Source organism: Sceloporus occidentalis, unplaced genomic scaffold (assembly GCF_023333645.1).
Source record: "Sceloporus occidentalis isolate IW3139 unplaced genomic scaffold, rSceOcc1.0.p SCAF_4, whole genome shotgun sequence".
Classification (NCBI taxonomy): Eukaryota; Metazoa; Chordata; class Lepidosauria; order Squamata; family Phrynosomatidae; genus Sceloporus; species Sceloporus occidentalis.
This window is the reverse complement of record NW_028316984.1, coordinates 30,902,313-31,024,593: the sequence shown is the minus strand read 5'-3', so window position 1 is coordinate 31,024,593 and position 122,281 is coordinate 30,902,313. Positions and strand designations below refer to the sequence as shown.

At 40.8% G+C, this 122,281-nt stretch overlaps 1 protein-coding gene across 4 annotated transcripts; it reads right to left on the bottom strand.

Moving 5' to 3' along the window:
• Window positions 1-18,732: 18,732 nt before the first annotated feature.
• On the bottom strand, window positions 18,733-105,470 carry NCKAP1 (NCK associated protein 1). Of its 4 annotated transcripts, none has more exons than XM_089519618.1 (32): window positions 104,822-105,470; window positions 92,654-92,671; window positions 91,150-91,260; window positions 72,989-73,081; window positions 72,679-72,735; window positions 71,485-71,627; window positions 70,422-70,512; window positions 69,114-69,251; window positions 67,182-67,230; window positions 66,043-66,199; window positions 65,034-65,090; window positions 64,084-64,180; window positions 63,834-63,940; window positions 61,634-61,766; window positions 60,157-60,238; window positions 58,168-58,226; window positions 49,728-49,873; window positions 48,106-48,238; window positions 44,463-44,582; window positions 42,426-42,565; window positions 41,660-41,791; window positions 39,087-39,305; window positions 38,453-38,583; window positions 36,966-37,063; window positions 30,908-31,001; window positions 27,053-27,135; window positions 25,623-25,703; window positions 23,904-23,997; window positions 22,100-22,216; window positions 21,208-21,317; window positions 20,665-20,754; window positions 18,733-19,671 (listed from the first exon to the last, which is right to left on the bottom strand). In XM_089519618.1, exons 1-32 carry the CDS (start codon window positions 104,927-104,929, stop codon window positions 19,555-19,557), a joined length of 3,405 nt encoding a protein of 1,134 aa, XP_089375744.1. In that variant the 5' UTR covers window positions 104,930-105,470; the 3' UTR covers window positions 18,733-19,554. The 4 variants fall into 4 exon arrangements, with proteins under 4 accessions (XP_089375744.1, XP_089375745.1, XP_089375746.1 ...); XM_089519619.1 differs by having other exon boundaries at window positions 72,989-73,075; XM_089519620.1 differs by lacking the exon at window positions 92,654-92,671.
• Between the last annotated feature and the right edge of the window lie 16,811 nt (window positions 105,471-122,281).

The following is a 122,281-nucleotide window of genomic DNA, read 5'->3' as shown; positions in this document are numbered from 1 at the left end:
CTTCCCTCCTCCTCCTCCTCGGAGAACCGCCCTCCTCCTCCGCTCCTCCCTCGGCCCCCCTTCTTCTTCTTCTTCTTCCTCCTCCTCCTCCTTCAGGTCCTCTTCCTCTTTCAGCCCTTCTTCATCCTCTTCCTCCTCCTTCAGATCTTCTTCTCTTCCAGACCTTCTTCTCCCCCTCCTCTTCCTCCTCCAGACCTTCTTCCTCCTTCACTCTTTCTTCCTCCTCCTCCTCCTACCCCCCCCCGCTCCCTTTCTCTTTGCCTGGGATGGGACTGAGCAAAAGGGGGAAGCAGGCGAGGGGCTGACCCACCTACCCAGCCCCAGGGGGCACCGCCTGCCTCCTCCTCCTCCTCCTCCTCCTCCTCCTCCGCCTCTCTCCCCGCCACTCCTCCTCCCGCCGTCCAGGACCCATGATCCCCACCTGGGAAGGAGGGAAAGAGGAAAGCCCTCCTCCCAAGGGACCTCCGAAGGAGCCCCTCTTTCTTTCAAGCTGACCAGAAAATGGAGGACCTTCAAGGGAAAAAGGAGGACCTGGCCAAAGGAAAGCTCCAAACACTCCGAGAAGTGTAAACTCCTGCTCCTTTTTTAGTGAGGCTCAAAACAAGGGACCTTTGGGGAATTCCTCCTGGACGGAAAAGGTTGGAATGGAGGACACGTCCTGGAAAAGGAGGACCTGCCTGCTCACCCTGCACCCCCTCCTCTTTTTAAAGGCCGGGAAGATGAAGAACCCGCTTTTGGAGGGGGGGAGTGGGTTAGGTTAATATTATTATTAATACTGTATTAACATTATTATTAAGTGCATACAGAGATCTTGCAGCACCTTTGAGACTGACTGACTAAAAGAAATGGGCACCACGAGCTTTCTTATGCTTCAGTCTACTTCCTCAGATGCATTTGGTATTGTTACTGTTATTATGTAGAGAGATCTTGTAGCCCCTTTGAGACTGACTGAGAGAAAGAAAGGGGCAGCCTGAGCTTTCCTAATCCATCTGAGGAAGTAGACTGAAGCCTAGGGAAGCTCCTGCTGCCCATTTCTTTCTCTCAGAGAGTCTCAAAGGGGCTACAAGATCTATGTACTTAATAATAATGTTAATATTAATATTAACAATAATGCCGAAGCACAGGAGGAGGATTGTGGCGACTCAAATCAAGGCTCTCTCTCCACGTACTGATTCTAGAGACTAACACGGCTATATCTCAGATTCTATTATTGTTCCAAGTTCTCTTTGGAGCAGCCAAAGTTCTCCCTTTTCCTGTCTCAAAACCTGCAGCTCTGGGCAAGAAAACAAAGCCTTTCGTTGCCCCTTCCCCCGCCATGGGATTATATGTTGGAGTTGGGGGAAGACATGGAGAGGAAACTTGCACCACCATGGTCAAAGGGGGCTCTTCCCACATGCAGCCAGATGTATTTAATCTACGGGAGAAAATAGAAAGCAGATCTACTCTCTCTCTCTCTCACCATTACCCCATAACACTCCTCCCAATGTTCAGTCTCTCACAAACACACACTCACACACCTTTACACTTCCTCCTCGCCCATTACTAATGTCCTCTCCAAAACCTCCCTCTGAAGAAACTTGCCAAGAAAACCCCAGAATAGGGTCGCCATATAAGTCGGAAAGGACTGGAAGGCCAACAACAAAAACAACAGGCTAATGTTAATAGTTATTCATGTCACACACCAGAGTTGTAGTCCATGGAGGCCAAACAACAACAAAAAAAACAAGCCAATATGAATAGTTGTTTATGTCACATGCCAAAGTTGGAGTCCATGGAAGACACAACAACCATAACAAGAAGATGAAATGGCCTGAGGAGTTATCCCTTGCATGGCACCAGAACTTGGAAATGTGTATGTCTGCATTTGTTTAAAACACACACACACACAAAACTCCCAGAAGCCCATGGTCAGCGAAGGACTGGGGTTGTAGGAGTTGTAGCCCCCCCCCCAAAAAAAAGTAACTTTCCCAAACTGTGGGGGACAAATACAAAGACTGAGGAGAGGTTGCAGGAATCTGGCCTTTGTTTCCTCCCTCTTTTTTCTCTCAGCTTATCTGGCCCAAGGGTTAAGAAAGGAGACCTTCTTCTCTGCCTTCCACACAACTGACACAAGCAGGGTGTCCCCTGCCTCCTTTTTGGAGGGAAAATACACGCAGAGGGAATTTGCGTTCGTCAAATTTGAAAGACAATCTCCTAACCTCACAAAGTACCATAATCTGCAGTGCAAGCCTATACAGCTCTCCTCAGAATTAAGTCCCGTAATCACCAGAGAGAGTAGTAGTAGTAGTTGTTGTTGTGTGCCTTCCAGTAGTTTCTGACTTACTTAGCACTCAAGAGGTTAAGGGCCTAAATCCCATGCAAAAATGGGATTTAAATCCAGAAAAATGACATCGTGGGCATTGAGCATTAATGCAAAAATAAACCACACACAAAGTGGACAAAATTGGCCATTTTATTACTTTCAGGAGAATCCTGACAGTAAAAAGCAGCCGATTTTGTGCAGTTTCTGCATGCTTTGTTTTCATATTAATGTTCAATGCCCACGACGTCTTGTGAAAATGGTCCCACTTTTGCAGGATTTCCCTGTTTTAAATCCCATTTCTGCACAGGAAAAACCTTGTGTGATAAACTCCGTGATCCGAAGGGGGACTTACCACAAGCTTTTCTGGGGCTGAGTGTGTGTGGTATTTGCATTGGGTTTCCATGGCTGAGCGGAGGAATCGAACCCTGGTCTCTAGAGTCATAGTCCAAGACTCAGCCTGCTGTGCCATGTTGGCTCTCTCAGTGAGGCTTATTCCTAGGGAAATGTGTATAGTGTGTAGGGTGGGTAGCTGTTTGTTTTTGCATGCCTTCAAGACTTTTCTAGCTTATGGAAAACCTATCATGGGGTTTTCTTGGGAAGATTTGTTCAAAAGAGGTTTTCCGTTGCTTCCCCTGAAGTGGAGAGAATAAAACTTGGAAGCTGTAGTCCAGCATTCACACCGCTAGGCCACACTGTTTTATGGGTGGACCGGGGGTGGACTTTCCTGCCAGCAAATGGAAGGAGATTCTCAGCTTCAGAAATGTCCACAGTTCAATTTCCAATGGCCCCTGAAGAAGACCACTGAAATACGTCTAGGCTGAAATTTATTAGGGTTTTTCCAAAATGAAAGATCCATCCATTGAGCGCTTGGAGACATGTCAGATCCCCCCCAACTCTGCCATGAATTCTATTGGGTGCCCTCCAATTTTTGTCACTTTTGACTCTAAAGCAAAGCTTAAGAGAGTGAGTACAAATGGGCCGGATGGGTGCCATTTGGGACTGAGAGCTGCCATTTACATCTGTGTGGTGCCTCTGTAGGGCATTGTGGGGGATTTACTAGAGGAATGAAGAGGACAAGGAAGCATCAATGCTGAGGCTCTGGGCAGTTGCCAGAGCATGCTGTGGGCTGCTGGCCGTGGCCCTCTATCAAGGATTTTACTGTGTTGCATTCATTCCATTCTCAAGCTTTCTGTATTGCTGTCTGTATTCCATGGCTTTCCAGGTGATGGCCATACGGTGTATGCTATAACTGAAGCGGCAAACCAGAGTCCCCCTCAGCGACTGAATAACTCATTTGCAGTGAAATTATGGCAAGTGAGAGGAGGCGCAGGCTGCAAGAGGCCTGTCAGCAAAGGTATTATAAATCTGTTCATATGGCCAGTTGTAAAAATTCACCTTAAGGTAACACTTGGGAGGAAAATTCCAGCTGAAGCACAGAAAAAGAACATGTGACAGGGCCTTCATTTCCACAGACACCTACTGATGCATTTACTGTCAGAAACAAAATAGCAATCCTTTCTTGGGTCAATAGCAAACTAGATTGGTGTTTTTCAGTTTTATCCTGTTTCTGTCCCTGGTCTTTTTCTTTCTTTTTTTAAAGAGAATTTAACTTGATTGAGATGAACTCTATGCTCTGCTTTCTACAGTGGCTTCTCAGAAAGGTGGAGTCCCAGTTTTCCTGTCTTTTCCTGTGTTTTGATTAAGGTTTGTTAACTACAAGAGCAAGACTGGGGAATTTCTGGTCTTCTCGGGTTGTTTGTTTGTTTGTTTGTTTACTTCAACCCTCAGAAGCCGTGGCCAGAAAAAGTTCTGGTTCTAAACACCTGGAGGGCCAAAGATCACATTAGCCCCAATGCAGAAAGTTTCTTCATGTTTGCAACATAAAATATTTATTATTGAGGTCTTTTAAATTATTTCCATTGTAGGGGAGGCAAAGCTGAAGATCAACTGCTGAAGAAACAGGGAAAGAGTTAGTAGAGTCAATTGGGATTTAAATAAGGAATCTTAAAACTTTATGTCAAACTTCTGGTTAATACATTATTTTTGGATACACATATACCTTTGGGAATGCTACATAAGGATTATGTTTGAGCAAAGACACATAGTGTATGTGGTAGCAGCAGTTATTTAAGGGTGTCAGTGGGATAAGACAAGTAAATCTCACACAGGAACTACGGGGGTATCTAGAAGCTCCCCACATTTGGTACCATAGTGGTGGGATAAGTAGAAGTCCCCACAACTTCCATGTCTTTTAAAAGAGATGGATGGGCATGACATGGACAAAGAGAAAGAAGAACCACAAGAGAAAGGGAAAGGTCCCCAAGAGGCAACACCATGAGCCATAGGTGGTTTCTCATCAGTGAGAAAGATCAAAGAGATATGGGTTTGTTGTTGATGTTTGTCATCAAGTCAATTTTGACTTATGGCAACCTTATGAATGAGAAACTTCCAACATACCATGTCATCCACAGTCCTGCTCAGGTCTTGCAAACTTGGGGCTGTGGCTTTCTTGATTGACTCAATCCGCCTATTTATTTATTTCATTTCTATGCTGCCTTTCTCCCTGGAAGGGACCCAAGATGGCTTTCAAAATAAAAACATTTCAAAACATCACAGTAAATTATTTAAAAATAATTAAAATAATCCATATAAAACAGTATAAGTTAACACAAAAACCATATGAAAGTTAAAACACAGCACACATGCACACACACGCCATATAAGCCAAAGCTTGCCTAAATAAAAACATTTTCATTTGCCGCTGAAAGGCAAGGAGAGAGGGGGCCAGTGTCCCAGAGGGTAGGAGCAGCCAACCAGAAGGGTCTCTCTCTGGGAAAATAATAATATTAATTAGTATTATTAATTAATTAATATTATTAATCAAGTAATATTTAATTAAACCTGTCTGTGGCCTGAATAAGTTTAGCCTATTTTAATTTTGGTCCCAAGCAGGCCTGAGTTAGGGGAATGAAAGTACCTGTATACTCAGACAAGGAAGTTAAGCAAGTTAAGTTAAATGTGTTATTTAACATTTACATGAAGCCGCTGGGAGAGATCATCCGGAGACACAGGGCACAGTGTTATCAGTATGCTGATGACACCCAAATATGTTTCTCTGTGTCTCCGACTGATGCAGTGACTAAGGATGCCTGTCTGGAGTCGGTAATGGGCTGGATGAGGGAAAACAGACTCAGCCTGAATCCAGAGAAAACAGAAGTACTGGTGATAGGCTCTCCTGGCCCAGGTAAGGAAATTTTTCCACCTGTCCTGAATGGGGTCACACTCCCTGTGAAGGACTCTGTTCGCAGTCTGGGGGTGCTTCTGGACTCGTTGCTTCACCTTAGTTCCCAGGTGGATGTGACGGTCAGAAGCACTTGTTATCAGCTTCGGCTGATACACCAGCTGCGTCCCTTCCTGAGCCGGGGGGACCTTGAAACCGTGGTACATGCTCTGGTAACCTCTCAATTGGATTTCTGTAACACGCTTTACATGGGGCAACCCTTGTACCAAACCCAGAAGCTTCAATTAGTGCAGAATATGGCTGCTAGGCTGGTTACTGGATGTTCCAGGGCAAGCCATATAACACCAGTCCTAAAAGATCTTCATTGGCTGCCTATTTGCTTCTGGGCCGAATACAAGGTGTTGGTTATTACCTATAAAGCCCTAAATGGCTTGGGCCCAGGGTTCTTGGAGGACCGCCTCTCCCCATACAATCCGCCCCGCACTCTCAGGTCGGGTGGGAAACATCTTTTAAGAGTTCCAGATGCTCGGCTTAATTCATCTCGGAGGGCATTTTCAGTTTCGGCCCCTCAGCTCTCGAACTCTCTCCCCCATGAGCTCCGTACAGTTACCACCCTTGATGGTTTCAAGAGGAACCTGAAGACCTTTTTATTCCGCCAGGCTTTTCCCCCATGAGCCTGTTGGTATTCTTCTTTTTCCCCTGGCAATGTAATTGGTGGACTCCATCTTCAGCCATTTGTATGGGTTGTTTTGCATGGTTTTAATTGTTTTAACTGTTAACTGCTTTATTGTTTTATTGTAATATGATATTGTGTATGTTGGGGTATTGGGTTTGTTGTTCATATTGTTCTATTTACTTGTTGTACACCGCTGTGATCTTTGGAATAGCGGTATAGAAATAAATTATATTATTATTATTAACCCTGTGCCTGCTGCCTGTTAGTAAAGCTAAACGTATTCCCTGTTGACAAGGTTGTCAAGTTGTGTCCAACCATAGGGGGCAGTGCTCATCTCCATTACTAAGCGGAAGAGCCAACGTTGTCAGAAACTACTCTGTAATCATGTGGCCACCATGATTGGACAGAACTGTTAGAGTATGGGTAATGTTTTAATGCTTGAGTCTGTTGAAAGTGCAAACTATAACAAAATGTGTTCTGTTGCTCCACACCATTTCATGATGACAATCCCTGCTTTGGAAACACAGTGTTGGATCCAACATCTCTTTGTGTTATTCATTAGATTATTGATGTTTCTGACTTATGGAGACCCCAAGGCAAGCATATCACAGGTTTTCTTGGCAAGATTTGTTCAGCCCTTGCTTTCCTCTGAGACTGAGAGAGTGTGATATGCTCAAGGTCACCCAATGGGTTTCCATGGCTAAGTGGGATTGAAACCCTGGGTCTCCAGAGTCTTAGCCCAATACTCAAACCACCACACCATGCTGACTTTCTGTGGCAAAGATACAAATCTTTAAAGACAAGAATCAGGGGGCCTCTCCATGGGTTTTATATGGGAGATTAGTGATATGGAAATGGCTGCAGGCATGATAGTTTTTGGACAGAATTTAGACAAATTCTTTTTATTATTATTATAAATCCCAGAATCCTCTAGCCAGCAGAGGGTTCTTGGACCTCTCTCTCTCTCTCTCTCTCTCTCTCACACACACACACACACACACACTTTTCAGAGGCTCTGCTCCTATAGTGTTAACTTGTGCAAAGTTCAGATTCTGTGAGGGAGGGATATCCGTATACTTGTTTTAAATATCTCATTTTCATTTCACAGGTAGGATGTGCTTCTCAGATGTTACCCCACCATGTAGAATCCCGCCTTTCCTCATCTGTCCTTCTATCCAAGTACAGTTCACCATGTGACATATTAATACAACATGCACTGACTCATTTTGTAAACTCAAAGTCCTTTCCCAGACCACAGAGACAAATCACTTAAGAATAGCAGATTGCTTTAAATCTTTCCTCTCACAGGAACTCCTGATCTAAAAGGCTTTCATTCTCATGTTCCAGGACAGGATATTTTAGTGGGCCATAGTCATTTATTGTGGCTGAATGCACACAGATCTAGAGTGACTTGCAATATAGGCATTCTGTGATATTGTTGTAAACAATACTCCCAAATTTCAGCTACATGCCTTGTACAATTAACTTCTTCTGGGACAAAGATTGCCCTAAGAAATCTTTTTCTTTTTGCCATTGGAGTCTTTTTTTTGTCCTAACCCATTCATACCAGGACCAAAAAAAGAAAAGGTCCCACATTGTTTTTCAGTGAATCTGAAAAGCACAAGTAGCACAATATGGTTTTCAGTAGATTGGCCTCATTTGGGGGAAGGGTATTTTCATTGGGGTCAGAAAATTAAAAAGTGAATATTCCTTAATCTTAATACTACTGTGACCATAAAGCTATCTTGAATCTAAAAACATTGGTGTTTTAATTAGAGTCAGAATACCATTCAATGCAAGTTTGCTTCTTTTTAAACTCTTGATACATATGGGTTAATTTTTAATTACAACAGTCCTACATATTAGCTGATTAACACAGTGCTTCCCATTATGATGGGTAAGATAAAGATTAAAGGGCATATAAAGTGTGTAACGGAGGAGAAGGATTTAAATCTGTGGCATGGCATTCAGTAATTCCTGGGTTCTTTACAGCTAGGTTTAATCCCTGGTGTGTTCAGATGGAAAAAAAATTAGGTTCACTGGACCAGAAAAGAGCCTCAGTTGAAGACCTTGGAAAGTCCCTCACACGCAGAGTAGATAGTATTGGGCTTGACAGATCAATGTTCGTGATCCAGGACTATTTATATCTTACACTATTTTTATACCATCTTTTCCACAAAACGGTTTATGTTTTTTAAAAAGTACAAATTATAAACATAAACTATAAAAATTATGCAATAAATCACATGTAAAATATTAGAACCATAGGATATTTAAATCTTGCTTAAAGGTTTGGGGGAAGATTTTCTTTTCATACATTGCAAAGTTGCTGGTATCAGCTTTAAAGAGGTGGGCTTTGTTCTCATAAGCTGATCTCCAACCGCAAGACTTAATTTTCTGCCATACAAGCTCATAGCTGGCATTCCTCCTAGTAAAAGACAGAAAAGAAACACACTTAGGGACACATTTGCCTGGATGCAAAACATGAACCCGGATATCAAAAGGAAAAAATTCATTTCCATTCTGGATTCTTAGTTTCACTGTCATAGAGTTTAACAGAGTAGTGGACATGCAACTTAAATCCAAAAATTGTCCAAAAAATGCAATTTTTCATTCCAACTAGGATAGACCTATTTAATCAATTGTTCAGAGGAAAGTCAACACCAACATAAATTACATTGATTCTTTGGGTCTCCTCTAGTTGGGAGCAGTTGGGGTGGGTACAACACCCCTATGTTGTTGAGCCCAGCTCTCATCTGCCTCAGAAAGGATGCTAAAGATAGGAGTTGTGCAACACAAGCTGGAGAGTCATGTTGCTATGTGCCTTCAAGTCATTTCCAACTTATGGCAACCCTAAAATGATACTATCATGGGGTTTCAAATAGATAGATAGATAGATAGATAGATAGATAGATAGATAGATAGATGGACAGACAGACAGACGATCTTACTATATGGATACATCTTACTCTGGGAGTCATCTCCATTAGCTGAATTTACTCAGCCTTTTTAAAAATAAGCATGCTGGCCTCTACATTGTGGTTAAATGGCTCTTTTCACCATGTATATCAACTTCTAGTGTATACTTAACTCATCTGTTTACATTAGTTCCACAGTAAGTGCTTTCTACTAGCAATGTAGAGTCAACACAGCTAAGAGACAGTGTCAATTTGTACTCTGGCTAACACCTCAGCATTTTCTAAACAAACTTTAGCTCACCTTAATTATCTCTAGCTTAGTATAGAAGAATAATGAATTCAGCTTCAGCCTCATTATGGTCTGTCCTGCCTCTCCAGCACAATCCTTTTTCTAAATAGCTGGTCAGTGCATTAAACACAGAGCTCAAATGGAAGCTAAACAACAAATTGATTTTTGCAATATGAAACAATATGAAACGTATTTTGGAGAATGCTTACTTGCCCTCCATTTTCATCAGTATGAAGAATGAATCCCCTCTGAAGGTCCAAAATGTTGTCTTTCACAGATATTGTCTTTCACAGATTTCTGCTGGCATCTTTTTGGGCAGCCTTCTCCAATCCAATGTGCTCCAGATACTTTGTACTCCAATCACCATCTGCCCCAACCAACATGGTCAGTGGTCAGGAATGCTGATCTTTGTACTCTAAAACATCATTCTAGACATCTAGAATTGATTCACTGTTCCACTAACAGGAAAACAACCAACAACAAAAGGGCCCAAAATGAACAAACACAAAACCATCACATAAACGATGCTAATATATAGCTAATAAATAGCAAATACCGACAAACCAAAAATATATTTATAGCAAATGTGAAAAATAGAGAAATTAAAATATATAAAGAATTAAATAGAATATCACACTAAACATACAGTGTGAAAAATGGCACACAGCCTAGCCACGTAACAAAACCAAAAGCTATTGTTGTTGTTGTGTACTTTCAAGTAATCTCCAATTTATGGCAACTCTAATGTGACCCTGTCATGGGGTTTTCTTGGCAAGATTTGTTCAGAGGAGGTTTGCCATTGGCTGTCGCCAAGGCTGAGACCATATGACTTGCATAGCTGGTGGGTTTCATGGCTGAGTGAGAAACTGAACCCTGGTCTCCAGAGTCATAGTCCAACTCTCAAATCGCTATGCCATGCTGGCTCTCCAAGATATATGGCAAAAGATAAATGAAATATATAACATGCTTGTTTGTTTACTTGCACAGATTGTGATATTTATTATGTATATTCTCATAGATTTCATTTATTTTTTCACTAACAATAAAGCCATCGACTGTTATTTTTGTCCACAAAATGACTTTTCCAAACTCTGGATCTGAGGACATTAAAAAAAATTGTTTCCAAAGCTTCTCTAATCTCCATGAGTCCTATAGGCATAGTTAATTTGTACTCAAAGTTGCATATGCATGCTGGGATCATCCTATCAAGGAATAACCTCACCCACAGAGAGACTATTCCCACCTGAATAAGAGTATGTTAAGTGGAATAGGGCAATGTGGTGCAATGGAATGCTGCTGGTTCATTAAATCCCCCCCAGTTCACTGAGGCCTCTGGAATGCAGGCTTTAGACATGTGGATTAGGTACAGGAGTGAATCCTGTACAGCATAATCCTGTGCCTGCTTATGCAAAAATGGGTCCCATTGTGTTCAGTGGGAATTACACCCAAGTAGGTGTGCACAGGAAAGACACCTGTCTGAAACTACTAAGAACTGTTGTCAGTCAGTGTAAACATTCCCTGGGCTAAGTGGGCCAGGACCTGGTATATTAGAATTTATATAGGCTCACAACCTTACACTCACATTCATTTCATCACTGTTTATAAGGATACTTTAACATGAACTTTGTTGGCAAGACCCATCTGGAATAGACTTGTTTAATAAGCTGCTGAATTGTAAGTCATTATACAGGCAAATGCAATTGATTAAATGTCTCTACTCTAGTTGGAATCAGCAATAGAATTTAGGTTCACGGGCAATCCAGATCATTGGGGTCTCTGGGGCTAAGAGTGTGCAACTTGCCCAAAGTCACCCAGTGGTTTTCATGGCTGAGCAGGGAATTAAACCTTGGTTGGTCTTCAGAGTCATAGTCCAACACTCAAACCACTACACCATGTTGGCTGTCAAGCTAAAACATACTTGTTTATTTTGTCCCATTCTTTGGCTCCACTCAACAATGGGATGCTGTCTCCAGAGAACTTATTTGAAATTGTGTGTGTGTGTGTGTACATGCCTTTAAGATATCTGCCTATTTATAGTGGCCCCATGAATTTAATGGGGTTTTCTTAAGCAAGGAATACTCAGAGGTGGTTTTTCTAGTTGCTTTCTCTGAAATATAGCCTACAGCACCTGATATTTGTTGGGGGGGGTCTCCCATTCAAGTATTGACCAGGGCCAACCTTGTTTAGCTTCCAAGATCTGATGGGATCTGTTTTCTTCAGGTACTTTACGCTAAAAGAGGTTTCTCATCTTTGCCCTAAAACAGTCTTCCTACCCTTATAAAACAAGGAGAGAATCCGTGCCCCCAGTTGTTGTGGCATTTACCAACCAGTGTGACCAACTGGAGGGCCAAATGTTCTCTACCCTGCCCTATCGTTACAGTCTACACCAGTTGATACCTTCCTGATATGTTAGATAGGATTTAAAATCTGAAGGATTCCAGATTGGGAAAGGTCAACCCACATTACCATCACTTTAGATCAGTGGTTCTCAACTTTCCTAATGCCGTGTCCCTTTAATACATGTTGTGGTGACTCCCAACCATCAAATTGTGATGTCTCAGTTTCTAAGACCATCAGAAATATGTGTTTTCCGATGGTCTTAGGTGAATCCTGAGAAATTGATCCCCAAAGGAGTCGCAGCCCACAGGCTGAGAACCACTGGTTTAGATGGTTGATAATCTGAGTAAATCTAAACACCCCTTTGCGAGTTCTCAATCTTTTTGCGTTCTCTCCAATCCTGCCCTAACATGTATTTCTTGAGTTACATCTGGGTCTTTTCAGTTTTTCCAGTGTTTCTGAAGTCACTTCCAACTTGCATCATATGAAAAGTCTGAGTGCTTTATGTTATCACTCCTCTTTCCAGTAACCAAGGAAAATATGCGCCAACACCACATAGTGAGTCTAGACAGAACCCACTTCAGAAGCTACTTTTCTGTTAATGGTTATTTTATTTATCCTTATAACACTCCAGTCTGCATCTCATAGTTTCAACTTATACAAGAAAGGGTTCTGGGGAATAGACCCAGATGTTCTTAAAAATATTTTTGAAATATTTATGGGTTGTTTTTTTTAAAGAAAAGAGGTACTAAACAACTTGAGATGGATTTATAAGACCACTGTAGAAGCCTTATACCAGGCTGTGTCAGATGAATCACTTTCCGTTATTACACCTAAAATCAGGAGAGAGGGAGGCAATAGTAGCTTCTATAGCCTATAAATGTTTCAGCAGATTTGAAACTTGATAGTCCAGGAAGATCAGTTTATGGATAGTCTGGAATGATTTTGAGGGAAGAAAGGTTTAAAGTTTAATGCATGACCTCCAGAGGTTTAACAGGTATTGAAACTGACATAAGGTTTGCTGTGACCACACTTGCCAGGCAATTTCTCCATTCACATAGTGTCTTCCAGGAAGGTGTTTGTTATGAACGGTCATGGATAAGGTATAGTATGCTCTGTGCCTTAGTAGTAGTATCAGATGGATTTAGTTTTGATGAAAAATGTATGTGTGTCCCCCAACTCCAAACCCATTTGAGTCTATGGAGCTCATAGGTTCAGTAACACATGGTTAGAATGTGTTGCCCTTCTAGTAAATCAAACAGAGGGAGGCAAGTGAGAGTACAGAATGGGAGTGAGTGTTGCTGGTTACATGAAAAATGGTGGAAATGCAGGAAAGAAGGGTTAGAAATAAAAAGCAGAACTTTTTTTGGGAGGGGGGGATCTGAAACTGTTTTACACCCTAGGAAAGAACAAATGTTGTTTGTGGCCTTGAATGGTTTACATATTTGTGCTATTGCTATCTGTTATACTGCAATGTGTTGCATACATACTTCTTATTATTAAATAATGCAGTTAAGTGCTGCAACCCCATCCTATAGAATCCTGGAATTGAAGTTTTACAAGGTCTTTGGCTTTCTTTGCCAAAGAGTGCTGGTGCCTCACCAAACTTCAAATCCCAGGATTCTGTAGGATGGCAGTTAAAGTGGTGTCAAACAACTGCATATTCTTACAGTATATAGATGCGCTCTTTGTGACACATTTTCCTGGGACTGCCAGTTCTCCATGCTTGTATCTTTCCCCATGGGGTAAGGATCAAGCCTTTTAAGACATCATTAACACATTACCAGATGACTGGGAGAGATGTGTTTTCTGCCTTTGGCAACCAGAAGTGCAGAACCCATTGTTACCAACTGCAGCTGGAAGACAATTTGCTGAGCAATGGAAATAATCTTTCCAAAATTGGGTAGAAGCCTTTAACAAATCCCAGATGTCTTTCCCTTGTTAATTATTGTAATTATGGAAAAAGTTACACATCAAATGTAACTTTTAGCTTAAGATCAAACCAGAATGTTTTAAAGATAGATTGTTTCCCTTTTATTTATTTTGCATTTTATTTGTTCATTGTTTCTTAACACTAACAATCTAATATACAATCAAAACCAAAATGATATCCATTCAGAAAATACCTACATACAATAAAGAAACAGAGAAAATAAAGAGAAGGGGAAAACGTATAATTTATACATGGTAGGGCTCTTACAGATCCAACTAAATAACTCTGCTACAATTATTATTATCCATAGCTACAGATTATTACATCATTATATTTCTTATTGTTCAAAAAGTCTACAAATGGTTTCCAGTCTTTTAAAAAAGCTTTAAATTGGCTTATCTTTTAGAACCACAAAAATGTGGTCATTTGGACTGACTCAGCAAACTTAACAATCCACTCTTGCATTATCAGACTGTTTGCATTGTCAGTCTTGCACTATCAGGTGCTTCAGTCTGTTTCCAGGTTTGTGCAAACAATAACTTTGCTGCTGTTATCATTTATCAAAGAGGTAGTCTATAGTGATTGTCCAGGTCTTTATTCATAATGTCCAACAGAAACATTCCAAAGTCTCTTTTTTAATTAACATATACATCTTAGACCAGTATTTTTTTTGTCTTCTTACATTCCACTGCAAATGGAAGCTGTCCTTATCTAGACATCCCCGACATTGTTTTGAAACATTGTTAAACATTTTCGACAACATATTTCAAGGGCCTCCATGGCTAAGCCAGGATTCAACTCCTGGTCTCCCACTGTCCTAATCCAACGCTCAAACCACTACGTCATGCTGGCTCTCAATTTGATTTTTACATTATGTTAATTGTTCATTAACTGTTCTACACTTCCCTTTTTCTGATAATTTTTCACTTAGTGTGATTCTTCTGAAGTAAATGTCCATGTTAGTAGTATTTTGTGTCCATGGATTCAAGGAAAAATTTCATTTAAACTATTCATAAATGTAATTCTATGTGCAAATCAGCTGGAGAAAAATGTCAATTCTTGTTGACCTGGGGGGGGGGGGGAGTATATAGCAGTCTATTCTACAAATGCATTTAAAACTGGGACATTTATTTTAATCCCAATCAATTATGCTCAAGTATTTCCCCAGAGATCCTCTTACAAGGCCTTTTCATTCAGTTTTCTGACAAGTGTTTTTCACTCTGCTTTGACAGTACTCATCTGTGTATATAACTTTAAAAACAAAATAAAATAAAACCACAATTTACTTAGCTAAATTGGGGAAAAACTACGTTGTTTTTTTAGCAGCAGAGCCAAATACACACACAGGCATACACACATGACACACCAAATAAACCTAGAACCAATACATTTATTGATGCCCACTACTTACAATGGTAGCATATATAAATATCAACATATCGCAAAAGCAGAAAAAACATCTTAATTCCTCTCTCTCAATTAATTATTTTTCACATATAGACCTCAGATCTTTCCCCCTCAGAGCTATAAAGCTTATCTCACCAGGCTTTCTCTTTGATATAAAAATCATTTCTCTGATTACTCCCTGTGGTTTTGGCTGAATCTTTTTGGCTTCTGCCTGCCTAGAGGAATATCAAAGTATCAGCATCCCCTGCACCCCACTCTTGTAGAAGTAGGTTTTGTCATCAAACACATCTGTTTCAAAACCTGTACACAAGTCACAAATGGATTGCCATTTGGAATACAAGAAGGGGGGTTGCAACTTGTTTTTGTCTGAAAAGCCTAAATTTAAGAATTGTTGAAGTCATGGACCCCAGAAAGCATGTGTGACATGAGGTTATGTAGTTCTGTATTAAGGCAAATGAAAATGATTGGAGCAGAGAGCATTGGACAAGCATTGCAAGCCATATGTTTAAACAAGTACCTCAACAGAAAATATTGGTTTTACATGCTATTCAGTATCCAATTATGCAAGTCAACGTAACAAAGCTGATCTTAAAAGTGTTGTCTTCTGGTGATTTTGGCAGGGCAAGGATACATTTTGCTTGAAGGTGAAATAACGAAGACAGAAGGTGAGAATTTAAACTCAACATATTCTTTAGCGTGTGGACTGTCTGGAGAGTTCATTGTGAGGGAGAAAGAAGGCAAGGCAGAATGAAAAAATGGCCCCAAGCACCACTAAAGACTGTCTTTTAAATACAAAGGAATGTGCCAACTTGCTGGATGTGATGATTATCAGAAGCAGGAATTCTTAAACCCTGTATGCCAGGGCAAGATGGTTGGAACATGCACATAATGGCTGTATGGATTACTCAAGCACCAGAAATGATTGTAAGCATGGTGCAATAGGTTTGTAAGCAGAATGGATGTACCAAATGAGGATTTTTCCAGCAATAAAAAATAGGCTGATGCATTGCTTGTGTGTTTTGAAAAGATAATCCCTACAGTGAGGAGGAAGTATCTGATCATGCTGTCTAAAAAGAAATATTACTCCCTCCGTCTATACCTGAGATAGTTTATAAAACACATTAAAACCACCTGATAAAATTCAGTTACCAAAACTCATTGCTGATCCAAACGCAGTGACAACAGCAGCAGTGGATGAAATAAGCAGCTTATATGTCCCCTGAAAAATCACTGCGCCGGGTAAGCATGAGCAGTACACTTTACTTGGGAGTACAGTACAAAATATAATTTTGCAAAAGTTGTCCACAAGGTCCAGAAGGACTTTGTTGATTCGACTGCTCACGTCGAACCGATTTAATGACAGCAGTGGTGAAGGAATTCAAATCGCTCAGCTTGCACTGAGGCAAAATGAAAATATAAATTATTACTATAACTAGATCCTGTTCTTCAGGAGCAGATTCACATTTTCTTTTCATGTCATGCCATTTCAGTATTAATTTTCAAATCGTAAGTATCTCCACCTGACATTGAAGAAAGCAAGTGGGTCATTTTGACTGGCAGAGTTCTGGAACAAAACATGAAATTAGATATGGAATATGCAGAAATTACAATTCCTTTCTTTCTCCCCTGGGTTGGCCCAAGAAGGCAATTGTCTATTGTAGGAAAGATAAATCTAATATAACTTACTTTATCTCTTTCAGCACTGGTCACAGCATAGATTTGTGGAAAAGAACTCTGAGATGTCTTTAAATTGTCACTGATGAATTTATCATATTATTGCTCATTTTATTATTGTTTTTTTAAAATGTTTGCTGTGTTTTATACTCATACCATTTCTAGTAAATTTATCTGTAAATATAATTTTGCATCATACATTTTTGAATCTCTGCAAAGGCCTCTGCCCATAACCAGTATGTTTCAGTAGACCGGATACAGTGAAATCTTACCTCAAGTCAAATTGTACTAGAGTATCAAGGTACATTAAAAAAAAGAACAGCAATAATCACCATAATAAATTATATGGACAAGCCTCAATTACAGATGCTCATATAGAGGAACCAGGCTTCCATATTTTTGTATCCAGCTGCATAAACCTTCAAGACACAATGCTGTGTTGTTAATACTGTGGTGGGTTATTGGGCAGAAGTGGCTTAAATGACTAATGTCCTACTGCAGAAAATCCACTGAAAAGTATGTGACCAAATAAATAAGTTTTGCCTTAGTTAGAATGAAGGAAACAAAGGCCACAAGCCAGCAGCAAGGTGTGTTTGAGTTCACTGAAAATCAAATAATCTTAAGTACACCTAACACTGTGGGATGGTGACCACAGTCATTATGCAAAACAAATATTTAGGTGGTAAAACAAATACCATAGGAATTCTAACAATCTTGGGTCAAACACACACATTTCGTAATCTAGTCATGAATCAGACTTATCTTTTGCTTCTTAACAAATTAAAGATGTTTAAAAGGTGGCCCCAAACAGGACATATCTTGCCAAAAATTAAGGATCCATCTAAGAACTTACTGAACTAGTGATCTATTTGTGATTTAGAGGGAAGAGATTGAAAGTGTTTACAAAACCAAAGAGACTGAATATGAAGGAAAATATATTTATAGTTTATATTTTATTCCATTTGTTGATTTTCGTATGAGCAGAAGAAGCTGTTATAAAACCAAGGTTGGATGGCCATCTTTCAGGAATGCTTTGTGTGTTCTTGCATGGCAGGGGGTTAGACTGGATGACCCTTGTGGTTTTTTCCAACTATGATTGTATGATTCTAAGCTTTAGGCATAAAAAACTGCAACACACAACACTAATAATTAAAAAGTTACCAGTATAATGCTTTTAACCAAGATCAAGGACTCTAACCATTTTGAGAGTTGGAGTGGCTGAGAACCAGTCTTACTAATGCTGATGAATAACCAAAGCTGTCAGCTTTTGGAACAACTCTATCTCACAATTCTATTGGTGTGTCTCACAAAAATTGATATGTTAATACTACTTATATTACTACAAGAGAATTAACTAATAACTTTCCCCATCTTGATGTTTCCTGGAGTTACTTTCTAGTGGATCATCACAGTAGGCACACTATAATAACTACAGCTGAATAATAATGAGAAAATACCTTGAAGTAAAAAAAAAAAAGGCAGTAAGAATTTTATTTCCCTAAAAATATCCTGAATGCAAAAGAAAGTAGTGCCACCCAAAGTAGTTGTCCCTGGATTGTTGCTGATCCGAGCCACTGGTTGTCAGACCCTGGCAAGTTTCTAGGAAAAAAAGAAACAATTGTAGTGACTGGGAATAAATATGGTAATAGTCCCTGGTACTTTGGAAAAAAAACAATTCCTCACATCAGATACCCTGGGAAGCACTGGATTAAAGGACCAAGTACTAGTGAAACAAGTTCTAAATAGGGTAACTGTCAGGGATTCCGGCACCATACAGATACATGGGGGAACCTTCAACCATGCACCCTCTTTTAAAAGAATGACTTGGGGGAATGGAGGTATAAATAATTTAAGAGAGGCCTTTTGCTTACTTTTCCCATCCCAGATCTAAACAGGGAAGTTCCATGATGCTGTAATATTAAAGTGCAATAATTAACTTAGCACAAAATATAAACTTCATCAGCAAGTAATACAGTGTAGTGTTTATTGTATGTAATGGAAGGTACACTTGAATTTCAAAAATTTAAAACATATAAAAAGTGGTTAAAGGGCTAACATTTTATCAACATTTGATAAATGGATAAGAATGTTTATTATACAGCAGGGTAGAATGTAGTGTTAATGTCAATGGGGCACCATGGAAATTAGTCTTTAAAAAAATTCACTATGTAGGTTTTATACAAACAAAACCACTTGCTGCTATTTAAGACTGTATGGAGAAGATTGTTTAAAGATAAGCAGCCCTATACCATTTTAAATAATAGTTAGCATCAGTCATGAATATTGGCAAGTATTCGAAAAAGAAAGTAAAAATGCTGAGGTTCACAGAAATGCACATCCAAGTTTTGTTTCCGATAAGAACAATAGGTACAGATTGTAACTCTCCCTATATGAAATAATTTACACACAGATGAGAACTAGGAACACTAAAATAATCACTAAATAGAGTTCTCCATGGAGATAAACAAGCTATTATGATTCCTGCATGATTGGATATGAAAAAATAGTTGTAGTGTTTCTCTTTTTTTAAAAACATAATCAAGATTCTAAAATAAAAAGGAAAAATTTCAGCAAATGTGCAACCTAAAATCAGCCAAGCTTATAGTAGTAGTACAACTATATTAAGAAACCACTGGTCAGAAATACAACTGCATTGGAAAAAGTTTATAATCCACAAAACTCTTTGCCAGGCCATAAAGTAAAACAGCTCCACAGTTTACAAATAAAACTGAGGCAACATAGATGCGTGCGTAATTTGCTTCCAGCTAAGTAGATATTCAGGCAGAGGAAGTGACACTTTGTTTGTACACAGCATGGTATGCATTTCGTAGCAAGACATAAGGAAAGCAGGACTCCAGAAGATCCATGGTCAGGAATGGAGACTCCTGTACAATCTAAGATAGCAGAAGAAATCAAATCAGAAACCAGCCATAGAACAGAACTCACAACTGTTGATTTAATTAATTTGTTTCTCGTGTGCATTTATTTCTCAAGAGAGAGCAGCCCAAAAATATAAAATGGTATCACTGTTTTTTTCCTGAAAGCATTTTTTATTATTCTAAAGTTAAAAAGGACAAATACTTTAAATGTGGTTCCAACAATAATGGTCTATTGGGGTAATCCTTAGAAGAGACAGCAGAACAGTGATAACCACCTGACAAAGATGAGAACAAGTATTAGACTTACTCATGCATTACCATTTCTATTCCAGTAATTTAATGCATACAATTTAATACTATATATGTCACCAAATATATTTATTTTCTTGCTTCTTCTCAATGCTCATGATCTCACATGTATGTCTATCTATTCCATTTTTGTTTATTATTCCTTCAAAAGTGGATACCTGTAGCAATACTGTCTGTTCACTTTCTCGCAATGCCATTTCTCATAATCCATCCTACTATTATTCGAGTAATATGCCAATCCATAAACCCATATAGAAAGGAATGCAATGCAAACACAGTCATGAGGCTGCCAAAGCTCTGAGGTGCAGCCATCATCCCTATGCTGCCAGGAAAATACCACAGATACATACTTTCTTTGACCTATCTGGCCATATTAGTTTATTCTTGACAGAATGCCTAAAGTGCGCACCTACGAAAAAGCTTTTAGCTTACAACCTCACGGCAAAAAGTAATCTGGTTTGACACCACTTTAACTGCCATGGTTCAAGGCTATGGATTCTGGGAACTGTCATTTGTTGCGGCACCAGAGTGGAGTTCACAGAGAACGCCCTGAGATGAAAGCAGAGCTCTGGTGTTGCAACAAACTACAACTCCCAGAATTCCATAGCTTTGAACCATGGCAGTTAATGTAGTGTCAAACTGGACTGTTTCTGCAGTGAGAATGCAGCCTTTGACACAATAACTGGGACAAGAGCTTACCATGTCTAGAAGTAGATAAACAGATTCTCTGTTCCTTGTAGTGGTTTTGTCTGTCTCCTGACCAATTTTCAGTAGACTGGAGGATGCAAGCTAGAAAACACACAAATATATACAACCAGTAAGTTTGCTACTATTTTAAAGCTGCAGCTTTAAACTTTATTTACATTTCATGAGACATGCAATTTCTGATATAAAATACAAACCATGTAAGATGAATTATTATGTGCAGCATTCTGTGATTATGAAGTGAATGGGATAGATAAACTGCAAAGTACTTCATCTGAATACTGGAATCCCTGAATTGAGTTATATATTTTGCAAAACAGCAGCATACTGAAACTAAAATTCAGGTGTGCTTACAATACTACCCAAATCCTTTAAAATCATTATTAAAGTTAAAGTCATCATTAGAGAAAGAGAACCACAGTGATGTTATCTGGCCTCAAAACAAAAATGAAAGTTGTAAATGTTAGGCACAGCGCAGCTGAAAGCATCAGTAACTGATTTCTGGAGAATGGTAATCAACGTAAAAATTGTACATACAGCCAAAAATTCTTTGAGACGGTCTTCAATGCTTCCCTTGTGAATGGTAAATAAAGCTGCAGCAATCTGGTTGATTGCTTTGGCCAAGCAGTGGATATTGTTGCAGTGACCTAAACAAAAACACATTTGTGTTATTACTTTAGCTTCACTCATACTTCAAGCATTTTAGCTGAGTTATCATTTGTACAGCAGCAAGGTAAGGTTGAGCTAGGGCTTAATTTTCAAATATGCTATAGGAGGGGGGGTCTTAATAGTCTTTGTTTAACAAGCAGCATGGAAAGACTTAAACATGTAATATACTGAAACACTTTTCAAAAAAAAAAAAAAAAGATCCACACTAACATTTTTTCATATACGAAATTCTCTTTTTCATTTTCATTTATCAGCTCCGAAGTTTTTGCTTTGAGCAACTGATTATTTTGAATGTAGGGAAAATACTGTTCACACATAAAAAGTTTTGAAAAAGGGATGGTGGTGATATGCCAACTTAAAATCAACATGCATAAGAATTCTGAATACATGTAATACAGATATCTAGAATAAGAACCGGTTTCAATACTACTTCCAGATAGTACTCTGTATTGTTTCCCTAACCTCTTATAAATGACTCCACTCAAGTTTAACATTTCCTAATCAATAGGACATTTATGTAGAAGGGCAGAATACATTCTTGGTAAGGATCCCTAGAACCCAAATATGGCAGAGGTGAGAGATTTTCATTTCCTCTTTCAAAGCAATCATTGTGAGATATAAAATTGACTTACTATTCAACACCAAAACGGACCAAACACCAATACCATAAAATGAAAGCAAATAAATATTCTAGATGAACATTTAATAGTATTTTTCCCAGAACAAATCTTCACACCAGTTTAATTTATCTGAGTATTACCTTCAATGGCAGGACTGTACTGAGACATCACATTACTGGCCAAAGTTGGTAAGGAGACAGCCACAAAGACCATCAGAAGGCAGGCAATTTTATATTCCTCCTCTGGACTAATGTTTTCTAAAAATAAATATAGACATAAGAAGATCATTTGTAATCGAGTGGGACACAGAATGGAAAATTCTCATCATGTCAAAACACTAAAGTTAACACTTAATTGCAGGGTTCCATGAAAATTAAAATTAAACTTAAACCGATTGGCAGAAAAACAAATCTATACAAGGGTTCAACTGAGCTCACTGTGCAATTTGGGAAAAACAATAAGATAAAAGCATCAATTCATTTTATTATTACTTATTGATAGAATGAACTTTGAGCCAAAATCTACTGCTAGTAGATCTGAGCTACAGAGAAGATACTGTATATACTCTTCTATAAGTGGACCTCATGTATAAGTCGAGGGCAGGTTTTGGGGGCAAATGCATGGCTTTTGATATGACCCATGGCTAAGTCAAGGGTCAAACTCAGGGGCATGTAACAAAGGATCTAAATAGAGGAGGGGAAAAAACCCACTATTTCACTCCCTCCTTCTCTCTCTCTCTGGACCTGTCCCAAGGGTCACAGTCTGAGCATGCAAAATGTGGACACAAACCTTCAATTTCCCTCCCTTCCCCACAACTTTTCCCAAGGCTGATGGCTTGCAAAAGGGGGGACACAGACCTCCATTTCCTTCCCTTCCCCACAACTTTCCCCAAGGCTTCTGGCTTGCAAAAATGGGCACACAGACCTCCATTTTCCCTTCCTTCCCCACAACTTCCCCCAAGGCTTCTGGCTTGCAAAAAGGGGGACAGAGACCTCCATTTTCCCTCCCTTCCCCACAACTTTCCCCAAGGCTCCTGGCTTGCAAAAAGGGAGACACAGACCTCCAATTTCTCTCATCCCTCCCTTCTCCACAGCTTTCCCAAGGCTCATGGAGAAGTATTACTATATTGATCCATATATACGTCTACCTAGGATTTTGAAGCCCATTTTTGGGCTTGAATTTTTCAACTTATAGATGTGTATACATACAGTACTTGATTCTGATTTCCCTGAGCAAACTGTGTCATCAGCAATAGTTTTCCATAACAACTGACAAAATATATCTTGATCGATTACCCCCAAACATAATAAGGAAAGGAAAATGTAACTCAGCAAAAGAAACACATATGCAAATTATTTAAAACACCATGGAAGCACACTATGGCCCAAAACACATGAGCCAAAAGAAGTGGCTTCTGGCTGCTTTGAGGACGTGTGTTTAGGTGATGCATGCCCCCAATGCAGCCCGAAACTGACGCTGCCAAAAAGAGTCATGGCAGCACGGCTTGAGAATTTTTAAATTCTGGTTAAATGATGCACTGTTACTTCCTGTGAAAGGTTTTTGTTATAGGCAGTTGACAAGATAAATAAACGTAATCATGATGTAAACAACTACATATAAGCCAAAGCTGGCTCACACCTCCACCACACACACACACACACACACACACACACACACACTGAATTCCAGCATATCTCCAGCACTACTTCTGTACTATATTTTTATTTTCTATACATTAGTCTGCTAAAAGTGTGGTAAGAAATCACATGTCCATATGCAAATAACATTATAAGTGTAAATGTATGCTCCAAGATAGTCGTTTTTATTTCTAATTCCATTTTGCAAACAAAACCAAAAAATCTGACTGCTTCTCTAATCCATAACATAAGCAACAGAATATAAAACTATCAGAGTATACACAGTATTTATAATATAGGGGCTTACCTGATTTTTGAGAAGACAGAGCTACAACGAGGGCAGGATCTATCTCACATGGCAGTCCTGCAGCTGATGAGAGCTCATATACATTCATTGCAACCTGATAAAGAGACAGCAGATTGAACAATATCAATGGCACTGCATGCAATTTTTCAGAGAAGACAATTTACAAAATCTTTTAAAAATGTACATTCAAGAAACATGAGAACAGGGATACAAAACAATGAAGATTTATGCTGGAAAGTTTAGCTTATACTGAAAAGTACAACTGGCACTACTTCTGCTGGTTGACTATAATCTCTCACACCCTCTTCTGACCTAAACCTTTATACAGTGGCCCTCAATATCCAATGGAGTTTGGTTCCAGGACCCCCCATGGATACCAAAATCCATGAGTAATAACGTCCCATTATATACAATGGTGTAGTACAGTGGTTCTCAAACTGTCAGGCAGGACTCCCAGTTGGGGGGGGGCACAAGATCTGGAGACCCTGATCTTCCCTCCTCCTGCCGCTCCACTTCTCAAACTTTTTTATGTCCTGGAGGATGGTTGCAGCAGCCACCTCTGCCTGAGGGAGGAAGAGAAGGAGAAGGGAAGCTCATTGGATCATGGTTTCTCTCAGATTCCATACTCAAACACTGCTGCTTCTTTTCTCACTCATCCCATCAATGCACTAGTTTTCAGGATAAGATGCTGCTGCAGCTTCAACCAGTGCGCCTGCTCAATCCAGTGCGCCCTGGAAGCATGGCAGTCGAAGGAAAGCCAGTGTTTGAGATTGCCCCCAGTGAAGGAGGAGGCCAGCAGCACCTGGCTCTGGGTGAGCAGAGACAGGGAGAAGCATATGAGTGCGGCTGTGTGTGAAACAGTATGTGTAACATTTATGCATGTGTTAAATATTGAATTTATTTCAATACCACCATTCTAGTTTGAATGATGTTATTTTGTTATAAATGGTTAAAATATAAATATACATAAATGAGCAAATGAAAATATGCTCACTAAACTAACAAAAGATTTTTAATCAAGGGGGAGGGGGAGACATCACATATAGATGTAAAGGAGGTCATAAAGATTTTTAAAAGAGAGAGAGAGAGCATTAGATTGCGTCTTCAGCCTCACAGAGAATGGTAAAATCAAGGTTTGATTTTTGCAATTTATTATATATGTATTTTTGGAGTATTTTCAAGCAGTGGATGTTTGAATCTCAGCATGCAGAATCCATGGATATGAAGGGCCGGCTGTACCCTCTAAAAGTATATTCAACAACAATATTTGGAGCTTTCAACAAATAAAAAATCCAGTTAAGCCAAGGGATGAAATATATTAATATTGTCAAAGTTCATTAACATAGACTAGTTCTAAGTAACCCCTACAGAAGGATTTCATATTAGAAAGTCATAATGTTAGACAGTGGATAATGAAAATTAAATAGAATTATAGTAAGTCTTCTGAATTTCTCCATCTGAAATGATGCGTCTTATATAGTACCTATGTTACTTTTAATACAGTGTTTTCAGCATCTTTAGCTCAACATGGATACTGATCTTGTATCTCACAGAAGTATAATACTGTAATGATTTTATTGTTATTTTAATTAGATTTACGGAAAATTAACCAGTGCCATTATCAAGTTTAACCTCTTACAGTCTTGCACATCATTTTGGTCCAATATACATTTATAGTTAGCACTAAAGAAACCATCACTCTTAGAAGCAAATTATTACCTTCATATCTGTCTCTCTTGGAATGTGATCCTTAAAGTCTTCAATTGAACTTACAAGGAAAGGAATGTGATAGGATAAGACCTAAGACAAAGAAATATGTTACAATAAAATTCTCTTCCATTGTGCTTCCCTAGTCAACATGTTATGACCCTGTTTGATTTATGCACCCACCCTCAAAGGGTCCATCTCAAGTAAGAGCCCTGACAACATAGGGGTTACCTGCACTGGAAAATAAAGTGGCTTCAAACTGATTTGAAGCCAAGCTGGGCAGACAACGTATGAGGCGAAACTGGGTGGAAATCAACAGGAAGCACTTTGGGGCTAAAAAATGGAGCAGAAAGAAGCTCTGATACTCCACCTTAACACAGAACATGTGTATCATTGCACAAGCGTATAAACAGCATGGCACCAGTACAGGACTGTGGGAAAGCAAAAACGTAAAAGTAGACTAACAGGGTAGGTGGCCAATAATGCAATGGATTACAACATACAGAAACCAGATAGTCCAACAGGAAGCATGGGGTGAAGAGGTCATGTATGGGGGGGCGCCTCCATGATTGTGCTTCGCCAGTATGTCACTGGGCACTACAATGCACTGAAGCACTATATAGGCAGTGTATTGCACATGCAACTGTGTGGCAGGTCACACAGGTGTCCAATGGGATGGCAGCTGGGCAGGAGAACAGAGGTGGTCACAGGTGGTGTGTTCATGTGATGGCGTGTATGAATAGTGGAGAGGCAAAAAATATAATAATGAGCAACATGGTTTGATGCTGCGTAGTCCAGACAGCCCACTGGAGCTGGCTGTGCGGACAGTGGAACTTCTACCCGCTTTTGTAAAAACGGGCATCAGCCTGACTCTTCTTGTCCATCTGCTCAGGCCCATAATGTCTGAGTTTTGCAAAAAAATAAAAAAAATGGGGGGAGGAGGAAGGGGTGCTTCTATTTAGCCCAAATCTGACACGTAATTTACAGAGCAGACAACTGGGATAAACCCTCCACATATTTTAAAATGCACCACACTATGAACTGAAGGTTTGATCCTCTCAAGTAAAGGTATTCAAAATCTTTACTTGGGTTTCAGTTATAGCTGATTATTAGTGTTTAACGAACGCATTACTAGTGCTGCTCCTACTATAGTGGGCCCTTGGTATCCACTGGATACCAAAATCAGTGGATGCTCAATTCTCATTATTTACAATGGTGTAGTAAAATTGTGTCCCTGATATAAAATAACAAAATAAAGGTTTGATTTTTGGATTTTAAAAAAATATTTTCAAGCTGAGGATGGCTCAATCCCTGGATGCAGAACCATGGATATGGAGAGCTGACTGTACTGAACTTAGTCATTTTATTAGATTTATACTCTGTTTTCCTCCTGTGTAAAGACTTCTTTAACACAAAGCTATAATGATAACCCCACTACTTACATCTCTAAGGGCTTCTTGTGCCAGTGACCGGAATGACAAGATAACGCCAATAATTGTCATTCTCTTCAAAACACTATCAACAGCTGAAAGAAAAATAATTGAAGATGTTGGAAGATGAGTATTTCCTTTAAAGGCATAAACATCTGATGCCACTATTTTAAAAATATTTTAATTGACAAGACAAATGTAATATAATGAACAGCAAAGAGCTAAACATATAATAATAATTTTATTTAATTTCCCGCCTCTCCCTGCGGATCGAGGCGGGATTAAATCAATAAAAATGATATGATACATATATAAAAGTAGTAAAAAGAAATATAAACAATAGAATATTAATATTACTATTAATTCCATAAAATAGCTAGGTCAGTGCCTGGATGTCTAAAAACATACAGTTGTACTCGAAAGTGGGGTCTTTTATCTCGCAGAAGAAATTCATCTTAAGTGCCTTCTTAAAGACATCTAAGGTGATAAGACGGATCTCCTCCAGTAAGCTGTTTCGCAGCGGTAAACGATCTATGGGAAGTTGTTAACCTGTTTTTGTGATGTTCCAATAAATTGTTCCCTGATGTTCTGAGAGTGCGGGGCGGATTGTGTAGGGAGAGGCATTCCTTCAAGTAACTCGGGCCCAAGCCATGTAGGGCTTTAAAGGTAATTACCAACACTTTGTACTGCGCCCGAAAGCTAATTTGCAGCCAGTGAAGAGATTTTAACACTGGTGTTATATGGGCCGACCTATGTGTTCCAGTGACTAATCTGGCTGCTGCATTTTAAACCAATTGAAGCTTCCGAACTTGATACAGAGAAAGCCCCATGTAGAACGCATACAGAAATCTAAACGAGAGATTACTAGTGCAAGTACAACAGCTTCAAGGTCCTTTTGATCCAAGTAGGGATGCAGTTGGCATATCAACCGAAGTTGGTACCAAGCAGTCCTGGCCATCACATCTACTTGAGATGATAGCTGTAGAGATTAATCTAGTAGTACTCCCAAACTGCGAACTTCATCTGATGCCACTTTAGGAGAAGTGTAACCCCACCCAGGACTGGCTGACAAATTTCCATCCCTGGACTTGGGGTACCTATCGCAAGTATCTCTGTTTTTTCTGGATTCAGCTTGAGTTTGTTTTCCCTCATCCAGCTCATTACCGACCCAAGGCAGAGGAGAGATGTCATCCTAGTCACTGCAACAGTCGGAGACATAGAGAAATAGATTTGGGTGTCATCAGTGTACTGATAACACCACGCCCCATGTCTCCGGATGACTCTCCCAGCGGCTTCATGTAAATGTTAAACAGCATGAGGGACAGGGATGCCAGATGTCAGCTCTCTTTTAGATGAGCAGCTGTCCGCCAGCATCACCATTTGGAATCTGCCCGAGAGGTAGGAATGGAGCCACTGGAATGCAGTGCTCCCAATATCTAACTCCCTCAGGCGTTCCAGAAGGATACCATGGTCTATGGTATCGAATGTCGCTGAGATGTCCAAGAGCACCAACAGGGTCACACTTCCCCCGTTGATGCCCAGATGGAAATCATCAACTAAGGCGACCATGGCAGTCTCAACTTTGTATCCCACCCTGAAACTGGTTTGAAATGGGTCTAGATAACTGGCTTCATCCAAGACAGCCTGGAGTTGGAAGGCAACTGCCCTCTCGATCACTTTGCCCAAGAATGGTAAAAGGGAGACTGGTCTATAATTACTTCTCACCAGGGGATCAAGGGAGAGGTTTTTTTTTAAGCAATGGTTTAACTATTGCTTGTTTTAATTTAGATGGAAATACCCCCTCCCTAAGGGATGTATTAATTATAAGTTGTAGTAATATTTTCATTGCATCCCCTCCCTGGGCGGTCAACCATGATGGGCATGGATCGAGAGGACAAGTTGTCCTCCTAACACTTCCAAGAAGCTTGTCCACTTCCTCGGTATTTACAAACTCAAAGTGATCCAGTCTATCATAGTCCACGAGTCACTGGACACCTCTCTTACAGTTTCTGTCGTAATGCCCACATCCAGATCGACCCTTATCTGAGAGATTCTGTCTGCAAAACATGTCTGGCACAAGCTTAAATTTACAACAAACTAAAGTGACAAAATTGACAGCACACAATTAATTAGATTTGCATCTATCTAAGCTTTCGGGTGAAAGCCCCCCCAAACATCACCAGGTGTATTTCCAGATGTCCACCACACTAATTATGATTTTGAAGTGTGTTTCAAACACATAATAATAGTTGAGGAACCAAGGATCTTTGCTAAGTAGTGGGCTCTAAATCTCAAGGAACATATTCAATCCTTTGGAAAAATGCTTCAACAGCACATCAACATACTTCATTCACAGAGCCGCTCCAACTTTTTTGCTGGCAGAGTATTACAAAAACCAAGATAAATACAATACATAATAAAAGTTATTAAAGAGACCTCAGCAGGGCAGATACTATGGACTATAAACCATTTCTGTTCCTGTATGGACTCAAGTTGTTCTGACTATATACAAAATTCCCCTTTTGAACAAAAACGCTGGTTGTTATTGAGCACCAGGTGTGTTAACAATGTGTTATAATAGTTTTTTTTCTCCAGTGTCTATCAATCTGATTCTAAGTCCAATTCATGGAGCTAGATTTGACATAAAAACCAAATCTGAGGTGGACCAGACAGGCAAAATAAAGCAGTTTCTAACTGCTTTGAAATTGAGGTGCTTAGATGATGCGTGCCTCCAAAGCAGGTGGAAACCAGACAGAAACTGTACTCTGGGGCTAAAAACCAGAGCAAACAGAATCTGGGATAGTTCAACTTAGCACAGAAGATGTACATCTTTGCCGCTGCATATAAACACTGCGACTTGAGTGCAAGGCTGCAGCAAAGCAAAGAAATGAAAGTGCAACAACTCCAATGGATTTAATTACAACATACACAAACCACATAGTCCAATGGGGGGCATGGGGTGAAGGGGGCATGTGGGAGGGTGTTCCATGATTGTGCTTTGCCAATGTATTATACAGGCAGAGCATCACATGTGCAACTGTATGGTCGATCAAAGGGGTGGCCATACAATGGAATGGCATCTGGATGGACATGGGAAGTACTTGGGGAGGTCGCTGGCAGTGTGTTTATGAGATGGTGCACCTACATGTTGGAGAGGCAACAAAATAAAATTACCCAGCAGTGTAGCTTGATGCCACACTATGCAGTCGGGCTGTGCACATTCAGCCCACTTTGGGAGTGGGCTATGCAGGCAGCTGGGTTTTTCATCCTGCTTTAGGAAAAAGCAGGTGCTTTTTCCTGTCCACCTGTTCTAGCCCTCCATTTATCAGCGCAGACTTTATTCATATGGACAAATGATGTTTTGTGGCTGTGGGGGCTGCAAAAAAAAAAAAAAAAAAGGCTGGGGATACAAGCCTATCCACCCACCCCGAGCTCATCCTTTGCTTGAAGTATCACATCCTCTTGTATGATGAAAGCAAGGCAAACAGTAAGACCATCAAGCAAATCAAGCTCCCAACAATCAGAAACTGGGTGAGTATAAGGGCCCTTTCTACAATCCTTGCTGTTATTGAGTGCTTTCTCTAAGAAGCCAGGGAAGATTTCTTATTTTGACAAGCTATAAGGTTTTATCATTTGAACATTTGTAATATTTTAATTCTGTTAATGGGTCTGCAGAAATTTTTTTAAAAAAAATTACAAATGCTGACATGCTTGTTTTACTGGTTAGTACAAATTTCATTCTTTATTTAAATTACTTTACTTGCCAATTCTAAAGTATTATGTCTTTTTAAATTTGTGCTTTGTTTTATTTACTGTTTCTTACTTTCTGAACCTTTTGTTATAGAGTGACTCATGATAAATACTTACATGATAATCTTTTGAAGAGAGCTGCCATCTGATCTGGTTTATCAAAACTGGTCCTCATTTGTGTTAGCACTTCAACATTCTCTACCACAAGTTTCTAAGACGAAGCAAGATCTCAGGTCAGGCATAGATCTGAGTATAGTAATAAGTGCATGCTTTAGGACATTTTAGTGGGGCAAGCAGGAAACAGAGCTCATGAAATCCAGATGTTCCTACTATCAGACCAGAACTACTTGATTATATTAAATAAGGTCCTAAAGAGAAAACCTGCAATGCAGTAATAAAGGCTCTCTGTTTCACAAAGGCCCTTTCCCTAGTTTTTGCCCTTAGATTTGCATTGGGCTATTTTAACAGAAAGTGAATTGCAACCTCAATATCCTTCATCCAATACACAATGAAAACAACAATTTTCATGAACCATTATGATTTTTCACTCTTTAGTCTACTTTAGAGCTAGTGTAGTACAGTCAGCCCTTAGTGGAAGGTCCATTCCAGAACAAACACACCCCGGATATAAAAAAATTGTGGGACCTCAGGTCCTGTGGTTTTCCATGGCCATGCATGTATAGCCATTAGGAGTAATGGGGCTTGCTATACACAGATGCTTAAATCCATAGATGGCAAGGCTGCGGGCAGGCTGTATAGTGGTTTGAATGTACACTCGGTCTTCCACATTCATGGTTTTGACACTCATAGTTTTGATTATTTGCGAGGCCAAGGCTGGGTGTGCACACACTCCTCCTGCCCTCTTCCTCCCAGACTTTTCCCCTCAAGGGAAAAAAGCCCAAGAGGGAGAAGCCGGGAAGAGTAAGCATGCCAACCCCACCCCTTTCCCAGTTGGTTGGGTGCCTGGGGAAGGCAGGTACCTATCCACCTGGGAAAGAGGAGGGGAGCCAGTTAAAGGGATTGGAGGGTGGAGGGGAAGAGGGGTGTGCGAACCTGGTCCTCCTCCCCTGCCCACCTCTCCTTTAACTGGTTTCCGTGGGGGGGGGAGGGAGTTATTTGAGGTTTTTCCACATTCATGGAGGTCTTGTGCCTTTAACTCCCATGAATGTGGAGGGGGGGGGGGCAATTTAATTATTTATTTCATTTGCATGCCCATTTTCTCCTGAAGTGAGAAAGCTGTCAAAGCAGCTCCCAGAAAGTCACAGAAAACAAGAAAAATAATTAAAAACAACAATTAAAATTATTACATAAATAAATTCCATAAGTGTTTGAATCGCTGCTCAGTCATGGAAACCCACTGGGTAACCTTGGGAAACTCACACTCTCTCAGCCTCAGAAGTAGGCAAGAAGAAACCCCCTCTGAACAAATTCTCTAAGAACACCTTGTGATAGGTTTACCTTAGGGTTGCCATAAGTCAAAAATGACTTGAAGGTACACAACAAGTCTCTTTAGTATTCCTCCTTCAGATTCCCCCACACACACCCAAGCTCATCAGTCAATAAAAAACAAAATAGAACAAAACAAACAACAAACATCCAAATTACTGTCCTAACTCTTGTGTCCATAATACTTTATGGATACTCATTCCTCATTAGATTACAAAAGGAAAGTAAAAACCTAGCAGTTCAATGGAGTTTTGGGGTTTCTTCCATGCAGCACATAGCACAGCATAAAATGTTAAGGATCCCTCCCTGCCCTGCCCCGGCCCCTTCAGTCCATCAGGTTTTATTAAGCCCCTGGCTTTTTCAGCGAGAAAAGAAACAGAGACTGGGGCTGCATCCTTCCTGTTTATATTTCCCAGCTACCCATTTGATTTATTGTCCATGGGAGTTAACAGATGTAGCACATAAAGAGGAGCAGAATGTGTTGCTGTCTGTACTGGGCAAAAGGGTATTAGAGTCCTCTGTCTATATGGCAGTTAGCCAATGCTCAGTTTAGCTTTACTCAGTTTGGTCCCTGAAAAGATTTAATTGCTGACCAGAACAAGAGATGCTGATTAGCTGAAACAAACCAAGGCTATCTTTTTAGGGAGAGGAAGAATATGGGTCCTTGCAGAAATATTAATCCCCCTTGATTCTTGCATATTTTGGAACTGAAATGGATTTAAGTGCCATTGTTATACTACTACTACTACTACTACTACGTATTTCTTACCCACCTCTCCCCATGGTTCGAGGCAGGGAACAACATCAATTAACAAAAACACCAGTTAAAATACATCAGTTAAAAACACAGCAGTTATAACATGAAGTACACAGGATACTCAACACTGTGAAGATGCATATCATAAACAGTTATCAAAACATGTCTGGGATAAGGTTAGCTGAAGAACCAGTCAGGGTTGGCTCTTAAGGGTTGGTCTACAAACATCCCCTGGAGCATCAGAGAAGTAACCAAAAGGCCAATGGTTACTCTGATGGAGCTGGCAAGATCTGAACCCGAGAGAAGAAAACGATCCAAGGCACAGTTATCACCCAGATGCTTCAGAAAAGTGGGCTTTATGGAAGAGTGACAAGAAGAAAACGATTGTTGAAACAAACCACAATCAAAACCCACATGGAGTCTGCAAAAGAATATGTGATACAGCAAACATACAGTATGGACAAATGTTTTCTAGTCTGATGAAACCAAAACTGAACCTTTTTGCCTTGCTGAAAAACATTATTTGTGGTTGCACCATCATGCTGTGAGGATGCTTCTTCTTAGCAGAGTCTGGGGAAATCATCATGATTAAAGGCAAGATGGATAGAGCTAAATGCAGGACATTGCTAGAGAAAAGCCTGTTTCAGACTGCAAGGGATCTGAGAGTAGGGCAAAGTTACCTTCCAGCAATGATCCTAAATGCACAGATAAAATAACACGGGACTTAATTAAAAACAAGAATTATCTTAGAATGGCCCAGTCAAGGCCCAGTCCTGAATCTAGTAAAGAATCTGTGGCAAGATCTACAAATGACTGGTTCCCAATAGTCCCCAACCAAGAGCAGAAGAATGAGCAAAAACTGCAGGATATAGACCCGAAAGGTGTTGGAGACTTATCCAAGAAAAGTTGTAGCCAAAGATGCTTCTATCAAACACTGACTGAGGAGGGTGAATATTTATGCACCCAACAAATGTCAAGTTTGTTTTTACTTAAATTTTGTGTCACATAAAAATATTCGAATCTTCACAATGCTGAGTGTCTTGTATATATCAAGCACAAGATCATAGAATCATAGAATGATAGAGTTGGAAGAGACCGCAAGGGCCATCCAGTCCAACCCCCTGCCACACAGGAAATCCAAATCAAAACATCCCCGACAGATGGCCAACTGTTTAAAGACCTCCAAGGAGGGAGATTCCACTACACTCTGAGGGAGTATGTTCCACTGTCAAACACCCCTTACTGTCAGGAAGTTCCTCCTAATGTTGAGGTGGAATCTCTTTTCCTGTAGCTTGCATCCATTGTCCTAGTCTATGGAGCAGCAGAAAACAAGCTTGCTCCCTCCTCAATATGACATCCCTTCAAATATTTAAGCAGGGCTATCATATCACCTCTTAACCTTTTCTTCTCCAGGCTGAACATCCCCAGCTCTCTAAGGCATTCCTCATAGGGCCTCTTAGGACGCATGCATCATTGAAACACCATACCTCCACTGTGACTCGAAGCAGCTTTATTTTGGCTGTCTGTAACAGGCCAATATTTCAAGTGGGGCCTGACCACAGCAGAATATAACTTCTCTTGATCTAGACACTATACTTTCATTGATGCAGCCTAAAATTACATTGGCCTTTTTAGCTGCTGCATCACACTGTTGACTCATGTTCAACTTGTGGTCTACTTGGACTCCTAGGTCCCTTTCACATGTAGTCACCCATCCTATATCTGTGCATTTCATTTTTTCGCCCTAAGTGCAGTGCCTTACATTTCTCCGTGTTGAATTTCATTTTGATAGCTTTGGCCCAGCTTTCTAGTCTATTCAGGCCAGTTTGAATGTTGTTCCTGTCCTCTGGGGTATTAACTACTCCTCCTAGTTTTGTGTCATCTGCAAATTTGATAAGTATGCCCCCAATTCTGTCATCCAAGTCATTGATAAAGATGTTGAACAGCACTAGGCCCAGGTCAGAGCCCTGTGGGACCCCAATGGTCACTTCTCGCCAGGATGAAAAGGAGCCATTATTGAGCACCCTTTGGGTTCGGCCGGTCAACCAATTACAAATCCATGTAACAGTTACTTTGTCTAGCCCACATTTCACTAGCTTGTTTGCAAGAATGTCATGGGGAACCTTGTCAAAGGCCTTACTGAAATCAAGATATACTATATCCACAGTATTCCTTTCATCTAACAAGCTGGTAATTTTATCAAAGAAAGGATAAGATTTGTCTGGCATGATTTGTTTCTCTGAAACCCATGTTGACTTTTTGTGATTATGGAATTGCCATCTAGATGTTCACAGACTCTTTGTTTAATGATCTGCTCCAGAATCTTTCCTGGTATTGATGTCACACTAACTGGATGATAATTGTTGGGATCCTCTTTTTCCCCCTTTTTGAAGATGGGGGCAACGTTTGCCCTCCTCCAGTCTGCTGGGACTTCTCCTGTTCTCCAGGAGTTCTCAAAGATTATTGCCAATGGCTCCAATATTATATTTGCCAGTTCTTTTAATAGCCTTGGATGTAGTTCATCTGGTTCTGGAGACTTATATTCATTTAGATTAATCAGGTATTCCTGTACTATCTTTTTACTTATTCTGTGCTGAATTTCCCCTATTCTGTTCTCTGCTCCATTATCCTCAGGTTGAGCACCCTTTGCCTTTTCTGAGAAGACTGAGGCAAATAAGGTGTTGAGTAATTCTGCCTTTTCTCTGTCTTCTGTTAGCATTTTGCCATCTTCTTCACACAGTGGCCCTATCATTTCCTTTTTCTTCCTTTTGCTGCGGACATATCCAAAAAAGCCCTTTTTATTGTTCTTAACCTCTCTAGCAAGCCTGAGTTCATTCTGTGCTTTAGCTTTTCTGACTTTACAACTACATGTGCTTGCTATTTGTTTGAATTCCTCTTTGGTGATTTCCCCATTTTTCCATTTCTTATACATGTTCCATTTAAAACTTAGCTTAGCTGAAAGTTCCTTAGTCATCCATCCTGGTTTCTTGAGACCTCTCCCCTTTTTCTTTCTCACTGGAACTGTTTCAAATTGTGCCTTCAGTATCTCCCTTTTGAGAAAGTCCCATCCATCTTGAACTCCCTTATTTTTTAGTATTCCTGACCATGGGATCACTCCCAGTATTTCTCTAAGTTTACTAAAATCCGCTCTCCTAAAATCTAGAATGCGCGTCTGACTATGCCTGGTTTCTCCTTTCCATTGTATAACAAACTCCAGGAGTACATGATCACTTCCACCTAAGGATCCCACCATTTGTACTCCATTAACTAGGTCAAGTAAAACCATTTCAATTCCAAGTTGAAACAACAAAAAGTGGGAGAGGCAATGATGGGTGAATACTTGTGCAAGTCATTGCACAGGGGCCAGTAATGACTGAATAACAGTATCAGAATTGCAACCAACAGAAATGAAATGAGCCACATGCTTCTCCAGATAAAGAATGAACTGTTTGGAAGCTCACATAGAAACAGTTAAGTCGTATGTGAGAAGCTCCTAATAACTAATCCCATGAACCTAAGGCTGTTCTCGACATGTGTTGCCTGAACAGCTGCCCCAAGTAACACCAGACCTTTGCCTTTGTCAAGAAATGCAAAACTGGCTTCTGAAGTTTTCTTTTCAAAGCAAAAGTGGTAAAAAAAAATAATCAAAGAAATGAATACAAAAGCACAGGCTACTCTAAAATAGTTAGTGGACCCTTCTCTTACACAGGGGATCCATTCTAGACCCCACTGCGTAAGGGAAAAAGTACTTATGTTTGTGCCCCACTGAAAATAATGGGGTGTGTGCCTGTGGAGTGCGTGCGTGATTGTCTGATGTGGCTTCCGTGTAGGCTGGAAGCCACGTATGGTGCGCCCACGTATGGTGCGGGCACACTGTATTTAGATCCAGGCCATATATTATTTCATTCATGTTACTACACATGCTGCTTTTAATTATAAAAGCAATAATCATAGAGTAACAATGAACATTACCTTGAGTTCAGCAACTTGTGAGGAAATGTGCCACATGAGACTTTCACTCAAGAACTTCATGCCATATGGACCAAGGAGTTCTGACAGCGCCCTCATTTCTGTGGAATAAAAAATGTATCCATGTTACACACACTAATTATATAAGCTTAATTTAACCTAGTTACTCCACTCTATTAGGGCTATTTTAGTTTTCAATATGCCCTGTCTCAAAAGCTGTTGATAAATAACATAGTACAGTGGGCTCTTCTCTTACACGGGGGATCCATTTCAGACCCCCATGAGCAAGGGAAAAAACTTGTATGCTCGAGCCCCATTGAAAACAATAGAGCATATGCATGCGGTGTGGTGCAGCACGTGTGTCGCTGTTTTTCCTGTGGTGTGGCTTCAGCGTAAGCTGAAAGCTGTGTATGGTGCGGATACACTGTAATAAAATACTTGTGTGTGTGTGAGCGTACAGTGCAAAACAGATGAAAATGAATTCCAAGTACTCTCCACACCGCTACCTGAGCCACTCTCTCCAGAGGTTTGCTCATCAGATTGCCTTCCCCTCCCTAAAATAATTTCATTATACCAGACACAAGGCTTACAGTGTTGTTAACTGTCATCAGTTGCTATTAATTGCCATCTCACCCTAACCTGCAAAAATTCAGACCGTTAAACAAAACTCAAACACCAAACTTTATTATGCCAACCAGAAAGTGCCTATATTTTCATTGCCTTTGTTGAAAGGCTTACATTGTTGTTAACTGTCATCAGTTGCTATTAATTGCCATCTCACCCTAACCTGCAAAAATTCAGACCGTTAAACAAAACTCAAACACCAAACTTTATTATGCCAACCAGAAAGTGCCTATATTTTCATTGCCTTTGTTGAAAGGAAAGATCTGGCCTTTATTCTTTCTGTATCTTCTGTATTAAAGGCTAGGAGGGTATCTTGAAGGTTTCTCGTATAAGTCAAAGCTGACTTGATGGCAATTAACAACAAACTAATCTAAGATGAACTATACAGACTGCTAGAAACCACCAAAGCTAGTTCAAACAGGAAAGTTTCACTAGCCCATCAAAAGAAGCCCAAAGAAATAGAGCACCAGACTGTCCAACTATGTAATTCTGGAATATATGACTGAGGTCTGGATCTAAAGATGACTTGCAGCAGTGGAAAGGCATTTCCATTTGAGCAAGGTAGCCCCAAATTCTCCTGATTTTCTCAGCCCCCCATATCTCACCATAGCCCTTTCCTTCAGTTTTCAAGAGCAGGTTTTGGGAATGTGCTGTAGTGGGAGCAGAAAACTCCATTGTGCAAATAAATAAATAAATAAATAAAAAATATGTGTCGAAATTTTTACATGTCTCCTTCCAATATACTAATCAGAATTTTTCCATGTAGGAAAGATTCTTGAATTAATGTAAAACAAAGCAAAACAAAATGTTAACAAAATAATTGTTGCAAACAAACAAATTGTTACATTTAACTATGGAAAACTTACCTGAAATATCTGAATATTCTTCTGCATTAAATGTCAGTTCATTCTCAGTAGGCAAGTTCACAAATGCTTTCATTGCTGGGAAATAAGCTATATGTCCATTACTGACTTGCCTTAGCAAGGTTTCCAGATACCTTAAAGAAAAACCAAATTGTGTTCAAAATAGACAATTAAATTTCCACCATTATTTTTCTTAATACACCAAATTTGATAAAAATTATACAAAAATGAATTTTGCTTTTGAAAGCCATTATTAAACCATACCAATTCATGTATATTAAATGTGGCAAGTCCTAAATATATCCTCTCAATGGCTAATAATATTAATTTAAATAAACGGTTCTTCACAAAGGAAACACAGGTTAGGAGACAGCAACACTACATTGAGTGAAATCTGCTATTCAAATATTACACAATTCAATTTTCTAAATAAATGAGACTCAGTTTCAAGTCGTGCAGAGAAGCAGAGCCTTATTTCAAACTAACTTTAAATTCACAATTCACATTACCAGATGTGATTTGTTGCTTTCTCTTCCATCTTATAGTACTTCACCACCCAATTCTTTTCATATAAAAGCTTGCCACTCACAGTAACAAAAAAAGGGTACAGATTTTAAGGTATAAGTGAAATTCTTACCAATTTGTGTACAGACTGGTAATAGTTGGCTCCCCGTGACTATCTAAATGCTGTGTTTGCTGAAGGAGAACATTATTAAACACTCTTGTGATGTCAATCTGTACATAGTTTTCTATTGATTGGAGCACTGTCATGTAAGCTCTTACACTTGTTAACAACTCAGAAGGCTTTGCAATCTCTTGTGTTGCCTGATTATACATTGTCATGCCAACAATTGACCTTTGGGAGACAAAAAATTGCACTTGAATGAAATGAATCAATAATTCTATTGCTTGGTTAATGCCAATACAGAATGATATTGAATGGAAATTATGGGCAGAAAACTGAAATGTAAGGTATCATCACATAATTATTTTTATCATGAGAATGGCCAGATTTCAGGCCTGGTCTCTTACAAGTCTATTGAGCAAACAGATCTAGGGCATTTACAACTTAACAGCCATCCTGAAGGATACTGATATCACCCAGGTACTACTGCAAGCACAATGCCAGGTCTTAAACATCTTCAAACTGCAATAAAAGAAAGCAATTCTTCCATTGTCAAGTTGAGAAAGATGCCTTAAAAATCTAGAAAGTCTAATACCAAACTGTAGCCAGCCATTTATTTCAGTATGGGAAAAGGTGCATCATTACGTTAAAAAAGTGATTTAAGAACATATTTATACCTAACAGCAATAGTCATGAGACACTGTTAAAATAAGTGTGATCTCAGTTCTTGCCTTAATAACTTTTGCTCATCTTCCTTTAGAAGTAGGACTCTATTGCATACTTAGAATAGATAATGATTAGACCAATTCAAACTGATACTACAGGATCCCAGATATTAAGCAACAGGGTTGCACATCTTTTGTCCTGTATAGCTCATCTGCCTGTACATAATTTTTCCTCTCTGTGAAACAGAACTGATTCCTTAAATCAAATCTTAATTATTTTAAAATTAACATGCAAAACTTAAGGTGTATGGTGAACTATTAAGCTGGTAGGAAGGTAGCAGAAAATACCCCACAAACAAAAAAAATCCAACAAATTGGAAATGTCAACGCAGGATTAATTGTTTGTTTATATTGGATGAGAATACAATTTTTTAAAAATGACTATTTTATTAAGTCCTAGCCAATAAGTCTCAGTACTGAAAGAACTCTGTTAGTTGTTTTTTTATAAGTTTACCCTGTTGACAGACATGCTTTTAGAGGTCTTATATCAGAAACTGGCACATAAGAAAAATACAAATGGCACAGTAACAACCCACCCACAGTGAGAAATATTTAAGATATAAATAGCAGAATATGTTTATATGGGTTATGAAACTAACCATATTTTAAATAGTAAAATGAACTATTCTTTGGTAGTCCAACTTTTCTGCTCTCTGTTAACAACTGCTTGTTTAAAGGCTAGGAAAAGGCTCTCTGTATACAGGTATACCTAAGTTAATGAAGCAGAGCCTGGGCAAAAAAATGGCACCAGAAGAAAAACAATATGGAGAAAATAGGGACGGGCCTCAATATCATTTTAAAAAAAGACTTGGTTGCAGCACTGGGTCTGCTGCACCAAATAATGCAATAAACTTTGATCTGGGAAAAAACAGAATTCTATTCTAGCTGTGTGTGCCTCCCTACAACAGGCAAAGTAAACAGCAGCTGCCTACTGAATCCCTTATTCAGCCTGCTGGTTACCAAAATATGGAGAAAAGGGGACAACAAATAAGCCTCCCTCACCTACTCCCTCCAATACATTAAAAATAAGCATATGGCTGGCATCCTTAATAATTTATGATGACATATGTCCAACCTATACTAAAACAAATCACTTTGCAAGTCGTTACAAAGGTCAGAATTCTCTTCTGGCCAAACAATGGCCAAAAGCCCCAAGCCCACCTAGTAATCTGCATAACCCTACCACCACCACCACCACCATTCCAACATGACTATTTCTGGGTTATCAGAGATCAGGGGATCAGTGGCAATGCATCAAGGTACCTTCCTTTAGCTGGACATAGTGCAAGGCCTCCAACTGCAACAAAGTCCCAAGGATTTGAAGGTCCCTGCAGGTGCAAGTACCACAGAGTTTATGAATGCCTGAGGGGCCAGTCCTAACACAGATGCCAAGAGTATTTTCTAAGCCATCGGAATGTTATGATTGTTGAAGTATATAAGTCTCTTGGAGTTATAAGGGCAGTGGGTTATTAGCATAACATTTCAATTTACTTCAATTCCTCTGTAAATCCATTGTGAGCAGCCATAAGTGAAGGGAGACAATAAGTAACTGACAAACATGGCAGTTTCTTTTTCACACATTTTGATAACTCTCAGAAACTGTTCTGAAAACACCTGATACAAGTCTGTTGTTGAAACAAAGCAGACCTAAAGGTAGCCAATATTATGAAGAACATTTTCTTGGAAAAGGTATGAATTAACTGATGTAAAAACCTATTGTTTTACATGGCAATTTTTTGCCAAAAATACTCCAGGTGTTTTTAAAAACCCACGTCACACTTCTTCAAATAACATTTTAATGAATATTTCAGTTTAAAAAATACATTATCCACCATAACTAAAACTGCCAATCAGCCTTACTTGGTAAAGCGGATTTCCAGATGAGACGTTAAATATTCCCTTGGAGTAAAGGTGTGTTCCCAAACAATCATATTTGGAACATAGTTGATTGAGAAGCAGAGCTCAGAAAGTGCTGTGTGCAGTTTGTCCAGACTTGGGGAGAGGATAATGAGAAAATAAACATATTCACACAATTATAGATGTCACATGATTAACATCAAAAACATTAGAGATTCAACAATTTCTTAAAAGGAGGATATATGATAATGGACCGTCTAGCTTACTAATATCATATACTGTAGTATATTTACACAAAGTAAGAAGAGCATTGTGCATATAGACTATATGAGATTTATTTTTGTCTCATTAAATTGTTGAATAGAAAAGCTGCTAAAATAGGCTTGCTGTGCAGAACTAAAATTTAATAAAGTCATTTCTAGAAAATAAACATTTGTTTTAAAAAAAGTATCTATAACTACTTTAACCTGGCTCTGGATTTAAAATGCATATGAAGAGAAATTCAAAACTTATGTAAGAAACAAAGATCCAAAACACATTGCAGAAATAATCCAGTTTGAGACCACTTTAACTGCCTTGGCTCAATGCTAGAAAATTCTGGGAACAATAGTTCTGTGAGGCATTTAGCCTTTTCTGTCAGAGAGTTCTGGTGCCATAATGAAGTTCAATTCCCAGGATTTCCTAGCACTGACTGGATTATTTCTGCAGTGTGTTTTGCACCAAACAGAAGCTAAGAAAGATAAGGATTAATCTCTTTAAAAATACTCACTTGGTCACCACCAGCCTGTTTTTTCTCATGCTTTCTACTCCTGGTTTTTCCCTTTCTGGCTCACCTTTCTTACCCGTCTGCTTTTTTGACTTTTTGTTGACTGCTTGACTGATGGTTTTGGCACAATGCTTTGGCAGCAACTTTATAAGAAAGAAATAACCAACCTTTAGTTTCAAAAAAGGGTTATGGTTCACCAAAAATAAAATAAAATAAAAAATAAGAAATAAAAATAAAAACCAACCCCAAAAAACGAATCACCATTTCACAGATTATACTCTGTCCTGTTAACCGCAAATTTCATTTTTAAAAATTCATTTTTCCCATTTTGTTTCCAATATTTTATACATTTGCAAACTATTCAGTCACTAATAGCAATATTATCTGGCTAGAACTTACCTAAAGTGATTTCAATGCACAACTACTCTTTTAGTTTAATAGTAGAACAGGAGATAACTTGGCAAACAAAAATAGTATAATAACAATAGCAAGTACATTTCTATACTGCTTATCTGTGAACTTAAGCACTCTCTAAATGGTTTAAAATGTGTAAACTAATTGCCCCCAACAAGCTGGGTACTCATTTTAGCAACCTTGGAAGGATGCCAGGCTGGGCCAACTCTGAGCCCCTAGCTGGTATTGAACTCACAACCTTCTGATTTGTGAGTGGCTCCAGTACAGACATTTAACTACTGTGCCACCAGGGCTCTGCTATAATTCTGTTTTATAATTATATAATTATAAGTATATAATTATATTAAATATAATAATTATAGTTCTGCTATAAATCTTTTTTTGTACAGTGTGAATTGGCAATAACATGATTAATGAATAGAGAAATATTATTCACAGAATACAAACTTTTAACTGGCTGTAGCACAATTCCCATCTCAAGCATTCAAAACAGGTGAACTGGCACCTCTTTGCATCTCAGCTGTTCAGTGGCAATCCTCTCTCCTCATATTAGTTGTTCAATTTCAAGAAAGAACACCACTTGCTCTTCACCTAACTGCACCAACACAAGCCAGATCTTCCACACAGCAGTTTTTTGGATCTCGCAAATGCTTGTCACCTCTCCTCACATCTCACCCTCTGGCCCCCAACCACCACTACTATCACCACACGCTTTTTGTTGAGACCATCGAGCTTCCTTTGCTGCACACAAAACATTGACTAGTTTAGACTCTTAAGAGCAGCAGCTGCAGCAGCAGTGAAGACACCTCTTCCCACATTACAGGAGTTGGGTGTTTGGCTGGGCCACACTGGCGGGAGAAGAGTAAGGGAGGGAAAGGAAGGAAGGAAGGAGGGAGCGAATTTCTGCTCCAACCAAACACCAACTGCTACAGTGTTAGAAGGTATAGCTTCGTCACTGCTGCAGCTGCTCCTGAAAGCCTATACTTAGCCAAGTATTATGTGTCTGTGCAATGACAACAGAGAAGGAGGTGGTGGCAGCAAAGAAATATAAATGTGGGCAGAGAAACTCCCAAGACACACCCTATATCACATACAGAAGTGTTCTGTATTTCAGATGTTTTTGGATTTTGGAATACCTGTAGTTGGATATACATCATGAGACATAATGAGGCTGGAGAGAGACTGAGCTGTGAAATGGTAGCATGGAAAATGGCATGGATTCCCACCATTTAACAAATTCTTGTGTTTCTCTCCAGCTGTGTCACTCTCGTCTTGCAAATACAGTACAGGTACTACGCTACTTGTGTTGTAGCTCAAAAAGTTTTCGATTTTGGGGTACTTCAGATTTTGAAATTTTATGTAAGGGATATTCAACCTGTACTATTTTTCATATTATACAGCAGCTGTCATTTTGGGTGAGTGAAACCTTGTATATAGAAGGATATCATTCATTCCAAAAAACAAACAGTATCCCGGGGTATTTCCCCCACCAACAATTTTCTATCAATAAAACTCAAATTTTGTCCTGGGGGCAGGAGGGAAAAAAGAACCTCTATTTTTTTGTCTCTCACACATGATAATGATATGTCCTTAGGCGTAGGCATGGTCTAGTGATAAAATTCCTACCTGGTCACTTAGAGTACACTGCTCTGTGCAAATGTCTGTGATAAGATTTCGAGCCTGCTTAGCCATTTCATCCAAAAACATGTTACAAAGGGAGAGGCTACGGTCACCAATGTGATGTCTCTATGAAGATAAAGGAACAAACATCTTTTTAGAATTTTTTTTACCATAAGTAACTAATGGTTATCTATTACTGAAACCTATTTGCACAAATGCCATTTAAACAAAGAACAACCATAAATCATGTCACATCATTAAGAGAACTGGAAGCAAATCTCATTTATGGAGCCTCAAAAAGATTGTTTGAGCTACACTCTCAACAGGAGTGTCTTAACTTTTTACAAAACCCAGCCACTGGAAAAAAATATCCCTCACATAGAGACAGTGACAGCATACATAATTTTTCTGTTCTATAACATGTATACTACGTATACATGAAATGACTGTGTAGGGGGGAAAAATTCTCTCAAATGCCTGTTTAAGAAAAAAAAAGTCTTGTCATGGTTTTCTATGAAACAAGTGCTGAGAAAGAGGTTTTTAAATAGCTATAAGCTTCAACATACTGTCTTTCGAAAATGTGCTCCAAAATGAACTGGCATCTTATTTTCCATGTGCAAATCATTAAAATATTATGCCTTCTTTTACTGAATTTGGGACACTTAGAAAGTACTTCAAGTGAAGATTTCCTCTTCAATTTACAAGCTGATTGAACATGTGTTTCTTTATGGCATTATACCACAACCTTTCATAAATATATTCAAGGAGGCTCAACCCTCAGCATTATCAGAAAGAAAATATATTATCACAGTGGGTAACTTCATTTCTATCCCAAAACAGTTGCTAAGGGAACATACATAACGAAAATATACAATTCAATTTATTTCAATAATCCAAACTATTAAAGCTATCTAATGAGAGCATGTAATTACAAATTCCCTCCCTCTTTTGAACGTTATGCCTTTCCTCTTGGCAAAATTTTCACTGTTTTTATTTGTTTCTCCTTCTCACAGAACAATTCAACATAAAAACAACACAAAATATAACAACAAACACTTCTTTTTGTAACTGCTCCCCATCTCCACTTTTTGCACATGCACATATCACTTTCACGATCACTAGCAGACCACTGCATTGAATATCCTGGGTTGGATCCATTAATGTGAGTAGATGTGAAAGGGCACAGGTGCTATAGGGGGAAGGAACACTAAAAAAATCACCTTGCATCTTCAGCTTCCTGGAAAATCATGCAACTCTACGTTTAACTCTTTTTATTTCATCAGACATGAGATACTTTACTCTCTCCACCAGTATACACATTGCTAGCTTTGCATACCTATATTACTTCTCTTTGCAAACATCACATTGGGAGTTGATACTCCAGAGCAGGTTTGGGGCAATATGTGGTTGTTTACTTTCTTTGCATTGCTTTGATATAAAAATATCCTATTCAAACTTTTGAACAGCAGTATTTAAATTTCATAGTTTCTCTTTACATACACGAATGTAACATAGTTTTGGCTATCTCAGAGTATAGAATGACAATCAAGAGCGAAAACATTAAATACTTATGATCTGTGTGAGTCTTTTAATAGGATCTGCTTTTATAAGCCCTGGCACTCACTGCTTGCTTTACAAAGAAGAAGAATAATGAAGAGCAGAGGCTTATCCACATTGCAGAAATAAGGCAGTTTGACACCACTTTAACTACCATGACTCTATCACACAGAATCCTGGTATTTGTAGTTTGGTGAGGCACCAGAGCTCTCTGACAGACCGTCACAAGCTATACATTCCAGGATTCCATTGGATGAAGCTATGTTAGATAAAGTGGTGTCAAACGCTGTTATTTATGTATTGTGGAACACTATTCAAAAGGTGTGTGAAATAGAAAAAAAACTTCCATGAAACACAACTGCTGCTTATGTCCTAAGTAAGCATATTATGTAAAAAGAAGAAAAAAGTTATTGTGTCAACACATAAAGCATCAAAAAGCTTTAATAAGTTTAGAAGTTTCACTCTTAGGAGTACAGAATTCACACTAAACACAAACTGTGTATAACTAATAAACCTGTGTCATAATGCTACAACTATTCACAGGTTAGTTCAATCCAAAAGGAATCACTGTATCATAATTATTAAGAGTGGCACACACTGAGATTATTGTGCTATGCCCAAAGTTGGACCCCTGCATGCAACCCACTCCCTGCTACAGCTGCCAAAGCACCTCAAAACCTGCTCCAGAGAGCAGAAAGCATCCCTGAAGCTGATCTACAGGCAACTCCAAGGACTGGAGGATGATGAGGACCGATATTACCAGCAGTGCTGGAGTTTGGCAAATGAAAAAAACTGTCTATATTAATAAACATTAACAACAACATTAGCAAGGTCTCAAATCAGGGGTATGTCCAACATGTAGCCCTCAGCGTAATTCAAATAATTTTGTAAGTAACTAGTTCAGGCCAGTTGCAAGACTAATCTCTCACCTCCGCAAGCCCCCACTCCCAGCTGATTGTTGGGTGGAGAGAAAGAAGAGATAAGAATGCCGCTTTTCTGTAAGGTTTGGTCCCCAACACATTACTGTCCTAAGGAAATTTGGTCACTCAAAAAAAATGTTCCTCCAATAATGCAGTATAGCTGCACCTAAATCTTCTAGGTTATCTCCTTCTGCACAGACCTGCTCATGTGGTTCATTCAACAACTGAGTCCTGTTAACTCTGTTCTCCATCATCCAAAAACACTTGGGGAGGATGCATGCCAGGTTCTTTCAAATGGCAATATGGGCAATGCTATACACTCTTCCCAAAGAAGGCCTATCATTCTGCTTTTTTTGGGGGGAGGGGGGCAAATCACCAAAACGTAACTTTTTAGTGAAGCCTTCAGCCTTAAATAGCCAATTTCTGTTGTCTATTTTTGCTTGCCTTTTCTCTCCACAACAGTTCATCATTTTTAAAATCCCGAGTTTTTAAAATTCTGATTGTGAGCTGCCTTCAGAGCTGTTATGGAAAGGTGGAATATAAATAGTTTAATAATAAGTTAGAATATTTTAAAGACTATATTATTTGATGATGTGGCTGAGATAAAAACTACTGATTTGTAAGTAGCATAAGCCTGCAAATTTGGAGTACTCTATTTGTTTTTCCTCAAACATGAAGAGGAGTGCCTATGGTAACAAATTACGATTTTTAAATATCAACTAAGTTACAATCCTGCATGGGATGTAGCGGTTAGTAGTTAAGACACCAATTCTAATGATCGGAAGATTGGAAGGTTGGCAGCTTGAGGCCTAAGTGCTGCATGATGGGGTGAGCTCCAGTTACTAGTACCTGCTTCTGCCAACTTAGCAGTTCGAAAGCATGCAAATGAAAGTAGATAAATAGATACCACTTCAGTGGGAAGGTAACAATGTTCGGTGCAGTCAGTTGGCCACATGACCACCAGAGTAGTCCTCGGACAATGCTGCCTCTTCGGCTTAGTAACAGAGATGAGCACCATTCCCTACAGTCGGTTACAACTACACATTCACTTTAAGGGACCACTTCTACTTTTTTTTAATGTTACAATCCTACCACTGCATGGATAAATGAAAACTGTAATGTCACTCAGATTCTCTTACTATCTATGCAAGTAGTACTTTAAAATATATTACCTCTTCTGGGCACAGCTCATGAGTGCAGCTCATAAAGTGAGTGCAAAGCAGTGGGAATGCAATTGAGTATCTGGATTGAGAAGGCAATTCCAAACATTGCTGAAACATCTTCTCAAAAGCACGGCTATAAAAGCTGTTTGGAAACAAAAATTAAGTTTTCATGCAACACAGACAAAATAATTGTAAATCAAGAAATATAATAGATGTGACCAAGTACATAATAAACTTCAAATGCAGATTTCATCTACAGTCCACATAATAATTGAAAATTACCCAACATATGTACCAGATTTAATCAACAAAAGGTTTGAATTCCTAACAACGTAGACTATTAGTGAACTGGTCAAAGATAAATGCATAAAACTGAAATTCATGTTACATTTCAAACCAAGTTTTCAAAAATCAACATAAAACAGGAATTTTTAAACAAAATGATTTAGTCAATATTATCTCAATATTAACACAAAAACAAACAAAACCAACCAAATGTTTAAACCAAAAGACCAGCATAAAACACAATCAGAATGTAATAAAATATTTTTGGAGCAATTAAAATAAGAGCCATTATGTTAAATCAGCCAAACCTGGTATTACAAGTGGTTTAAAATTAAAAGAAGTATTAGGGAACATGCATAAAAGGAAAGAAGAGAGGGAGACAGTTCTATATTGTGATGGCACTTTACAGAGTCAAGAGGGCACCACTTAAGAAGACCTTCCCTGCCTTCTGCCCCCATTAACTCGAGGATCAAGTTAACTCGAGGATCAACCCTATTGCTGAGTATGCAAAAAAGCAGACAGAGCCAACACAGTTGTTTTCAGCTGAATGTACTGGGGTTTTTTTTTTGGTTGTCGTCAGTGTTGTTAATATTATTTTTAAAAGATCTCATGGCTGACCTCAAACAACTGCCAGACAAGCAGTTATTCAAATAGTTTTTGCATCTGAACCAGAAGCAGATAGGAGCCAAGACAGCCGATGTAAACTTAGAGGGATATGCTTCAGATGCTTAGTTGCCCCATGAAATAACCAGGCAGGTACATGCAACATTGACTGAAGTTTCTGAAACATCTTTAAGGGTAACCCCACACAGAGCATGTTACAATAATCTGGCAAGAAAGTAACCAGGGCATGAATATTTAAGGCAAAAAGAAAAAAGAACAAATTATTAAATCCTTCCATCACCTACTTACTAGACCAGCAAAATGAATCAAGTGAGCATGTATTACTAGGTGTAATATAAGTAGTTTCTACATTTTTTGCTTTGCAAGTTAGGTTAAGATTACTCACTTCCATACTGTTTATCAGACTGCAGTGCATCAGATTTCTTCATGGAGCAATCCTGATCTGTCAGTTTATAAGTAAGTGCAACTGCATTCAACAGAGCTTCCTCCCAGGAAAGTTAGGCTATCGGAATATAGCCTAGTAATGGCTGTTTTACAGCATTTGAAACAAGCATAGCATTTTACAATTTGCACTGTGAAATTTACCCATTTCATGTAATTTTGGTATTATTGAGAAGAGGCCTATGGGGCTAGAAAACATGCCCCAAACAGTTTCCATCAGATTTCACCAACTCTTATGAAATAAAACACAAAATGTTTTAGAACTGAATTAAACGACTTACCAAAATATAGAAAGATCAGATGTTTCCACCAACATTTCCACTAAAGAATCTACCATTTTTGTGTGGAAAATGATTGTGTTCATCATCTTTCCAAGTTCTCTGTGGTCTGCAAGACTAAGTGAAGCCTTAGAAACACTAGTATAGGCCTATGGATAAAAGGGTAATTCACAATATATAGTAATTCACAGTTGACAGTTCCTAGACTGAGTTTTAATTCTTCTCTGCGACTTGATCACTATTTGATTTTTATACACAGTTTAATTTAAAAAAAGATCAAAATTGGATAGGTTAAAAAATGTCTGCAAATAACTGCGGTTCTTCAAGTCGTTATTTGTGAACTCACTCAAATGTAAGCCTTTTGACATAGGGCAGGATATAAATTAATAAGTAAATAACTACAAAATTAATGAAATTGGTCTAGTGCCTTTTAGAGTTTTTGGCAATAACCCTGCCTCTCCTACTGGGAACATCAAAGTTACTTCTCTCAGTTCCATAATCTGTTGCAAGAAAAAAAAAAATCTGATGGGACATGAAGAGGGGAAGGAGGGTGCAAGTTGTGTAAGTTCAGAGATGATCACTCAAAGAACCACAGTTACAGGTAATCAACCTGTTCTTAATTCTTTTTGGTTTCTGACTCTCGCACATAGATGATTAGCTGATTCATTGGTGGTGTATCAACATGCCAAAAATGAAGAAAGGTCAGTTCATACAAATGAACATCCTTCCCGTTTCTTTGACAATGAGTCAATGATGTGTTATAAAGGTAAATGGCTCAGCTGAATTAGCAACACACCACTACTTATGGCTGCAGACACAAATCCTACCAAATTTCTGTGTTAAAAGGTTACTGTTGCTTGAGTGGCACAGGCACTATTGCTTGGATATCAGCATAACAGAAATGAATAACAACTGTCTGAGCCACTAAGGACTGATCAGTATGTGGTTGGTCCCCTTCACCCTGATCTTGACTAATACCTTGTACAGAAAATGACAAGACCATGAAAAATGGAAGTGTCCTCTAGAGATGTTATAACCCCCTCCTACCCAGCTGAAAAACTGGGACATTTAACATTTTCTGGAAAGGCAAATACATCAACCCATGGAAATCACTATTTGAGACATAGCTGGTGAAAGACTCTGGAAGAGAGAAATCATTTTATGTTTTATTTTGGCAGGCTGAAAACAGACAGCCCTAAAGGAGTGGCTCTGCGTTGCTCCTTTGTTTGTCAGATCGAGACTGCGGCAACCACACGCTGCAGCCCATTCAGCGTTCTTCCAGCCCCAAAAGTAGCAGCTGAATAATGTGACAAAAACAGCTCAGTATGCAGGGTCCATTACTACCTGCTGAACCAGTCATGTACTACACTGTCAAATAAAGTAAACAATTTTTCACTAACAATCTACCTCATTTGGTTCCTAAATATTAAGACCCTTTCCTAGACAAAACACAAGTGTAATTTTTCTCCCATGAGAGGTGCAGGTAAGGCCAGAGCACCACCCATAGAAGGTATGGAGAGATAGTGAAAAAAATATTCATGAACAGATTGAGGAAGAATTGAGGAAGAGACTGAGGAAGAACAATTCTAACAAAGTATTCAGCTAGCTGAGTAACGTTTTCTTGAGGAAAAGTAGATTTAGCATGAATGAGTTGAAGGGGCAGGGTTACTATCCAAAGAGCCCTGGTGGCGCAGTGGTTAAATGCCTGTACTGCAGCCACTCACAAACCGTAAGATGGCAAGTTCAATACCAGCCAAGGGCTCAGGCTTGACTCAAGGTTGCATCCTTCTGAGGTCGCTAAAAATGAATACCCAGCTTGTTGGGGGCAATTAGCTTACAGTTGTAAACCACTTAGAGACTGCTTAGGTGGTGTGAAGTGGTATATAAATGAAGCTACTGTTGCTATTGCTATTACTCTAAAACAGAGGTTCTCAACCTGTGGGTCGAGACCCCTTTGGGGGGCCAAACTACACTTTCACAGGGGTCACCTAAGACCATCGGAAAACAGTAGCAAAATTACAGTTATGAAGTAGCAATGAAAGTAATTTTATGGCTGGGGATCACCACAACACGAGGAACTGTATTAAAGGGTTGCGGCATTAGGAAGGTTGAAAACCACTGCTCTAAAAGGTTACATGCAGGGCTCTGCTCATATGCTGATCAATTGTGTAAGAAGCCATGAAGAAAAGACTACACTTTCACTACACCTTTCTTTCAGACAAATTTCAATTTTCTCTAACTATTCCCCATAAGTAGCATGAGGATTAGTGTTTCTGTCTTACTAAAAATGTGGTTATTTTTGAAAGCATAGATTAACAGTGTAAAATTTATTTGAAGATAGAATGAAGCAAGGTCTATTTGTCTATTATATTACAAAGAGTCCACTTTGTATTTACAAAAACTATTCTTAAGAATATTTCCCCTCTTTAAATATTTTCAGGGTGACACCCAACAGGGATCAAAGTCATGGGACATTTTGCTACTGCTGCAGATGTTACTTAAAAAACAGCCCACTCATAAAATCTTATTTTAAATCCAAAGACTTCCTGGGCCCAAATTCAAATATAGAGCTTTAAGCATATTTTGTCTTATTTTTGAAAGGAAATAATACTCTAAAGCCAGCATTACTTAAAAGGAAGAGCATGTTTTTCCAACCCTGCTTTGCCTTTACAATTTCTTTGAACAACTGAAGAAAACCAAGGCCTTTTACATTATCTCAAAAACAACTTCCAAGAAAAATTACTGGCTTAGTGGCTGACAATGTGACCTTCTTACAAAGGTTCTCTTTGACCATGTGTAATAAAATGTTGAAGCACAGGGCATAACCTTCTCAACTCTGATTTGGCGCACAGCTCTGTTATTACAGACTTCTGTCTTTATCACTTTATTTTGTACTTCCTGTAATGATCTGATATTATCTTGCACTCCTGTTTTAAACAATGGCCGCATTTAAGCAATGGGTACAGCAGGGACGTAGCCAAGGGGGGGTTCTTGGGGTCTGGACCCCCCTTCCATTAGTAAAATGGTGTGTGCTGCTGCGTCGCCACGCCCAAGCCCCATTATAATGGTGGCACTTAGTCTGGACCCCTCCTTCCTAAAATCCTGACTACGTCCCTGGGTACAGTTTATTTTATGAAAAACCTTACTGTTATTTAATCTGCTAAGTTTAGATGCATACATTATGTATTACTGTTGGCATTAGGCTGTCATTATTAATGGCAAGTGAGAAATCTATTGGGTCTACATATTAATACCAAACCACCTAATTTAGACCTGCCACGCCAGTGCAGAACTGGGTTTGCTGTTAAAAATCCATACATTTGCAAACTTGCAATGTAATTCATCACTAGGGTGTGTGAGTGTCATACCCAGAAGTTATGAATCTGGCATGACAAGAAATAGTGATGTAGTAATAGGATGATATAGAGAAATAGAAGTAATCTGATGTGGGGAAATAGTGCTATAGTTAACTAAAGGGAGGGTCGGGTTAGCCTTAGAGCAGAGGATGCCTGAGGTGGCTAACCTCTGCTCTCTGAATTGCTGGAGAAGGGTGGGGGGAGGTTATGGATGTGGGGGATGCATGGGCTGGGGAGGAAGGGGATAACATCGCTACGAGCGGAGCTCCCATTGAGGTTGTGTGGGGCAGGGGGAGGTATGGCGGTGGGAGAAGGGACTTGCGTTCCAGGGGAAGGCGAGATCGATGCGTCATATCTATCTCTCCTTCCTGTCCCCCTCCCAACCTAAGGGACCTGAGGGTCACTCCAACCGTGCCACAAACCCTGTCGTTGCTCCTGTGCAATGCCAGATCGATCAACAACAAGTCCCACATCCTCCACGATCTGCTGGAGGACCAAAGTTGCGATCTGGCTTGCATTACCGAGACCTGGCTTGGGCCTGAAGGGGATGCTGTGTGGGCTCAGGCCCTGCCTGCCGGGTTCTCGGTGAAGGACCAGCCCAGGTTAGGTGGGCGGGGGTGTGTGTGGCCTTGATACATAGGAACACCGTGTCCCTCACCAGGAACCACATCCGACAGACATCCTATATCGAGTGTATTTACCTGACCCTAAAAGCGAGGGAAAGTCTAGGGATTCTGTTGGTGTATCGGCCACCCCGTGCGCTAACGGACTCCCTTAACGAGCTGACACAGCTGGTCGCTGAACTGATGCTGGAGACACCCAGGCTACTTGTCCTGGGCGACTTCAACATCTCCCTCACGGCCAGCTATGTTCCACCCGGTGCAGCTCGCGAATTCATGGATACCATGGCGGCCATGGGCCTGTCCCAGCTGATTTCGGGTCCCACGCATTGTGCGGGTAATACTCTTGATTTGGTCTTCTGCTCGGGTGCGGAAAATCCGTGGGTGGAAATAACTAATATTTCCCCCCTGCCATGGACGGATCACTTCCTGGTAGAGGCAAAAATCAAGGTCGTTACCCAGATCCCTCCCGGGGGCGGTGGACCTATTAGGATGGTCCACCCTCGAAGGCTGATGGAACCCAAAAGGTTCCAGGAAGCCCTAGAGGGATACATGGTTGGTAGTGACGGCGACTCTGTTGATGCCCTGACTGGTATTTGGAATACCGGTCTCTCGAGGGCTATACACAGTATCGCTCCCAAGCGCCCTCTCAGACCCGCTTCCAAACGTAAGCCCTGGTATACGGAAGATCTCCGGGCAAGGAAGCGGGAACTGCGACGGCTAGAGTACCGTTGGCGGAAACACCTTCGCTTAGACGACAAGACTCTCCTAGACCAACTGTTAGAGGACTACGGAGAGGCGATACGAGCAGCTAAGAACTCGTTCTATGGTGCTCGTATCGCGTCCGCGGAGTCGCGTCCAGCAGAGTTGTTCAGGGTAGTCAGGGAGCTAACTCAGCTCCCTCCTGCCCCGAACCAGATCTTTGAACCTTCTAAGGCCTGCTGTGACCAATTTAATAACTTCTTCGCGGATAAAACCTCTCGGATAAGCGAAGGTCTTAACGCCGACATTCAAGCAGAACCTAGGGTAGAGGCATCCAGAGCCTCCGTGGACTTTGTTAAACTGGATCGGTTTGAGTTGGTAAGTACCGATGATGTGGACAAGATCCTTGGAAGTGTTCGGAAGACGACCTGCTCTCTCGATCCCTGTCCCTCGTGGCTAGCGGCCCAGGGGGGACCGGCTGTGACTTTACTGTTACGCTGGATTATTAATACATCTTTGAGGGAAGGGCAATTTCCATCTGCTCTTAAATTGGCCATTGTAAAACCTTTATTAAAAAAGCCCTCCCTCGACCCCCTGGTACATAATAATTATCGGCCAGTTTCACTGCTGCCATTCTTGGGGAAGGTGATCGAGAGGGCGGTTGCAATCCAGCTTCAGGCGGTCTTGGATGAAATGGATTATCTGGACCCATTTCAAACTGGCTTTCGGGCGGGTTACGGGGTTGAGACGGCCATGGTCGCCTTGGTCGATGATCTCCGTCTGGGCATCGACAGGGGAAGCGTGTCCCTGTTGGTGCTCTTGGACATCTCAGCGGCTTTCGATACCATAGACCATGGTATCCTTCTGGGGCGCCTGGCAGAGGTGGGAATCGGGGGCACTGCGCTCCAGTGGTTCCGGTCCTACCTCTCTGGGAGGTCCCAGATGGTGCAGCTGGGAGACGTGTGCTCCAATGAGAGGGCCCTTAAAACTGGGGTCCCTCAAGGAGCCATTCTGTCTCCCATGCTATTTAACATTTACATGAAACCGCTGGGAGAGATCATCCGGAGACATGGGGCGCGGGGTTATCAGTACGCTGATGACACCCAAATAATCTTCTCTATGTCTCCGACTGATGCAGTGACTGAGAATGGCGTCTCTCCTCTCGTGGCCTGTCTGGAGTCAGTAATGGGCTGGATGAGGGAAAACCGACTCAAGCTGAATCCAGAGAAAACGGAGGTACTCGTGATAGGTTCCCCTGGCCCAGGAATGGCGGTGGTTCCACCTGTCCTGAACGGGGTCACGCTCCCAGTGAAGGACTCCGTGCGCAGTCTGGGGGTGCTTCTTGACTCGTCCCTTCACCTGACTGCTCAGGTGAATGCGGCGGTCAAGAGCACCTGTCATCAGCTTCGGCTTATTCGCCAGCTGCGCCCATACCTGGCCCAGAGGGACCTTGAAACTGTGGTACATGCTCTGGTAACCTCGAGACTGGATTTCTGCAACGCACTCTACATGGGGCAACCCTTATACCAAACCTGGAAGCTACAAATGGTACAAAACATGGCAGCCAGGCTGGTCACTGGTACCTCCAGGGCCAGCCACATTACACCGGTGTTAAAAGATCTGCATTGGCTGCCGATTCGCTTCCGGGCACAATATAAGGTGTTGGTGATGACCTATAAAGCCCTAAATGGCTTGGGCCCAGGATACCTGAAGGACCGCCTCTCCCCATACATTCCGTCCCGCACCCTCAGAACATCTGGGCAGCAACTACTTAGAGTTCCCGGGGCTAGGCTTGTCTCCACTACTAGGAAGACATTCTCCATCGCTGCCCCGGCCCTCTGGAATACGTTGCCCATAGAGCTCCGCTCGGCCACCTCCCTGGCCCAATTTAGAAGGGATCTAAAGACCTTCCTTTTCTGTATTGCATTCCCCGACTAAAGTCCAATGGGCCTCCTTCCTCTTCACTGGCAAGGGGATTGGCTAATTCGGGGCTTTTCTGTTTTCTATTGAATTTGTATGTACTGATGATGTTTTTTACCATTGTTTTTATCCTGTTGTTAACCGCCCTGATCTGTTGGAAGGGCGGTATATAAATAAAAATTTTATTATTTATTATTTATTAAAGAGATACACGAATGAAGGGAGACAAGAAACGGAATGGGAATATGCTTGGGACGAATTGGAAAGGGGGCTGTAATCTGAATGAAATGCAAAGCGGGAACAAATGGACAATGGTAGGGGAGAGTCATAGTTTATGGTCCTGGTGGCTTCCTGAGGGAAGACTTGATGGTAAACAAAACAATATCTTGCTTCTTGGAAAAGATGGACTGATACGAGAGATGGAGGAGTTGGAGGAAAAGCAACAGCTTTAAAGAATCCTTTGATGTGGGGAATTGAGGAAGAGACTGAGGAAGAACAATTCTAACAAAGTATTCAGCTAGCTGAGTAATGTTTTCTTGAGGAAAAGTAGATTTAGCATGAATGAGTTGAAGGGGCAGGTTTACTATAAAAAGAGCCCTGGTGGCGCAGTGGTTAAATGCCTGTACTGCAGCCACTCACAAACCATAAGATTGCAAGTTCAATACCACCCAAGGGCTCAGGCTTGACTCAAGGCTGCATCCTTCCGAGGTCACTAAAATGGCTCTAGGTTACATGCAATATGTGTCATGTTTTGGGAGGGGTACAAGAGACTAGCTTCTTGTGCTCTGTCCAATGTCTTCCCATTTCAGCAGCTGTCAAACCCCCACCTCAGGAGGTGGGGGGCACTGTTTGCTATGGCCATGGAAGGGAGATGACTGAACAGTGCAGACTTGACTCTCATTCCTTTTGCAGTTCTTTAGAGAATGAGGAAGAGAAACAATGACTTTTCTACTTCCCTGGAGATTGACAGCTGCTGGGTAGGGAGACATTTGGAGCTGCATGTGTACAGTGTTAAATTTCACACAGGTTGTGAAGGATCACAACCTCTGTAAAGTTGACTGGCAAGATTATCTAGCTTATTTTAGACTAATTTCTTTTAATGACTCCACACGTGACATGTTATTTACAAGAACCATGAAGTACCGTATTTTCCGGCATATAAGACAACTGGGCGTATAAGACAACCCTCAACTTTTCCAGTTGAAATATAGAGTTTGGGATATACTCACTGTATAAGACTACCCCTCTTCCAACGCATACCAAATAAAAATTAAAAAAACATCAGATTTGATTTCAATATGGTAATTTTAATTCAAATGACATGTAGGTACTTAGCAGGAACCCTTGTTGTATACAAAGCCTGCTTGGATTGGTCAGCTCTCCCTGCCGGCCCAGCCCTCCCTGTCTGCAAGACTATCAGAGCGGTAGCTGCTTTCATACGATCGTTGCATATGGTGGGGATGTGGCCGTGGCCATTTTTGAGCTCCCCCCACTATATGCGGCGACTGCAGATTCTCCAGTCCGGCTCAGAAGTTTCAGCACCTGCCCTATAAGATGACACCCGGCGTATAAGACAACCCCCGACTTTTGAGAAGATTTTCCTGGGTTAAAAAGCAGTCTTATATGCCAGAAAATACAGTATATTCAAAGGTTCATATTTCATACAAATAAGGCTGCCTGTTCATTGATTACTGTAGGGAACAACTGGTTTGAATGCTTTTTCAAGAAATATGCAAAATGAATTTTAAATCAATTATTTTAAACCACCTTTGTTGAATAATTGATATATTTTATAGTACATGAATAGAAATATTGCATTTAGGATCGCAGAAAGATAATTCTCACCTGTAATCTAAACCAATCAAGTCTCATTCCTCGGAAATCAAATACCTCTCCATCTTCAACTGCATCATGGAGGAAAATGAAATATTAACACTTTAATGCACACTCTTAAAGCAGACAGGAAGAGAACCATCTAGTTCTTAGCACATGATATCTGGCGTTCTGTTAGTAATTATATGCATTAAAGTGCATCTTACAATCATGTAAGTTCCTTATTGGACAGGGTGCAGAGAGCCATTTTCTTGCCCTTGCACTCCGTCCAAACATCTCCCACCTCTAGGCAGCTTTCAGGTCTTTGGAGGGATTCCTTGGTGCTGTTGCTTACTGATAGGGAAAACCGAGTGTGGAATTGATTAAGAAAATGAAAACCTGGCTGCCCTGGGCTCTTGGAGGAAAGAAAAGGCATACTCCATTGGAGTGTGCAGAGTCATTTCATCCCCTGATAAAACTGAAGCTGGATCCCCTCTGGAGAAATAATCATTTGTTACCGCTTTAAACTGCCATGGATGGCTCAACGCGATGGAATTCTGGGAATGGTACTTTGTTGAGTCACCAGAGCAATGATACAACAATAAACTACCATTCCCAGAATTCCATTGCATCAAGCCATGGCAGTTAAAGCAGGGTTAAACCGATTATTTCCCCAGTGCGGATGCAGCCTGAGACCAACTGTTTCTCAATGGCCTGAATCACCTCCTGCTTCTGTCCCTTCTCCATCAGTAACCAACAGAAGTAGGGGCTCCTTCCAGGGCTTGACAGCTGCTGGGCAGTGGAAGGGCATAAAACTAAAAGCTATGTGAAGATGTAAGATCTCTACTCATATTTAACACAATTAATTTTTCTGGTCATTATCAGCTCTACTGGTAGCACTGCAGTTTTTCTATACATGCATGCACACACATACAGAGTTCTAATTCAACATATTTAATCATGCTACAAAACAAAAATCAAAGTTTAGATATTTTACCTCCTTTTTTAAAAAAAGTTTTATATTAGGGCTTTAGTCCTGAAATGCTGCTAGTCAGAATATTCTGCAAAAAATATGTTCCTTATTACAACATAACTTATTTTGTACATCTCTAAAAACAAGGGTACTACTGATACTTTCCAAGACATCTTATGAAGCAGAATATCTGAACTATGCTCTTGTCCATCTGTACTGGGCAGAATGTACAAATGAGTATAAAATATGAACTGGGAAGAGCCCCTGCAAAAACAGAGGGAAACAGTACCCTTCACTTTGAGAATAAATTTTATTGTACCAATGTGAGCTTACTTTTTAACAGGAATGATTGGCAGATCATCCCATGAAAGTGGAGAGGAATAGTGGGATTGTCCAAGGATACTTGAATATGTAACTGGACTCTGGGTGAAGGACAACTGTAGAAAATTTTGAAAAGTGAGTGGGTGTATGCAGTCTTCAGAACCTGAGGACATGGTGACTGGAGGAGTGGTGGTGTAAAAGTAGTTTATAATAGGGAATACAGATTACTGTATATACTTGACTATAAGTCAACCTCATGTATAGTCAAGGGCAGGTTTGGGGGGCAAAATTATGGATTTTGATATGACCCTTAGATAAGTCAAGGATGAAACTTGAGTACATGCAACAATGGATCTAAATGATGAAGCAAAGAAAAACAATGCCAAAGAACCTACAAAATTATGGCAAGCATAACTGTTTTGGCTCACTCTAAAGGCTGGATGGAAGAGAGAATAGAGGGACGTCAATGCTCCCAGGGCAAATTGCTCTCTTGCCTTTCACCAGGAGATGGTTCCCTTTTTAATAAGAGTTAAAATATAGAATTTTCATTCACCCGTGGATAAGTTGACCTAGGTTTTTGGGGTCAATTTTTTGACTAAAATTTCTAGACTTATACATGAGTATATACAGTAAAACTACTTTTGTAAATCACACTCGTTCCAAAATCCTTGCATGCTGCTAAGGCTGATGTTAGTTATTCTTCAGGTGGACAGCTTAAACATATTTACCTTGTTTCACACTTAAAGAAGTCATAGTGTTTACAAATGAGGACATGATGATGGATTCATCTTCAGGGCAGACTGAAAGATTCTAATTTAAAAATAAACAAACAGGAAAACAATATTTTATAGAAATAAAAAACAAATGCAGTGGAAAAGATAACATATATGTACTTTACAGCCTATTAGGAAGCTTCCCTGCCAGACCATCTGCCACCAGAGCTTAGTGTTTGTGCATGTTTGAGTGGGATGAAGAGTAAGAAGTGTTAAGAGTAAACATGCAAAATGTGTACGCCTGTATACAGGAGTGAGTAGAGCAAAATGTCAGTTTGGCATATTGGTTAGGGTGTAGGGCTGAGATTTGGGAGATAAAGATTCCAGTCCCCCTCTGAGCCATGAACCTCACTGGGGGACCACAGGCTAGAAATTTTCTCAGCCTAGCCTCCTCAAAGGGTTGTTGTAATGATGAAATGAGGAAGAAGAGAGCCTCAATGGAGGAAAAGTGGTACAAATGTGAAAAAGGAGGAGGGATGGGATATATGCAAGAATTGCTTCCAGAAAAATATCTGTCCATAAAATATAAGAACTTCCTTGCCAATTAAAAAAATGAAATTACTTCTCTGACATATGATTGTGAAAGGTGATTAGTAATGTTTCATCAAGCCAATGTCACTACTTTACCAAGCTTGTAATATTGCAAACATGTGAGGAAGTACCGGTAGGCTGAAGTCTACAAGAGCTTATGTTACCAGTTTGTTTCTTTCAGTTAGTCTCAAAGGTGCTACCAGATCCTTTGCCTACCAAGCTTGTGCTCTTTATAGTTTCATTTTGAGTAAATAACAGCATATTTTTAATATTAGGTAAAAATAATGAATATTAATTCTATATAATATTGATCTGAAAGTTTTTAGTGCAGACAGGGAAATTAAAAATATTAACAACTTTAGGCCTTCAAGGACTTTTTCAAGTCAGAAGTTGTAACATATATAAGTAACTGGGAGGCGAGGGAAGAAACATTGCTTGCTCATACTCTAATTATTTTGCCTCCACACATCCTACCTGGTACATAATATGTTCTGACATTATGTTATTACATTTAACAGAAATACATTTTCAAATGCAGACAGTTTTATATCTGAAAATAGATGAATAGCTAGTTTTAATTTTGAACATACAAATATTCAGTTATGTACAAAATCTGAGCTCCATCTAGTGGCTACTGAAAGACTTTGTCCATATATGACCAGTCTCTAGGTAAAATAGGTAATCCTTAAGGCATCTTTGTAATGTGTCTTTGGTATAGTCTGTTTTAATTTTGGGCTAGCCTAATGTAAGGCCACATCCCACTGAATAAGAAAAAAGTTACAGGACTATTAACTTAGTGTTTTCTCACTAAGTCAAAAATCAAGAGCTCAGACCTTAAGAACTCAGCCCTTGGAACCTATGTAAAAGTATTATCTCTTGTGGGAAAATGCTCATCACTCACCTGCACAAGCTCATTTAAGACAACTGCATCAAAACCTGACAGGTATTGCACATAATATCTTTGCATAACTGGGCCATATTTTCGTACATGTGCTCTGAGTTCTTCCATGTAGAAAATCAGCTCTGCTATGTGCCTTAGGAACAAATCAAAATACAATGTTGATTAATACAAAGAAAGTAAAAAGTGTAGTGCATATGTGTGTATGAGGGGAAAAAATGAATATGTTTTAGAGGTTCAATAAAATATATTTAAAACCAAGGTCTGTGGAACAGATGTATTTTTTCTTGTATTGTACTGATATTAGAAGGAAACTTTGGCACTCTAGTTCTTATAGCAGTAGGATTTTAAGACTGTGACAACTTTTTCCTGTCAACTGTCTGCCATGGTTATCTTGTTGAAACACAGCCAATTTTATCCTGAAAGGATTATTATTTTAGGATCAAGCTGAACAAATATTAAAAGTTTGTTGGTTTTTTTTTTTTTTTTTGTGGTATCATGGTTGTTTTTTTTGAAAATGTGATTGCAGAAACAAATGTACACACCTGGAAAACTATGTATCACATACTAATGTGGTTTATGTGCATCATGAAGCTGTTTCCTGTAATCATTTACTTATGTAACTAAATCTTAATGTTCCATGGGTCTTTCATTTCCGCCTCTTCTCCCAATCAAACAGCTTCCACCCAACCCAAAAAGTGAATGTCAGGTTGCTTTTGAGACTTCATGTGATTTCAAAGACTGGTCTGAAATACAACACTATATATGCAGATAGGCAGAATCTCCTAATCAAAATGTCTTCAGAAAATACTGAAACCAGGTAAACTCTCTAGACTGATGGCAATATATCATTACTTGCAACTAATCTGTCCACTGCCCATTTAGTTCAGCCTCAGTATTTCACTCTCAAAGAAGAACTAAGAAAAAAACCCCACAACTCGGCAGTGTCAGATGCTTCTTAACTTCCACCCTCTCAGTCTCTGATCTGCTTCAGATCTGCTGATGAAACCATGGTCCAGTTTTCATTTTGGAGACAGGGGATAAGATAGTAATCCCTTAGAGGAGTTCTGTTTGAACTCCAATATTAATGGAGCTTTTTATTCATTGGGAATCTGAACAACCCTTGTGCTGCTTTCCATACAAAAGTAAAATATTTCTTATTTCAGCTGGCTTTTGGAAATCAGCCCATGCTCTGCCCTATTTTATTTTAATTGCTGCATTGTTGTCTTTGGCTTGTATGTTCAATTCCCAGATTGACCAAAAAAGAAAAAAAGAAAGAAAAAAGAAAAATCAGACCTTGGACAAGTCACACTCTCTCAGCCTCGGAGGATGGCAATGGCAAACCCCCTTGCCAAGAAAACCCTATGATAGGGTCGCCTTAGGGTTACCATAATTAAAAAATGACTTAAGAGGCACACAACAACATCAACAACAACATCCTTTCTTATTTTATTCTTGTTAATTGTAAACTTCAGTGACTGGTGATACAGAAATAATTGAAATAAATAAAAGTGAGCACTTCTACTGCAGTCTTGCTTTTATGTATTATAGATGTGTATTATACTAGTTTAACATGGCATTGGCATCACATACTCTCAAACCAAAATGCCTGCATACATCCTGAGATGTATGATTTAAATTCAAAGCATATATGAAAATATAACTGAATGAATTTTATTTTCACAAAGGTCTTTCATCCACCTTCAGCTAAGGGAGTTCAAAAAAGAAGTGGACAGCATGTACTTAATGGGTCGCATATGGCCATCATCACATTATGTGGCCTGTAGATCTTATCTGCATTACTCTATGAACCCAACTGATGCTGCCAAGGGGGAAACATCATGCTTCTCTAAAACAGTGTCTTTCTCTAAAACAAGGTTATACCTTTCCTAATTTTTTTTAAAAAAACCTTTTAGTCACTTACAGTTTGAAGGGATAAAACCTTAAAGGGCTTGTGGCCTGCAGTGAATCCCATGGAATGAGGGTTAAAACTGTAACCTGGGCCCACCAACATTTTTCCATTCCTGATTTAAGACACTGAGGGATAGAACCAATTGAGTCCAAACTTAGACAGCAGGGGGAAATCCTTTATGTATCAAGACACTCCATCCCACAATTTGCTACAAGAAGATATCAGAATGTAATATAATTATGTTCAGTGCAAACAGGATGACTAAAAATGCAACACTAAATATAAACTTACTTATCTATAAAATCATCTGCGCTCTTCTTAGGCATGTTATCTGCATGTCGAAGAAGCCAAATAATTTCATCACGAGCAAAGGATAATGCCATAAATACAAAAAGTGCCTAGGGAGGAGGGGGGAAGAATTAAAGTGTTTCTTTTTACATACAAATTACATGTAGCTATATGGTTTGACTATGACCATGCAAGAAATAATTTTTAAAGATGAATGTGAGAAATTCAGTTTCTTTAAATATAACATATTTACCTTGGGACCCAACAACCCTGGCTGATCTGACAAGACAGTGGCTAATTCTTTCAATGCAGACCGTAAAAACTTGCGTCTTTCTCTATGCATTGATCCACTGTTGAGAGAACAGAAATGCTGTGATCAGTCACAAACATACTGGATTTTAAAGATCGTTCAGGTTGTGTTGGGGTCTACAGTAGCCCACAGTCATATGAAAGCAATTCAAATACTATACAACAAATGCAGTATGCACATGTTGTTCCTTGTGATAAAACACTAACAAAATGGTAAAGACAAAGTATTATTATGCTACCAGTGGCAGTTTAAAGAAACTAACAAAAAAGCAAACACTATATAAGGTTTGTTTTTAACATTTGATATACTTTTAACTCTTTCTTTGAATTCTGAGACAATTACAAAATGCTGAGGAGAAATGAGGCATGGCAAAGGATTTATAAAATATTTTTACTATCTACTACCCTGTCCATCCCACCCCCAATATATACATCTGAAATTGTAGATAACACTTTATAATCTAATGAAGTGGGCAGTAGTCTACATAAGTATATACCGTAACAATTCTATAAAGTCTGTAAGAAATCAAAGATTGCTTTAACCCTAAGAGAATTTTGCAAAACCTGTTTTGCATGCCTCTGATCCAAATATTACAATATACACTATTCAAGAACAGACCACGTTTGTAAGGCAGTACAGAGTGGGAACTGTGATACAAAATACAGACTTGACTCCAAAGATCATACTACATAGATAGTCAGGAGCCAGTTTTGCTCATAAGGAGAGACGGTAAGCTGCAGATGGGACAGTGCAGAGAAAGTGGCCTTTTTGTGAATAACCTTTTTATGATTTGGGAACTTTAAACCACAGCCTCTTAACTGATACAGGCATAAAATATGACTGAAGTGTGTAATCAGTAATATTTTATAAAAGTTACTTTACAGGATACTTACGCATGTGATACAGCAGCTTCTTTGCATTCCCTTATGTCATTAATGCGTTTGTTATAGCTGCAAGAGTAAATAAAAATCTATAAACATGCTGGTGATTTTTAAAAAAAATTTGCAAACCAACCAACCAAAAACCCCACCCCTCCTCCTCAGTATAATCATAGAGGGCAGGAAAAAACTTCCTTCAACTGTCTGGAGCAGGGCAACCAAAATGGTGAAAGGTCTAGAGATCATGTCCTATGAGGAACAGCTTAGGGAACTGAGTATGTTTAGCATGAAGAAGATAAGGTTAAGAAGTTACATGATAGCCCTGTTTAAATATTTGAAAGGATGTCATATTGAGGATGGAACAAGCTTATTTTCTGCTGTGCCAGTGACTAGGACATAGAGCAATGGATGCAATACAGAAAGAGATCCCATCTTAACAGTAGGAGGAACTTCCTGACAGAAAGAGCTGCTGGACAGCGGAACTCGTTCCTTGTTAGGTTTTTCTAAAACTGAAGCTGGATGGCCATCTGTTGGGGGTGTTTTGAGTGTGTTTTCCTACATGGCAGGGCCGAACTGGATGGTCTTTGAAGTCTTTTCCATATCTATGATTCTATTCTATTCAGGGATAAAGGTTTCCATGATGAACAATTAAGGCCACCTATTTAGAATGAAAGACTTATGAAGAACTGAGTAAGGAACTTGACATCTCTTTTTGCAAAGCTGGGAAGGACCGAATATTGGATGGTATCCTGTTGACATATGCAAGCACAACTGGAAGGTAAATCTGAACACTGAACTTTTTGTTGCTGTTGTGGAGGTAGTAATTCACTATCCCCCTCCTCTCCAGACTCAAATTTATTCTGCAGGGTCCCCCTCCATGGCCATTTAATGGCTGGTGGGGAGGGGGGCATCAGAGAAGCATTTGGTTATGTCCCTATGGCCAGACACAACAAAAGGCATCCTCCAGGAACTCAAGGTCCTTTGCAGGTGCAATGAAATATAGTCTATTTAAAAAGAATTGTACCCTCTTATGTTTACAAACAGGTCTTCTGCAGCTTTGTGAATATGGAAAACTTCATCCCGAAACAGAGCCAAACAAGAGCTGCTTTGAAGGGCAAGCTTCCAAAGGGTCAAAGCTGTTGCATCACTATTCAGGATTCCATGGCACAAAATAAATCCAACTTTGAGAAGAGGAAAAAAAGGAATTTGAAGAGATGTAACAACTGATGAAAATAAATGTAAAACAGATAATTAAAGTTATACAATAATTTATATTTAGATATTTGTTTGATTAGTCCCAGAACAAACTTGAAATAGCATATACACGTATTAATTTTACTGCAGGCAACATGTGGTTCCTCAAGCTACTTCTACTTTAATACACAGTTTTCTTAACATGCTTGCAAAGATTAGAAAAACATGTTTAGGAGGAAAATTTAATACAGCAAGCACATAGTGGAATGTAATGTGAAAACCCTGGTGATAACATTGGCAGTACTGACATCAGATATATTTTTAGAGGATAGGTTCCTATCTAAAGTGACAGCTTCACAGGATCTTCTAGTGTACCCACTTCTATTCTTTCCAGAACATTTAAGGTCTACAAAATGTAAACATACATGAACTACCCATTCAACAAAACATATCAGAAATGAGCCAACCAAGGGTAAACACTTTAAATTTTCATTGATTTCAATGACAGAAACAGAAGTGAAACTTAAGTGCAACACTTTTCTGATGGATATGCTTAACTTTGGTTCATCTCTATAGTATCTTTAGCTGAGTAATCATAACTAATAGAACTGTAATAAATCCTGTCGCTTAACTAAGGAAAAGGATCAAAACAATACATTCCATATCCCAGCCACAGTTTCTCCACCCTCCCTTTGTTAATGCTAAGTGAGTGTTGATTTTGACTTGGATTAGAAACAGTGAATACAGAGGAAAAAGCTGATCATCATCATATTGAGGGTGTCATAACAGTTACCCTAGGTGAGGCTCTTAAGGGAAATTTTCAGAAGAATACTAGGTCCAGGGCCTTGAAGTCTCCTATTCGATTAATTGCAGCTACAGTGCAGATTTAGCACTGCCTCTCTGAGTCCACTCATACTTGAAAACAACGGGGAGAAAAAGAAAGTATTTCAATAGAAGATTTAAACTTACAGATTATCCATTTCTCCATTGCATCCAGAGAGAGGTATTCACATGGCATCTGTGTGTAAAATAAAAAGGTTGTCATAAAAAGAGAGAGAGAGAGAGAGAGAGAGAGAGAGAGAGAGAGAGAGAGAGAATAGTTTAGTTTAGTGTATCTCAAACTATCTGATGTGGGAAACAACAATTCTTTCCCTCGCCCCCCACATCTGCCAGGGAGCAGTATTAGATTTGTGCCCATTGGCTATAACTGTTTCTTTCTTTCCTAAAGACTCATGAGGGACCGGTAGCTGATGGCCTGTGGACTGGTCTAGTTAATATATGAGTTTGTATACAGTATCCTAACACAAGGTTGACTAAATAAACTCTTTACAGCTAGCAGAACTCTAAAGGGAAAGTGTTATTTATTTTAGAGGAGGACAATTTGCAGCTAAAACAGAGCTGCAAAAAGGGTTTAGGATACGTAGTTTAGGCTTCTCCATGCCTGTTCTAAATTTATCAACAACTGTTGATCCTGAGTCTGAGCACACCTGTAGTGACACTGTCAAAGTCAACCCCCAGGACAGATGTTGTCAACTCAGAATTACAAATCTGACAGCCAGGACAGACTGGTTATAACTCTATGGTGAAACTTTTCAATTCAATGGAATAATCATGCTATCAATTCAATGAAATAATCCAGCTAGTAGAACACACAGAAAATACTTCTGATGCAGAACTGACAAATTCTTAAAAAGCCTGCTTGTTACCCACTCTGAATTTGTTACACACTTCCCAACCTGTGTTTACCTAAGGAATGACTCATATTCACAATGATTCCAGTATAAGCATCCTGGGAAAGTGAAGCAGCCTGGCCATCCTACTTATAACACTTGTATACATAGCTCCCATGGAGGAGTGGTAGCCACCTGTAAACTCTCTTGTTCCCACAATCCTTAAATGAAATCCAGCTTAAGTGTGAATGAGCTTTAAATCTGTCCTGAGACCTTGATACAAATAATATTATTAGGATAATTATTTTGTCTTGGATATTATGAAGCATTGAGCAGAAACTTTTTTTAAGCAAAATTTTTCAAAAATGTATCTCAAGACCACAAAACAAACTTCACTGCAGGTAGAGATGTAACATTTCCAGAAATTTTGACATCATGTTAAGAGGGGGGGGGGGGTTCTTCCTGTTTTTTGCATGGGATGGGGGGGAGTTTAAAAAATAGGCAGGGGAAACAGCATTGGTACCCTTATGGGCTGAAAGTTTCTTTGTTCTTTTAGGAACACCAAATGTAATAATTTAGTTTGATATAAAATTATCATGTTTGGAATAATAACAATACATTGTAGATTGTAGATTCAGAAAAGAATTACAAATAGAAAATGGAGCTATAACATTATGTTAACACCTCAACTGTAAGGACCCTCTTACGAGAAGCAGGCAAAACAGATCAATAAAACAGAAAAAACGCAAACATTAGTAAAACTAAGACAATTATTTTGTCTCTTCTAGTCCTCCGTGGTGCCAAGCAGACAAAAAGCATTCATAAAAACTAAAATATGGAAACTAAGGCCCAGTACAGATGAGCCATTTGTGGCGATATTAGGGCTCGATGCTGCTCAGCATCCATATGCGCTGAGCCCTAATATTGCTGCGCTTACGTCACAAGGCTGCAGTTTCTATGACGTAAGGGCGCCCAAGCGCCCACACGCTTCTGGGCAGAAGAGGCATCATAGGGCTGTGTCACAGCCTTTATGATGCCGCAAAAAGGGAGCCACCTAGAGCGGCTCCTCTATTTTCTGTCATCTTGCTTCTCTATCTAGGACTCCATACCACACTGAGCAGGGATACTGTTGAGATTGAACTACATTTGCCATTAGCCATGTTATGCAGACCGATCTCTCAATCCAACCCATTAAGTTCAAGAGACTTAAAATCAAAGGAATGTATCATACTGTGTCTGACTGTGCAGGATTGAGCATTGTGCTAGGAGCACTGATGAGGCTCAAAAGCTGTGCGTTTCTCCACTGGTCAGCTGAAAGGTTTCGCCGAGGATAGACCATCTGGAGTGATATTAGGGCATCTGAAAGAGCCTAGAAGATATAAAAATTGTAAATATATAAACACTGTTTCAAACAATCTACAATTGAGCACAAGAAACATAATTTTCTAATCACCGTATGTTCAAGTATCTAATGGTCACATTTCAGATATACAAAACATTACTATCCATATGTGTGTGTGTGTGTGTGCGCGCACACACACACACAATAGCTTGTGCTTTAATACAACTTTCCTTAACTTGCATAGACCTAAAAGAAGGTGTTACAAGGCTGCACATATACCTGCATGACAAACAATTTGAAGAATTTAATGATCTAGTTCAAATACTTGTTGTGTTTGAGTGTTACTAAATAAAATATTGTCACGTATTCCAGAATTATAACTAGAAAAATATCAGAGGCTTTATAAGGCATGCTTTTTTGCCACCTGGCAAGAATATTCTGTCTGTAGGATAGGACTGGAATCAGCTACCAACCAGCTGTGACTTCAACCTAACCCTTTTTATTTTATGCATTTGAGGAGTGTATTCTGTGAGCAAACAGAAGCTGCAGTAACTCCAAACATCCTAGAAAACTGTGGTAAATATGGCATACTGCTTGCTGTGAACAAGAACTTATAAAGTAGGAAAGGAAGAAAGTTTCACAGTGGGCCCTTGGTATCCATTGGAGTTTGTTTCCAGGACCCGCTATGGATACCAAAATTTGTGGATGCTCAAGTCCCATTCAATACAGTGGCATAGTAAAATGATGTTCCTTATATAAAATGACAAAAATAAGCTTTCCATATTGAAATGTATATACAGTCATCTCTCCCGATTCGTGGTCTTGCCATTCATGTCCCTTGGTCTTTTGTGGATGGCAAGCCAGGACGGGCATAATGGTGCACGCACGCAGCACTGCACACAGGAATGCACCCCCGTTGTAATCAATGGGGCCCCAATATTGGTGATTTTTCCAATTTGCAGGAGGGTGGTCCAGAACGGAATTGGAAGGGATGACCGTATTTTCAAAATATTTTCAAGCCATGAATCCATGGATAAAAAATCTATGGACATGAAGGGCTGACTGTATGTGTCTACAGAAAATAAACAGAGATAGACACAGAAGACAGGAAATGTTGATATGTTAATTATGAGCTGTTTGATCTGGATTATTTTAAAAACACAAACTTTTTTTTCCTGTGAGACAGTTTGCACATACTTTACTGTGTGGTACAAATTCCTCCATCATTTTCTTCAAAGGATTCTCATAGTCCACAATCATCTGGCCAAGACGCGGGTATTCCCTATCACTAAAGGCAATAAATGAAATTAAGGGAAACATATTCTACAACATAAAAGCAAGCCACAATCTGTGTTGTCCCAATGTGTAACAATGCAATTTACATTTCTTCAGAAATTAATGAATAAAAGTCTTATCCCCCAATGCACATCTCTCCCAACCCATCTATGCAGTTGAGCGAAACAAGGAGGGCAAAAAAGAGAAGTAAGGCTGTTTGGAATTTTGGCATGGAGTTTTGAACAGTAAGAAAAGCTGGATGGACTGGGTTTCTCCTACTTGTCTAAGTTGGGGAAGAAACGACGGGATTTCTTTTGCCTGTTTAGAAGGGGGAATGTGAGAATGGAAGAGGAAGCTCGAATCTTGCCTTGGAGGAAAGGGTTTCCTTTGCCTGCTTAGAAGGGGTGGCAAGAGGAGGATGAAGAAAATGGAATCTTGACATTCTCTTGTGGCTCTAAAGGGCCTCCTCTGCTTGCTTAGGTAAGGTTTGAGCAATTAGGGTCTTATCAACTGGGAGGGAGAGGTTTTTCTAACCTGGAAAAAGTAAGCTCTTACATTTTTGCTTTAAACCTCTTTAAAATTGGTGGTCAGTTAAATAAAATTGCTACCTTTGTGGCTACTTCATCTTTAGCAGAATATATCCTTCTAGAACCCTTTTACACTACACACAATTACAGTATTTTGATTAAAAGCCATGGCAACATCTTATGGAGTCCTGAGCTTTGCAGTTTATGGAAAGGTATTCAAAATTCTCTGGATAGGTAAGAGGATTCTGGGATTCCATAGGCTGAAGTGGAATGGTAACAGTACAACTACGTAGTGTGAAAGCCAGCTGGTCTCCTATGATTCCCTATAGATTTGGCTCCCCCTCCCCCAATTTTCATGTCTCTATTTATATCAGAAGTCCAGGAAAACACCCCTGATGTAAATCAAAACTCATCTGTAATCCAATTCTCAATAAACCACCAGTGTAGGATGCATTTACCTTGCTCCATGTGTCATTTCATGAGCATAGTTGTACAATCCTATGATGGCCTTCCGTTCCTCAATTCGAGACAGCAATATCATTAGTGTTGTGTAGGTTATGATTAAATCTAGGTAGTTCTTTGTTAAATCAAAGTTTACAGTCTAAAATGAAAGAAAAAGGGGGTTGTTCTGTGAATATTTTCTATGCATATTTATGATAATGTCAGATACCAGATTAAAATAACATATAATAATTTATCAGATTATTTTTGGCATCTTCAGTTCCAACCCTTCATATATTTTGTGTATTTGAAAGATCCTATGTAAGTAAAAACATTTACTGACACATTTTAAATGTATTGAAGTATTCAACATGGTTCATGAAGAACTTTGTTCTCCAAAATGCCTATTCCAAAATTACAGTGAACTCAATGGATTTATGCCCAGCTAAGTGAATAGAGTATTTCTACATGCTAGCTTAGGCTGTGGTGAATATCAATGGACCTAATCACAATTAGTACATTAATAATGAGTTACAGGAATAATTTGCTATCTTCCCTTCTTACTGCAAGTAGTGAAAAGCCCAGGACTAACACCGGTTCCCAGTTCTTTCCACTCACAATACGAAGTGCTGTTATCAATTTATAAAGTGTTAAACGGGTCTCCCTCAGACTGGAGAATGGGCCATGATGGCGGAGTACAACAGGATGCTATAGGTTGGGGGAAAGTGCCCTGAAGAGCTTAGGACCAAGGTATCTTTGGGCCCACTTCCTCCCATATGAACTTGTCATAGATGCTATTCTCAGGGTCTCAGTGTTGCCAAAACTGAGATAGGTCAGGAATGGAGATATTTATTTTTATGCATCAAAGCACACTTTTGGTGATTTTGGTGTCCTAACGTTAAAAGTCTTTCATGATGCCAACTCTGATGTCTTTTTTGGCACCAGGTAAAAATATTTTTTTAATTCTTCCATACTTTTACCATTCTTTCTTAAATTTAGCTTTTTTCTCATTATGTTGCTATTTGATTTGTAATTACAAGTATTTTTGCTTTACTTTGTACACCACTGTTTACTGAAGAACAATATATCAAATACGTGGAAGTACTATCTTTTACGTTCAAATTGTCTTACACACTAGTAAATGTGTATAATCATTTTCTAAACACACTTTTAACCATTTGTTAGAGTTTTTTAAATCCTCACACACTTACAATATCAAAGAAGACTTGGCAAACATCAATAGTGTTGAGCAGTTCACATACATGATCCTTTGGAAGAAAAGGGAAAAAATAATCAAACATTTTACCAGTACTAGTACTGGGTATTTCTTCCTATATCTAAAATAAGGCAAGATCAATGCACATTTTACAAAATAATATACATATTATCAATTAATTTAGCGCAGAAATCACTGCATTTAAAAAATACGATTCACAATTTAAGCTGTGCTTGATATGAATTTTTATGACACCCTAAAAGAATCCCTAAGAGAACAGCTGATTTGCACTTATGGTGCCTTACCTTAAATTCCATAACATCAACAAATGTGAAGTAATATAAAGCCAGATTCTTCAGAATCTCTGATTTCTCTTTCTGCAACTGAGCAAGCTGTTGCTGTAAATGAAAAACATACATACACAGTTCTTGGAACCAACAGATAATTTTCCAGAAATCCAAGTTTTGCACAAAGTGGAATGTCTATACAAATCTTACTATATTTCTGATACCAAGGTCCCCATGTTTGCATAGTTTTTTAAAAAAAACTATGGCAGTCCTTCCTGCCTTAACCTCAATGCAATCTTCTTCCATTCTTCCCATTTACAGGTATACCTCAGTTAATGAAACAGATGTTATGTGGCACATTACCTCTTTTACAGAAAATCTTGTACCAGAGGCAGAATAAACACAGTAACAATAATTATAAGGTTCCTGTGCTGCCGCCTCCCCACAAAGAGCAGGCAACACATTTCAGCAAACTTTTTAAATTCAAAAATAACAATATGCATATGTGAAGAAGTAACCAGGTCAGGTAAGCGTTCCATAAATAAACAAAAACACTTTGAATCTTCTACATACTATTTCAAGGCTTCTTCCAAAACTCATGGACGCCTGCCTGTCTTGCCTTTCCCTTTATCATATAGCACTTCACTACAGCAAGCTAGATGAGCACAGTTCTCTCAGGCGTCTGTTGAAGGAGTCAAGCTGAGTTTCTGAGAACCTCAACTCAAAGGTTTATCCTACCAAAGTGGCTTTCAAAATTTCCTTCAGCCACTCCCTCCTCCTCAACTGGCAGCATTTATCCATTCTATGCTGGAAATATGTCTATTTTAATTCCAGTGAACATTTTGTAATCAGTTTATAGAGTTAAGTCTCCTGTCTGATGTGTAGTCACATGTGTTCAAAAGCCTCTGCAAAAAGACTTGGATCTCAGAGGCTTCATTAGCTGAGGCATACCTACCACATTGCTGGCAGTCATCAGGGAAGGAATGGATTGGTGTGCTTTTCCTTTCTAGTCCTCCTTCTCCAAACCAGGATCTGGCTTGGAGAAAGAGGAGCAGATGAGGAAGCGTGAAGCAAGTCAGCCTTCCATTCAAGGCAATGGGCAGCATACTGCAGTGAGCATGTGCATGCCTGTCTGTCGGCACGAGGCAAGGAGTGGGAGAAAGCAAAGAGGCACTATTACACTCCACAATCCCCCTGGGCACAGCAGGAGAGACTGTAGCCAAATACAGCAACTAAAATTTCCCCCTAATAAGCACTAGCTACCAGGAAGTTAGTACACATTAGTTCCAAAATAGTTATACAGAAGTGCTAAAGACAAAATCAGAAAGTGTTAAAGACAAGTGTTGGTTATAGAGATATTTAGCCAAAGGAAAACCATTTATGAGCACAACTCAGCATGACGAAAATAAGGACAGATTTCTTGAGGTGGGAAAAGAGGTGATAGCAGAGTTTACAGATTTTACTACAGAAAAACAATACACTTTTAAAATTCAGAACTTACCAAAAAGAATATCCAGGAAAAGCCACGTTAAGCATGCAAAATAAAATGTAGATACAAACATAAAATACAGTAACGGTTCTTTAACCAGTCCCATATAACACAATATACATTAAAACACAAGCAACAAAAGAAATAAAGATGAAAAAGAAGCAAGAGGCTAGCATGTTAGACACTGGCAAGGAAATGGAAGAGAAGGATATGAATAGAAGAATATTCAGTAGACATAAGAGTATATTTTCAGACAATATTTTCAGCAAAGTTCATATACAGTAGTCCCTTCTTCTCCATTGGTGATATGTTCCAAGATCCTCAGTGGGTTCCTGAAACCACAGACAGTACCAAATCCTATACCAGAAATGTTTTTGGACCATAATTGACCATGGGTAACTGAAACTGCAGAGAACAAAAACAGCTAAAGGGAGACTATGTAGTATTTTCAGACTGTGGCTGACTGCAGGTAACTAAACCAAGGAAAGCAAACTTAAGGATAAGGGTGGACTGCTGTACATTATTCCTACAAAATGCAAATTAATCTACAGAAAGTGAAAAGAAAAGGTTATTCAAAGATTAGTGGAAAAGAAACTGGAAAATTAGAATGGCTTCCTTAAAGTTTTCATATTAAGATATTTTCATTTGTTCTTTTCAAAGCACAACATAAGTTTCAGAACATTACATGTATGTTCACAACCATGTGCCATACATTCATTCATTCATTCATTCATTTTCATTTCTATGCCACCTTTTTCATAGAAAGGGTTCCAAGGCATCTCACAAATAAAAACATTTAAAAACTTTACAATTATTTTTTAAAAACAGTTTGATGATAATGGGCTGTTTAAAATGACACATAAACCCAGGGATTTGTAGGAACTCTAGTTTATCACAGTGATCAGTACAGTGTTTGCCCAGTGGCTCCTGCTCGCAGCAGAAGTGGCTATACATTCAGTGTACTGGTGGTCTGTTTTGTTTTGCATTGCCCCAATACAGGCATGTTCTCTTCTGTGGTTTGTTTTTATTCTTTAAAAAAAAGTGAAAGAATCCAGGAATTTGTTTTAGGTTTCTTTGGTTTGTTCTAAGAGAAACAAACCAAAGAAGAGAAAATGTCCCTTCCAACAACACATTTATTACAAGGCAAAGCATATCAATTTCTATTTTAGAAACATCCACAAAACTTACATCAAATATAAATACAGGGTGAGTATCTCTCATCCAAAATGCTTGGGACCAGAAGTGTTTGGGATTTTTTCAGATTTTAGAATATTTGCATAAGAAAGTGGGACCCAAGCCTAAACATTAAATGTTAAATTTATTTATGTTTCATATACACCTTAATACACATTACCCTTAAGGTAATTTTATACACAATACCTATAATAATGTTATGCATGAAATAAAGTTTGTGTACACTGAAGCATCATAAAGCAAAGGTGTCATTATCTCAGCCACCTAAGCTCACAATTTTGAATTTTGGTGTATTTCAGATTTCCACATAAGAGACATCCCACCTGTATAAACCAGTGCTATGGATTGCATGGAAACAAAAAAACTAAATTATTATTATTATTATTATTTTAAAAAAGAAACTTCGTTTAAAACTTTCAACTGCCTCTATGCTCCACAGGTTGAACTAGACGATACCACAGATATTCCAAGGAAAGGTGCTACCGGTAGAATGCTGATAACAATGTTGCTCTTGGGAGTAATGTCAAAGATAAATTTAAAAGGCCCAAGTATTAGAGATTCACTGCAAATCCCCAGTCCAGCCAAACATAAAGTCCCATAGGAATTCTTTGGCTTTCCACACTCTTTCATATGTATCAAAGTAAGTAACTCTCCTTTAATATATCGTATCAGTCATGTTGACATACACAGTATGCATCCTGAAATTATCAATAATATAATTCCTGGAAGGTAACATTCTAGAGAGGTATAAATAACGGAAGACTCCAACAAATAGGACACAACCCTTTCTTACCTAATAAGGCAGGCTACTTGGTATAAAACAGCAATCAATCAACATTAAAAACAATACAGTGTTAAGAACACTCAGACTATAACTTCATAAATAATAACCAGACCCAAGCATTCTTCTTTTCCTCCTTTCCCCCTGTGGTGCTTCATTTTTTGGCTTGTAATAAGGCAGAATTTTTCCTTACAAGCAAATCAGGAATCAGATGTTCAAAATCACTTAACAGAAACACACACACCAGCATCCTAACAAGAAACTATGACTTAACTAGGGCTGCATCTACACTGCAGAATTTATGCAGCTTGACAGCACTTTAACTGCCATGGCTCAATTCTATGGAATTTTGGGATTTGCAGTTTTGTGAGCTATTCACCCTTCTCTGTCAGAGACTTTTGGTGCCACAATGAACTACAAATCCCAGAATTCCATAGGACAGAGCCATGACAGTTAAAACAATGTCAGACTGCATTAATTCTGCAGTGTGGCAGCACCTGGGGACCAGAAACAACATGTGGCCGGCCCAAAAGAGGGCCCTCAATCTAGATTGGTAACTGAATATGAATATGGAAACAGTACCCTGTACTAGTGCTTTGACAACTGTTTTTGATCCTGTAAAATCCTTGAAAATATTTATGGTCTGGCAGGCACACTTGAACTTTGTGAATTTGTAGTGGGCATTCTCGCAACACAGCTGCCATGAAAGAGGCTTCTTATCATGAGTTGCCATGATATGGCTAGGGCATGCCTAGTAAAAAATCACCTATTTTGGGTGCTACTCAAAAAGCCGTGGACGCTGGATGGTTGCTGTTCCCCAAATCATGGCTGCTGGTCCCTGGTAAGTTTCCAAGAAAGAAAGTAATAAGCCTACTCAATAGGCACAAATTTAGTGCCAGTCTCTGGAATACTGGGGAAAAAACAACATTGCTGGCCCTCCACATCAGACAGCCTCAGAAGCACTGTTCTAGAAGACAGGCATGTTTTGGGTGAGTTGCTTTTCCTTTAACCTCAGAAAACACAAGACAGTAGTAACTTCTGAGATCCAAGGCATGACAACATTTCAACACACTTTTTCCTTGAATGTCTATTTTGCCAAAGGCAAACAGATGAAGCTCAGAGTAGCAGACTTGGCTAAGAAACTTGAGTACAAAGCAGAGGTGGGATCTAATGCCCAGCAATTTATTTGCCCTCTGAAAACACAACAAAATACCAGACTCACAAAAGGGGAAGTGCAGTGCTCAGAAAAGCATGTACAAACACATTTAGGCATAATACTTTCACACCCAACTCCAAAAAGCATTCAGACAAATACACACATACACATGCTCCAGCAAATACACAGACATATACATAAAAGTAAACCAGGCAAACATAGTCCCCTCAGACACAGAATACCCCAGAATCCATTCTAGTATTGTAAAGATGCATCCCAGTCCCCACACATAGCTCTTTTTTTTAAAAAAAATGGGGGGCTGGCTATGCTTCAAAATGAAGACTCAGCATGTTTTGTTTTATTTTCTAAGAATTCCCCTGGGCCCCAGAGCCATTCTGGAAAATGAAGATGGTACAAGTCTGGAGACTGGGACTTCAGTCTGTTCCATGCTGGCTCCCAGTTAATACTTTTTTAAAAACAGGAAAAAAAATCACGAGAGACTAGCAGGTACCCAGGACATGTTCACAGGTGTATTGCTGTCCACAGTCACCTTGCAGGGGATTCTGAATTAACTCCTTATACGATTAACAGACCTCGGCTAGCTGCTATTTGAACATTTTGGTTCTTCACTACAACTAGTTTTATCTCTATAGTTTGAACCAGAACATATAAAATGTGTAGAAAACTTGCTGATAACCTTAAGAGGCTATTCAAAAGCCATTTTTCAGCTCAAAGGGTATTTATTTCCTTCCATTTGCAATTTTCTGTAACATCCATATATGCATGCACACATGCTCAACAGGTTGGTAACCTAGTTTAAACACTGTCAAAAAAGGATCCTCATTTAAAAAAAAACTTTTATGATGCCCTCAGCCACTTCAATAGACAAGCAGAACATTTCCAGGAAGATCACCCTCATGCCAGTGAGAGTTGGGGCTCTTTCTAAAAGGAACTGAAACATACAATTTATTTCATCTGAAGACTACATTATCTCCATTGCCTCTATCAAGAGTAATTCAAGTTAGGATATAACTAGGTTTCTTTTCTCTTTGTTTTAATATTTTTCATTCATCGAGTATTTTCATTACAATAGTATAACAAAATACTCTGTCTCATTATAACAATAAAAAAGGATATGTTCATTCACTTTGTATCTTATAACATTATTTCTTCTTAAAGAAGATACAATTTCCTCTTGAGGGCATAAGGACAGGTTGCTTACCTGTAACAGTATTTCTTCGAGTGGTCATCTGCGAATACATACAAATGGGTTTTACTGCGCCTGCGCAGTGCTGTTCGGAAACTTCTGGAATCACTGGGCAAAGTTTACTTTGCAACATATAGAAACTTTTTGGCGGTAACTCCGCCCACCCATTATAAGGCCCCTGCCTTCCCGCTCTTTCCCCAGTTCCGCAATTTTTTTCCGCCAAGCAGGCGATGGAAAGAGCCAATAAGAGCAGGACACTGAGGGGATGGACGGGTGGGATTTGTATGTATTCGCAGATGACCACTCGAAGAAATACTGTTACAGGTAAGCAACCTGTCCTTCTTCTTCGTGGTCTCTGCGAATCATACAAATGGGTTTAGACTGACAAGCTTAGGTATGCGGCGGAGGGAGTGGCCTGAAACCACAGCTATGGTAAACCAAAGGTGTATTTATTGGGACAATAAACACTTTGAACCATAAAAAGAGTCAGTCTTTTGTTGATGCACAGACCAAACATAGCAATAACATTGCTAGACCTGAGAAGGGAACAAAAGGTCGTGCAAGACCAGTCCCATAGAAATTGTGCAAACCAACATTTAACAAATTGGAAACAGTGGCATATGTACATAAGCGCTGAAACACAAACCATCAGTAGTGCAGTTAATGCAACCCTGAAACCAACACAGCCCTCCCGAAAGCTGCGTCTCGGATGGCTCTGGTGTCCAACCTATAATGCTTAATAAAAGTCAGAGGTTGGGACCAGACAGCAGCCTTGCAGACATCCTCCAAGGAAATCCCCGACAGAAATGCAGAGGATGCTGACATTGCCCTTGTGGAATGAGACCGAACCCTGCCCGGGAGAGGTTTGCCCAAAAGTTCATAGCAGAGGTGGATGGTACCGGCCACCCATTTGGAAAACCTCTGCGCAGACACAGGCAACCCTTTTTTCGGCTCCGAGTAGCACTGGAAGAGTTCTGTCCAAGTAAAAAGCCAGTGCTCTCCTGACATCAAGAGAGTGCAGGCTTCGCTCCGCATCCGAAGTCGGGTTGGATGCGAGAGTAGGCAACACAATGTCCTGGCACATGTGGAAAGCAGACACAACCTTAGGCAAGAAAGTAATGTCTGTCCGAAGGACCACCTTGTCCCTGTGAAACCTCAGGAAGGGTTGGTCCCTCCGCAAGGCACAGAGTTCGCCCGCACGGCGGGCAGAGGTGATGGCTACAAGAAAAGTGGTTTTCCAAGTCAGTAGTCTCAAGTCCGCTGTAGCCATCGGCTCGAAGGGCTTGGACTGGAGCGCGGACAGTACCGCCTCCAAGCTCCAAGCCGGCGCCGGTACCAACACAGGAGGATGCAAGTTGGCACATCCCTTAAGGAACCCTTTCACCAAGGGATCCCTGAAAAAGGAAGCCCTCCCCCCGAATTGGTACTTGGCACAAATGGCAGATAGATAGCACTTGATGGATGCGAGGCACAGCCCCTCATCCAAAAGCGCCATCAAAAACTCCAGCACCACTGGAGTGGACACTTGAGCAGGAGACAAGCCCTTCCGGTCAAGGAAGAGGCTAAACCTCTTCCATTTCAGGGCATAGGACCGCTGGGTGGAAGGTTTCCTTGCAGCCAGGATCACCGTCCTCACCGCCTCCGGCAGGTCGGTTAGGCCTGTATCCTCCAGGCCACCAGCGGCAGGCTCTCGATGTCCGGGTGCAGGATCTGGCCGTCCTGGATCGACAACAGGTCGGGACGGAAGTCGAGGCGGAGGAAGCATCTCCTGGAGAGGTGGAGAAGGGATGCGAACCAAGGCTGTCTCGGCCACCACGGGGTGATCAGGATCGCATGCGAACGGTCCGTTGTCATCTTGGACACCACCCTGATGATGAGAGGGAAGGGAGGAAAGGCGTAAAGCAGCTCTCCCGTCCAAAGGAAGGCAAACGCGTCTCCGAGGGATCCGTCCATTTGCCTTCTGGAGCAGAACTGGGGACAGTGGCTGTTCCACTCGGTCGCGAAGAGGTCGATCTGGGGGGTTCCCCACCGCTCGAACAGGTCGCTGACCGTCTCCGGATGGAGCCTCCACTTGTGGCACACCGAAGAGGACCTGCTTAGGCGATCTGCCAACTCGTTGTCCTCTCCTGGGAGGTGCATCGCCTGGAGGAGCACCTGTCTCTGGATGCACCAGTCCCAGATGCAAAGAGTGATCTCGAGCAGAGTCCTGGACTTGGTGCCTCCTTGCTTGTTAATGTAATACATCACGGTAGTGTTGTCCGTCCTGAGGAGGACCACCTTGCCTGTGACAGTGAGCTCGAATACCCTCAGGGCCTTCTCGACTGCGAGCATCTCCAAAGCATTGATATGGAGAAGCTTGTCCTGGGCCGACCACTTGTCCTTGACAACCAAGTCGAGCAGGTGGGTGCCCCAACCCTCCAGGGAAGCATCGGTCGTCAAAGTCAATTGCGGCTGAGGTTGATGGAAGGGCATCCCGATGCAGACATTGTGGCCGTCCAGCCACCATCTCAGCGAGGTGGCCACCGGTCTCAGTACCGTGAGCCACTTGGAAGGAGGGTCCTCCATCAGAGAGAAGACTGAGAGGAACCAGGACTGCAGTGGTCGGAGGCGAAGCCTTGCCCACAGCGTCACGAACGTCGTCGACGCCATGTGGCCCAGCGCCACCTGGACGTCTCTGGCCCTCACTCTTCTTTGAGAGGTGCAAGGCCTCAACGATGCCACCAACGCCTGGAAACGGTCCGGAGGGAGAAAGGCGGAGCATCTGTCGGAGTCGAGGATGGCTCCGATGAACTTGGCCTGTCTGGTCGGAGTGAAGTGGGACTTCTCTTCGTTGACGACCAGTCCAAGAGAGTCCAAAAGGTGCAAGGCGAATGAGACCACCTCTCGGAGCTCGTGCTGTGAATCGGCGGCAAACAACCAGTCGTCCAGGTACGGGAAGACTCTGTAGCCCCTCTGATGAAGGTAAGCCACCACCGGGGCCATACACTTCGTGAAGACCCTCGGGGCCGTGGCAAGGCCAAAGGGGAGCACGTTGTAGTGGTACGCGGTGGAGCCGACGGCGAAGGCGAGGAATCTCCGGTGGGACTCCCGAATTCCGATGTGGAAGTAGGCATCCTTCAAGTCGACCGTCGCGAACCACAGGCCCTGGTGGAGAAGCGGCAGAATAGAAGCCAAGGTGACCATCCGGAACCGACGGTATTCAAGAAAAAGGTTGAGTTCCCTCAGATCCAAGATTGGTCTGATGCCCCCATCCGCCTTCGGTACCGTGAAGTACCTGGAGAAAAAGGCCCTGGAGGACTGGTCAGGTGATAAAGGGGAGATTGCTCCCTTGTCCAGCAAAGTGGGCACTTCGTCGAGAAGGGTGTCCGAGGGGGGAGTGGACATGAAGGCTCCAGTTGGGGGGAGCTCTTGGAACTCGAGGGCATAACCCCTACGGACGATGTTGAGGACCCACGAGTCCGATGTTATAGAGGCCCAGGTGTTAACAAAGGGCCTCAAAATGTCCAAAAAGAAAAGGGAAGGAGAGACGAAGCGCGCTGCAACCCTTCAAGCTCTCTTCTTCCCCTGGTCGGTATCCTGCCGGCGGGACTTTCGGTACCGGGAAGGAAAGTTGCGACGGCCAGAGGAGGAGGAGGACTGAGAGGGGTACCGGCGTCTCTGGGAGCCCTGCTGCTGAGGTTGACGGTCTTGTTGAAAGGTCCCCTGTGACTGACCTTGCAGCTGCCACGGGCGCTGCCTCTTTTTGAAGGGCGAGATGGGAGCCGATGACATCCCGTGCTTCTTCGCCGCCGCCTTCATTCTGAACTTGCGGTTCAGGCGCTCGTCGGTCTCGGCGTGGAAGAGGCCGCTACCATCCAGGGGCATGTCCTCTATGGCTGACTTGACGTTGGCATTGAGGTCCGAACCCCTCAGCCACGCATGCCGGCGCAGAGCCAACGAAGCCGACATCGCCCGTCCTGCACAGTCAGCCACATTCCTGGAGGCAGTTATGAGCCAGCTGCCGATCGAATGGGCCTCATCACGGATCTCTACCAGGCGTCGCTGGGTGTCGTCTGGGACGTCCGGGACGAGTGGCGAGATCCCTTCCATGAGTGTCTGGATGTACGCCCCCATGCAGGCGTTATAGTTGATGGCCTTGACTGCGAGGGCTGCCGCCGAGTAGGCCTTCTTGGCCAGACCATCTACCTTCTTAGCTTCCCGGTCGACTGGGGAAGTTGCCTGCTTGGGGACGAAGCCCTGCTGAGCCCCTTCTACAATTGCCGAGTTCTGCTTGGGGTGATCGGCCAACCAAGAGCAGCTCGAAGGGGAGATCCGGTAGAGGGACTTGATCTTCCTTGAGGATCCGACGAGTGAAGCTGGCGCATCCCACGACCTCCGGACAATGGACTCAATGGAGGGCAGCTACGGGATGGAGGGGGGTGTGGGCACCCGGCCATGTACCCGACGTTCCACAGGATCCCAAGCCTCCTCCTCGGGGTAGGAGAGCTCAATGTCCAGGGCCCTTGCCATCTTAATGATGTGCTCATTAAAGAGCGCACATCATCCGTGGGGGAGGAAGGCTCCGGGTGGTGCATCCGCTGTGGAGACGCCTGGATGGAGGTGTCATCGTCGTCGGAAGGCTCTCCCGACAGCAGCAAGGGTTCCCCCTCAGAGTCGGTGTCAGAGGTGAGCGGGATGTCCGGGACCCTGACTCGAGTCGCCGAGCGCGCCGGGATCTGCAAGGGCGGTAGCTCTGTGGGGGAGCGACGTGGTGCAGAGGCTGAGGCCGTCGCATGGGAAGGGGCAGGCTCATCATCTTGAGAGGCCACCGGGCGTAGGTTGAGCTGGGTGAACTCCCTGAAGGCAGTCTCCCTCGGCACTGACATGTAGTATCTCCCGGAATCGGGGTCAAAAAACATGTCAGTGTCCCTCTCCGTCGGTTCGTCGACCTCCGAGTGGATGGAAGGCGAAGGTGACAATCTCCGAGGGAGCTCAGTTGGCAACTCATCGGCGCGGGCCAAGTCGACCGTCGACGGTAGCGGGGTGTCCAGGACAGTGGCTGCATGCGAGGTGGACGAGCCATCGGGGCGCGAAGAGGTTGGTGTTGGAGCCTTCTTCGCCGGAGAGCACTGCTTGTGGGAAGCGCGCTCCTTTCCCTTGGAGGAAACCTCCGACTCGGTGTGGTCCTTGGAAGACTTAGGCCTCTTTGGTGCAGAGCCCTCCGTTGTGTCCTTGTGGTGTCTCTTCTTGGACGACCGTGGTGTCTCGACCCGATCCTCGGGGGGGAAGAACGGGTTGTCCGGCAGGTCCAGCAGGACGGCAGCTCTTGTGGATTGAGGCTTAGATGTCTTAGCCTTTTCCACCGGTGCAGTCTTTCCTGACGAGGATGCACCCGTCTCGGGCCGCTCGGAGGAGTGTCGAGATGGCTTCGAAGAGGCCTTGGAGGACGGAGTCGGGACCGACGAGGCCTCCGCACACTCCTTCAAGCGCGAGCCCTCCGGGGACAGCTTTCTCCCGGGCTTTTCCTTGGGCTCGGTACCCTCAGACCCCGACTGTTTGTGGGGGTGTTTGGAGGGCTTGTCGGTGGCACTGGGTTTTCGTGAACCACGGGCCACATCGGTGGTGGTGGACGAACCTGCCATCGGTGGGGCAGACACCACGCTGGAGACACTCGCCCGGGAAGATGAGGCAGCCGGCGGAGCTGAAGGAGCCGATGATGGACGGGGACCTCCCTCCTAAACCTTGCCCATAGCAATGGCCGAAGTCAGCCGGGACTCACGGTTCTTGCGAGCCTGGGATGAGAGGGACTTGCAGAGTGGGCAAGCCTTTGTGTCATGTTCTTTGCCCAAGCAGAGAAGGCAGGAGGAGTGAGGATCCTGGATGGGCACCTTGCCCCCGCAAACATCACACTTCTTAAATGGAGCAGGCATTTTCCGAAGTCGACAAGTTGAAAGGGAAAGTCCAGAAACGAGGTCAGCAGTCCGAGAGTTCGAAGTTACCAGGGGCGGGACACAAAGAATGGTCAAGAGACGGTCCGAGGTCAAAAGCGAAAGTGATTCCAAATGCAAGCTAAAGCGAACGAAGTTCCCTGAAGCAGCTAGCGCGGCGGAAAAAAGGAACTGGGGAAAGAGCGGGAAGGCAGGGGCCTTATAACGGGTGGGCGGAGTTACCGCCAAAAAGTTTCTATATGTTGCAAAGTAAACTTTGCCCAGTGATTCCAGAAGTTTCTGAACAGCACTGCGCAGGCGCAGTAAAACCCATTTGTATGATTCACAGAGACCACGAAGAAGAACTATGTTTTTAATAGTTCCAGGTCTTTTAATCAGCAAATGTCCAAACACCACAGATGAAGACATAATATGCTAACACCATTTTTGTATTAAATAATAAGAGAGGTAAAATGGCACAGCTGCAGTACCTATTTTTAATGGAAAGCATTTTGACAGGTAGACATTTTGCTCATATAGAAAAAAAGGGTTTTGACAATCATCTTGCAATAATTAATACAGGAACTGGAACACAGGAAGGATCTCCTGCAATGCTTTATTCCCTTGCCAATGGGCCAATAAAAACCCTGGATTCCAGGTCTTTTAATCAGAAATGTTTATTCAGAAATGTTTCTATATTTTCATCTCCAAATAAAAATATCAAAAAAACCTATGCTACTGAAACACAGAGTAGCAGGAATTAAAAGGGAAAAATAGCCCACTTGTTAAGGATATCCAATTTCTTAACCATTTTAAATAAAAACAAATGACACTGTATGTCCCATGATCTGAATGGTAGATGTTTGCTTGGTATGGTAGATGGTCCTAAAATGGTAGGTGGTCATATGTACTCCATATCCACGGACTGTACCATCCATGGATTGAATATATATATATATATATATAGAGAGAGAGAGAGAGAGAGAGAGAGTGAAAAAAATCAAAAAAGTAAACCCCGATTTTGTCATTCTATATAAGGGATCATTGTACATAATGGGACTTGAGCACCCACACAGATTTTGGCAACCATGGTGTGCGTGTGGGGAGGGGGTTACCGGAACCAAATGCCAGCAGATATCAAGGGCCCACTGTATTGTGTGTGTGTGTGTGATTAAAAAGTAAACTAAGAGCACTTCTTCCAAGTTTGTCCTGGATCCAAGGAGGATGCAGATAATCACTAGAAATATCACTAGGATGCACAATAGGTAGCCATTTCAAATACTATGTGATCAGCATTCTTAGCGAATGTTGATATTATCCTCTAAGTTAAGACTATACAATGTTAAGAAGTTTTAGTCTAGAAATCCCAAAATTCTCCCTTTGTTACAACCTATTATCTACTTGATATAGTGGGCCCTTCGTATCTGGTGGGGTTTGGTTCCAGGACCCTCAAATCTGTGGATGCTCAAGTCCCACTGAATACCACAGCATAGTAAAATTGTGTCCCTTATATAAAATGGCAAAATGAAGGTTTGTTTTTTGGAAAATAATATATATATATATATATATATATATATATATATATTCTCAAGCTGTGGATGCTTGAATCCATGGAGAAAACATCCGTGGATGCAGAGGGCTGACTGTCCTTAAATTCTAAGAGCTAGCATGACATAGTGGCTTGAGTATTGGACCACGACTCTGGAGATCAGGGTTCAACTCCACACTTGGCCATGGAAACCCACTGGGTGAACCTGGGCAAGTCACACATACTCAGCCCCAGAAAACCTCATGACAGCTTTTCCCTTATGGTTGCCATAAATCGGAAATGACTTGAAGACACACACAACAGCAAATCTAAATTCTCATTTTATCAATAACTTAAACAACTCATAAACATAAGCTGCTGTACAAATCTTTTAAGAAAGATTAACTCAGTGTCACACTGATTTTATCAAAATAACGAAGCCTGAGTTTAAACAATTTCCTACCCAAATCAATGGGATTTACGGATGCCCAATACAACTCAACAATATCCATGGAAGATATTAAGGACTACTAATACATTGATGGCAACTCATATATAATATGACTACACTGTATGCTAGTTTTTCTTATGCCAAGTGAAAAAAGTACAAAGGGGGAAAAACTCTCATGTTTTCCAAATAATTAGCATTTCCACATTGAAAATTTACCCTACCTTCTATTCACAATAATGATTGCCAATCATGGATCATTCAGTTCTCCATCTAAGAAGTTATCGCAATATGCAGTCAAACAACAATCACAAAAATTCTAACGAAATATCAAAAAGGAACTACCTTCCTCCCGTATACTACATTTGTAGATAACACCATTTATTCTTTAATTCTGTTACCAGGGATAACAAAGCCCTAGCAAAACTTATTTAACAGATAAAGATTTTCTTTCTGTGATGTTAAATAAAGGCAAAAAGAGAGTAGTTCTCCCAAATCTTATCTACGAATAGGAATTCTCAGGGAACGAAGGACCCGAACAGACGGCTCTTTTAAGCTGCTGTCCAAGACGCTTCGCAGCGCAATGTTTTGATGCCACACGGCATGAAGCTGCCTGGAAGTCCAAAATTTAGAGGGAGGATGAATTTCACAAAAACTGACTCTCCCCTATCTAAACTAAAACTTAAAAGTTTAGGGTGATTAACCATTTTGTATGGTGTACTGGTAGAAACAATCCTCATTCCTCACAACTACTGTTTCTACCAACACACTATATGTGTATTTATGTGTTTTCAAGGTGCCTGTCGACTTATGGCAACCCCATAAATTTCATAGGGTATTTTTTTGGCAGAGGTGTTTTGCCAGTTCCCTCCTGGTATTTCTTGGCAGTCTCCCATTCAAGTATTAATCAAAGCTGACCCTGCTTAGCTTCCAAAATCAGATGGGATCTGGTGCCTCTAGGGCAGTGGTTTTCAACCTTTGGGCCTCCAGATGTTTTGGACTTCACTTCCCAGAAATACCAGTCATTATGTTCATTATTCAGGAGTTCTGGAAGTTGAAGTCTCAAAACGCTAGAGGACCAAAGGTTGAGAACCACTGCTTTAGGGTATACAAAATGGTTAATCATCTTAACATTTTACGTTCGAATCCCAATCTGCCACCTATGCAAATTAACAATTTTTGATGACATAAAGGATTTATGCTAGTGTTAGGATACTTCTGTCTGATGTGTAATATTAAAAAGGTACAACCTGTCTAATAAAACCTTAAATTAAAGGCTGGAGAAGGTTAAAATAGCTCAATTGGTAAAGTTCAGAGGATATTTTTTATTCAGTTGCTCCAGTTGTTTTTTACAACTGTAAAACTGTAATATGTAAAGACAAAAGTAAAATTATAATTAATGCCTGTTTGTTGAAAAATATAAATGTCTGAAAGTTAAATCCTTTACTCAAATTATTTTAATTTTAAAGTTCAAAAATATTTATACTGTTTTTTTTAATCAGCAACTATTTCCAAAAGTGTAAACACAGAAGGGCAAAATGATTACTGTCATTCCCATAGTAGAGAATCACTATGTTTGAGTTTGAGAAAAGAAGATGCAGGCTATGAATTAAAAACTGTAGAGATGTTCAAGGTTGTTTCCCCAAAGACTTTGTGCAAAGTCTTATACAAAAATATACCAAAAAAAGAACAAATCGTTTTGGAACCAGAATTATTATTCTCATATAGTATTATTTTGCCTGGGTAAGGAATAGCCATGTGCAGATGAGGCTTTCTGCCTCAGGTCACTGAGTGTGAAGATACAGGTAATCACATACATTTGTGGATTGGAAAATATCATTGGTTATTTACAAAACATATAGTTGTTTGGAGTATTAGATCCAGACTTAAGATATTCTTGGAGTAGACCTAATAAAATTTACTGGGACTTAAATCAGTCACAACTTAACGTAACTTAAGTACCATTAATTTAAATGAGTACTGTATATACTCACTATAAGTTGACCTCATGTATTAGTCGAGGGCAGTTTTGGAGGCCAAAATTACAGATACTGAAATGACTCATGGATAAGTTGAGATTAAAATTTAGCAGCATGAAGCAAAGGATCTAAAGGATGAAGCAAAGGAAAACAATACCAAAGAACTTACAAAATTCCAGCAGTCATTGTGCTTACTTTTAAGGCTGAATGGATGAGAGAATTGGGGGGGGGGGGGGGGGATTAGTGCAGAGTACGCTTTTGCCTTTCACTAGTAGATAAGTTTCCTCTTTATATAGAAGTTAAAATACAGTATTACATTGACCCATAGATAAGTCGACTTGGGGTTTTTGGGGGCCAATTTGTTTACTAAAATTTCTAGACCAGGGGTAGGCAACTGTTTTGAGCCGGGGGCCGGGTTGCTGTCCCTCAGACAACTGGGGGGCCGAAGCCAAAAAATAAATAATTAAATAATTTTTAAATAAATAAATAAACAAACAAACAAACAAACAAACCGGGACAAATGTAGGACAACATTTTCAAATGGTGGACACTTTTTTTAAAAAAGTGGAGGACACGCAAAAAAAATTGCTGATTTTTAAAAAAATGTTAATATAAATGCATGTTTCTGAGGCGTCTATAGACAATTGCCCCCCTTGCCCCTGCGCACCAGAGGCCAAAGGCCCTGGCGGCAATCGGCGGCAGGACCAGGCTGGGGCCGGTCCCAAGGCCTCGCCAGGCCACATCCGGCCCGCAGGCCGCAGGTTGCCTACCCCTGTTCTAGACTTATACGTGAGTATATACAGTAGTCTAAGTGTGACTAAAGTCCAAAACACACTGCAGAAATAGCACAGTTTGAGACTGCTTTAACTGCCCTGACACAATGCTAGGGAATTCTAGAAAAATGTAGTTTTGTGAGACATTTAGCCTTCTCTGTCAAAGAGCTCCAGTGCCACAAGAAACTACAGTTCCCAGGATTCCCTAGCCCTGAACCAGGGCAGCTAAAGCGGTCTGAAACTGATTTTTGCAGGGTGTTTTGGACCTAAGTCTGGATCCAACACAAAGTGATCAGCAGGTATCACTAATACAAGGTAAAAGGTAAGTTGATGTTGCCACACTACAGGCTGTAAAAAAAAAGCACAACTCAGTATTATCAAATCTTAATAAGTGTGTTGGGAATTTGAATTCTCAAGCACTCATGCAAACTGCTGCATGCAAAGAACATGCTAGCCCATTACCTGCCTCCCCTCTCCACCTCTGAGAAAAAAAATAAAAATGTGAGAACATCTTCTTTCTGATTTTCATTTTAAAGATGTAAGATCTAGTTTATGCAGCTGTTCTGTTCTCCCATTATAACGCCACTAACTTTATAAACAGCTCAAGACTATGTGCCCATTTTATTCAAGAGTATATACTAGAGATTGTCCCTGAAGCAATACAACCAAAATAATGTAGGGACAGGAAGAAAACTTTATAAGGAACTAGTTTAAAATAAATGATTCCCTTATTACAGACATTTCAAAAGATGCTGGAGAATCCAGTATGAGAAGAGGAATGTTTTCTGTCTGAAGATAGCCTAGGCTGGATGTTCCTCCATTTAACTTGTTTTTCATCAGTAAGCCATTCTACTTTTTCAAATCAGATTTAGCGGTAAACTGTCCTCACAAAGCACTTTACAAGATCTGAATGAATATAAAAATAAAACAGATACAAACAAAAGAAACATACATCTTCTATAAATATGCAGCACTTTTCTTGTGACAACGCAGATCCTGGAGCTTGATTTCACAAATAAGAGTTGTAACATACTGAACTAGTTATCACTGCATGATATGTAGATCAGACCAACAACATTCACACTAAGGAATGCACTGTTCCACTTGAAAATGTTTTATATATGACTATTTTAGCAACAAGGGAGACAAGAAACCATTCTAGAAACACTGTGTTCCACTAAAACTAATTTAACAAAAACAACATGGAAGTATAGGTCTTAAAATGTCTGCTAATAATACCCAATCTACAACCTTGGTTTGAGCTTCATAGCAGAACATTTACATTCATTTTCACAATGTATGACCTTTTTTTAAACCACAAAGCCAACATTTTCAAAATGCTCATAACCAAAATCATGCTTTCTGAAATACTGCCACACAATACCTAGTATGATCATATTACAAAATACTTAATTCATTTATAAGTATTTTAAAGCATACCAACATTTAGAACAGAGAGTTTCTCCACTGTTTCATCAAAAAAAGAAAGCTGCAGGTATGGTCAGTCTTTCATTGCCTCTTTTTATTTTGGCATCTGACATCATTCTTGCACAAACTCCTTTTCATTCTGACATCTCAGCCTAACACTGAGATTCAACCAATGTTCAGACCCATACTGTGTTTCTTAGATGGGAACTACATAAGGATTTAACTGAACTAACAAGGGGTAACAGTTATTTAACAGATCCAAATGTTTAGAGAGCTGCATTATTACTTACATTGTTGTTGCGAGTTTCAACAGCTGGAAACTTTCTGACAATGAATTTGACAGCTGACTCAAGATTTTTGTCGATAAGATATGATGGTTTTGCTTTGGGATCTCCACAGGCCTATGGGAGAAAATGAAAAGAAATAACTAAAATATATAGTCTTCTGTTCATTTAACATCGCTTTAGCTAATTTGCAATCAAAAACTAGAAAGACATTTTTTGCTCTTTAGTGAGGTGAGAAAATGAGTGGGGACTCTCAGAGCTGAATTATGCAATGGGAGACAGTACAGAGATGTTCTTCTACTGGAAAAATGCATGGAAGATTCAAAGCAGTTAATGCAAAACAGCAGTTCAATCATAAAAGAAGAAGAGCATATTTGCCACCATACATAAGTGAAGCTAATCAAGCAGTAAACAGCTCTGGGATATTAGTGTATCCTATCTGAAGCAAAGAAACAAGTGACCTGTAGTTAATACTGGTTCTTCTGTAGTTTCTCTAAAACAAACAACACCCATTATTCCTGCTTCTAAAGGGAAATCAAGTTCCAAAGAGGCAGACTATATAAATTATATGTTTAACAAAGTTATCATTTAGGCACAGCTTTTGAATTCAGTATACTCAAGCCTAAAAAACAAAACAAAACAAAAACACTAAAACCCCTCGGAGCATTATTTCCATCACAAAAATCAAGCAGTTAGATGGATTTGGAGTCAGTCATATTCTTTTAATTATATGATGCCTGTGAGGTTAGGTTCCCAATGTGGCTATTATTGGCACAAACAGTAGCCATGTTGAAAGCTAAACTGCCCTACTGGCACATGCTACGTTAATCTCAACTCAGTTGCTAGGGCATGGTTTTAACCTGCAAACATGGCTGCTGTACCACTGCATTTATTGTGACACAATAAATTAAAGCAGTGGAAAGCCTGTGCCAGAAGTAGCATTCCCCAGAATACACCTCACCCGAAGATGAATGCTGATTTGCAAATTCTTGATTTTATCTTCTCTTTCAATCATCTCAAATGAAAAAAACAGAAAATCTGTTAAAGTGAGAATTGTCTGGATCAGCTGTTATAGGATTCTGTGACTACACAGCTGGCTATCTGTTTACACAATGAAGTTGTGATTCCTAAAAGCAAGCTAGACTTTTCTTAAAGGTGCAATGTGCTAACCTATAGTAAAAGAAAGCCAGAACAAATAACAGACCAATGATTTGCAACTAAACCATGCCAGTGATTTAATTTCACACCAGTTATATTAACACAGGAGAACAATGTGGAACAATTTTGTTTCCGTGCTAATAATTCTTCCTTGGCACCAAATTCTCACCTAATAGAGAATTGCAGCTCATGCAAACTATAGCATGCTATGTATTTTTACACAACATAGTGAAAAGCCAAGATGGCAGTTTATTACTTTTTTCTACAGTTGTGTTGTGGATAGAGACAGAAGTCATGGAATATGAGACTGATCTGAAAGTGGGCAGAGGGAAGGTGAAAAAGCTTTGCAAACCTTCCATACTTGTCCTTGCTGGGTAAGCAGTGTAATGAAAAAAGAGAAGATTACACATAAACATTTAAAAAAAATCCACAAGCACCATATTTAGGAATGAAAATTAATACTTTTAAATAAAGTAAAAGCTAAGTGCTAATACAGTTATATAACTATTTACAGTCAACATTCTAATAGGCACTATCTCTATTACATATAAGACGCTTAAAAACTCTGTACAAAAAATTAAGTACAAAACATATTGTATAACATCAGATTCTAAAATAATAATACTGAGTCAAAAGGGCAATTTGGAAAGAAAGGGAATTAACAGCAGCAGACAGTACATGCAAGTTCCAGGGGAGCAGAGTAACTATCAGTGAAATGTTACATACCTGAAACAGAAATGGTAGCCAAGAATGAAAAAACAAACAGTTATAGGAGAATTCTAATGCTAACTTTATACAATTTATTCTAACAACTTTAGTAAGACATCTATATTCAAGCAAAGTCCTCACAATTTGACATGCCTATTTTTGTGTAAAACAAATACACTGGCTACCACTCTTAAGCCACTTATCCTTAAATAAAAAATAATACTCGCAAAATTGAAAACTTATGTGCCTTAAGGAAAAGTATAATTTAAAATGTAATTTTCTGTTTTATAAAAATATAAAATATGATTCTACATTTCAGTATATCTAATGCTTTCAGTAATTTCTAATCTAAAGTGAGAAGCAAGCTCATGTTTGGCTGCTCTGAAGCCAATCTATTTGGTGTTCTCTTGTCTACTCCTTCCTTCCCTCTCAATGACTATACTGGCGGTACACTTCCATCAACAAAGGGGCTATACATACAGGCAGTTCAACGCCGCCCCTGTGAGCCCCGGATGGAGGCCACAGTAACCACACGACGTGGCCTCTGGAAGGAGCAAAAAGAAGCCCCGAAAACAGGCTTCTTTTTGCATCCCAGAAGGGGCATCATAAGCACCATTGTGCGGCGTCATGACGCCCCTTCTGCACATCGCATTTGGGCACTGCGCCCGGCATGCATCATCATGGCACATGCCATGTGGATGGGTAAGCACCATAATGGCAACCAGGTGGCGCGGTAAGGGCTTTGAGTGTGCAAACGCTCAGCCCTCACTGTGCGTACAGGCCGGCATAAAGTGCCAGTCTGTACAGTCCCAAAGTTGACATGTTCCTAGGCGTAACTTCTTTAACAGAAACTTTGGTACCAGAGCTAAAAATAGCACAGAAAGAACAGAGATAGCTTTTTTATTTTAAAAAACTTGCTGGGTAAATCTGATGAGGAGGCAGCCTTATTTGTTCTACCCTTTTCTCTTTTTTCGCTGTTCATGCATGCTCAATAAGGGGGTGTAGAGGCAGAGGCTGTATACTCCTTGCCTGTTGTAGCTAGGCACATGGAATTAAAGTAGGATCAGTGAGAGCAGAAACCAATTCTTTCCCACCTCAATCTTTATGAAGTGAAGCTGTTTTTATTACACTGTTTGCTGCAAACATGCTATGACTTGACACTGAGAGTATGTGCTTATCCACTTTTCTTCAACATCATCCCAGTGCCAATGTGGTCCAACATTTGCAGCTAGACAGAGGATAAGAAGGGGGCTGGGCAGGCATAAAAAGACTTTTTTTTAAAGAGCTTCTTTGTCAATGATTTGAATCAGGTGGCCAGAAGCCCTAGCCAACATAACTACTGGTGATGAATGCTGGGAGTTGCATTCCAAAAGGATCTGGAAAGGAGCATGATTTCTACATTAATAATAATAATAATAATAGGTTTTATTTATATACCGCCCAATCACTGGGAATCCGAGTGGTTTACAACAGAGGGGATAACAGACAGTTCCCTGCCCACAGGCTTACAATCTAAAAGACACGACACAAAAGGAGAAGGGAATGGTGAGGGGGGAGGGAATCAGGTCCAGCATTCTTCTCTCCTCTGAGGCCTGGACCAAGGCAGATGGACCGGAGGGAGGGCTCTTCTTCTTCAGGCTAGCCCCTGATGGTACTGGGCCAGCCTTCTCTCTCCCTCAGAGGCCGAAAGATGACAGTTAGGAGGGAGGAGCCTCTTTCTTCAGGCCAGCCCTTGATGGTACTGGGCCAGCCCTCTCTCTCCCTCAGAGGCCGAAAGATGACAGTTAGGGAGGGAGGAGCCTCTCCCCTCAGGCCAGCCCCTGATGGTACTGGACCAGCCTTCTCTCTCCCTCAGAGGCCATTGGATTAATAAATGATACTTTGGATTTAGATACTGAAGTGCACATAATTAATAAGAAAACCATTTTATTCAGCACAATTATCTGAAAATGTCCCCAGAGATAGTTCATATAACTAAATTACCACCAAGTTAATAGAACATGTATTTTCTTTTTATTAATGGAGAATCACAGCTTGACTGAAGACTAATCTACATTTGCTAAAGCAGCATGAAGAAACTATGGAGGGAATGTAAAAACAAATGTAACTTTTCATGTTCTCTTATACCAATTTTCAAAGTTTTTCATGAAAAGAAAAATCTACATTTAATGCAACTTCTTCTTGAAGTCACTGGCCTGAGTACTATTATACAACTACCTTGTTTCAAATAATTTGCCCCTGTATCCTGACAAAAGATAACAAGTGAGCTTTTAAGTTTCCAGAGCAGATCCAAAACTGTATCTCAAACCAAATTTCACATTTTCTGGAATGAATCCTTAAGCAACAGTGTATTTTCCACCTATAGCTGCCCTTTCTAACAACAGATCTTATCAAGAGTAATGCATTTGTCAGGAGCCAAGCTAGTTTACTAAATGGCTAGTTCAAGTGTCTAGGAAAAGCACATGGTACACTCTTCTATCAATTCTGAACATATGGGAAAAGGTTAAGTACTTAATTTCCACATCATCTTCTTGTGGGTGGAAAGCTAGCACATCAGGGGAAAATATTTGAGCCCAGCATTCCTCCTAAAATGCAATCTGAACATGTACGTGTACCATATAATAGAGAACATGAAAAAAAATGAAAGGAGACATGAAGAAAAGCTTTACTGGTACAATAAAGACTCTGAAATACAGTCAGCTCTCCATATCTGCAGATTTTTTAATCCATGGATTCAAGTATCCGTGGTTTGAAAATATTTTAAAAATACATAAATTCCAAAAACCAAGTCTTGATTTTGCCATTTTATATATGGAACACCATCTTACAATGCCATTGTATCAGCATTCACTGACTTTGGTATCCACAGGAGATCCTGTGACCAAATCCCAGTGGATATGAAGGGCCCACTGTACTTTAGTCAGCATCATTTATTAATGTTACTTTCAAAGTCATTTTAAAATGGTGCCCAGAAGAGTTACATACCCCACCACTTGACTCTTAATTTTTTAGCCTATTCTTAACCTGCCAACCATCTCTCTCTCTCTCTCTCTCTCTCTCTCTCTCTCTCTCTCTCCCCCCCTTTTTTGGCACAGAAAGAGCATGAAATAAGAGGTCAAACTGATCATAAACTAAAATACCACGACCTGAAAAAAATGATCATTATCAACTAAATTAGACTTATTTAATCAATGGTAACTTGCTAAGTGAACACTTTTGCAGGTTCAGTTAATTAACATGGCTCTGCTCTGGTTGGTACTAACAACTGGATTTGGGTTTCTGTTTTCTGAGGGGGGAAACCCTACTCATAACTGTTTTTCTTGTACCACATGGGCTAAAATGCCACTCCACATTTCAGATTAAAGCGCAAAATATTTAATGAAAAGGATCTGTCATGATTTCTTCAAATTATGTGACACCTGAACCAAATATTCTGGTGAATGAAAAAGTAAGAGCCAGCTTGGCTTCATGGTTTGAGTGTTGAACTACAATTCTGGAGACCAGGGTTTGGTTCCCAGTTCAGCCATAAAACCCACTGGGTGACTTTTGGCAAGTCACACTCTCTCAGCCTCAGAGGGCAGAGGCAAGCCCTTTCTGAAAAAGCTTGCCAAGAAAGCCCTGTGAGAGGGTCGCCTGAGGGTTGCCATAAGTAGGAAACAATTTGAAGGCACACAACAACAACAAATGGGAACACTGTTATTTTACACTAAAACTGTCACTAGAAAACTTACATTCACATCCGCAATACTCTATATATCAGGTTATATTTACATCCTAGAGATTTAGCCAAAGGCTTATTGGAGGCACACCATGTACTCTACTACTGAACTCATTCTACTTTAGGTCACAAACCAACCATTTATTCATACACCTTCAGCAAATAACACAAAAGCCCAGTAGTTACACTTGTTATTAATTTCCAATTACCACAATTATATTACAAAACTTGCATTGAGTGATTTGTGGAGTATTTTCTGACTCCAATGAGAATTCCTATGTATGGAGGGTTAGGGCTCAGATTTAAAATACATGAATTTCCTGACCATCACAACAATTCCTGTGTTCACCCCCCTGGAAAAACAGGGCCAACTGCCTGAAAAGTAGAGCATCTGACTTTCATTTTGCTGTTTCATTCTTCACTGAAATGCAGCACAAAAAGGATATTTAAAAGTTCCAACATGGGACAACATTGATGGGGTCAAAAAAGTACCCCGATAAACAACAACTCTCTTCTCATGCGATTTACTGGGACTTTTAATGCCCCTTTTTGCTTTGACAAATGACAAGTGGCATTTTTAAATAACTGTTCTGATGACAATGCTGCAGGATGACTATATTGTAAAGCTATTTTTCAATAACTTCTGCAACAAAATGTGACTTGGGTAACCTTATCCTGTCCTGCATGAAGTTTAACCAAATTGTCTAGAAATGCAATAAAAGATCCAAAGAAACCTGTGCAGAAATGAAAAACTGTAAAAATATTTTAGCCAGAATTCAGTCTTAAGTCACACTAAGCACCAAAAAAGTAACATTGCATAGACAGCATACTCTGCCATGTCTTTCCAAGCTGTTTGTTGGAGTTTGCCTATACTTTGCTTTCAGTTGTGCATCCTCTACTTTCCACTGCCTTCCATACCTTGCATTTTGGTTGCATATCCTTTATTTTGCATTGTGATTATGCACTGTGGTTGTGTCTCCTATATCTTGCACTTTGATTATATATAATGGGTTGACACCCTATACTTTGCATTACTGTTGTGCACCCTATATTGTGCATTATGTATTGAACATGGTGCAATAGTGCCCAGTAATCAACATGTGGTGTGCAATGTTGCTATTCTGCATGTGGGTTATATAGTGCTGCTGTAGCATATGTCCTAGTGTAGGTATTGCTAATGTGGATTGAGGCCTTTGTGCACTTTATATATATGTTGTCCTAAATAGAATTGGTGTGCATTTTTATCACTTTAACACCAAAAAGTTCAAAGAAATCTGAAAACTGAAAGATTACTGTATCCAATCCATGCAGATACTGTGTGTGTGTGTGTTTATGGACCTTTTAGGTGCTTGTTGACTTATAGGAGTCCTGGTGGCGCAGTGGTTAAATGCCTGTACTGCAGCCACTCACTCAAAACCACAAGGTTGCGAGTTCAAGACCAGCAAAAGGGCCCGAGCTCGACTCAGGCTTGCATCCTTCCGAGGTCGCTAAAATGAGTACCCAGACTGTTGGGGGCAAATTAGCTTACTTGCTGTTCACCACTATGATCTTTGGAATAGCGGTATATAAATAAAACTAATTAATTAATTAATTAATTATAGTGACCCCATGAATTTCACAGCGTTTTCTTAAGCAAGCAATTCTTGGAGGCGGTTTTGCCAGTTCCTTCCCCTGAAATATAGCCTATAGCACTAGGCATACATTAGTGGTCTCCCATGCAAGATCAAATGGGGTCTGGGAGACAGGCAGGACACAAATAAGTAAAGCAAGAACAAAAACATTGATGGAGTGAACACTGATATTAGGGTTTTCAGAGCAATGATATGAGATGCTTCTGTACTGATGGACTAATGTAGAGGAAGAAGAGTATTATTCTGTACTGATTATTCTGTACTGGTGGACTAGTGTAGAGGAAGAAGAGTGATGTTAGCTTGATTATGTCCCACTGATCTCAATAAATCCTGCAGGTCTCCGTGTTATTCCTCTTCTCCTCTGGCATACATATGTTTCCCCAAAGGGGTTAAAAAGGAGGTGGGGGTGGAGAGTAAAACCTGGGGGAGCAATTTTGCCATATTTCTGACCTTCTTTGGGCCTGTTTCAAACAGTCAACTTCTGTTTTATCGTCTGCTTAAAAAAAAATAGGAGTGAAACAGTCCAGGGAGCACAAATTCACCTATACCCACTAGGGGCCATTTCTGGTTGGGAAAAAAATGTTTTTCATTTTTAAAAAGAATTATAAGGCATCCTCTGGAGCCTCAAGAACAGCCATGAGAGTCTGGATGTCACCCACAAAATACACCCAGAGTGCATTCAGAGCAACCAAAGTTGCTTTTGCAAGTGAGAAGAAAGCTGGAAGCCTCTAATTCAACTAAATGTTTCAAATAACTAACTGGCGTATAAGCAGGCATACTAGTAAACTTGCAGTGACTAGCAACTGTTTGCCTAAAAAACTTATCTGAAGCACAGGCATAGAAAAAATTATTCACTGTTTGTAGTTGCAGAATGAGTCACAGAAAAAAGTAGTATTTGCTCATGAAATAGTTCAACAGTTCTCTACATACAATGGCTAGTACCTAGGGAACCTCTTATCTACCTGTGTGCCTCCACTGGCACCTGCTTCTCCTATAGATAGCCAGTATGCAATGTGGGAGCCATTTATCAAATTCAGAGCATTAAAAAACAAAGTTAACAAGGCATAAGGGTCTATAGTGCTATGGTTAAAAATAACCAAAAACAGAAAGCCAACACATTCACCCCCATAGCTACACTTTAAGCAGCTCTTGGCAGATTTAGGGCAGTGATATAATATATATTCTGAATCATGTTGACAATGTAAACAATTTGACCACATTAGTGTATATATGTGTGTGTGTGTGTGTGTGTGTGTGTGTGTGTGTATGAAATTAAGGGTAACAAGGAGCTCATTCTCTTCCAGTTAAAATGTTAAGTGTAATATGCTGCTTTATTAGCACAATCGTGTTAATCAAAAAACAGGAGTGAAAGATTTGTCAAGAAATAATTCAGGATTTTATTTTTAAAAGTAACTCCTGCTAATTTTCTAATTTTTATCTTTCTTTTTAATTAATTTCCTTTCCTAATAAACTCTGAATCTTTTGGAAATCTGCAGAGTTCCATCAGAAGCAGAGTGAAACTCTATCTTCAAAATAACAAGGGCTTCAAAGTGCTTAACTTTATCAGCAATGGGACAACTGTTAATTCTGACAAACTATAACTTCCTCTTTTCGTTAAAAACACAACGCATACACTAAAAAAAGCCAATTCATTTAACCACAAAACCACATATTGTCTGGATATCATCTGGTGTTATTGCGAAGTTCCTACAAAACAAGAATACGCTCAATGGTACTAGAGATAAATGCTATTTCAGGAAGCTTGCTATGTGGGAAGCAAAAGTATTATCTGAAAACTGCAAGCCTTCTCTGGCTTTCAAATATTTTCCTACTCTCCAGAAGGACTTTGCAACAGCATGATAAATGATAGACTGAACTATTCAGAACTCCATGAATGCCATCCTTTCTGTTCCACCTTCCAGGTCACAAGGGCAAGAGCCACTGATCTAAAAAATGGTCCCCAGTTACCACAGGGATAATATATCTCACATAAAAATTAAGATACAGAATTGTCTATTAGCAGAAATATTAATTTCCAAACAGCAGAAATGAACATAGGCCGGTTACAAACCGGCACTTTAAAAAAGGGGCGTCTCTTCTAGACGCCCCTGGGTCTAATACGGACTCTGTCCGTAGAATATGGCGCCGGCCGTTCCACGCGGCCGGCGCCATCTTTACGTATTGGACGCTGTGCGTCCGAATGTGTCGCGGCGCCTGTGACGTCACGAATGCGCCCCTGGCGCCTCGCGACGTCACAGAGGCACCACAGAAAGAAGCTCCATTTTGGAGCTTCTTTTTTGCTCCGTAAGGGAGCCGCGCGGTGTGGCTGCGACGGCTCCCTTACGGAGCAAACGGCGGTGGCGGCAGACTGCCTCAAAGCGGCGGTCTATAACCCGCCTTGGTCAAGGTGCCTGCAATCTAGCATATCTCTGATGAATTTGATTTCAAATGGTGAAACTGAAATTAAAAAACATTTTTTTTGTTTTTGAGCTCTATACCGCTAGTATTTAGAAACAGCCGTATTGGTTAAGTTTAGTAACTCATATTGTATATAATTTGGTAATGTGTCAGTAACACTGACTTTAATAAAGCTTTCGTCAAGTTTGCACACTTGATCTTCTACAAAGAACTCTTACTTAACCTATGAAATTGCAATTAGAATGCACTTTGAACCTAATGGAGCATTATTACCAGAAATCTTTTTCATTAAATCAGTTTCAACTTTCCCTACAAGTTAAATACTTTTATACAACACACTTCTGATTGTGAATGTCCTGTCTTTGTTTTCTGTTTTTACTAGAAACTATGTTCTGTTTTTACTAGAAACTCAATGGCTGTGCCACATATGATTTGGTATGTCTACCTAATCCAGCATTGTTCCCAACTACAGCAGCAACCAAAAGTCACAGGCACAAAAATCAGATTCTGCTCATAGAAACATATGCAGAAACACAACACAACATCAAAGAAACCGTATTGCAATTTTTACTTGTAAAGGAATATTCAACCACGGTGTATCGTTATTAAAATGAACACAACACATATTCAGATAAAAGTGCTACATACTGGAATACAGGTTTGGCAGGCTCAGCTAAACAAGTGTCTACTATAGTTACTGAACTACACTTGAGACACAAAAGCAATTTTTATATACACTCATCCCTACATATTTGCAGCTCTGATTATTCACAGATTTGATTAATATGTTCTCTCTAGGAATCTCTGGGTCCTCCTCCAGTTCAACTCTATGGTCAACTTTAACTAAAAGTCACACTGAAAGACCTAGAGATTCCTAGAGAGGATACTCTACTATGCATTTATAGCTCCTTTAGTGCAGTTCTATGGTCAGTGTCTGTTGGATGTTGGCCAAAAAGTTGCCCTAGAGGACCTAGAGATTCCTAGAGAGAATACTCTATTATGCATTTATAGCTCCTTTGGTCAGTGTCTGTTGGACATTGGCCACAGAGCTGCCCTAGAGGACCTAGAGATTCCTAGAGAGGTGTCCTCTCAAGTAAAAACATGGTGTTTTTGTTATTTGTGGTTTTCCATATTCACAGGGGTCTTGTGCCCCATCCTAGTGAATATGGAGGGACAAGTAAGTGTGTGTGTGTGTGTGTGTGTCACACAGTACAATACAGTGGATGAGACTATGAACAGAAAAGATCTCATTAGCTGTTGGTTTCTGACTTCCAAGTCAATTAAGTCTCACCAGAAATCCCACAGAATAATGTGTGCTTGTTAAAATGCTAGTGGGGAAGGAAAAGTGGCACACTGATTATTCTAACACCTCAACAGTGTGGGTTATGGTCAAATGACAGCAGGTGCTCTTCAATCACATTTAAAAGTTTAACCGGTCACAAATCTCCTTTCCTTTTCCTTCATGAAAATACACCCTTCCCTTGGGTTAGCAGTAACCAAACGGGAAGAACAGCTGCTGCCTAATCCTTCAGCGCAAATGTTTACGGTGCAGGCAGCAACCTTAAAACATTTCCAGAAAGCATTTTTACTTCAAACAACAAAAAAATATGAGGCATTTCTAATTGAGTAACTACAGTAAGAACATGTTATTACTCTCCCTCAAACCAGCTGCATGACTCACAAGGTGAGGTGGGAATGAGGAAAAGTGCAGGCTTCTAGCTGCTGCAGGGGATTCGTCCTCAGTTTTTTGTTTATGGAAGACATTTTAATGACATGGTGGGTGTGGAAGAACAGGGGCTTGACTTTAGATTTGGGAGAGGAAGCAATGAGACATCGTTCCTGCTTTGGTCTCACAAGATTGACCATTCTCAGTAGGTATCAACTACTCTTTCTCCCTCAAAACAGCTGCATGACTCACATGGAGAGGGAGGAAGGAGGAAAAGTGCAGGCTTCCCAGCAGTGGCCCCCAAACTGTGCTCTTTAAGGGATTTTGGATTCCAGCTCCCAGAATGCCAGGCTATCGGCCAACATGGCTAAGGCTTCTGGGAGCTGAAGTCCACCATCTCTGAAAGGGCACAGTTCAGGGGCCACTGTCTTCCTCATTTTCACATGTATGAAAGATATTTTTAATGATATGTTAAGTGTGAAAGACAAGGATGCCCACTAAAAGCACACACACTAGAGTCTGACTTTAGATTTGGTAAGAGGAAGAAGCAACAGCATAATAACCCTCTTCCAGGATGGGGGAAGGAGGGAGACCAGAAGGATAAAGCCAGCCCCAGCATCCGGCCCCAGCCATGTTTGCAAACCTCCCTCCACACGCTTCTCTCCCGCTCAAGGAAACGGGGATGGAGGGAGAGGGCACAGCTGCCCAGAGCCAAAACAGTCCCTACACACACAGCAGCAACACCAGCAGCAGCCCTTGCTGACTAAGGGCCAAAACAGACTGCAGGAATAATCCAGCTTGAAACCACTTTAACTGTCCTGGCTCAGTGCTATGGAATTGTGGGAACTGTAGTCTTGTGAGACACTGAACCTTCTCTGTTAGAAAGCACTGGTGCCACAGCAAACTACAGTTCCCAGGATTCCCTAGCACTGAGCCAGGGCAGTTAATGTGATCTCAAACTGGATTACTCCCACAGTCTGTTTTGGCCCTAAGAGGCAGCCACAGGTCTGGAAAGCCAAGGCTGGGGGAACAGAAGAGGAAAATAATAATGATAGTGAGATAATAATAATAATAATGACTTAGCATAAGCACTTATTATTATTATTATTATTGACACGCAGTAACAATTGTTATAGAGCTTCCTGTCTGAGGTTTCAGGTCACATTATTATTACTATTACTACTACTATTACTACTACTATTACTGTTGTTATTTTGAGGGTGAAGACTTTTTCTTCCAGCTGCCCTGAGTCCCTGTACAGGGAGAAAGGCGAGGTATAAATAAATAAATAAATAAATAAAATTCATAACGGTCACTTAATAACAAGGCAAGGTATAACCGAATGAATAAATAACATTTATGTCTTGATTTATGTATGTATTTATGTATTTTATTTATGCATCTTATGTTGTAACCTGCCTCAATGCTTTTGGAGAGGTGGGGTATAAATTAAACTTATTACTATAATCATTTACTAATAAGGCAGGGGATAAATAAATAAATAATATGCATAATAATTTAATAATAAGGCAGGGTTTAAATGAATGAATAAATTATTATTATTATTATTATTTAATACTAAGGAAGGGTAAAAATGAATAAATGATAATAATAATCACTTAATAATAAAGGAGGGTATAAATGAATAATAATAATAATAATAATAATTTAATAATAAGGCTGGGTTGATAATGATCACTTAATAATAAGGCAGGGAATAAATGAATGAATGAATAACATTCGCAATAACCATTTAATAATAAAGCAGGGTATAAATACGGGATCCTCATCATCCTGATCACCACCCCCCCACGCCCCTTATTACGATGCTTCTGTACTATAGTATTATTCTCTCTACCCCGCCTTTCTCCCCTTGAGAAGAAGGGACACTCCAGGCGGCTGCTGGAAGAAGAAACATTCGCTGCTCTGTCTCTCCTTTGCAATTGCAAACCTATTTCCTAAAGCGGCCCCCTCCTCCTCCTCCTCCTCCCCTGACTCCCTCCCTGGTTGCGCGCATGCGCCCTGGCCTCCGTCTCGCGCTCCAGGGGAAGAGGGGGGCAGAAGAGAGGGAGAGAGAAAGCTGTTAGGGCCATTAGGGCCCACGCGCCCTCCCCGCTGAGGGCCCGGTAACCGACGTAGGCTACGCTAATGGCGTAAAAAAGAAAAGTGGGAGGGAGGGGCGAGGACGTCGTCGACGTAAGGCGAGAAGGAAGAGAATGCAATGCATAGAGGAGGAGGAGGAGGAGGGGGCAACGGAGCTCACTAAGGAGGCCGCCGCCGCCGCCATGCCTGGCATATACGTATAGCCATACATAAACATATATACAGTACACATATGCATGCTTCCCGCTTCCCCTCCTCCGCCTGCCTCCCTGATACCTTCTTGATGTTGTAGAGGCGGGTGAGCATGCCGACGCCGCGGTCGTTGAGGATGGTCAGCTTCTCGGCCAGCTTCTGCTGACTGGGCTGCAGCACCGAGCGCGACATCCTGAGAGGAGAAAGGGAGCAAAGAGAGAGAGAGAGAGGGAGAAAGAAAGAGGAGAAGGGGAGAGGGAGACGGCGAAAGGCAGCGGCGGCGACGGCTCCTCCGTCAGTGCCTGAGTCAGGCCTCCGTCAATAAGCCCCCGTTCCCCTTCCTCCTCCTCCTCCTCATTCCCCTCCAGCCAGGCCCCAGTGCTTCAGCGAGGAGCGCCCATGGCCTGCTTCCCTTCCCCCTGCCAGAGGCGGCCTTGCTAGGCGTGGCGGAAACCGACGACGACGACGACGGAGGCTCCAGCGGGGCCGCTGCTGCTGCCCACGGAGAGGCCGGGCTCCTCTGCCCCACGTGACGCGCCTCTCTGCCGCCCCTCACGGCCAAGGAGGACGACGACGCCTCCGCCTCAGTCAACAACGCCTGCTCCCCTCACGACGCCCCGCCACCTTCGCCCGCTCCAATGTGAAAACACACTTCAGGCTGTAACGCAGTCAGGCCCAAAACACACTGCGGAAACGATCCACTTTCACGCCGCTTTAACTGCCCTGCCTCTCCTCTCAGCGCTATGAGGGAATCATGGGAGTTGTAGTTTGCCGTCACACCACCAGAGCCCTCCCTAACAGAGAAGGCTCAGTGTCACAAAAACTACACTTCCCAGGATTCCTTAGCATTGAACGGGGGGGGGCAGTTAAAGCGGCCTCAAAGGGGATTGTTTCTGCAGTGTGTTCTGCACCTAACACAATGGCCTCATTCCAATTTACAAACAAAGAAAGGAAGTGGTTTGCCATCCAAATCGATGGATCAGTTCGACAAAAGAGTGTGGTTCACACTACATTTGCCCCATTCACATTTCCCCCCCTGGAAAATAACCCACTTGTGCTTCACATTCACAAATGAATGGGTTCAAAATGGACCCACTCCAATTGGCCAAAGGGCAATTTTAAATCCATTCTGATCCACATCTGGTTCACACTTGTATGGAATCGGTTCATCCAAAAAGACGTGGAAAACATCAGCGTCAAAAAGACGTGGGTCAAATGGGTCTAGCGCATCCCCCTCCCAGGTCATTTCAGCGAATCGATTCAAGTGGGAACCAGGGTCATTTGAACCGGGTCAAACCAATTTGCGATCTGGTTTAAAAGAGAGTAGGAATCAGGCCTAAGGCTGTGTCTGAATTAGAAATAGTCCAGTTTGGCTCCAGTTTTAACCGCCATTGCTCCATGCTAGGGAATCCTGGGAATTGTAGTTTGTTGTGGAGGCACCACATCTCTCTGACTGAGAAGGCTAAATGTCTCATGAAACTACAGTCCCCAGAATTGCCTAGCTTTCAGCCGCAGAAGTTAAAGCGGTACCAACCTGGATTGTTTCTGCAGTGCAGATCGACCTCGCACACTGAGATTACAGCTACGCTGCGGAAATAATGCAGTTTGACACCACTATGACTGTCACAGCTCAATGCTATGGGATCCTGGAATCTGTAGCTTGGTGTGGCACCTCTCAGCGAGAGGTGGCTAAAGGTCTCACAAAAGTAGTTTCCAGAATTACATTGCATTGAGCAATGACAGTTAAAGTAGTGTGAAACTGGATTATTTCTGCAGTGCTGACACAGCCTCTCACTCTGGAGAAATAATGCAGTTTGACACTGCTTTAACTGCCATGGCTGAATGGTATGGAATTCTGGGACCTGTAGTTTGCTGTGGCACCAGAGCTCTCTTAATGGATAGTATTTTTATCCTGCTATATCAAGACATGTCAATTACTCAAGGGTAGTGTTCTGTTTAAAATAAATAGTGAACGAACCTTGTATTAATAATGTAATAATTATAATGGACAAGAAGCATCAAAGAGGAATTCTTTGTCTGCATCTGGATTCAAGAGCAACTTTGAAAGAGGGAGGTAGGCCCAGTGTCTGGAAGTACAGATAAAATGCTTCATCTTCATTAATTGCCAGAAACAATTAACGAGGATGAACATTTTTTTTTTACTAGGGTGGCTAAAAGTTAAAACAAAAAGTCCGATTGGCCATGCATAATGAGGTTAATGCGTAATTCTGTACCTCCCTTACATAAATTATCCCTATTTTAAATGGTCATGGGATGTATGAAGAAATATGTAATGGATGGAGCTTTTACATACATGAAAAGGTGGTCTTGAAATTGATCCTATGTCTTGATCTGGCCAATGAAAAATAAAATGGAAACAAATTATGTTATGAGAGATGTATAAACAAGGCATGAAATTTATGAAAACCTGTGCTCTCTCTTTGCTTATTTTGCTAATTGATTGATTGCACCCTATTCTGCAGAATTGAATAACTGTTATCAATAAATATGGCTTATAGTGTTTTCACCTGTTTGTTTCTTTTCTCAGTCCTTCTTCTATAGCCCAGTAAATTGGAAACTGGATTTCCATATCCTACACACATCACTAAATTTCAAAAGAAAATTGGGTGGCGCAACAGTGGCTCACAGTTTTCATGCACTCCTTGCAAGTGTATCCAGAAACACATATCATTTTTTTTATTTTGTGCAATGTCATTGATTTTGCACAAAAAATAGTAAATTGGGATTCTGTAAAGTGTTTCCAGATAGCCACACAGTTTTTTTGTTATGTTGCTGTTTTATATCTCTGTGTGTGTGTGTGTGTGTGTGTGTGTGTGTGGGCGGGGGATTGCTCTGTTGTTATTCTTCCCAGACAGGTTTCCTGATTGTCAGGAAACTAATTTTTCAGCTAGGAAGCAAATAACAGCAAATATTTCTATCCCTACTACTGAACAGAAAGCAACCGTTCTCCTATTTGCTAAATGTTGAATTTTGGATCAGATACACATAGTATGTGACTCTTTTTAATATATGAAAGCCATATTGTATAGCAGTGAAGGATCCTGAATGGAGAGCTTTGTGCCAAGTTGGGCTCCCCTTGCCAAGTCTAACAGGTTCACTAGGAGTTTTCTTTTCAATTGCTGTTTCTCACAGTTGGTGTGTATATGTGCATGGAACAGGAGGCTATATTGATTGCTGAGAGCACTGTTGTTAATAAGAACAATAATAGCTATTGCTTTTTCCAGGTAATTTCTCTCCCCTGAGAGTATTTTCCTAATACTCAGAATTTACAATATTTAATGACAAGGAAAATGCCATTTCTCTCCATCACTCGCCTATCTCCAGGCCTCAGCTAACAAATTTGAGTGATTTGGAGTTCTCTGCAGAATATGGTTGCACAAATATTGTAGACGCATAAATACCATTGCCTACCACATTGCAGAAAAAGACTCTGTGCCACCACCATCCCGAGTTCCCAACTGAAGCCATTTTGTAAACTTTGGGCTTTGCTTGTTTTATTTCATCTTGATTTGTTTTACATCACTATGGCTGCATCTGCATTGCAAAAATAATCCAGGTTGATACCACTTTAACTGTCATGGTTCAATGCTATGGAATCTTGGGATCTGTAGTTTGTAGTTTGAAGGCTAAATGTCTCACAAAACTGCAGTTCCCAGAATTCCATAGCACTGAGCCTGGATTATTCCTGCAGTGCGGACACAGCCAATGTAATCCTTTCGTGGTGTCATTTATGAAGCACTGAAAAATAGTTTTCTAATTTAAAGAAACAGGGGAAACTAACAATTCTCTGTCATTTCATGAATCTTTTCTTGTTCCGTTTTGCTTGTCCTGTTTCATACCAAGTTTTCACTCTCCACCATGCTGTAGTGCAGTAATTCCCAAACTTTGATCCTCCAGGTTTTATGGACTTCAACTCCCAGAAGTCCCAGTCATGTCAACCAACAGTCAGGAATTCTGGGAGCTGAAGTCCAAAACACCAGGAGGACCAAAGTTTGAGAGTCACTGCTAGTGCATCTCTCTTCCTTTAATAAACAGAGCAGCAAACAATCCCCTGCATAAGTGTCCGTACACAACTACGCTTCATGAATATATAAAAGTAGACGGAGAAAATGTTTAGAAACAAAAAAGAAAACTATCATCCAGAAAGGCATACATGAGCAATAACTGCTGCTTCTATATCTTATTGCAGAAATACTGAGAAAGTTTTGAACAGCTGCCAAGAATTCTTCCTCTCCACCTCAGAAGTGTAGATGGGAAATGAAACTGGGTAGACTAGTCTAGCATTTATGTGTGCTGGAAGTACAAGTTCAGGCACTATCCAGGGAGTGGTGAAATCGAAACACAAAAGACAGGGCCAGTAAGAAAATCCATGTAATTGCAGAGCGAGCAGTTCCTTTAACACTTATATAGGGATGTATATGCTGCTTAGTACAGAATAGTCTGCATTAAATTAATAATAAAACAATTAGAAAAACTAAGCAGTTTAAGCAACAGCCACCAAAAAAACAGTCCAAGATTAAAATCAGTGGGGGGAAAAACAGGCCAGTATAAACAGCCACCAAAGAACATCTATCAAAAGTTTCAGTGAATTAAAAAGATTTAACCTGTTGCCAAAATTAAGCATTTTTGGGGGCATCAAAGCTGCATTTTTTTGGGGGGAAGGTAATGGTTTTAGGGGCACCATAAGCTGGAAACGACTTGAAGCCACACAACACACACACAATAGGTCATATACCAGCAATGTTAGGTTACAATACAATTGCTTATGAAAAGAAAATCCAGTTTTTGAGTCCACCTGTTGGATCACACAGAGATTAATATCCCATGAAAAGAAAATGCTTGACATTATAGTGTTTCCTCAGGCAGTAGAATGAGGAGAGGGGTCAAAAATGACAGCTTCTGAGTTCTCTGGCTAATTCCTCTGTTGGAGGACAGAGCTGTGTATCTAGAGTTTAGAACTGACCTACAAATAACTGCATTTATCCCTCCACATTCACTGGGGTCAGAGGCACAGGACCCAGAATGTGGAAAAACTGCAGATAACAAAAATACTATGCTTTGACCTGAGAAAACATCTCTCTAGGTATCTCTAGGTCCTTCAGTGTAACTCTGTGGTCAACATCTTCCAGACACTGAACATAGAACTGCACTGGAGGAGCTACACATGCCTAGTGGAGTGTTCTTTCTAGAAATCGCTAGGTCCTTGAGTGCTACTTTTGGCTAAAGCTGACCATAGAGTTGCACTGGAGGACCTAGATATTCCTAGATATAACATATTAATAAAATCCATGAATAATCAAAGCCACGAAAGTCAAATCCGCAAATGTGGATGGATGAGTGTATTAATTAATTCCTGTTTCCAATAACACAGCTATAAATATATTTCACATTACATAGGTAATGTAATGATGAATAACTTCATTCCGTTTGTGGTGTGACTGTAACTTTCTTGTTCCTTTTGTAGTTACCAAGCTTAATTAAATGGCAGAGGATGAATGCCACATGGCTCAAGGGCTGGTTTGTGCTGTACCTCAGGTGGCTGCCTTGTGCTCTGTTGTAAGGGTTGAGGTGATGGTGACAAGGTGGACAGGAGGCAGTGTTTTGCCCCACAAACCATCATCATCATCTAAAAAAAAATAGTTGTGCCTTTTTTAAAAGAAATGTAACTATGGGCCTGCACAGATAGGCAGGATACCATGGGTCAAGCCTGGTTTATGTATTTCATTTCATTTCTATGCCATCTTTCACAAAAACATTTTTTAAAACTGTACAATAAAAATTAAACCAAAAAGAAAAGAAAAGAAAAGAAAAACATATAGTTAAAAGATTATAAAATTAACACGAAAATGTAGAAAAGTTAAAAACATAATATAACATGGTCCTAGGGTTGCCATCCCGGAGGACCTCAAAACCGGGGGAAATGTAGGACAAGGTTTAAAAATGTAGGACTTTTTTTTTTTTTTTTTTTTTAAATTTCCTGGCCAGGAAATTAACACACAAAAAAAGGTCCTACATTTTTAAACCTTCTCCAAGGCCTCGCTGGGCCTGGGAGACAGCCTCTCCCAAGCCCTGCTGGGGCCTGGGAGACTCTGTAGGCAAGAGGTGCACCATGTTAAGAACTGCATTAAGCACACTTAGGCTGATGCCACACTGCTTTCACTCTCATCACTCCATCCTATGGAATCCTGGGATTTGTAGTTTGTTGTGGTGCCAGGGCTGGGCTTTGAAATCTCAGGCATAAGAGAGGCAAAAGGCTTGGGCTGCATCTACACTGTTGAAATAATCTGGTTTGAGACCACTTTAACTGCCTCGGCTGAATGCTATGGAATTCTGGGAATGGTGCTCTGTTCCAGCTCCACAGCAGAATGGCAGTTAAACCCCTGGAAAGCTATCTGACCAAGGTGACCAATGCACTCACCCCAAAATGTAGGGCACCCAAGCAAAAAAAATGTAGGACATGGCCAAAAATAAAAGCTAAAAACACCCATGTACTTATAAATCCATGCTTCTTAGCCATAATCCAAATGGAGGACATTTTGAAATTTGACAGAAGAGGGCATGTCCTGGAAAAGGAGGAGGATGCAAGGAGGACCTTGTCTCTGGTCCAAAATACACTGCAGAAATAAAACATAGCTGGCCTGAAATGCCCAGAGTTCCTCACCAAAACTGCATCCACACTGAGGAAATAATCCAGTTCAAGAGTGACTTAACTGTCCTGGGTTAGTGCTGGGGAATGCTGGGAATTGTAGTACACTGTGGCCCCAGAGCTATCTCTGACAGGGAGTCCCATAACCCTCCAAACGTAGTTGAACTGCAGTGCCCAGAATTCCTCCCCAGGTGCATCCACACTGAGGAAATGGTTCAGTTTGAGACTGCTCAGTGCTGGGGAATCCTGGGAATTGTAGTCTATTGTGGCCTCAGAGCCATCACTGACAGAGAAGTCTCAATGTCTCCCAAACACTAGCATTCCCAGGATTATTATTCCTGCAGTGTGTGAGAGAGATATAAAAGCTAGGGACTGGATTCATTTGGAGGATCTCTGTGTCCAAAACACACTGCTTGGACTGCCAGGGCTCAGTGCTATGGAATCCTGGGAATTGTAGTTGATTGTGGCACCAGAGCTCTCTGACAGAGAAGGCTAAATGCCTCACAGGCACCAGAATTCCAGAGCATTGAGCTTTGGCAGTTAAAGGGGTCTCAAAGTGCAGAGTGGGGGCGGGGGGAGAAAAGCCAGGGAGTGTGAATGAGCAGCTCAGGCTGTGGCTACTCTGAGAGGAGGAGGAGGAGGGAGGGAGCCAAGGGAAGTGCCAGGACCATGCGGAGGAGCCCCTGCTTTTCCTCATCATCGCAGCTTCCTCTCTTCCACCGCTCTGCCCCCAGGCAACGCCTCCTCTGTGGACCATTCTGCCTCCTTTTGTCAAAAGAGCTCTGGTGCCACAAGAAACTACAATTCCCAGAATCCTATAGCACTGAGCCATGGATGTTTAAGGGAGGGTCAAACTATTTCTGCAGCCTTTTGCTACTCCAAAGCCCTTCCTATTTACCAGCAAGGCAAAAGCTCTTCCTATACCAAGCCATTGAAAACCAACCCAAGTGGAGGGCTGATTGCTTCTTTCCCATTGGTCAGCTTCGGGAGAAATTTGCATATTACAAGTAAAGGTGTTTAGGGCCTCAAAAACGATCCTGTGATAAAGAATTACAAGAATACCGATGCGGTAGACATTTAAAAGATGAGGCAATTAAACTCCCAGACAACATGAATGATTTATGGCCTTTTTTTTCTTTTGTCACTGTAACCTGGAAAGTAATGCCTCTTGCAAGGTTTATATACCAAGTGGGCTGGCCAATAGCTCTGAGTGGCAGATGTTTTGAAGACCTGCTCTCTAGGCTACGCCAGTGCGCCAGGTGGGGAGAGTGGCACACAGCAGGACGGCAGGGGAAGCTCGAACCGGGGACTAGGGGCCAAACCGGACCGGGACTGGGAGGGGCCCCCAAAAAGCGGGTTTGTCACGGGGGCCACCGGGTTATGGCATCCCTACATGGTTCTGACCTAGGGCAGTTCCTGGGGCAGGGCAGCAATGGGCAAGTGTTTATTACACACCCACCTGCTGCAGCTGTGATGTTTATCACACTATACTCTGCCTGAGAATTCTAAATACCCCTCCTTAAAACTGCCAATCCCAGAATGCAACAGGAGGCAGCTAGAGGAGTCAAAGTGGAATAGTAGCACTTTAAGAGTATAGTGTGATGAACATCATGTCCCATATCCACCACCACTGTCATGTCTGTCCTGAAGTTCCCTGCAGTGGGCCATAAGGGAAGAAATGAAGTATACCCATGTGGCCAGGCACCCCCTTCCAACATCAGAAGCCACGGTGATGCTTCGGGATGGACACAACAGCAGGTACGGTGACTTTGGGTAAGCCACACTCTCTCCACCTCAGAGGAAAGCAAGGGCAAACCCCTCTGAACAAATCTTGCCAAGAAACCTGTGTGATAGCTGTTCACTTTAGCGTCAGCATAAGTGGGAAATATCTGAAGTCACATAACAATAACAAATCTCAGTAACTGTGTCTCATTAACAATTGCTATTTTGTCACAGTTGTGATACTACTGTATATACTCATGTATAAGTCTAGAAATTTAGGTCAAAAAATGGACCCAAAAAACCTGAGTCGACTTATCCAAGCGTCAATGTAAGCATTGTATCTAAACTCTCAATTAAAAGATGGAACAATCTCCTGGTGAAAAGCAAGAGTATAATATGTGAAGCACTGACCCCCTCTACTCTCTCATCCATCCAGTCTTAAGAGTAAGCACAAAGAGTTATGTCTGCTGGCGTTTCGTAAGTTGTTTGACATTGTTTTGCTTTGCTTCATCCTTTAGATCCTTTGCTATATGCCCCTAAATCTTATCCTCAACTTATCCATGGGTCATATCAAAATCTATAATTTTGGCCCCAAAACTTGCCATCGATCTATACACGAGGTCGACTTATACTCAAGTGCATACAGTATTATTATGATCATAATCCCTCCCAGCCTACTTTGCCAGATATCAGCTGCATGGGATATCCATTCTGCCATGAAATAGAGCATGTGCAGATGATGTTTCCATCAGGCCAAGCACCTGATACAGGATATGAGCCAAGCTTTTTATTCAGACAGGCCTTTGGCCTTTAACTGGATATGGCCGAAGGGTCTTCTAATGGGTCATTCTGTATTTTTATTTTCTGTTTTAAATATATCCAATACAGGTAGAGGTGGGATACAAATAAATACATTTGTTGTTGTTGTTGTTATATTGCAAACCACTTTTGTTATTTTAATACCATTGCCTGTTTAATGGTTTTGTAACTTTTGCACCATACAGTTGGCCTTGTGGGTTCATGGATTCCTTACCCAGAAATTCAAGCATCCAAGGTTTGAAAATATTCCAAAAATATATAAATTCCAAAAAGTAAAGCTTGATTTTGCCATTTTATATAAGGGACACCATTTTTTCATGCCGCTGTATATAATGAGCCTTGAGCATCCATGGATTTTGGTATCCATGGGAGGGTCCTGAAACCAAAACTCAGCAGATACCAAGGAACCAAAGTATTATTGTTTTAACTATCTTGTGCTTTAAACTTAAATTGCAAGCCGCCTTTCATTCCAGATGGCAAGAAATGTGTGATCTAAATTTCAACAAATAAAGAACACAAGAACTACACCAACATATGCTACAATCACCTGAGACATTTACTTTGTCTAGAAGAGGTGCCCTGAGGATCATGCAAATGGGTCTTCATACATGCAGGATATTGGAAGTAGTGGGGGCAGGTGGCAGGTGGCATCAGTGGGGTGGCAGATCCAGCTATCCAAAGTATATCCTCCCAAATCATTTGGGTGTTTTAAAATTCTGCTTTAAAATTGGAGATGGAATGCATGGACTGCCCCATCAGGAAAAATAAAATATGTCCCACCACTTCCTTTGGAGAACTTGCACATAGAGTCAGTCTTCCGTATCCCTAGATTCTAAATCCATAGATTCCACCATCCACAAACTGAAAATATGTTTTTTAAAATTCCAAAAGTCAAATCTTGATTTTGCCATTTTATATAAGAGGCACCATTTTGATACACGATTGTATGTAATGGAACTTGAGCATCCATGGATTTTGGTATCCATAGGGATCCTAGGACCAAATAACAAGGGCCTACTGTGTTTTTAACACCCCAACAAAATTCTGACTCTTGACTCCTATAAATGCTTCAGGGATCACATTGGACTGCTGTGAGTAAAGGTTGTTTCTCTCAGTACCATCCTCAGGATGAATCCAGCCCCATATCTCAATGTCAAGTGAATATTCAGCACCAGCAGTTCCACCAAATATATGCAAAGTTGCTCACTTTGCCTCGTTTCAATCAGCTTTGGATTTTGAGTTATCATCTGCATTCAGCATCCAAGCTGTGTTCAGAGTCATCCGGTCCCTAACACCATCGCACACTCAAACTCCATTGACTGCAATCATCAGTTGCTTTGCAAAATTTCCATGGATTATCATGCAAAGCGACACATGCACCAATGGTATCCATTATTCAACTGCATAATTTATATTGCATTTGTATATTGTTAATACTTTATATCCTCACTGCAGCCTTTTAACTAATGAAATATCTGAATGTTAGATTTACACCCCACCTTTCACCCAAAATCTCAAACTGAGGGCAACCAAAATGAAAGGTCTGGAAACTACCAAACCCTATGAAGAATGCCTTAGAGAGCTGGGGATGTTTAGCCTGGAGAAGAAAAGGTTAAGAGGTGACATGATCACTGTCTTTCTTTAAATATCTGAAGGTATGTCATGTAGAAGATGGAGCAAGCTTACTTATGCTGCTCTAGGTACTTGGACATGGAGCAATGAATTCAAATGACAGGAAAAGAGATTCCACCTAAACATTAGAAACCTTTTCCTCTGCCACTCCCAAAGTGACTATTGCATTTTATGGATGTTTTTACTGTTAGCTGCTTCAATCTTCTGGAGAAGTGGTATATAAATTATTATTATTATTATTATTATTATTATTATTATTATTGAAAGAACTCTTCTACTGTAAAGCCTGTTTAACAATGGAATGGACTGCCTCAGAGGGCCGTGGCTCTCTTTCTTTGGAGATTTTAATGCAGAGGTTGAATGGATATCTTTCTGGAGTGCTGTGGTTGTGTATTCTTGCATGGCAGGAGGATGGACTACATGTGATTTCTTCCAACTTCTAAGATTGTATGAAAGCTGGACAGTGAAGAAAGTGGACTGCAAAAAAATTAACTCATTTGAAGCATGGTGGAGAGTTCTGTGGATATCATGGCCTGTCAAAGGATGTATGAATAGGTCTAAAATCAAATCAGCCCTGGACTCTTCTTAGAAACCAAAATATCTCAACTGAGATGACATGACCCACTGGAAAAGCAAATCATGTTCAGTAAAGCTGAATGCATCAGGAAAAGAAGAAAACTGCATTATGGTTGGATTGCCTCCATCCAAAAATCCTCCAGTGGCCTGACTTTGCAAGACCTGAGCTGGGTTTTTAGGAACAGGGTCTCATGGAGATGTCTAATTTATAGTCAAAGCATAAATCAAATCCAACTCCATGGCAAATAACAACAAATGTTTTCTTCTCCCACTTGTCTCTCCCACTGTCATGTTTCCCCTCCCCTATCTCTGAAGGTAAGCTTCAGAGATAGGGGAGACTTGGCTACAGAGAAATGTCTATTCTTGCAAATAAAGTTCCGCATGGCACTAGGTCAGTGTGATGTAGTGGTTTGAGCATCGGAATAAAACTCCAGAAACCAGGGTTTGATTCCCTGCTTGGCCACAGAAACCCACTGGGTCACCTTGGGCGAGAGACACACTCTCAGCCACCCTGCGTTTGCAAGGCCTTGTGCAGGGCTGTGGACAGCAACATGACTTGGGGGTCTCTCATTCATGGGGTCACCATCAGTTGAATCATAGAGTGTTGTAAGAGACCTCAAGGATCATTCAGCCCAACCCTTATTTGCCATGCAGGAAGACACCGTCAAAGCACTTTTGGCAGATCCAGACTCTGTTTAAAAACCTCCAAAGAAGGGGACTCCACCACTATCCAAGGCACCGACTTGCACTGTCCAACAGCTCTTACTGCCAGGAAGTTCTTCATAAGGTGAAATCTCTTTTGCTCTGTGTCCTTGTTTCTGCAGCAGCAGAAAACAAGCTTCCTCCATCGTCAGTAGGACACCCTTTCAAATATTTAAACAGGACTATAATATCACCTCTTAACCTTCTCTTCTTCAGGCTAATGATACCCAGCGCCCTAAACCACTCCTCATAGGGCTTGGTCGTTTCCAGACTTTTCGTCATTTTGATCACCCTCATCTGGTTGAAGGTGACTTGATGGCAATTAACAACAACAGGGACAATTCAACAAGAGGATTCCACGTCCTCCATCCTGAGGCCTAAATTGCAAATCCCTATGGGTTGGCATGGTGTAGTAGTGTTTGAGCATTCGACTATGGCTCCGGAGACCAGGGTTCGATTCCCCGCTTGGCCACGAAACCCAATGGGTAACCTTGGACAAGTCACACAATCTCAACTTCAGGGGAAGTTAATGTCAAACCTCCTCTCAATAAATCTTGCCAAGAAAATCCCATTATAGGTTCATTTTAGGGTTGCCATAAATTAGAAATGACCTGAAGGCACACAGCAACAATGACAAAGGCAGTAGTCTGCATCCATTGTTCCACGTTCTAGTCTCTGGAGCAGCAGAAAACAAGCTAGCTCCCTACTCAACATGACATCCCTTCAAATATTTAAACAGGGCTATCATATCGCCTCTTAACCTTCTCTTCTCTAGGCTAAACATCCCCAGCTCCCTAAGTCGTTCCTCATAGGGCATGGTTTCCAGACCCTTCACCATTATAGTCGCCCTCCTTTGGACACGCTCCATTTTCTCAATGTCCTTTTTTAATTGTGGTGCCCAGAACTGGACACAATATTCCAGGTGGGGCCTGACCAGAGCAGAATAGAGTGGCACTATTACTTCCTTTGATCTAGACACTATACTTCTATTGATGCAGCCTAAAATCGCATTGGCCTTGTTAAGTGCTGCATCGCACTGTTGACTCAGATTTGATTAATACGTTCTCTCTAGGAATCTCTAGGTCCTCCAGTGTGACTCTATGGGCAATTTTGAACAGATGGTGCATGGAGGGGACCTAGAGATTCCTAGAGAGAACACTTCTCTACGCATTTGTATGTCCTCTTGCACAATTCTTTTCTGAACTTCCAGCAGCTGTTGAACATAAGAGTTGGGCTAGAGAACCTAGAAATTCCTGGACAGATGTTCTTTGAGGTAAAAAAGGAAACCTGTGTGCTTTTCTTTGCAGTTTCCCCACTATCTCAGGGCCCCTGTGTCTCAAATCCCAGGGAATGTGGAGGGAGCACTGTCTGTGAAATAGGAAAAGGCAGAAAGAGGAGAAGAGAGCTGCATTGGGAGGAAAGCAAGGCTCCGCAGGGACTTGAACCCCATTCCTGGAAACCAGGAGTGCCAACCACCAGCGCCTTTTGCTTTTTTTCTGGCAATGCAACAAGGAGAAAAGCAAAACCTGAGAGAACACAGGAGTGTTCTCTCAGGAAAAAGAAAACCTGACAGAATTAGAACAAGAACATTTGAGCCGTAAAGCTTCAAATGTTTCAGGTATTCACTTATTGCAACCTAAAAACAGTCATGAAATGTTGCAGAAACCTCCTTATTGGCATCATCGCTGCCTTTAAGATGCATCCTAGAGATTGATTTTGTTAGGGAGCTCTTCCTAAAACACTATTGTTGGTATTTGTTGAGCCTTGCTCTTAAAATACAGAAAAGATAACTTACCTGATCATCCAACTGCAATGGGAATGGGTCGGTGATGACTTCGGACAAACGGTTGTGTGCATTCTTCATAGGAACTGCTATAACCCAAGAAAAGGAGAGAAACCCCCCATACAAACACACTGGAGATGCGTTCCCACTATGAAATAAAGCGAATCACCAATCGGTTTAAATTACCATTGTTCCAATTTGAAACTGGTTCCTGTCGTAATGTGATCGATTCCTGTCATGACACAGCGAGGCAAACTCAAAACACCCAGTTTTTCCTGACACTAGTTTTTCAGCTGTTCTTTTGGAAAGAATCGATTCTGGAGAGTGTTCATCATGTGGAAGAAATGTTGGATCAGAAATCGCATTATTCTGGAGAGGAGGGACAATAGCAGAGAGACTGGCCATGGATTGTCACCCACCCAGCCTTCTTCTTGCTTGAAATACACAATTTGTTCAAGTCTACCAAACGCGTGGCTTGGCTTCGATTTTCCCATCAGATCGGCTATAAGCGAATCGATTCATGCTGTGAATGAGGTGGGCATGGACGTTTCTCTACGTATTTCTAGAAGTAAGGCAACAGCGGGATCCTATTTGTGGGGGTTTGAATTTTTAAAAATTTTAATAATATGATCGATTACACGTTTTTTTGACGTACAGCAAAAATAGCACAAGCGATCAAGGGCTCTCAAAGGTAGAATTTCTTTGTCCTTTGGCGAGCATTAACCTTGGAAGCCTACAGTCGATGACGTGGGGGGGCGGCGGTGAGGGTGTCATTTTCAGAGGTTTTCCGGGGGTGTTAATGACAGTATATACGATACACGAGTTAATGGCATTAACGATACACGAATAAATGGCATAGGGGCCATTTTGATCAGCCATTTGGTCATGCCTACAGGAAGAGAGGGCATTACCAGCTGGGTGGGGGATGCTGATGCCGATAGTTACCTTTGCCCACCCACCTTTGTGCCCTTTGTGCCCATCCCCAAACTCCTGGCAAAGCGCCATTTTTAAATGTCTTCCACGCAAAGCAGGTTGTTGGATTTGTAACCCGAGCGCAATTTAATTCTGATGGGAGACGCTATTTCTTCTCGGTCCGCTTTTCCACGGCAGATCGCTCCCAAAAAAGTGGGAGGGAGATTTCATGGAGGAGACCAAAGATTTGGTAGCAATTAGGGCGAAGAGGCGGTGCAGATGCCACTCAAGAAAAATCACCGCCATAAAGATGTGTATGAAAGAATTGCCGCTAGGTTGAGAGCCAAAAGGACAGGATCGGAAAGTCGAAGAAAGGCCAAAGGGATGAAGTGGAACTTTAAGAAGGCAAACCAGCTAGAAAACAGGAGCAGGGCTGGACCAGTAACCATGCCCTATTTTTGGAGCTGAAGGAGATCTTTGCCGGCGATTCCAGTGTAGAGACGAAACGGGTAGATTCTGCAACGGATGTTGTGATAGTGTCGGGAGGTGCTGCTCCTCAGAACCCCAGCATGGCACACCATCGACATTTGGAGCCAGTGGAGGGCTCCGAGGAGCTCTTTTAGGAAGGTACGTTTCACAAGGGAGGTCCTCCTCCACAGGAAGAAACTAATGCTGGCCCCAGTGAAGAAGACCTAACTGGACCTGCAGTGTTTGATGCACCGGAGAAACTATGTTGCAGTGACAACAGTACACTGCTCCGATCACTTGCGGAAATCCCAGAGCTTCAAAACCAGCCATCACCTGCAAGGGCAATGAAAAAGCGCAAAATGGTAATTAGTAATGTTCATTGTAAATCAGTTACAATTACAATACAGCACAAGAGGGCAGGAAAGCAAAGCAGTTATCAAAGAGTGGAACAGATACTGAGAGTAACAATAAGAAAGTAGCTAAGTACAACTACAAAGTAACAAACAGCAAACTGAAAAACTGTGCAACAAATAACAGGATGCTGTAAAGACAAATGGTAGAAAATGGCCTACCTTACTATAGTCTCCAAGGTAAACAGTTTTCTTCATGAGCACCAATTCCATGATATTAACCACTTGTATTATGGCTTTGCCGGCTGTGGACCTCCCAACACCAGAAAATGTAGCAATAGTCACATTGGAGCCTCGTCTGCTTCTCGTCCTCGTCCGCTGTCTTCGTTCTCCATCCTCGTCTGCTTCTCGTCCTCGTCCGCTGACCCCCCTCTCTATCTCCGTCTGCTTCTCGTCCTCGTCCACTGTCTTTGTTCTCCGTCCCCGTCTGCTTCTCGTCCTCGTGCCCTGACCTCCCTCTCTATCTCCGTCTGCTTCTCGTCCTCTTCCGCTGTTTTCGTTCTCCATCCCCGTCTTCTTCTCGTCCTCGTCCGCTGACCCCCCTCTCTATCTCCGTCTGCTTCTCGTCCTCGTCTGCTGCCTTCGTTCTCCGTCCCCGTCTGCTTCTCATCCTCGTCCCCTGATCACCCTCTCTATCTCCGTCTGCTTCTCGTCCTCGTTCGCTGTCTTCGTTCTCCATCCTCGTCTGCTTCTCTTCCTCGTCCGCTGACTTCGCTCTCCAGCCTCGTCTGCTTCTCGTCCTCGTCCGCTGTCCTCGTTCTCCGTCCTCGTCTGCTTCTCGTTCTCGTCCACTGATCTCCCTCTCTCTCTCCGTCTGCTTCTCGTCCTCGTCTGTTGTCCTCCTTTCCATCCTCATCTGCTTATTGTCCGTTGTCTTCCTTCTTTCCTCTCCTTCTACGCCACCTTCCCTGTCTGCTTTCCGTTTTTAATATTTGTTTTTTTCCATCATAGTTTTTAAATTCAATCAATCAGTAATTTATTTCAGCCAACAAGCCATCAACATCAGAATATATATAAAAATATAAAACATATAGAGCATTTAAAGTATTTAAAACATTAAAAGCATTAAAATACACGGACTTTTAAAGATAAAATCATGGAATATATATTCATAACCTGCGCAAAGGATAGAAATTTATATTTATTTTAACTGAAAAGCTCTAAAAGGAGAAAAAAAAAAGTGTATAATACAAGGCCTTAGGCACAGTGTTTGATGCACCAGAGAAACTATGTTGCAGTGACAACAGTACACTGCTCCGATCACTTGCGGAAATCCCAGAGCTTCAAAACCAGCCATCACCTGCAAGGGCAGTGAAAAAGCGCAAAATGGTAATTAGTAATGTTCATTGTAAATCAGTTACAATTACAATACAGCACAAGAGGGCAGGAAAGCAAAGCAGTTATCAAAGAGTGGAACAGATACTGAGAGTAACAATAAGAAAGCAGCTAAGTACAACTACAAAGTAACAAACAGCAAACTGAAACTGTGCAACAAATAACAGGATGCTGTAAAGACAAATGGTAGAAAATGGCCTACCTTACTATAGTCTCCAAGGTAAACAGTTTTCTTCATGAGCACCAATTCCATGATATTAACCACTTGTATTATGGCTTTGCCGACTGTGGACCTCCCAACACCAGAAAATGTAGCAATAGTCACACTGGAGACTCGTCTGCTTCTCGTCCTCGTCCGCTAATCTCCCTCTCTATCTCCGTCTGCTTCTCGTCCTCGTCCGCTGTCTTCGTTCTCCATCCTCGTCTGCTTCTCGTCCTCGTCCGCTGACCCCCCTCTCTATCTCCGTCTGCTTCTCGTCCTCGTCCGCTGTCTTCGTTCTCCGTCCCCGTCTGCTTCT

Excerpts from the sequence above, each read along its gene's own strand:
- NCKAP1 (XM_089519618.1), bottom strand. The coding sequence starts at position 104,929 with ATGTCGCGCTCGGTGCTGCAGCCCAGTCAGCAGAAGCTGGCCGAGAAG. Across the intron at positions 65,091-66,042 it reads CTGTTTGTAAACATAAGAGG|CTATAACAAACGCATTAATG; the intron begins GTACAATTCTTT and ends TTACTCTTGCAG. Across the intron at positions 19,672-20,664 it reads TTTATCTACTTCTAGACATG|ATTGTACAGGAGTCTCCATT; the intron begins GTAAGCTCTTGT and ends CTGCTATCTTAG.